Source organism: Ceratotherium simum, chromosome 34, assembly GCF_057802395.1.
Source record: "Ceratotherium simum simum isolate JZ-2026a chromosome 34, ASM5780239v1, whole genome shotgun sequence".
In the NCBI taxonomy this organism is placed as follows: Eukaryota; Metazoa; Chordata; class Mammalia; order Perissodactyla; family Rhinocerotidae; genus Ceratotherium; species Ceratotherium simum.
In genome coordinates, this window is record NC_141933.1 from 11,348,070 (window position 1) to 11,488,215 (window position 140,146).

Here is a 140,146-nt window from a genome sequence, read left to right on the forward strand (position 1 = left end):
TCTCTTTGCAGGAAACCTTGTTTCACCCAGGGCACGACCCTCCCACTCTGCAGCAGCCCGGTCTGAGTAGTGGGCTCACGTTCAGCAGGCTCTGGAGCAGGACAGGGTCCCGGATTCGACCTCCAATCCAGGCCTTCACTGACAGGTTGGCAAACCACACCCAGGGCACCCAGAACGTGTTGTGCGGCAAGCTGAATTTTTCTAAGTGTTTGTGCTCCGCGGGGGTCATGAAGCCTGTGGGGTAGAGTGAAGAACGCAGTGGATGGGGGAACCCGCAGAAGGAGTGACTGGCCAGGTGGCCAGGCCAGACCCTGTCAGGGCCCATGGTTCAGGCCCAAGTCCCTGCTCAGCCCATAGGGACCTCAGAGCTCCTTTGCCATCCTCTTTCTTTCTTCTTTTTTGGTGGGGAAGATTGGCCATGAGCTAACATCTGTGCCGATCTTCCTCTATTTCATATATGGGACGATGCCATAGCATGGCTTGATGAGCAGTGTGTATGTCCGTGCACGGGATCCGAACCTGCGAACCCCAGGCCACTGAAGCAGAGCACACAAACTTAACCACTACGCCACCAGGCCAGCCCCCATCGTCTTTCTTTCAACAAATAATTACTGAGTGCCTACTATGTGCTGTTCTGGGTTGAGCACGTGAGAAGGGTCTGTTTTATTAACCAGGAGCAGGTCAGACAAGGCTGAGAGAAGGTCAGAAGCTGAGGTCGAAGACTGGAAACCAGAAGACAGGAGGGGGAAGGAGAGACCCTAGTTCCTCACCAGTTGCCAAAGCCCCACCACCGTCCCCCGCCTGGGACTTCCCTCATCCCTCAACAGTCCTTAGCCCTATCTCAGACCCCTGTCCTCAGAGGGTCGGTTCCTGGCCTCCCCGCGCCTTCAGTCACCTGACTCCGCCCCGCCCAATTCGGCCTCCCACCCAATCCTCAGCCCAGGGGCCTCTGGCTCCACCCATCTCCAGCTCCGGCCCCGCCCCTGTCCGTGTCCGGCTCCGCCCACTGCCCCGCCCCGGGCCGCTGGGCCCGCCCACCTGCTTTCACCAGGTGCTGGGAGCTGGGAAAGCGCTTGTAGACGGCGGCGCTGACGCTGCGCAGGATGAGCACGTTGCCCAGATTGACGTAGCGCATGAGCGTGCGCCGCAGCAGCCGGCCCTGCTCGTCCTTGCCCTCCACGAAGCCCGACACCAGGTTCATGAGGCGGTCGGGCCACGGCAGGTTCTCATACTGGTTCCACCAGCGCGTCACGACCAGCGTCACGTAGAAGCCTGGGCGAGAGGGGCGGGGGGCGAGGGGCGAGGGCCCAGGCTGCGGCCAGAGCCCAGCGAGGGCCACGCCTCGGTTTCTCCATCTTTCTAACAGGAGCGGGCCCAGCCCCAACCCTCCTGGAAGGCGCTCGGGAGGGGAAGACCATCAGAGCCTTGCGTGAAGGCGTGAGAGCGAGTTCTGTCTCCCGGGCCCCGCTGCCCATCCCAGAAATCCACCAGAGCCCTCCCCGCCTGCGCAGAGGCTCCAGGGATCCTAATGTCGGCGCTGCCTCAGAAAATGAGGTCTTGGGTGCTCCCAGCAGGAGTCCTTCCTGATGTCTAACTTCAGTCCCTCTGGCTGCAGTCTCCCCATTTCCCTGAACTACCCACAGGCACTGCCATGCCGCTGGCCTTCCCCTCCACCCCCAGATCCTCATGGTCCGCCCTCTGGAGCCTGGAGCAGCCGCCAGGACCCCCAACACCCGCAAGGGGGACCTCACCCAGCACGAAGGAAATGGGGATGAGCTGGATGTAGCTGTCGCAATACAGAGTCAGCTTCTCGAACATCACCTGCTGTTCCTCTGTGAGGGCCATCCTGGGGAAGGGGGCGGGTGGAGATGTATAGACTCTGGGAGGAGATAGCTGAGACTGGTCCCGGGTCCAGCCAGGTGCACGCTAGGAGTGTGGCTGCCTCTGTGCTGCCCGGCACCCTCCCTGTCCCTTTCACTGGCCCCGTCCAGCGCCCCTCCTCTGGCCTGAACCCGGTCCCACTCTTTCTCTGGCACCCCGAACCCCACCAGGGCCTGTGCCCCATGGCTGGAGGAGGCCTCCCGGAAGGTTTTCTGTGAGGTGTAGGGAGGAAGATCCTGCTGAAGGGGTCAGTTTTAGGCACCACTGACCCTTTTAAAGAATCCAAAGGGCAGTTTAAAAGCAGATTGAAACAAAGAGTGTTTGGTCTTTAAAAGAATGTATGGGAGGGAGGGATGAACAGGCAGAGTACAGAGGGTTTTTAGGGCAGTGAAGCTGTTCTGTACAATACTGTCCTGGGGGATACACGTCATTGTATATTTGTCCAAACCCACAGAATGTACAGCACCGAGGGTGAACCCTAATGTGGACTTTGGGTGATAAAGGTGTGTCCACATGGGTTCATCTGTTATAACAAATCTACCATGTGCTGCAGGATGTTGATAGTGGAGCAGGCTGTGGGTGTGTGTTGGGGGGTGTATATGGGAACTCGCTGTACCCTCCACTCAATTTTGCAGTGAACCGAAAACAGCTCTAAAAAATAAACTCTAATTTCTTTTTTTTAAAAAAAGTATGTTGGTGCCCTAGTAACAACCAAAGAAAACCACTGTGTTCTGTGACTAGTGTTATTATTATGAACTTGAGAATTTTATGTATTTGCTATTTTTCAATCCATTGCCGTCATTAATGCTTTTTCCATTTAAAATGCTATATTCTGTGATTATATCTGTCATAGTTTATTGTTTAAATAAACTTTTTTTTTTTTTTGGTGAAGAAGATTCGCCCTGAGCTAACATCTGTGCCAGTCCTCCTCTATTTTATGTGTGGGATGCCTCCACAGCATGGCTGATGAGTGGAGTAGGTCTGTGCCTGGGATCCAAACCTGCGAACCTGGCCAACCGAAGCAGAGTGCGCAGAACTTTAACCCCTTGGCCATGGGGCCGGCCCCTAAATAAACATTTTTATTGGGGGGGCGGGGGGAGGACGCTCTGGGCCCATTAGCCTGTGTGGGATTCAGGAAAACAGGCTGACTGAGTGGGAGCAGGTGAGGCCCGGATTGGAGGAAAGGGTGTCTGAGATGCTCTGGGCTGGGCTGAGCTGCCCTCGCAGTCTGCCTCCTTAGCTTTCCTCCCCAACCCCCAGCCCCAGCCCCCAGGGCTTGGCCATGATTCAGCTCAGCCTTATGTCTCTGGTGTGTGGCCCCCCTGGCTGGCTGGGAGGCCCTGTAGGAGCTCCAAGCCTCAGCTGGCACCCCTCCCAGGCCCCGGCCCCAGCCCGCCCGCCTGTACCTGTAGATGAAGCGGATGGTGTAATAGCTGAGCAGGAAGATGAGGAACTCGCCGTACAGCAGCTTGTAGATGCTGCCCCGCCAGCACAGCAGCAGGCGGGAGAAGGAGCCCAGGCGGGCATTAGCCACTTGGCTTGAGTAGGTGACGGTCATGGCCAGGCACGGGGCTGCAGCAGGTGGGCCTGGGTCCTGGTGGACAAACAGACAGAGACACTGATGGGGGGCCAGGAGGGAACAGGGGCCTTGGTCAGAGCTAGTCTGGGACTCATGAGTGACCTTAGCCAGGACCCTTCCCTGCGCCAGGCCTCAGCTGTCCCGTCTGGACACTGGGAGAGGGATGAGGTGGCCTCTAAGGCTGTTCCAGCTCTGACAGCCTGTGGGAGGTGGGAAGCCAGGGAAGGAAGCCCAGAGGCTGCTCACAAATAGGTCTGTGCCCCTAAATTGTATGACAAAGGTGATGACAAAAGCAATGTCCACACACTGGGCTCCGTCCTCTGAGCCAGGCAGTGTTCTGAGCCCATCTCGTTCATTGGCTCCCCAAGCTCCCTCAACCACCCTGGAGCAAGAACTGGTAAGGGGCCTGGTCAGTCTTGTCCACCGCCCTGTGCCCAGTGCCCAGAACAGAGCCTGGCTGGTGGAGATGGTCAAATAATGCTTACTGAATGGTGGCCCCAGGGCCTTTCCACCTGCTGATCTTCCTTCCCAGGGGGATGCTCTCCCTGATCTAACTGTATGGGTCATTCCCACTTCAGGTCACCTCCTCAGAAAGGATGTCCCCAGTCACCCTACCTGGAAATAGCATCCCATTGCCCTCGGCACTCTCTGCCTCCTCACCTTGCTAGATTTTTCTACATAGCATTTATCATGTTATATTTGGAATCGTATTTTGCAGGCTGTCTGCTTGTTTACTGCCTATTCCCTCCTTAGAATGGAAGCTTCTATTGTGTTCTCATAGGAGGTGCTGAATAAAAATTTATTGAAGCAATGATTGACACCCACCCTCCCCCACTTGCTCTGGTGCAGCCACAGTGGCTGTCTCTCCATGCCTGGTGCACACCAAGCTCATTCTGACCTCAGGGCCTTTGAACAGACACAAAGGTGCCCACACACCTGCACACGTGCTGCCTGTGTGTATATACCCCATGCACGTACGCAGGGACAGTCACCCGCCCCAAAGGCCTTCAAAGCCTCAGCCCAGCCCGCCTGGGGCAGCCCCTACTCACAGGTGGGGCTCCAGGCTTGTCAGGCGATCCCACGAAAGGTCTGGCCACTGGACTGGTGGGACTCTCTGGGGTCCTGTGGCCAGTGCCCCTGCCCACGCCGAGGGGCTGGCACTGCCCACGTGTGTGTTAAGCAGTCACTTGACTCCCTAAGCCAGGGCCTCCACAAAGGGGCCCTTGTCATGGCCCCTCCTCATAATCTGCCCGTAAGCAGCAGCCAGCACAGGGCCCCTCTAATTCCTTCCTGGGGGGGCGTGGGGCTGAGACTAGGGCTGGAATTTGGGGCAACCCCCCTCCATCACGGGCCCTGCCAATCCTGCCATTTTCTCTGGACCCTAAAATCCAGAGATTGAGGAATCTGTTTCTGACCCCTGAGGTCTTGCAGGGAGAGCGGTGGGAAGGAGGGGGTGGGCCCGGGGCCTCATCTCCTGTGGGAGCTATCCAGAGAGGGGGAGCCTCTGCCCAGGTCCTGGGGGGCTGGCAGCACTGTGGACAGTGAAAGGAACACTGGACCCCAGCCAGGAGTCCTGGCTTCAAGTCCTGCCTCTGCCACCCGTGTGTAGTGACCCTGTGTCCCTATCGGGAAAGGATGGCCTTGCTTTAGAATTCCATCAGCTCTGTAAGAGTGACAGAACGCTGCACATACTGGTGAGGGGCTCTGATTGGCTGCTGGTGACAGCATAGGTTATTCGGGCTGTGATTGGCTGGCGAGACCCAGTTAGTAGGCTGGTTCAGAGCTATGGCAGGAGAAGGGGGGCAGGGGGCTGCTGTGTGGGGGCTGGGCCTGGCGCGGGATGACACAGCAGCTCCTGTGTTTATGCCGCTAGCTCCCAGCCAGCACATGCAAAATGGGAGCATGTACCCAGGTCCCCAAGGGCGGCTGGTTGATATCTCAGCAGCTGGTTCCATACATTTTAATACATCAATCCACAGGGAGGGCCCTCCTAAGCCGCTGGAAGTTACGGGTGTCTAGGACATGCTCCTCTTGTATTAAGTAAAAGCTCGAGGCAGCAGTGGTTCTTGGTCTTCAGTGGCCATAAGAATAGCCTGGAATGTTTATTAAATGTACAACTTCTCAGGATCTTTCTCCAGAGTCTCATTCTGCCACCTGGAGGATGCTGCGTTTCTAACAAGCGCTGTGAGGGTTATAAACCACTGGTCTTCATTCCACACTTTCAGAATCGATGATTTACAATATGACCTCGAGCCTTAAAATAAATCCACCCCCTCCATCCCTTCTCCCTCTCGGACATACTCCTAAGCGTTAACGATGCTGAGATTGCAGGCGATTTTTGTGCACGTCACAAAAATTGCCTTTATAATTCTCTGCCTGGAAAAAAAGAATTATTTCACAAGGACTTCGGGTACTTTTTAAATCACAGCAAACAATAACGCCACTGCTATTATGAGGGAGTCTCTTCAGAGATCAGGGACAGCCTTGTAGGAGTATTTGCTGCATCTCTGCTGCCTCCTGTGCGGAATCGGGGAAAGGGGCAGGTTCCCTTGAGCCTCAGTCTCCTCGTCTGTGAAATGGGACAATAACACGTACCTCTGCAACCAGTGAGAATGATGGACGGGAAACGTTTCAGTCAACTCTCCAAACCTGTGGTTCTCACGCCTGGCCGCCTGTCAACTCTTCCTGGGGAAGGTCTACAAATTCCGGGTGTCTCTGCCCCACCCCTCCAGCTTCAGTTGGTCTGGATGGGGCCCAGGCGCTGGCGTTTTTTCAAGTTCCCCACGCAAGTCTAATGGACACCGTGGTTGAGAATCGGTGCTGTAAGGAAATATTTCCCTACCTTGTATTTATGCCCTCTTCCCCCATCGACGTACATCAACACTAGGGAGAGTGCTTTCCGTTTAACAGATGATTAATAAATATGGTTTTTAATTAAAATTGAAACATGTGCCTGGCACCATGCCTGGTACGCGGATGCTCCACTCTGTATTAGTTGAAGGAACTAAGGAAACACCTGCCTTTTTGTGGGGTCAGGTTCCTGCCTCCCCTACGGTGGCCACTCGAGGGCGCCCTTGACTAGCTGGCTCTGGCCCCGGAAGCCTGGTCCGCTGATCAGTCTGTGTGGCCCCTGGAGCCGGCGCCGGACGGCGCCTTCATCTCCTTGACCCTGACCAACAGCTATAGAGCCATGAGACGGGGCTGGGAGACAGTGGAGTCCTCCCCTCCTTTCCTCTGAACCTCACATTCCTTGGCAATATCTCCAAAATCCCACCAGGACTAGCTGACAGTGCTGCCCCAGCGCCCCTCCCTCTCCCAGATGCTCCGGAATATCCCCAGGAGATCCCGTGAGAAGCTGCTCCTGGCTCCAGCCCAGCGCTAGGACCCGCACACTCCAGGCACAAGTCACAGTCTCTTCCAGTAGGTCTCGGCCATGAAAATGTCCCCAGCCAGCCAGGCACAGCTCAGGCACGCAGAAAGGCCACAGCAAGCTCTGACTGACCCGCACCCATGCTTGGACAAAGGGCCCCACGATTGACCCCTGCAAGGATGGGGCCCAACCCCGTCAGGGTCGGCCTTTTCCGCTTTCCATTCCGCAAAGCAGCCATTCAACAAACCATTTCTGATACCCACACTGAGCCTAAACTTATTCCTGACTCCAAGAATTCATAGTCAAATAAAAACCAAGGAAACCCTTGACTAACTCTAACACAGAACGTCAAGGCCTAATATCTGTGCCAAGTGCACAGAGGTCAGGGAAACTTTTACAGAGAAGGGGGCATTTGAGCTGGGTTTCGAAGCATGAGTAGGAGTTCGTCTGAGCTGAGAAGGACGGAAGAGCATTACATATTAAAGGAAAAGCCTGTGCAAAGTCACAGAGGCATTACTGAGGGACAGTTCAGTATGGCGTTATTATCCACATTTTACAGAGGAGGATGCTGAAGCTCAAGGCCTCCCTTGGGTCTTCTGATTTTGGATCCTTTGCCTCTTCCACTACCAACCATCACCGCTCCAGTGGAGGTCAGTTTCAGAGGGGCAGAATCTTATCTGTTAGGGTAGTGGTCTCAGTTGGGGTTGAAGGGGGCAGGCAGGGCAGAGCTGGCCAGATGGGTGGAGGTTCTAGAGGCAGAATGCTATGGCCTTCTCATCTAGGGTCGCCATGGCAACAGGAGCATCACAGAGGGCCTGCCACTGTGCCCTTCCAGGCCCTGCCTCAGCTGGGCAGAAAGAAGGGGACCCAGCTAGGCTGAGGGCAGCGGGCAGGGGGCCCTGGGGTGGGCCAGCCAGGCCTGGATGCTGCTCCAGGCTCTGCGTAGGGCACCTGCCAGCCCACACCCCTCTCTTGGGCCAGTCACAGCACAAACAGGGCAGAAGCCAAGAAACAAAAGGAGGCTTGGCACAGCTGGACAGGGGAGGGGAGGGATACTGCCAGCCCGGAGCCTGGAAGCAAGACAGAGCACAGCACCTTTCCCCTGGGGCCAGGCAGCCCTGATCCCTGAGGGCTGGATAGACTCAACCTTCAGAGATGAACACATAAGCTCTGGCTCCTGCAGAAAGAGAACAGGGACCAAGAGAGGCAGGGAGAGGCTGGGACATGCCCAGGTCCAGCTTCAACAAGCCCAGTCCTGCCAATGACAATGAAATAGCATGGAATAGGCCAGAGCGGGCCCAACTACAGGCGCAAGGCGAGAGGATTCATCACAGCCTTTGGGAGAACACTGGGGATCTTCGAGCTGCCCTGTCCCCATGGACTCCACCCCACTGAGGCCAGCCAGGTGAGGCCCAGACCCCATCTGCACCTCCCCTCCCCCACTGGCTCCATACTGGGACTAATGGGCAGGTGAGGAGGAGGAGCATCACAGGTCAGGCTTCTCCTAGAGAACTGCAAGGTGTGAGAAGACCCAGATGCTGTCACACGTTCCCTGCAAGTCAGTAGCCTCCTGTTTCCTCATCTGTCAAATCGGTATGTTAGCAGTTTGCCAGGCTAGGAGAGAATGCGGTTTCTCATCCAGCTGCCCATTTTGCAGACAGAGAAACTGAGGCATAGAGGAGGAAGTCGACTTGCCTCAAGTCACCAAGACTTAGAGTCGGGGCTGGGAGATATAAGAAGGTCACTGTCTGGGTCAGAGCTGCGCGTTTCTTCACTGTGCCAGGATGTTCCTGCTGTTCAGTTCCACGAGCAGGCGCTAAATGCTGGCTGTGCTTAGCTCTGTATTGGGCATTGTGGGAGGAAAAGAAAAGAAACAGTGGTTTCTCCAATATCTTGAGCATTTACTGGGTGCCAGGCAGTACATTGAGCCCTTTTTAGAAATGATCTCATCTCATTGTCAGAACTAGGGAATAGGAAGTGTTAGCCACCTCTTACAGGTGGAGTCAAGGCCCAGAGAGAAGGTAAGTGACTTGCCCAAGTTTCCCCTCAAACCCAGTCTGCCTGTTCCAAAGCCCTTGCAGTAACCACTGTGCAGAATGCCTCCTGGCCCATAGTTGCGGGCCACGGGGTTGGAGTGAGGGCACCTGGCAGGGATGCCCTAAGTTTAAGAGATTTGCCTCAAACAATGACAGGAGAAATTTAAGTTTATTATTGTACTGCACGTTTATTGTAAACAGTTAGGGAAATACAGAGCAGTAAAAAGACAACAATCACCAAAGGTTATCATTTTGATATATTTCCTTCCAGTCTTTTTTTTTAATATTGAGATGATAGTCACATACCATAAAATCACCATTTTAACTATTTCAAGTGTACAATTGAGTGGCTTTTTGTTCATTCAGCCATCACCACTGTCTAGTTCCAGAACATTCTTATCACCCCAAAAGGAAACTTAGTACTCATGTGGTCACTCCCCATTCACCTCTCTCCCCAGTCCCTGGCAACCATTAATCTGCTTTCTATCTCAATGGGTTTGCCTATTCTTGATATAGCATACCCTTTTGTGTCTGGCTTCTTTCACTTGGCATAATGTTTTCAAGGTTCATGCATGTCATAGCATGGGTCAGTACTTCATTTCTTGGAGGGTTGACTAATACACCATTGTATGGATATACCACAATTGGTATATTCATTCATTCATCGATGGACGTTTGGGTTGTTTCCAGTTTGGAGACTATTGTGTACATTTATGTACAAGTTTTTATTTAAACTTCTGTCCTCACTTCTTTTGGGAATATACCTAGGAGTGGAATTGCTGGGTCATATGGTAATTCTATAGTTAATTTTTTGAGGAACTGCCAAACTGTTTTCCGCAGTGGCTGCACCATTTTACACTCCCACTGGCACTGTATGAGGGTTCCAATTTCTCCACATCCTCACCAACGCTTTTTCTTTTTTTATTTTTAATACAGCCATCCCAGTGGGTGTGCAGTGGTATCTTATTGTGGTTTTGATTTGCGTTTCCCTAATGACAAATGAGTTGAACACCTTCTCATGTGCCTATTGGCCATTTGTATATCTTCATCGGAGAAATGTCTACTCAAATCCTTTGCCCATGTTTCAACTGGATTGTTTATATACTTATTGTTGAGTTGTAAGAGTTCTTTATATATTCTGGATACTAGAGCCTTATAAAATATATGATATGATTTTTAATGTTTTCTCCCATTCTGTGGGTTGTCTTTTCATCTTGACAATGTCATTTGATGCACAAAAGGTTTTAATTGTGATGAAGCCTATTGATTTTTTTTGTTGCTTGTGTTTTGTTGTCATATCTAAGAAACCATTTACAAATCCAAGGTCATGAAGATTTACCCTTACATTTTCTTCTAACAGTTTTATAGCTTTAGCTCTTACATTTAGGTCTCTGACCTATTTTAAGTTAGTTTTTGTATATGGTGTGAAGCTCCAACATCATTCTTTTGTATGCAGATATCCAGTTTTCTGAGCACCATTTATTGAAAAGATTATTCTTTCCCCATTGAATGGCCTTGGCGCTATTGTTGAAAATCAATTGACAATAGATGTATGGGTTTATTTCTGGACTCTCAATTCTATTCCATTCATCTATATGTCTATTCTTATGTCAGTACCACACTGTTTTGGTTGTGTAGCTTTGTAGAAGTTTTGAAATCGAGAAGTGTGAGTTCTCCAACTTCGCTTTTCCTTTTCAAGATTGTTTTGGCTCTTCAGGGTCCCTAGCAATTCCGTATGAATTTTAGGATCAACTAGCCCATTTCTGCAAAAAAAAAGGCAATTGGAATTTCGATAGAAATTACACTGAATCTGTAGATCACTTTCCTATCTTTACAATATTAAGTCTTCCAATCCATGAACATGGAATGTCTTTTCATTTATTTAGGTCTTCTTTAATTTCTTTCAACAATGTTTTATAGTTTTCATTGTATAAGTCTTCATTCCTTTCTTAAATTTATTCCTAAATATTTTCTTCTTTTTGATTTTATTGTAAATGGAATTATTTTTCTTAATTTTTTTTTCAGATTGTTGATTGCTAGTTATAGAAATACAACTGATTTTTATATGTTGATCATATATTCTACAACTTTTCTAAACTTGTTTATTAGCTGTAATAGTTTCTGTGTAGGTTCTTTAGGGTTTTCTGTATATAAAATCATGCCATCTGTGAATAGAGATAGTTTTACTTCTTCCTTTCCAATTTGGGTGTCTTTTATTTGTTTTTCTTGCCCTGGCTAAAGCTTCCAGTAAAATGTTGAATAGAAGTGGCAAGAGCAGACGTCTTTATATTGTTCCTGATCTTAGGAACAATATAAAGGCAAGTTCTCAGTCTTTCACCCTTAAGTATGATATTAACTGTGGGTTTTCAATGATGTCTTTTATTAAGCTGAGGAAGTTCCCTTCTAGTCCTAGTTTTATGAATGTTTTTATCACGAAAAGATGTGGGGTTTTTTTTTAACAATTTTTTTTTTGTTGTGGTAAAATACACATAACATAAAACTTACCGTCATAACCATTTCTAAGTAAACAGTTCAGTGGTGTTAAATACATTCTTAATGTCATATGACCAGCACCACCATCTATCTCCATAGCTCTTTCCGTCTTGTAAAACTGAAACTCTATACCCGTTAAACATTAACTCTCATTCCCCCCTCCTCCCAGGCCCCGGCAACCACCATTCTACTTTCTCTCTCTGTGATTTGGACGACTCTAAGTATCTCATATAAGTGGAATCATACAATATTTGTCTTTTTGTGACTGGCTTATTTTCACTTAGCGTAATATCCTCGGGGTTCATCCGTGAGGGTGTTGGGTTTCATAAACTTTTTTTTTTTTTTGTATCAGTTGAGGTGATCATGTGGTTGTTTTCCTTCATTCCTTAACATAGTATATTACATTGATTAATTTTCATATATTGAACCACCCTTGCATTCCTGAGATAAATCTCACTTGGCTGTGATGTATGATCCTTTTAATATGTTGTTGTTCAATTTTCTAGTATTTTGTCAAGGATTTTTGCATCTCTATTTATAAGGGATATTGGTCTGTAGATTTCTTTCTTTATGGTGTCTTTACTGGCTTTAGTATCAAGGCAATGCTGGCATCATGGACTACATTAGGAGGCACACTCTTCCGTATTTTTTGGAATAGTTTAAGTAGAATTGGTGTTAATTCTTCTTTAAATGTTGGAGAGAATTCATCAGTTAAGCAATCTGGCCTTAGCCTGTTATTTATTGGAAATTTTTTGGTTACTGATTCAATCTCTTGTTATGGGTATATTTGGGTTTCTATTACTTCTTGAGTCAGTTTTAGTAGTATATATTTTCTAGGAATTTGTCTTTATCATCTAGGTTATCAGATTTGTTGATAGTCAATTAATCATAGAATTCTCTTATAATCCTTTTTATATCTGTAAGGTTGGTAGTAACGTCCCTACTTTCATTCCTAATTTTACTAATTTGAGTCTTGTTTTTTTTTCTTTATCAGTCTAACTAAAGGTTCATCAATTTTTTTGATCTTTTCAAAGAATCAACTTTTGTTTTCATTTATTCTCTTTGTTGTTTTTCTATTCTATATTACCTTTATTTCCACTTTAATATTTATTATTTCCTTCCTCCTGCTTCCTTTGGGTTTAATTTGTTCTTCTTTTTCTAGTCCCCTAAGTTGGAAGTTTAGGGCTGGACTTGAGTGAGAGCTTTGAGATTGGAGATGCTGTAGCTCTCTTGCTACCAACAGAGAGCGCTGGTCTGAGAATACGGTCAAGCCAGGGAGAAGACAAGAGAGACACTGGATCTTAAAGACAGTACTTCAGCCCCTGACTCAATCCATGTCTGAAGCAAATTCTGCTTCCAGACACTCAGTTACATGATGCAATGAATTATCTTTGGGATCATAAAAAAAAAATCCTAGAAGTTTAAGTTATTGATTTGAGATCTTTCTTCTTTTAATATAGGTGTTTACAGCTATAAATTTTCCTCTGAGCACTGCTTTTACTGCATCCCATAAATTTTGGTATGCTGAGTTTCATTTTCATTCATCTCATCTAATTTCTCTTGTGATTTCTTCTTTGATCCTTTGGGCAATTAGGAGTGTGTTATTTAATTTTCACATATATGCAAATTTTTCAGTTTTCCATCTTTTATTAATTTCTAGTTTCATTCCATTGTGATCAGAGAAGAAACATCATATGAATTCAATATTTTAAATTTATTAGGACTTGTTTTGTGGTATAATGTATGGTCTGTCCTGAATGTTCCATGTGCACTTGAGAAGAATGTATATTCTGCTGTGGTTGGGTGGAGTCAGGTCTAGTGTTGTTCAAATCTTTTTTTTTATCTTTTGTATAGTAGTTCTATCCATTATTGAAAGTGAAGTGTTGAAGTCTTTATTGTTGTTGAATTGTCTATTTATCCCTTCAATTCTGTCAGCTCTTGCTTCAAATATTTTGGGGCTCTGTTATTAGGTGAACATGTTTATAATTGTTATATCTTCTTGATGGATTGAGCCTTTTATTACTATATAATGTCCCTCTTTGTCCCTAGTAATAGTTTTTCCCTTAAAATCTATTTTTTAATATTATTACAGCCATATCAGATCTGTTTTTATTAGTGCATGTGGAATATCTTTTCCATCCTTTCACTTACAACCTATTTGAGTCTTTTGATCTAAAGACTCTTGTAGATGGCATATAGTTGAATCATGTGTGTTAATCTCTATCTTTTAATTGGAGAATTTAATCCACGTACATTTAATGTAATTACTGGTAAGGACTTAATTCTGCTATTTTGCTATTTGTTTTCTTTCTTTCTTTATTTCTTTTTTTTTTCACTGTGGAAGATTCACCCTGAGCTAACATCTGTTGCCAATCTTCCTCTTTTTGCTTGAGGAAGATTTGCCCTGAGCCAGCATCTGTGCGAGTCTTCCTCTATTTTGTATGTGGGTCACTACCACAACATGGCTGCCGATGAGTGGTGTAGGTTGGCGCCCAGGAACCAAACTCGGGATGCCGAAGCAGAGTGTGCCAAATTTAACCACTAGACCATGGGGCCAGCCCCAGCTATTTGTTTTCTATATGTCTTATATCTTTTTCATTGTTGTTGTTCCTCAATTCTTCCATTAATACCTTCTTTTGTGTTGTTTTCTACTGTACCATTTTGATTTCCTTCTTGTTTTTTTACTAGATATATTTTAGTTATTTTCTTAGTGGTTGTCCTGGGGATTCCAATTAACATCTTAATTTATAACAATCTAGATCAAATTAATACCAATTTGGTCTCAATAGTATACAAAAACTTTGTTCTCTGTAGCTCTAGCCCCTGTTCTTTATGTTGTTATTGGCACAAATTACATCTTTATACATTGTGTTCCCATCAACATAGATTTATAATTATTGTAGTGGTCTTTTAAATCATACAGGAAAAAAAAAGAGGAGTTACAAACTAAAAGTACATCAACACTGACTTTTATATTTACCTATGTGCTTACATTTACCTGTGTTCATTATTTCTTCATGAGAATTCGAGTTACTGTCTACTGTCCTTTCATATCAACCTGGAGGACTCTTTTTAGCATATCTTGTTGGGAAGCTCTACTAGTGACAAACTTTCTGTTTTCGTTAATCTGAGAATGTCTTGATTTCTTCTTAATTCCTGAAGGATAGTTTTACCAGATATAAAATTCCTGGTTGACTCTTTTTTTCCTGTCAGAATTTTGTGTGTGTGTGTGAGGAAGATCAGCCCTGAGCTAACATCCATGCCAATCCTCTTTTTTTTTTTTTGGCTGAGGAAGACTAGCCCTGGGGTAACATCCCTGCCCATCTTCCTCCACTTTATATGGGATGCCACCACAGCATGGCCTGACAAGCGGTGCATCAGTGCGCGCCCAGGATCCGAACACGAGCCGCCAGCAGCGGAGCATGTGCACTTAACCACTACACCATGGGGCCAGCCCCCTTTCAGAATTTTGAATATATCATCTCACTTCTTTCTGGCCTCCATGGTTTCTGATGAGAAATCAACTATTAATCTTATTGAGGTCCCCTTGTAGATGATAAGTCACTTTTCTCTTGATGCTTTAAAGATTCTCTTTTTGTTTTGGCCTTTGACAGTTTGATTGTATCCTGATGTGAGTCTCTTTGAATTTATCCTACTTGGGGTTAATTAAGCTTCTTGGATGTGTAGATTATGTGTTGCATCAAATTGGGAAACTTTTGGCCATTATTTCTTCAACTATTCTTTCTACCCATTTCTCTCCATGCTATCCTCCTGGGACTTCCATTCATGCATATGTTGGTATGCTTGATAGTGTCTCACAGGTCTCTTAGGCTCTGTTCATTTTTCTTTATTCTTTTTGTCTTTCTGCTCCTCAGACTGGGTAATCTCAATTGGCTTATCTTCAAGTATGCTGATCCTTTCTTCTGCCTGCTCAAATCTGCTGTTGAACTCCTCTGGTGAACTTTTCATTTCATTTAGTACTCTTCTTCAACTCCAGAATTTTTATTTGTTTCCTTTTTATAATTTCTGTCTCTTTGTTGATATTCTCTACTTGGTGATATATAGTTCTCATGGTTTACTTTAATTCTTTGCACATGGTTTCCTTTAGGTCTTTGAGTATATTTTAAATACTTGATTTAAAGTTTTTGTCTACTAAATCCAATATCTGTGCTTCCTCAAGGACAGATTTTTTCCCCATGTATAGGTCACGCTCTCTTGTTTCTTTGCATGCACCATAATTTTTGTTCTAAACTGGACATTTTCAATATTTTAATGCAGCAACTCTGGAAATCACATTTCTACCACCCTAGGGTTTGTTGTTGCTGCTTGTAGTCGTAATTGTTGTTTGTTAGTTTAGTGGCTTTCCTGAACTAACTTTATAAAGTCTATATTTTTTGTTGTGTGTGGCCAGTGAATCTCTGTTCCATTAGTTGAGTGGTTAGCTAGTGATTTGACAGAGATTTCCTTGAATGCCTGGAATAACAACAACAAAAATCACCTGGTTTTGCAGATGCACTCTGCATGTGTTTTGGGACATATCTTCAACACTCAGTCAGTTTACAATTCTGCTTCAGCCTTCATTTCCTGCTTGCACAGAACCTGAAGATTAGCCATAAGTGAGAGCTTAGGGCCTTCTCAGGTTTTTCCTGAGCATGCACCCAGCCCTGGGCATGTGTGTGGACATCTATTCAGAGGAATATGTAGGAACTTTTCAAAGCCTTTATTCCCTGAAGCATCTCATTCCCCAGCCTTCCCTCCTAAACTTTTTGGTTTGTTTGTTGTTTTCCCCAAATGTTATCCTACATCCCAGATGGCAGCAGCTAATCCAGTTGCCTCTACATGTTTTCAACAAACACCCCCCAGGTAGCCACCTCAACCCTGGGAGAGTTCTTCATTAGGCAAAATAAAGGCAAGCCCTTTGAGCCAGACCTTCAGGGAACCACCAGACAGGTCAAAACAAACAACTACAAATCTTTCCATAGAAGCTCTGTTCTGCTCCCTCTGATATTAGGAACTTATACCAGGAATGCAGACTGTTGTCTTTAAGGCTGCCACAGAGCTGGGGAGTGGGAGATGGGCCAGCATAAATTAAAATATCGTGAAGTTTCCTTACTGAGAGTCAGCTGTTTATTCCTTGATTAAGTGTTCACCTGTTTGCTATAAACTTTGATTAGTTTCCAGAGTTCTGATAAAGCTAATTCTGACAATTTTGCCAGTTTATCAGCTGCTTTTGTGAAGGAATGAACTCTTGTAGTTGCCTACTCCATTTCCCCTGACATCCCCAGTATTTTTTTAGCATAGAGTATTTTTACATAAAAATAATTATTTGGTATATAAAATTTTGCATTCCATTTTTTTTTACTTAATGTTATACCATAAAATTTTCTGTTTGCCTGTATTATTCTTCATAAATATCTATTTTAGTGGTTCATTCGGCAAATATTTGTTGGGTACCATTTGCCTGATGGTCACTCTTCCAGAGACTGAGTATATAGCAATAGGTAAAATAAGGCCCTGCCCTTATGGAGCTTACATTCTAGAAGGAAGAGAAATAAAAGACAGAAATATTTATTCATTTTTACTGATGTGTAATATTCCATCATAAGAACATAACTGCAATAGGATGAAAAATGGCCCCCTGAAGATATCACATCCTAATCCCTGAAACCTGTAAATGTTACCCTATATGGAAACAGGGTCTTTGCAGATGTGATTAAGTTAAAGATCTTGAGATGTGGAGATTATCCTGGATTATCAGGATGGGCCCTAAATGCAATCACATGTGTCCTTATAAGAGGGAGGAAGAGTGGGAGATTTAATGTGAACAGAGGGGCCGGCCCAGTGGCGCAGTGGTTGGGTTCCTGCGTTCTGCTTCCATGGCCTGGAGTTCGTCAGTTCAGACCCTGGGTGCAGACCTATTCACTGCTCATCGGGCCATGCTGAGGCAGCGTCCCACATAGAAGAACTAGACGGACCTACAACTAGGATATACAACCATGTACTGGAGCTTTGGGGAGAAAACAGAAGAAAAGAGGAAGATTGGCAACAGATATTAGGTCAGGGCCGATCTTCCTCAAAAAAAAAATATATATATATATATATTTATATGAACAGAAGAGGAAAAGGCAATGTGACAATGGAAGCAGACTGGAGGGAAGCCAAGGAATGCCAGCAGCTGCCAGAAACTGGAAGAAACAAGAAATGCATTCTCCCCTAGAGCCTCCAGAGGGAGCATGGACCTACCAACATCTTGATTTAGGCCCATTAATACTAAGTGTGGACTTTTGGCCTCCAGAATGATGAGAAATTTCTGTTGCTTAAAGCCACCTAGTTTGTGGTAATTTGTTACAGTCACCAAAGAAAACTAATATAGATTTTGGAACCAATAGTAGGGTGCTGCTGTAACAAACACCAAAAACCTGGAGGTGGCTTTGGAATTGGACAATGGGTAGAGGCTGGAAGAATTTTGAGAAGCATGACAGAAAAGACAGCCTAGATTGCCTTGAACAGACTGTTGGTAGAAATACAGATGTTTCAGGCTTTGCCAGGGAGGGCTCAGAATAAAATGAGGAAAATGTTACTGGAAATTGAAAGAGAGAGGATCTCTGTTACACAGTGGAGGAAAGTCTAGGTAAATTGTGTCGTACAGTGTGTGGAAGGCAGAGCTTGTAAGCAATGAACTTGTATGTTAGCTGAGGCAATTTCTATGCAAAATGTTGAAGATGTGGCCAGGTTTCTTCTTGCTGATTATAGTAAAATGTGAGAGGAAAAAGATATATTGAGAAAAGAACTCTTAAGCAAAAAGGAACCAGCACTTGATGATTTGTGAAACTTGCAGCCTATTCGGATTGCAAAAAAAAATGCTAAAATTAGGTGATTCACTGCTAGAAAATTGTGCTCTGGAGAGAAGGGTCATGGGTGTGGTTGTTCAGCCTTTGCCAGTGTTGAGGGTATTAGGTACGTGACTCATGGATCTACTCAACCATCTTAGCAGAAGCCAGGAATAAAGATGGAATTATCCAGGAAAGATCTGTGGAAGAATCTCCAGTTTAATGATGTGAATCCCTGTGACATACACAAGAGACCCACAAGATTTTCAAGAATATTATAACAGAATAAATACTGTAGCTTGGACTGAAAGGGATAGAGACAGAATGAAATGAAGGGAGGCTATTGGTCTCCCCAAATTCTACAGGCAGGAAATAGGCTTACAAAACTACTCTGCTTCCAACCTGTGCTTACCTTTAAGAAAAAGAAAGAATGGCTCAAAGGGAGGAGGCTAAGGCCCAGAGGGCAGAGCCTTATGCCTAAAAGTCAGAGCCATAGCATGCAGAGGCTAGAACTGTGGATGACAGAGGATTATTCTTAGGCCCTGAAAACGATGGAATTTGCCCTGTTGGATTTTGAAATTGCTTAGGACCAATGACCACTTTCCCCTATTTTCTCCCTTTTGGAATGGGAATGTCTATAATCGTTATACTATGCCTGTCCCACCATTGTATTTTGGGAACAGACAACTTGTTTCTAGTGTCACAGTTCCAGAGATGGAGAGGAATTTTTTCCCAGAATGGATCATACCCAGAGTCTCACCTACACCTGCTTTAGATGATGAGATTGGGGTTTTGAGCTCATTATATTTAGATGAGATTTTGGACTTGAGTTGATATTATAATGGGTTAAGACTTTTGGAGATTTTGGGATGGGGTGAATGTATTTTGTGTGTGTGAAGGAGGAGAATCTTTTGGGGCCAGAGAGAAGACTCTGGAAGGCTGAAAAATGCCCCCCTACAAAGACATCAGATCCTAATCTTTGAAACCTGTAGATATAACCTTGTACAAAAACAGGGTCTTGGGAGATGTGATTAAGTTAAGGATCTTGAGGTGTGGAGATTATCTTGGATTATCAGAATGGGCTCTAAATGCAATCACCTTGCATTTAGGGAGGCAGAGACAGATTTCACACAGACAAAAGAGGAGAAGGCAATATGGTATGGCCACAAGCCAAAGAATGCTGGCAGCCGCCAGAAGCCAGAAGATGCAAGGAACAGATTCTCCCCTAGAGCCTCCAGAGGGAACATGGACATACTGACAGCTTGATTTTAGGCCAGTGACACTGATGTGGGACTTCTGGCCTCCAGAATGATGAGAGAATAAATTTCTGTTGTTTTAAGCCTCTTTGTTTACGGTAATTGTTAGAGTTGCCATAGGAAACTAATACGGTAACATAAGGCATTTATCCAGTCTCTGCTCATTGGATAACTGGATTGCTATTTGAAGGGTCTTGTTCATGTTTTCTGGTGCAAATGTGCTAGAGTTTCTCCAGTGCATATACCTAGGAGTGGAATTGCCTAGTCACAGAATATGCATATGTTCAATTCTATAAAATAAGGCCAAATTGTTTACCAAAGTGGTTGTACCAGTTTACGCTCCTACCAACTCTATAGTGATCCACATTTTGTACATCACTTGGTATTGTCAGATTTCTTAATTTTTGCCAATCCTAGTGAATGCAAGATGGTATCTCATTGTAGTCTTATTTGAATTTCGCTGGTTACCAATGTGGCTAGCCTCGAGTATCTTTTCAAGCTCTTTTTGGCCATCTATAATGCCTCTTCTGTGAAATTCTTGTTCATGTCCTTGGTGGTTTTTCCAACAAATTATTTTATATCACTTCTATTGACTTACAGGAGTTCCTTTTATATTCTAGATACAAAACTGTGTTGGTTATGGCTTATCTTTTTACTGACTTTATTGTGTCTGTTGATGAAAAGAGGTTCTCAATTTTAATGTAGTTGAATTTATCAATCTTATCTTTTATGGACGGCACTTTATTTTTATTTTTATTTTTTGTGAGGAAGATCAGCCCTGAACTAACATCTGCCAATCCTCCTCTCTTTTCTGAGGAAGCTTGGCCCTGGGCTAACATCCGTGCCCAGCTTCCTCCACTTTATATGGGACGCCGCCACAGCACGTCCTGACAAGCGGTGTGTCGGTGCGTGCCCGGGATCCGAACCGGCGAACCCCGGGGCCGCCGCAGCGCAGCACGTGCACTTAACCGCTTGCGCCACCAGGCCAGTCCCTGGACGGCACTTTTTATGTCCTAATTTTCTTAAAAATCCTTCCCATCTCTGAAATAAAAAAGATATTCATTCTCTTACAATTTCTTCAGAGTTTTGCCTTCCACATTTAAATTATTAATCTATCTGGAATTAATTTTTCTGCATAGTGTGAGATAGTGTTCCAATTATCTTATCCACATAGGGATGACCAATTATTCCCTCATAGTGTATTTAATGGTCCCTACCTTTTCTCACTGATCAGCAAGACCATACCTACATGTCAAAGCTCCAGAAATGTATGGGTCTTTTTCTGGTTTCTCTATTTGATTTCATCAGTCTATTTGTCTATTCCTGAGCTAATATCATACTGTTTTTATTACTAGAGTTTTATAAGTCCTGATAGCTGAGGAGTAAGCAACTCTGCCTCGTTCTTTGCCTTCAAGGATGTCTTAGATATTCTTGACTGTTACTCTTCTATATAAATTTTAAAATCACCATGTCATATTCAAGAAAATCCTGTTGAAATTTTGATTGCAATTGCATTGAATCCAGAGCTCAAATTGCAGAAAATTGTCATCTTTTAAAAATATCCAGTTTTATAATTTGCATCCAGTTTTTATATTTTTATAATTAAAATAATTTAGATTATACATGATAATTTATACTATAATGATTATAATTTTATAATTTATATCCAGAGTTAAAATTTTCTCTGTAACAAGTCTTGCACATATTTTGTTAGATTTATTATAGGTGTTATCATTTTATTGCTATAGTAAATAATGTATTTTTTAAATTCTATTTTTCTAACTGTTGCCAGTGTACAGAACTGCAAATGATTTTTTGTTGATATTATAACCAGCCTTTTCCCAAACTCTCCTACTAATTATAATAATTTATTTATGGAGTCCTTTGGATTTGTTATGTAGACAATCTGTGAAAAATGACAGTTGTGACTTTTTTTTCCAATCTTTACGTCTTAAATTTCTTTTTCCAGTCTTATTGCACTGGCTACAGTCACTAGTACAATGTTGAATAGAAGCAATGATAGCAGCCATGCCTGTCTCATTCCTAGTTTTAAAAGAATGTTTTGAGCTGACTCTTATGATCTAGCAGTTAAAGTTGGCACTCTCACTGCTTTGGTGGCCTGGATTCGTTTCCCTGTCGCAGAGCCACACCACTCATCTGTCAGTAGCCATGCTGTGGCGGTGGCTTGCATAGGAGAACTAGAAGGACTTACAACTAGGATATAAAACTATGTACTGGGAGGGCTTTGGGGAGAAAAAAATAAAGAGAAAGATTGGCAACAGATGTTGGCTCAGAGTGAATCCTTCCCTGCAAAAAAAAAAAAAAAAAAAAACAAGTAAAAGAATGTTTCTAGCATTTCACCATTAAGATTAATGTTTGCTGGGGGCTGGCCCCGTGGCGCAAGCAGTTAAGTGCGTGCGCTCCGTTGCGGTGGCCTGGGGTTTGCCGGTTCGGATCCCGGGCACGCACAGATTGGCAAGCCATGCTGTGGCGGCATCCCATATAAAGTGGAGGAAGATGGGCATGGATGTTAGCCCACAGCCAGTCTTCGTCAGCAAAAAGAGGAGGATTGGCAGATGTTAGCTCAGGGCCAATCTTCCTCACAAAAAAAATAAAAGAATAATGTTTGCTGTGGGATTTGGGTGGCCACTCTTTATCAGTTTAATGATGTTCCCTTTTATTCCCAGATTTCTACTTTTTTAAAAAATAAATGGTGATTGAATTTTATCAAATGCTTTTTCTGCAGCTATTTAGATAATCACAATGCTTTCTTCCTTTAATCTATTAAAGCGGTGAATGACATTTAAAGATTTTCTAATGTTAAACCAAGCTTGAATTCCTGGTATAAAATACAATAACCAGGTTGAGTTTATATTTTGTGCTCATTGATGGATTCGGTTTGTTAACATTTTATTTAGAATATGTTCATTAGAGAGATTGGCTTATAATTTTCCTTTCTCATACTATCCTTGTTGGGTTTCTGGCCTCCCAGAATGAGCTGGAGTAGTTTTCTTTTTAAAATTAATTTTGATTTTATCGAAGTTGTAACATGTGTATATAATTTTAAAAGGCAAATAGTCACAAAAAGGCTTATGATAAAATACAGCAGGGGCCAGCCCAGTGGCACAAGTTGTTAAGTGCATGCGCTCCGCTGCGGGGCGGCCCGGGATTCGCCGGTTCGGATCCCGGGCACACAACGATGCACCGCTTGGCAGGCCATGCTGTGGCGGCGTCCCATATAAAGTGGAGCAAGATCAGCACAGATGTTAGCCCAGGGCCAATCTTCCTCAGCAAAAAAAGAGGAGGATTGGCAGATGTTAGCGCAGGGCTGATCTTCCTCACAAAAAAAAAAAAAATTCAGCAGTTTTCTGCTCCACCCGTCCCTTCCCTCCAGTCCCCCTCTAGCTGTTCCTTTGGGATTTACACATCTTCATTTCTCCAAATAACGTGTGTATACTAACAGCTTTTTATTAATCATTTAATCTATTGACTTCTTATTTGGGAGATGAGGATTTAATTCTCTGATGCCACTATGGGTTAAAACAATAGTGGTTAAATGAATATTTGACATTTACATTTTTATGCCTACTCAAATATCAGTCATAGCTGAGCACTTTAGAAACTATGATTATATTTTATACTTTTGGTTTTCCCTAAAGTTAGTAATTGTCATGTTTTTTTTTCAATTGTTCAGGGTACCTATTGCTAATTCTTCTCACACCTTCTAATACCTTCAATCACGTTAGTTAATCTATCCATTTCCATGATTTTCCTCGGAGACATTATTCCCAGTGGTCACGATTCTCCTCTCTCTAGGCTAGTTACTCTCCATGCTGCTACACAGCCATTGTCCTGGGACTTTGCTGTTGTCCTTGGAATAATCTTTCCTAGTCTCCTGGGTTGGAGTCCTTGTTTTCCTGTATCCCCTGTCTTTCTTTTTTATGTTTTACTCTTCTGTTTTAGTGGAACACACCCTGTAACAGTTCATGAGTTCAAAGTGATGGTGCAGTGGCAGAAGGATGGTGATGACTACCCTCAATGTGCCAACCTCTTGATCTTCTCTCTTCCAATTTGGAGTGATTGCCATCTTTGCCTACACAGGATCCCAGAATCTGCCCTCACTATCATCCTAAAGAGTCCCTCCCCTTTCGTCCTGTGTTGGCTTTTCAGTTTCCTGACCTATGTGTTTTCTTTCTTGGTTTCCTCCATCATTTTGTTGGAGTGCATCCTTCAGTAGTTCCTGAGAAAGAGTATGTGAGAGTTAAATTTTTGAGACCTTGCATATATCCTTGAATGATAGTTTGGTTGGCACAAAATTCTAGGTTGGAAATACTTTTCCTTCAGAAGTTTGAAGGCATTTCTTCATTGTTTTCTTGCTTCTGGCGTCATTGTTGAGAAGTCCAAATTCATTCTGATTCCAGATTCTTTGTTGTGACTATTTTTGTGTTTCTGGAAACTTGTAAAATCTTCTCTTTGTCTCCAGTTTCCTGAAAACGTACACTAATGTAACTTAGTATTTTCATTGACTCAATCAGGCACAAGGTGGGCCTTTTCAATTTGAAAAGTCATATCCTTCAGTCTGGGGAAATGATCTTGAATTATTTATTTGATGCTTTAGCCTCTCTATTTTCTTCTGCTCTCTCCTTCTGGAACCCTTGTTATTCAGTTATTGAGCATCCTAAGCTTGTCCTTGAATTTTCTAATCCTTTCTCTATTTTTTATTTCTCTATATTTGTTTATTTTGGGGAATATCCCCTCAACTTTGTCTCCCAACCCTTCTTCAGAGTTTTTCATTTCTGCCATCATGGTTTTCTTTAAATATTAATTTCCAAGAGTTATTTTTGTTCTCTGAATGTTTACTTTTATGAAATCATGTTCTTATTTCATGAATGCAATACTTTCTTTTTCTCTCTCCGAGGGATATTAATGATAGGAGATTTTTTCTTCTCCCTGCAGAGTTTCTGTTTCCCACAAGTTGCTTTTTTCCTGCTTCCTGGGTTTGGTTTCTTTCACGTTAGAGGTTCTCCTTAGTTGCTAATCGTCCTTGGTTGTCTGCTTGTTACTAAGAATGGGAGCTCAAAAATTGATGGGAAGCTGTAAGCATGTCGACTTTGAGCTTCACAGTATGATGTTCTGGCTGGGCATCTTGTGGGTAATAGCAGTCTTAGGGTCTTGCGTTCTCTCTTGGGCTCACCGGAGTCGCTTCGGAAGGCTCTTCCAACCTGTCGCCTGGAAGGTAAAGATCTGGCTGCCACTGTTCTGGCTGCCAAGTAAGGGAAGGGGGTTGGGGAATCTTAGTTTTCAACTTGTATACAATCACTTAGTCCCCTCAGTCTGCTACTGGTTCAAAGACTCTCTGTTTTACCATCTCCAGAGAATAAATTTCCAGTCTTATGCTAGATTCAGAAAGAGGAAGTTGTTCAGTGGCATGAAGCAGGGGAGGGGATGTAGGGATCTAATTGTTTCTCAATTAGCTTTGATTCGGAGCTCGATGTTTTAGCCTTTACTACCAGTGCTAGAGGTCTCTGTTGCTGCTGGTTCCTGACATTTCACTTTCTTGATCTACTCAGAATTGAGAGATTTATTGATACCTTATACTATGTGACAGATTTGTCTAATTTCCCCCAGTAGCTCTAATGATTTTTTTTTTCTTTTTTCTTTTTTTTAGCCCTGAGCTAACAGCTATTGCCAATCCTCCTTTTATTGCTGAGGAGGATTGGCCCTGGGCTAACATCCGTGCCCATCTTCCTAAACTTGATATGGGACGCCACCACAGCATGGCTTGACAAGCAGTGTGTCGGTCCGAGCTGGGGATCCGAACCTGCGAACCCCAGGCCCCCAAAGCAGAGCACCCAAACTTAACTGCTATGCCACCAGGCTGCCCCCTTGTGATTTTTTTTTTTTTTTTTAAAGATTTTATTTATTTAATTTTTCCCCCCAAAGCCCCAGTAGATAGTTGTATGTCATAGCTGCACATCCTTCTAGTTGCTGTATGTGGGACTCAGCCTCAGGATGGACGGAGAAGTGGTGCCTCGATGCGCACCCGGGATCCGAACCCGGGCCACCAGCATTGCAGCGCGCGCACTTAACCACCAAGCCACAGGACCGGCCCCCCCTTGTGATTTTTGCTTTAAATATTTTTAGGCTATGTTATTAGGCACATATTAATTTAGAATTGTTATATCTTTCTGGTGAATTTAACTTTTATTTTACTTAACATTGTCCTCATTTTATTATATCTGCATAGTGGCCATCTCTACCCTTAATAATGCGTTTTGTCTTAAAGGTCAGTTATAACATAGGTATATCACTATTCTTTTGTTCTGAATTTTTTCCTTCTTTCTTTCTTTTTTTTTTTTTTTTGGTGAGGAAGATTGGCTCTGAACTAACATCTTTTGCTAATCCTCCTTTTTTTGCTGAGGAAGATTATCCCTGAGCTAACATCTGTGCCCATCTTCCTCTATTGTGTATGTGGGATGCCACCACACATGGCTTGATGAGTGGTGCGTATGTCCATACCCAGGATTTGAACCTGCAAACCCCGGGCCACCAAAGTGGGGCACACGAACTTAGCCACTACGCCACTGGGCCCTGTTCTGTATTTTCTTGATATATTTTCTTGGTATAACTTTTCCAAGCTCAACTTTTCCATATCCTTATGCTTAGGTGTGTCAGGTTTGTGTGTTTCAAAAAAACCATTTTATCCATGTTTAAGTGTACAGTTTAGTGGCATTAAGTACATTCACATTCTTGTGTATCTGCCACCATCATCCATCTCCAGAACTTTTTTCAGCTTCCCAAAATTAAACTCTGTATTCATTAAACAAATATTGCCTCTCTCTATGCTTTATTTTCTTCAAGCTTTTTTTTTTTGTGAGGAAGATCGGCCCTGAGCTAACATCCACGCTAATCCTCCTCTTTTTGCTGAGGAAAACCGGCTCTGAGCTAACATCTATTGCCAGTCCTCCTCCTTTTTTTCCCAAAGCCCCAGTAGATAGGTGTATGTCATAGTTGCACATCCTTCTAGTTGCTGTATGTGGGACGCGGCCTCAGCATGGCCGGACGAGCGGTGCATCGGTGCACACCCGGGATCCAAACCTGGGCCACCAGTAGCGGAGTGCGCGCACTTAACTGCTAAGCCACGGCGCTGGCCCTCTATGCTTTATTTTCTATTCTTGGATTTTATAGACCTTATAAGTCTATGCTCTATATCTCTTTTTAACTTCTTTTTTAAATTTTCCATCTCTGTGTGTGCCTCTCTGTGCTGCTTTCTGGTTAATTCTTTAGATATATCCTCCAGGACTCTAATTCTCTCTTTAGCTATACCTAATCTATTTAACTCATTCTTTTGCAGACATAAGTGTATATATATATACACACACACACTTATATGTGTGTCTACACTTATACACATATATATGTTTCATTAGGACATCTAAAAATCTGCTTGGTTCTCCTTGATAATCTCTCATTGCTTCTTCATCTTAAGTTCATACATAACCTTTCTATATCGTATACAGTACTTGAGTATCTGGAGTCCCGTAACATCTAAATCTGTTGTGTGTTGTTTCCGCCGATTCTCACCTGTAGTGGCTAGCCTCCTTCTGTGCTGGTGATCTCTGATTGTGAGCTCATCACTCAATATTAACCAAGGGGAATCTTTCATACCTAAATTTGGACACTTTCCTCCAAAAGGGATTTGCATCTGCTTCTGCCAGGAGCCAGGAGGTGCCACCACATGGAACACATCAGCTCTCTTTGAGGGCCCTGTCTTAACGTAGTTGCCCAAGATTCAGCTCCCCCATCTCCTCCTGGCCAAACTCCCAGCTTCATTCTAACTTTCCTTCTGGGTCAGAAAGTGGTTTTGGAGATCTAGGCAGATAACAGGGCCTCAACGAATCATGGCCTCTCTTTGCAGGATATTCTTTTTCTGTAGCAGGGATGCTCCTCACTGCTCCAAGTTCACTACATCACTAGAAGCAGAAATTCTCCAATCCATTCCACACACATCTAGAGGAGTCATCTTTTTGACATGTAGATCTGATCACATCACACTCCTGCTTAAACCCTGCAATGATTCCCTTTGTCCTTAAGTATAAAGTTTGAACTCCTTACCTAGCATGCATGGCCCCACGTGACCTGGCCCCAACTCCCTTGAGTCTTGCAGAATAGTCATACTTGAATAGTCCCCTTCCTACTCCCAGATTCTTCCCTCGGGAACATTTCCCAGATCCCACGTCTAGGTTAGGAGTTTCTAGATGCACTTCCCCTCCTTGTACCTGTCCCCAGTGTTGTAATTAGATGCCTAATCCTCCCTACTCACCCAACCCCAAACTGTATACTTCACGCGTGCAGAAACTTTGGCTTGTCCGCTAATATCACCTCAGCACCTGGCATAGGTGCTCATTAAAGATTTGTTGAGAGCCAGGCCCATGGCTTAGCGGTTAAGTGCATGCGCTCCACTACGGGCGGCCCGGGTTCGGATCCCGGGCACGCATGGATGCACCGCTTGTCGGCCCATGCCGAGGCCGCGTCCCACATACAGCAACTAGAGGAATGTGCAACTATGACATACAACTATCTACTGGGGCTTTGGGGGAAAAAAAAGGAGGAGGAATGGCAATAGATGTTAGCTCAGAGCTGGTCTTCCTCAGCAAAAAGAGGAGGATTGGCATGGATGTTAGCTCAGGGCTGATCTTCCTCACAAAAAAAAAAAAAAAATTTGTTGAATGGGGGTCGGCCCAGTGGTATAGTGGTTGAGTTCACGCGCTCCACTTTGGCAGCCCAGGGTTCAGGTGTTCAGATCCCAGGCATGGACCTACAACACCGCTCATCAAGCCATGCTGTGGCAGCATCCCACATACAAAATGGAGGAGGATTGGCAACAAATGTTAACTCAGGGCCACTCTTTCTTGCAAAAAAAAAAAAAAAGTACAAAAAAAAGATCTGTTGAATGAATGAATAAATGAACACATTTACTGTGCTCCCAGTGTTTTTCTTATTGATTTTTGAATTCTTTATATATTAAAGATGTTAACACTTTGCCATTTGCTGGGAATATTTTCCCCAGGCTATTTGCCTTTTAATTTGGGTTATTTTTCAGTGAAGGGAGGAACATAGAGAAGTTTTAAATTTTAATGTAAACAGATCTATTGATTTTTTTCTTTTGAGGCCTCTTCAGACGCTTCTATGTTTAGAAAATCTTTCCCTCTTTGGATATTAGAGAAGCATTCACTTCTATTTTCTATGCTGCACTGCTGTCCGTTTAATCTTCCCAAAGCCAGGGGTCTGATCATGTCACTCTCTGCTCAAAAATGTTTAACTGTCTCCTTGGAGTCTTTAGAATAAAGTCCAAACTCTTTAACTTGGCCTCCAAGGCTTCTCATGATTCGTCCCGAGCCTGCCCGTCTAGTCTTTTCTTTACTGTTCCAGCCAAAGTGAAGGGTGTGCTTCTCTCTGTGTGTGCCCTCTCTGTCCCACATCCCAGCACCTGTTCCTGATGGTCGCTCTGCCTAAAATGCCCGTCCTCCATCTCTATACATTTAAATCCTGCTTATTATTCAAGTCCTCCTTTCTCCAAAAACCCTCATCTTACCCTTCCTCCTGAGAGGATGAACGGTGGAGGAGGGATAAGAACGTGAGCTTTTGGAGTCAGATAAACCTGGATTAAAATCCTACTTCCAGGGCCAGCCCCGTGCCCTAGTGGTTGAGTTCAGTGCGCTCCGCTTCGGCAGCCTGGGTTCACAGGTTCAGATCCCAGGTGCAGACCTATACCACTCGTCAGCCACGCTGTGGCGGCATCCCACGTACAAAATAGAGGAAGACTGGCACAGATGTTAGCTCAGGGACAATCTTCCTCAAGCGAAAAAAAAAGAGGAAGATTGGCAACAGATGTTAGCTCAGGGCTAATCTTCCTCAGCAGAAAAAAAAAAATCCTGCTTTCTTCACTTGTTCACTGTTGCCAGATCCTTTAACTTTTACAAGTCTCAGTTTCTTCATCTTTAAAATGGGAGCAGAAAGCAATGAAGGACCCCATCAGGTGGTGGTGGTGGTTTGGAGGGTGAGTTAAATCTGATATCAAATGTAAAGATTCTAGCACGGTCTCCGCCCTGCCCCCCATTCTACCATTTTGGAAGGGAGTCACCAGCTGCCTGGGGGGTCATCCTCTCCCCCTCTAGGCATATCTGTCCCTGAAGGTTTGGCTGAGTCTCGAATTCCATTAGGTCAGCTGAGCCTTCTTGCTCAGGAGCTGGGAGTGGGCAAACAGGTTCTGCCTCCAGAAACCCCCCCAGGCACCTTGGTGAGACTCCCACACCCATCTGGGCCCAAAGGAATCCCGTCCCTCATTTCTTCATGTGAGCTTCTAATGGGTTTGTTGCTGGGAAATATTTAAGTCTCCAAAGGGGTCCTCTGGTACCCCCCTGCCCCTCACCATCAGCACCCACAGTATGATGAGTCAAGTAGAGTAAGGATAATCCTCCCAATTGTAAATTGAATAAACTGAGGCTCAAACTATCTTCCACAAAGTTGGGTTAGAACTTGTGTGTCTTCCCAGCCTTACTCCAGGGGCTCTGGGAGGCCTGGGCAGCTGTGGTGGGGAATGTCGGGGAGCGCCGGCCCCAGGGTAGGAGATGGCACAAGACTCCTGGCTCTCTGGGCCTCCCCCCTTATCCACAAGTGGGTTAATGTGACTCTCTTGGAGGCTGGTGGGGAGCTCAGTGTCAGCGTAGTTTCTTTGTGACCCTAGAGTACTGCACTTGAGTAGGTTATTTCGCCTGTGTTTTTTGGGGGAAGAGCAAGGATGACGATTCACTGGCTGGGGTGTGTGTGTATCTCGGGGGCTGGGAGGGAGCATGGGGCAGCCTGCAGAGTGAGAGGAGAAAGCTTAGGATCAGGAGCCTGGGTTCCAGCCCAGTTGCACACCCAGCATGCTGCGAGCACCTGCTCAGCTCTACACCCACCTGGGGCGAGTGCCTGCCCCCTCTGGACCCCAATTGTCTTATCTGTAAAATGGGGGTGGTGGTCGATGAACTGACCTCTGTCTTGGAATCTTAGTGCTCTCAAAATGCTGCCGGGGGCGCGGCCCCTCCCTGAGCCCAGATTGTCCCCAGGGCCTGACTTCACCAGTTCGCCCGGACCACATCTCTGACACCATTCAGCAGCCTCCACCCTCCATCCAGCCCTTCCTTGCGGCCTGGGCCTGACTCCAGCTCCCACCACACTGGGGCTGGGCAGGCAGTGGTCTCGGTCAGGCCTGGGTGGGGGGCCTCCAGGCCCACATTTGACCTCTGGAGCCTCTTCTTCTCTCCCTGGGTCCAGCATCCTCTCCTCCCTCCCTCTTGAAATCTGAGCTCAGGGATCCAGGCTGCAAAACATTCCATCCAGTTGTCCAAACACTCTGCACAGCTGGCGGAGGGAGGGGCAGCCCAGCCGGCTTTCAGGGAGCCCTCAGGCTGTTGTTTGCAGGGAAAGAGCAGAGTCCTCGCTGCCCCGGGGAGCCCTGGCTGTCCTGAGGGGATTCACTGGGCTGAGAGGATAAAGGAAGAGCCCCCAACACACGCACACCCCTGGGCTGGCCCAGAGCTTCCTCTGGGGAGTGCCCAGCCCCTGGTGGAGAAGATCCAGGTCTGCCGGGCCAGGTGTGCACGCCTGCCAGCCGGGAGGTGGCTGGGCAGCAGGCAGGCAGCCTTGTGAGCCTCCCCTCGTGACTGGGCTCAGCGTGGTGGCGATGGGGGAAGGGCGGGCGGGATGACGCTGAGATAGCAAGCCAGGAGGTGACTTGGGGCAGCAGCTCTTACTGGCAGGCAGTCCCAGACCCGTCTGCCTCTTGGCTCTGACTCACAAGTGACCCTGGATGAGTCTCCTTGCCTCGGTTTCCTCATCTGCAACAGGAGGGGGCTGGGCCTCTTCTGGCTCTGATTTTTCTAAGTCACAGCCGAGGACAAGGTCCTCATAGCTCCCCACACAGTCCCAGCTGTGCCTAAATGTCCAGAAAGTAGCAAATGTTTCTATACATTCCCCAGCACCTCTTGGACTCGGTTGGCCCCCCAGGGGCTGGCGAGGGGCTTGGCAGGGAGGGACCATCTCCACACACTTTGTCATCAGCCAGGCTGAGAGCCCTCCTCTCCCAGCATGTCACCATGTCGGGGGTGATGGAGGACCCTCCCCCTTTCACACATCCTGTTTTCCATTAATTGTTTCCAGGTGGGCCCAGAGGTTGCCCTGCAGAGGAAGGTTGGGGCACAGGAGAATTTAGCAGGGGGACCAGCGAGGAGCAAAAACAGGAAGGGGTTGGGAGCAGGCCATGGAAAATTCACTGCCAGGAAAGGGAGACCAGCATCTGGTTTGCATTAGGCTGAGAGCTTGGAAGCCCAAGCCTGAGCAGGAGATATTGTTATCCGGGCCTGACAGCGAGTCAGGAACTGGCAGCCTCTCCCCAGCGGGAACTCTGAGGCTGACAGGAAAAAGAGGGAAGGCAAGGGAGAAGGGAACAGGAAACCCTTGTTTCAGTCTCCACCGCGGCAGACACTTCACGAATGTTCATACCTTCACAGGGGAGAATTGTTCCCATTTTATAGATGAGGGAGCTGAGTCCCAGAGAGGTTAAGTGACTTGCCCAAGGTCACACAGCCGGGGACTGGCAGAACTAGGATTAGAATTCAGGCCTAATGAGACAGGGTGGAACATTCAAACCATCCCATGGATGGATGGAGGCTGACCATGTGCCAGGCAAGGGGGCATCAAGGATTCAGTGACGAGCGTGGGCCAGCCTCTGCCCACGGGGTCACTCAGTTCTCGTGGGGGTGTCCAATGATGCCATGAGGCACTCATCGTGACACAAGGCGGACCACCTGTTTGAAGGCTCCAGCCCGATGCCTGAAGAGGAAGAAAGCAATTCACAGGGGAAGGCTTCCTGGAGGGGACATATGAGCAGAAGAGAAATTTATCAGTGGGGGTGGGATGGGGTGGAGGCTACAGAGAGAGGGGACAGTAGGACGAAAGGGGAGAGTAGGGCATGTCTGGGCAATAGCAGCTGGCCTGGTATGCCTTGGAGGGTAAGATACCATTTTATAGTTGGGAAAACTAAGGCACAGAGAGGCTGACATGCCCAAAGGTTCAGTCTGGAAGTGGAGTTGAATCTGGCCTGTCTGACTCCGGGCCTGTGTTCCTAACTGCTACGCTAAGTGGTCCCTTTTTGTTGGTGGTTAAAAGTTTTAAGGGGATATTGAGGCCAGGGACTGGGGGGTAGGCGGGGGCCACACAGCCAGCTAGTGTAGGACCAGGGCTGGACAGACTCTTCCAGCTCGCCAACCTGGACGGAGAGGGGATGGGCAGTCCCACCTGTGCGCCGAGTGGAAGCCTTCCTGTAGAGGAAGGCCCCCACCTTGCTTCGAGGTGTCCCACCTTCCGTGGCCCAGAGCCTGGGAAGGAGGGCCCCAGCGTCTTGTGCTGCGCCATGAGCCACCGGAGTTAATAATTACGGGGTTTAAGGAGATAGAGGCCTTTCGGGGAGGCGCCTCCCTCCCAGGCCGCTGCTCCTTTGAGATAGCAAAGGTTAGTGTGAGGCTCTGCCTGGGAGTGGGGAGAAGGCTCCTGCCACCTGCCAGCCTGGCAGTCTCCACAGGGACCCTCGGTCTGGCCCTCCAGGCATGGACGCCCCTGAGCAGCCCACCCAGTGCCCTGCCCGGGGCACATGCCCCGTGTTCCCGGCGATGAGCTCGGGGACTGCGCGCTATGCCTCATCAGGTCTGGCCCTTGTACTTGAGGGGAACTTGAAAGAGGAGCGCTGGGACACAGACAGGTGAGCCAGCGACCTGGGACGTGGAGGGGAGGGGGAATCTTGCCACTTTGCAGGAGCCAGGCTCCTGACCTGAGACTGCAGGGAACTCTGAGGAATTTCATGAGCCTCCTACAAGGTCAGCCCCAGAGGGTGGCCCTGATTGTCCAACTGAGAGGTTGTAGGGATGTAGACTCAGGCTCAAAGAGGGCAAGACACTCATCCTGGGTCACACAGTGAGCTGAGAACAGACCTAAGTCCAGAATCAGGGCCTGGGTCATCCAGGCTGGCAGACTCCTGCTACTCATCTGCCTCCAGCCAAGGGTCTGTGGCCAAGGCTGCCAGATGCGGATGGGGATGGCAGGCAGAGAAGCGGGTAGATTTGGGGACAGCAGTGCCGTGGGGGCAGAGTACACACCTCTTATTTCTCCCTCCTCACCTGCCAGCCGGGCACCTAGTAGGTGCCCCTTATTGCCTGACCGCACGCAGCTGCCGCTTCCAGGAAGCCCTCTGGTTTCTGGGCCGTCTTTTTATAAAACTGGTATAAGGGATCTCAGCCCCACCACACCTGGCTGTGTGACATCAGGCAGGTTCCTTAACTTCTCTGAGCCCATCCTTTGAGCTGAGGAGCAGAGCTCACCGGGCTGTGGGAGGAGCTAGCTTGGCCTGGGAGGCCAAGGTCACTGGACATAGATGACGGGATAGTTTGGGTTTGTTACTAGGGTGTCACTGCTCCCACAGTGACTTGTCCTTCAAGCCCTTGCTGAAGGGCCTCCACAGCCCACCGGCTCTCCCATGCTGAGGATTCTTCCTCTGGGGCCACAGCCCTGGGCTGACACCCCCTCCACCCCTTATCTGCCACCAGGCTGGGTTACCATGATGTGGGCCGGGTCTTATCTCCTGCCCAGGCTTGTGGAGACTTGGAGGGTAAGGACTCTGTCCTGAGCTCCTTCGGTGTCATCTTCTCCCCCTTCTGAATAGCGAACAGAGCAAGAGCCAAGAAGACAGCAGTTGCTCAAGACTCGTTGAGTGAAGAATTCATGTCGACACACATATGATGGCATCTGCTTTGGGCCAGACCCTGGGCTGGGCTGGGGTGGGTGGAGAAACAGCGCCAAGAAGGAGCTGGTCCCTGCCCTTGGGAAACCCCAGTCATGGAAACAATTGCCCTGCAGAGTGAGGGGCATGGGAGACTCGGGCAGAGTGATTCTGGAAAGTCAGAAGGGATGTCACAGGGGGTTGCCCAGGTTGTTCACTGCACAAGGTGCCAGCCAAGGAAGCAAACGAGCAAGGCATAAAATCCAGCCTGCCCTCCACTCACCTTGTACCTTGGTGTAGGCTGTGCCCACCTAGGAAAGGAGTACTATTTTCTATTTTCAACAAAGACACCATTCACTTAGCAAGGTGTGCGCCGGGCAAGCAGTAGCCCTGCTCCACCAAAAGCAGAGGTCCTTGAGAGTGTGTCCCCGACTCCCATCTCCCCACCATACTGGAGCCCCAGGAGGACACAGCCTGTGTCTGTGCAGTTTTGTTTTGGGTCCTCAGCCCTTGTATGGTCCATAGTTTGTGCTCAGAAGGGATGGCTGAATGAATGAATGAATGAATGAATGAAACATGTGTCTCCAAATGAAGACCTGACACACTCAAGCCTGGGGCCCGGGCTCTGTGGGCCTGGAAGAGTAGTGCGCTGGAGTTTCGGTAGCATCTGAAAGGGAAGTTCTTCCTCCCAGCCTCCCAGGCCTCCTCTAGGCATGGAGGTCCCCGGCAGGAGAGAAGAGGGGTTACATTCTCGCTGGATCCAGATCCAGGCTGAAGTTGAGGCCGATGGTCAGGGCTCAGAATAGGTGACAGAGGGACAGAGGGACTGAGGGACAGGACTGCCAGTGGTCTGGGAGTCAGGGAAAGGTTTTGTAGAGTATGTGGTGTGTGTGGAGGGTGCATTCCCCCAGAGAGCAGATGGGGAGCAAAGGAGGGATGGGCAGGGTGTGTTCAGAGCAAGAGCGAGACGCCTGTGGGGAGAGGCTGGGGTTGGAACTTGAGCCAAAGATGGGTCTTCCCTGGGTATAAGCAGTCAGACAGGAGGACGGAAAACACTTGTTTGGGGTCTGCCACCTTCCCAGCAGGCAGGACGCTGTGCAGGGGCAAGCACAGAGCATGGAGCCCCGGGAAGGAGTGAGGAGGTGGGATTGTCTGCGGGCCCTGAGTGACAACCCGCTAAGATTCCAGGAGCTGAAAGCCCGGGAGCCGCTATGGGTTCCTGAGCGCGGTGGCCCGGGGTGGGTGCCGGGCTGTGCTGGGCGGCGGGTGACAGCAGGGAAGCAGTCAGCCGGGGCGTCTGCGAGCAGCCCTGGCCGCGGGAGGATGGGGATCGGGCTCCTCCCCCCGCTCCGGCCGTCGCCCTGTCCCGGGGCGAGCGGCCCGAGTCCCCGGGAGCGCGCGCCAGCTCCCAGCGCCGGCCGCCGGGGGGCGGGGCCGGGCACGTGTCCTCGGGCCACCCCCTCCGCCACGTGACCCGCCGAGGGCAGGGTCGCCGCGGGGCTGCGGGCCCGGGCGCCAGCGGGGGCCGCACGGACGGGCTGCGGGCAGGGCTGACAGGCTGCGGGCCGGCCGGCTGGCCCGGGGGTGGCGCGGGGACATCGCGGCGGCAGCGCGGCGGACGGACGCCGGGCGCCCGAGGCGCCGGGATGTGGAGCGGGTAGGTCGGCGCGCGCTCGCGCCTCGGCGCCGGCTCGGGCCGCCGCTGCCTCCGGGGGCGGGAGGGGGTGTCCCTGCCGTGCGTGCGCCCTGCACCGGGAGGCGCCCTGCGTCCCCAGCCCGGCCCACGGCTGCGGAGCGCGTGGTAGCACGAGGACCGGCGAGCCCCCTCGCCGCCGGAGATGGAAGGACGCTCCGCGGGGAGGGGTCGGGGGTGGCTCCGAGGGTGGGAGTCTGAAGGGTGGGCGGCAGACCGTCCCGAAGTGACAGCGCCAGCTCCTAGCTCGTCTGGAGTGCAAGTGAGATGGGGGTTGCGAGCCAGAGTAAGTTTGGGGTCCGCACCTAGCTAGAGGAGGGCCCCCCAGGCTGGATGAACCTTGGAAAACAGTGCAATTGGAAAAGGAGACTGGGTCTCTGCCAAGGAAGCTAGCAAATTGATGAACCTCCATCTGGGGCTCCTGGAGCCCATGGGGCTCAGAGGTGTGGGGGCAGCACAGACCCAGCCCTGGGCCAGTGGCCCCAGTACTCATGTCCGTTCACTGGCTCTCGCGTGGTCCCGGTCCCTGGCTCACCTGGTGTGGGACCCCTGCCCTGTATGTCCAGAAAGGTTATGGTCTTCTTGTGGAGCTGAGCAAACACTTCCTCTTCCCCACGGCCTGGAAAGACCAGGTCCTGGAGGAGATGTGGCCAGAGTGGGGATGGGTTGCATTCCTGAAAAGAACTGGGCCAGATGGGTGGTCCCAGGAGAAGGCTTCTTCTCAGCCCCAGCTAGGGAGGGAGGGGAGGGCTGGAGAGGTTTCTCATACAGGCTGAATCCACTTTACTTCATGGCACCTAGCAAAGCGTGAGCTGAGATGCTAGGGGAGGAATGGGGACATTCATCCCCAGCAGGGGGTGCTGAGAGAATGGGCTCCTGGTAGGGGTGAGGCGTGGAGAGGCCTGGGACTCTTAAAAGGGAGAGAGTTGAAGCTGCACGTGTGTTCTTTGGAATTGTGCCCGCGGGGAAGGAGACTGAGTTTAGGGAGAAAGTGGTGGAGGTGGGTTGATGGTCCCTGGAGAGGGTAGGGCAGTCCTGCCTGGGGTTAACTGTGTTTGAGGAGCAGCCTGGTCTGGAGGAAGCTTGTGCCCCCTTGTGTTGAGTGCACCCAGGCAGAACACAGCCACTGAGTTGCTGTGTGACCTTGAGGGCATAGCCTCAGGTCTCTGGGCCTCTAGGTGAAATGAGCAGGTCATGGGGTCAGGGGTGATCCAGGCCCAGAGTGTCCTTCCCTGGAGGCATACGGGCCAGGGCCAGACAGGCAGGCTGGGAGCCACCAGTAGATGGACGCTCTCTTTAAGGACAGAGTCAACGAGACTCAAGGTCCTGGAGAAGACCTCCAGTCCAGCCTCCCTGCCGTATTCCCAGGACCCTTCTGGATGAACCAGGCTGCCAGGCTGACCCCTACGTGGCCCTCAGTATGGCTCACTTGTACCTACATTTGGATCCCCCAGGGCCTGGCCAGAGACAGAGCACATGGTAGTTGCTTCATAAGCGAGGATGGAAAGCATGAGGGCAGAATGAGGAGCTGGGCGCCTGGGGAGTCAGAGGCAGAGTTTTGGGGTTTCCTTGAGCACTGTCTCTTTATGGACCCCTCACTTGGATATCGGAGGCAGGGGCTGAAGGAGTAGGGGCCGAGCTGCCTGCACCCACTGGGGCCTGGTGTCCTAGGAGCTCGCTCAGACCCCAGCAGCAGCTGGGAGGGACCCTGCTTGGGGTCACACGTGGCCAGGTAACTGACTGGGCTCCTTGTCTCCTGTGGCCCCAGGAACTCATGACAACTCTGGACAGGTGCATACTCGGGACCCTTCATCCTAGACTAGGAGGAATCTGGGATTAGGAGTCGGTGACGCTGGCTCAACCATTGATGTGTCTGGGGCCAGGTGTCCTCATCTGTAAGGTGAACTGAGATATCTCTCTTGGGCCACTGCACTGTTAATGGCCAGGTCCTGGTGCCAGTTCACCCCCTTGGCCCTGGACCCAGGGCTGCTCCCCTAGGGTGGGCGGCAGTGGCAGGACTCTGCGGGAGCCTGGGTGGACCCTCTTCCTTGGGACTCCTTGAGTGTAGGCTCTGAACTCTGAACCCAGAGGCAGGTTCCCCCAAACCAGCCTCCTCCCTGACCATCCCTCAGCGTTTCCCATGTCCATAGTCTTGGGTGTCAAGCCAGCTCGGAGGAGATGGGGTGAGGACGACATCTTGGGTACTTCTGCGGCTAACACAGTCCTAGGCCCTTGAGACTTGGTCAGCAGAGGCCAGAGTTTGGGTTCTGGGCTAGTTTTCTGCCCCTAAGTGGACACGTGATGTTGTGCAGCCCCTCAGCCTCAGTTTACCCATCTGACAGATGGGGCTAATCCTACCTTTCTCTAGGAGGGCCAGACTCTGACGGACTGCCCAGGAGTAAGATGAGACCACTCCAACCTCCCAGGGATGGGAGAGCAGGCAGCAGGCAGGATGCTGGGGAGCTCCAGGGCTGTGGATGGGCTGTGTGATCTTGAGCAAGTCACTTAACTGCTCTGGGCTTCGGCTCTCCTAAGGATCTGTGAGCTCCTTCCTGTAAGGACTAAGTCACAGGGGACTACAGGCTCTGAGACAGCATCTGAAGTGTCGCCTGGGGGGCTCCAGGGGCAGGCAGGTGGGCCTCCTCTTTGGGAAGGAGTTGTGCAACCCTCGCTGTCGCCTCCTCCTGGAAGCCCTCCTTGATCTAACTTCCTACCCCAGCCCCTCGACAAGTGGAGATATCTTTCCTGCTGTTCCTTAATCAGCACAGCTGTGTGCAGGGCTCAGACTCTCTAATTAGATCCTGCTTGTCCTCAACTGTCCTCACGTCTGCACAGGATTTGTGCCCCACAAATGGTTGTGCCCAAAAAGGGTGGGGGAGGGGGAGCAAAATGAATTAGAACGTGGTGAGAAGAGGGCTCCAGATGCCAGAGTCTGTGTGGGCGTGTGGATCTGGTGGATCAGGGCTGGTGGGGGGCCTGGCACACGATAGGTGCTCACTGTATATGTGTGGGATGTTTGAGGTCATGGGGCGTCAGAATCTTCTAGAACTAACCAGGCGGATATGAGGCACGTGCTGTGTGCACAAGCACAGAGTGAGCCCCTCCTCACCCTCTCAGGCCTTGTACCGGCTCCCGCTGGAGACACGGGGCTGGAGTCCCTCATCAGGGTGGGGCTGGGCTGGCAGGCCTGGGGCTATGGCCAGGAAAGGCTTGGCCTGGCCCACCTTCTTCAGGTGTTCTGACCTCCCAGCTTACCATCCCGACGCTGTTCCTGATCCTGCTCCATGTTCTCCTGCAAGGCCCTGCTGCGCCGGGCTCCCGCACCCACACCTGCCTCCCCCTTCCTGGAGTGCTCCAGGCCCACCCTCTCCCGCCCTTGGGGTCCCACGCTGCTCACCTCCCTGGCATTCTTCTGTTCCCCTGTATGACACCCATTCTTCTGGAACCCTCCTTCCAACCCCCGTGATGGCTCCTCCTCAGATCTCCAGGTTGGTTCTCTGGCTCTCGCTCCTCTGTCATTCATCCCCTCATCCAGGCTCAGGCCGCGGCTGTTCCCTCTGCCCTGTGCCTCCCCTCGGCCATCTGAAGGACATGTCACGTCCCAAATGCCTCAGCCACCCCTTTCCCTTCCCTGAAAGACCCCCTCCCAGTTCCTCATTTCCATCCTGGGTACCACTGTTCTCTTCATTCACCTTTTCCTTGGTTTTTAATTATTTTAGTTAATTACTGTAATTTTTTTTTTCTGTCCCTCTCTCCAGCCCCTGGTTCTCCCCAGATTCCCGCCCCAGAGTCTCTTATCTCTGTGTGTCCCCTCTGCATGTCCCCTCCTAGCCCAAGGCCTGTCTGGCTTGTACAGCAGTCTTGGGTGGAACCCCTCCGCCACCACCACCATTCGGGCACTGTCTCAAACTTCCTCAAACCTCGTCTGCATCCTGCCTCATTTCTCCGAAACCACCATTCATCCTCTTTCCTCCCGTCAGGACTTTTCTGGGTGACGGGTCACATGACGCTCTAGTGCCTGGACTCTGTGTTCACTTCCCACCCTGTCACTTCCTGGCTGTGTGTTCCGGCCGGGTCACCATCCCTCTCTGAACCTTGGGTGCCTCATCGTTCAAACCGGGCTGGGGAGAGCATCTCCCCGCCATGGCATGGTGAGGGTCCTGCGGGATGACATCTGTGGACACGTGAGGTGGGGGGCTGACATGGAGGGGGGATCCGACACGCTTGTGGGTTTGGAGCTGGAGACGTGGCCCCGTTCTGTAGGCTGAGCCTGGCTGAGCCTGGCTGGGCTTGCAGGCAGTCAGGGAGCCAACGTGAAACCTTTCCTGGGACCCCTTGGGTTCCTGGACACAAGTCACTTGGCTGTCAGCCTCAGTGCCCTCGGTGCTTTCTGGACTGCCCGTGAGTGCGTGAGCGTGGTCCTGAACCGGGCCCCTGCGCCATGGCACTGCCCCGGAGCTGGGCCCCGGGTCCGGGTTCCTGCAGACCAGACCCGCCGCGGCCACCCTGGAGCGTGAGCCTGTTGGCCCTGGGCAGAGGGTGAGGGCTCCCAGGGTGCCCTCCCAGCCCTCTCCTTCCCCCTGTCTCAGAGCATCCTTTGCTGGCTCCTGCTCTGCTTGCTTCATGAACCCACTGTGCCCATTAGCACAGGGATCTTTAACTCAAGAGGTGACGTGGGCACTGGTGGGTGGCGAGGGAGAGACCGAGGGGCAGAAAGACCTCCTGGCAGGCTGGTCGGGTCAGGGCTGGGACGGGGCACGCAGGACCCTAGTGGGGCCCTTCTGGCCCAGTGGGGGTTGCTGGGTGACGGGGGACCATAGAATCCAGGAGTCCTTGTGCTCATTTTGCCATTGCCGGCCCTCCTCGGGCAGACCTGGCGGGGAGGGTTGCTGCATTCCCCCTCTGCGTGTGTTTCCTGGGGAAGTGACCCAGCGGGGCCTTTCCTGTGTGAACCGCCATGGGCTCTAGGCTGCAGAGCCAGCTTCAGGACGGGGGATGTTAGCTGCCCCCGTCCACCCCTGACCTTGACTCTTACTATCTCCTGCCCCCAAGCAGACTCCTTCCCAGTGGCCCCTGCAGCGTATCCTGGATGCTGGATTCTGTTTCTGCAGGGAGTGGGGACTGAGAAGGGTTGAGCAGAGGCCATGGACCTGGCCTGGGGGTGCAGAGTGCATAGCGCGGAAGAACTTAAGTGGTAGTCTGTGCTTGTCCAAGGAGTGAGTCCCCATCACCACAGGCATTCGCACCCAAGTGTGCAGTCCTCTGGCCTGGGAGGCCGAAGTGTGTGAATGATAGGGGATTCTGGCTTGGACTGGCCCCGAGGTGTCTGGGGTCCCTCCTTCCTCTGAAATCTCTGACTCACCGGAGCGGGAAGTGTGGGGGAGTGGGTCTGCAGGCTGGAGCTGCCCCCCAATACAGGGAGGGCCCTTTCCCTCCTGCTCCTGCACCCCTGGCCCAGGCTTTGGGCAGCTGGTGACTACAGGGTGGTCCTGCTGTTCCCATGCTTTCTGACCTTAGGATTTTCCCGTCAGGCTTTTCCACCAGGGGGAGGGGAGGGGAGGGGAAGATATCACGGAGACTCTGTCTCAGGCCTCCCAGGGGCACTGTTTCCTCTGCCTGCAAAATAGGGCCCCATCCCCCAGGCAGTGGGCTGAAGTGAGAGCCTATTGGGAAAATGATGGGGGACTGTCCGGCCACACCCCCAGCCCTTGCCCTTGGGATCAGCAGGAGAGTTAGAGTCTTTCCCTGTGGCCAGAGGCCCAGACCACACTGGTGGATGAGGCTCAGCCCTCGCGGGAGGGGCTGGTGGCCTTTTCTCCTATGCAGGGGGCGTGGGTGATGGCGAGGTGGTCCTTGCAGAGGGAAAGACACCCAGGCTGGGCATGTGAAACCTGGGATCCTGCCCTGTGTCCTGTGCCATCCCTGTGGGTGACCTCCCACCCTTGGCCCACAGTTCTCGCTCATTCTATTGAAGTGGGCGGCCCCCGGGGTGGGGTCTGCTGCCCCCACCACGCCTGACTGACTCTGGCCATCCTCTCTTACCTGAGGAAGTGGGGCTGGGCCTCAGGCCTCCAGACTCCCAGCGGGGACACCCCCCTGGGGCCTGCGGTGTGGCGGGGGTGTCTGCCAAACATGGCCGCAGATTGCACGCTCTTTGCTCAGCGCCCTCTGCAGAGACCTCTTCGTTTGCTTCTTAGTGCAACCCTTGCAGGTTTTTACCCCCATTGCACAGGTGGAGGAGCAGGTTCAGAGAATTTCAGTGACAGTCCCAGGGGCTTGTGTGTACCCTGGGTCAGAGCCTGACATGGACCCCGGGCTAGCCCGACTCTGGCCTCCGCTGTCAACCACAACTCCCCCACCCTGGCTCTCCCTCCTGGGAGGCGGTTTCTGGGCCTGAGCAGAGACTGGGAAGCCAGATCTGGGTGGAATTGGATCAGATTTCCCTGCTGCAGCCAAGAAGGAGCCTCCCAAGGCCCCTGGGCTCACAGCCCTTGATCCCCAGGCAGATGCAACGATCCACCACTCACACCTTCACCCACGGGGAGCTTTGGGCCTGGGCTGAATACCTGGCTACCTGTGCCAGCATTGCCACCCACCAGCTGTGTGACCCTGGGCAAGTCCCATCCCCTCTCTGAGACTCCATCCCTCATCTGTAGCATGGGGAGAGGACCGCAACTGCTGTTGAGAGTTTTAAATGAGATAATACAGGCAGAGCAGCCCATGCAGACCCCAGCCCGGGGTGCCATAGCGGCTAAGCCCTCAAGTCTCAGGAACCCCCTTGCCAACGAGACCCCTCCAAACAAGAGTATTAAGAAAGATCCCTGAGAGGCATCAACACTGTTGATGGAGTGATGGATGTGCGTTGCCACCTTATTCATCAAAGCCCCACATCCCTGCCAGGCAGGACCCAACCTGAGGAACCTCGAGGCCACACTCGGGGCCAGTTCCAAAGCAGAGGGCAGGCTGGGCTGAGCGGCGGGACAGGGCCACGTGAAGAGTTGAGAATGGGCTCATTGCTGGGGTCCCCGGTGCCCAGTCCTTTTGTGTTACCTAGCAGGAAACAGGCTCAGGGGCTGCTTGGTGACCATCCCAGGGTCCAGAGGACAGGGAGGAGGGACCAGTCCCCAGCCTTGCCACTCATCCTTTCCGGGCAATCCTGAATCCCATGACCTCCTTGGCCTGTCTTTCCTCCCTCCCGTGTGGGCCCCTCTGAGCCCCCTTCCCTCCACTTCCCCACTGTTATCAGTGGCCTGTCCCAGCCCCCCACCCTCAGCCCAGCCACAGCAGCTCAGAAGCTGCTGGCTCAGGAGCCACCAGCTTTTGCTGAGCGTGCAAGTCCAGAGGTGCTGTCTTGGCACAAACCACTGCTGGCCAAGCCCTCTCACTCCCTCCTTCCCCAGGGTCTGCTGCGAAGGGGGGCGAGGGCAGAGGCTGGTGGCCCCTATCCCACACTGCCTCTGGGGTCTTCAACTTCAGGGTCCTGAGGCCCAGAGAGAGGATGTTTGCCTGAGGTCACCAGGCAGATCAGCAGAGAGCTGGGACTGATCCCCACACGGTCCAAGGGGCAGGAAGTGGGACTGCCTTGCCCAAGCTGTTTGCGGAATCTTCCTGCCTCAGCCCTGCCTGCCCCGGCTGGGTCCTTCTTCCTCTCTGGTCCGCCGAAATGGGGTATAATTTGCATAAAATTTGCGTCAACAATAGCGATGAAGGCGGTTCCCACTGAAGTGCCTCCTGTGTGCCAAGGTTTTATGCACATCTCTGATCCGTTCAGCGACCCTTGAGGTGGGGCCTTTGGGATTGTCCCCACTTTATAGAAGTGGAAACTCAGATTCTCAACACTGATGCATTTACAGTCATCTGTCCACAGACACAGACTGACCACGTACTGTGTGCCAAGCACAGCCCTGGGCCTTGGGCTGGAGGGGGTGGTGGGTGGACAAAGATGAATGCATCCTGTCCTTGCTTTCAAGAGACCTCATGCTTGGGCATTCTGCCCTTGTGACAACCTGGTGACAGCCTCACTGGTAGTGTCCCCATTTTACAGATGGGGAGACTGAGGCCCAGAGTGGCACGTGTGTTGCCCGGGGTTGGTCCCTGGGCTCAGCCCTCCAGGTCTCGGGACCCCATCCTGTATCTGCTCTTTGCCTCGCAGCCAGCCCCACCCGGACGAGGGCCACCCGCCGCCCCCGGAAGCTGTCCCGGTCTCCTGGAAGAGTGTGGGCCCCTGCAATAGCCTCAGGGAGCCCCCGGGGGTCCTGGCGGAGGCCTCTGCAGGGGAGGAGGCCCACGGTGAGGAGGACCCCGCGGCCGCCCAGCTGGACGTGTTGCGCCTGCGCAACTCCTCCGTGGAGATCCGCGAGAAGGGCTCGGAGTTCCTGAAGGAGGAGCTGCGCAAAGCCCAGATGGTGGGGGTCTGAGGGCGGGGAAGGGGGCTTCGGGGACCAGGGGCCCGCCTAGGAGAGCTGTGGGTTCGCACCCAAGGCCCGGAGATGATATGCACCTCTCACGGCCAGCTGCATGTCAGGCTCATGCTGGGCATGTGGGGAGTACAAAGATCGGTTCTTGTGATTTGTAATGACTTTTAGAAGTCTTGACATCTCTGAAACCGTGTCCCAAGCTCCAATGGACTGATGGTCGGGGTTTCAGCCTCGGGCTATGAGCTAAATAGAAAATGCATCATAAACCGTGGGGCAGCAGAGGAAGCAAGCTCGGGGCCCACATAAGATGGCCTGGGGGATGGAGCCTGGTCACTGGGCCTGGGGGCCCCGGTGGGGCTGACAGCCGCCCACCTTGCGCCCCCAGGAGCTGAAGCTGAAGGACGAGGAGTGTGAGCGGCTGTCCAAGGTGCGGGAGCAGCTGGAACAGGAGCTGGAGGAGCTGACGGCCAGCCTGTTCGAGGTACAGGGGCCGGCCCCGGGGGAAGGGGCGGGCTGGGGAGTGGGTCTGCGGGGCGTCTGGGGGCTCCTCAGCACTCACGCGGAGCCTGCCTTCTCCCAGGAAGCCCACAAGATGGTGCGCGAGGCCAATATGAAGCAGGCGGCCTCGGAAAAGCAGCTGAAGGAGGCGCGGGGCAAGGTGAGGGCCCAGACCCTGGAGCACCGGCCTTCGCTACCCAGTCGGACCCTCGCACGGCCTGGTGGGGCTGGCAGGGATGGGTAAACTGAGGCCCAGAAGGTGAGGCAGAAGCATCTGAGATGACGCAGCTGAAATGCGGCCCACTGGGGTGCGAGCCCAGCTCCCTGGGGCTCTAGCAGTGTGTCCACTGCACCACAGAGAACTTTCTGGGGCCTTTCAGGGGCTGGGAGGGTCCTGCGGTCACTGTCACTTCTTTTCCCCGCTCCTGTACTCCTTTACAAAGCAGAAACCTCAGTCAGGCTGTGGGAGGCCCAGCCAGCTCCCAGACAGGTGCATCTCACAGAGTCCTGGAGTACAGTGTGACCTCAGGCGGGCTATGTCACCTCTCTGAGCCTCAGTTTCCCTCTCTGTAAAATGAGTGTCTCAGTGCCCACAAAGGCTAGTCCAAGGGTAAAGGAGGGGGTTAGGTGCTAGTGGCAACCCTGGGCTAAGGTTGATAGCCATCTCGTCCCGGCCAGATCGACATGCTGCAGGCGGAGGTGACAGCCTTGAAGACGCTGGTCATCACGTCCACACCAGCCTCTCCCAACCGCGAGCTCCACCCACAGCTCCTGAGCCCCACCAAGGCGGGGCCCCGCAAGGGCCACTTGCGTCATAAGAGCACCAGCAGCGCCCTCTGCCCCGCCGTCTGCCCCGCTGCAGGACACGCCCTCCCCCCGGACAAGGAGGGCAGAGAGGTGAGGGGTGGCGGGCGGGCAGTGGACACAGGAAAAGGAGACGGTGCCCGCTGTCAGCCGGGCAGTAGGGCCCAGTGGGGACCAGGCTGGCCCCTTGCTGTGTGACCTGGAGCCTGGGCCTGCCCTCTCTGGGCCTCTGTGTCTTCTGGCTGTGAGGACTGGGCAGGTTCCTTGTGATATGAGGCGTTTGGCCTTCGGCTCTGGGTGTACGATCTGGGGGGCCTGATAACCCCCTCCTCGCCCCTCCAAGCAGTAGGGGGTGTTCTCTGCACTTGAAGCTGGTCTTGGGCCTGAGGCTCGCCTGCCCTTGGGGGATCTGCAGAGACACACACTCCCTCCGCCTGAAGAGGCCACTGCTGGGCCTCTGGGGAGAGGCTCCCTGGGCCCTGTGTGCCCACAGCCCTGAGGCCAGGACCACCTGTGACACCCCTGGGCTGAGGGTCCTCAGCGCCCTCTGGCTGCAGTACCAAGACAAGCACGGGCTCTGGGGGGCTGTCTCCCTCTCCCCTCAGCTGGGTACGTGGAGTACTTGGTCCAGGCTGGACAGTGGACTACGATGTCGTTGGCCATGGGTCCTTGGGCAGGTGAGGCCACCTGTCAGCCTCTCAGTTTCCTCACATAAATGGGGCCTCCTGGGGCCACAGGAGGAACTGAGTCGTGGAGGTCAGGAGCTCAGCTGAGGGCTACACCCCGCGAATGCCCACAAGGGCTGTAGTGGGATTCAGCTTCCTGGGGTCTCTGCCGCCAAGGCAGCCCCCAGCCCCGTCCTGCCAGAAGTTTCCAGAACCTCCAGGGAGGAGCCCCAGGCCAGGCCTCTTGACCCTGTTCTGAGCTCTGAGCTTTCAACTAGACACTAACATCTCCTTCCTCCTGTCTGTCTCTCTGCACCTGTCTGTCTGTCTGTCTGTCTGTCTGCCCCACCGGCCCCCCTGCCCAGCCCGGGCTGCCCCCGCTCCTCTCCCTGCTCCTCTGCGTGGTCCCCAGCAAGGCGGTTCACCTCACCTACGAGCCGGCCTGGCAGCTCCTGCCCGGGGAGCTGCCTGCGGCCCCCACCTCCGCTACCTCTCTCTCCTTTTCCCGGCAGGTAATGGCTCCAGAGAGGGGCCGCCCCTCTGCCCACCCCCGAGCCTCACTCACTCTGCATGTGCCCCAGGACGGCGGGCGAGGGGCCTCTCCGGAGTGGGCGGCCTGTGTGTGTTCCCTCCTGTGTGTGCTGCATGTACTTGGGGGTACCTGCATGTACCTGTGGGGTCACTCATTTCCTTCTCAAGGAGGCGGTGAGGGTCTTCAAGACAAAGCCCCGGACCCAAGTCTGTAATCCCATAGTGCCAGGAAACTGAAAACACACTAAGAAGCAAAATTTTGATTTCTGAGTTCTTTGGTGCAAAGGGCTCTGCTCCTCTGCACGGCTGCTGGGGACAGACCTGCTGGCATGCTGGGGCCTGCATCCTCCCTGGCCCCCTACCTCTGCCCGTCTCTGCCGTGCCGGCCCCCAGCGAGTGCCCTGACCCCCCCACCCGGCTTGCACTCCCCCACAGGTGGACACGATCCTGTTTGCAGAGTTCCAGGCCTGGAGGGAGTCGCCCACCCTGGATAAGAGCTGCCCCTTCCTGGAAAGGGTGTACCGGGAGGACGTGGGCCCCTGCCTGGACTTCACCATGCAGGAGGTGAGGGACGGGTGAGCCGGGGGCCCAGCCCCTCAGCCGGAGGCCAGCCCCTCACCACCCCACCCGCCACCCTGCTCTGCCGCAGCTCTCAGCGCTGGTTCGGGCCGCCGTGGAGGACAATACACTCACCATCGAGCCCGTGGCTTCGCAGACACTGCCCGCCGTGAAGGTAGCAGCAGTCGAGTGTGGCAGCACCAAGTAAGCTTAGCACCCTTCACCCCTTCCTGCCCGCTTGGGAAAGCCCCGCCTGGCCTTGGGCTCTGCCAAGGGCGCGGCCAAGGAGGATTGAGACTCAGGCCTGCCTGCTGGGGTCCTGGCGTGGGACCCGAAGGTGGGCGGGGGCTGTGGCAGGAGCAGGACAGTGGCTGCCCCCACGAAGGGCAAGGAGGCATCATTGGCAGAAATTCCTGCCTCTGGTCATGGACCCCCAGGCTCTCTAGGGAGTCCGGGGGCTGGGGCCTCCCCCTTCCTGGCTGGCCTGACACGCATCCCTCTCCACTCCCGTCTCTCCCACAGCGGGTTCCGGGCCCCGATTGACACGTAAGTCATGTCAGCTGTTGGCTCTGCCTTCTGCTCATAAAGAACCGAATGGCTCTGGTATCTTGTCCTTCCTGCTGCTCAGCTGGCGTGGCGCAGGGCTAGCGGCAGAACAAAACAGTCCGCATGGAGCGAGGGGCAGAGATTGGGGAGCAGTTCCTCTCTGCAGCCTGGGATCTGGCCTGCGAGGGAGGCCCCACCGTGGGGGCCTCATCATGGAGGGGAACATTTGAGCCAGGTTTTGAAGGATGAATAGCAGTTTGCCAAGTAGGGAAGGGCCTTTCAGGCAGAGGGAACAGAATGAGCAGAGGTATGGGAAGCGGGGTTATTAACGGAAACACCACTGGGTCAGTGGGCAGAGTAGCAGGGCAGGCAGGGAGATGGGGCTGAGGCCGCAGAGGGTGTTTGGGGCCAGGGTGTGAAGTGCCTTGAATGAGGTTCGAGCTGTAACCCGCTAGGCCAGCATTTCACAAATTATCAATAGATGTTCCCTGAAAAGAGGGCTCCCTGGTCCAACGAAAGTCACAGTGAACCTGGAGGCAGCAAAGGCTCTGATAAGTCCTGCAGCCAAGGAGCCTGTTGAACCCGCCTTGACTTGGGATTCTCCATAACTGTTTCCTGGGCATAGGAAGGCAGTGGGGAAAGATGATGGGGTATAGGGGGGTTTTTAGAGGAGCCCCTGGCTGTAAGAAGAAGGGCAGAAATGAGACAGAGAACTGGTTGGAAGGAGCTGAGGGGATCCAGCATGACCTACCCTGGGGACCAAGTGGAGGAGACAGCGGACTCCTGCTTAGTTAGGGGAAGTCTGAGGGCCCCAGTAAAGTAGGGGAGCAGTTTTAGGGGCTGCAGTGGGTGGAGCATTGGCACACCTGGCGTGAGGTTGAGTAAGCTCTCCTGCCCAGCAAGGGCGAGGTGGAGGGTTTAGGGGTGGGCTCCAGCTCGGTTTAAGGGTCTGTCCTAGAACCTTCTGGGGCTGCCCCCTCCTTGGCCTGGCCCCAGGCTCCTTGGGAAGCTGGGGCCAGGGAAGAAGATGCCGGGCCCCACCCGCATGTCTGTCTGTCTACCCCTCCCTCTGTGCATCCTTCTGGCTGCTGCATCCTCCTGCATGAGCTGGGTGGGTGAGCCCCAGCCGGCCCCCCATGGCCCCCTCTGCTTTCCCCTAGTACATGTGCCCTGAGCGGGCTGGCTCGTGCCTGTCGCCACCGAATCCGGCTGGGGGACTCAGAGAGCCACTACTACATCTCGCCGTCCTCCCGGGCCAGGGTGAGTCATCCAATGGGGGTGTCACTTGGCTCCTTAGGGGCTCCCTGGGCTGGGACTCTGGGCCCCAGGCCTGAGAGCACAACCTCCATCTACAGAGTAGGGCACAGGCTCAGAGAGGTGCAGAGACTGACTTGGGCCACACAGCCAGGCCAGGTGTAGTAGTTTGCTATTGCTGCTTAACAAATTTCCGCAAACTTAGTGGCTTAAAACAACACCCATTTACTGTCTCACGGTCTCCCTGGGTCAGGAGTCTGGGCACAGCTTAGCTGGGTCCTCTGCTCAGGGGGTTTCTGGGCTGCAGTCAAGGTGCCAGCTGTGTCCTTTCTGGAGATTGGGGTCCTCTTCTGAGCTCATGTGGCTGTTAGCAGAATTCAGTTCTTTGTGGTTGCGGGAGTGAGGTGCCTGTTTTCTTGGTTGCTGAAACATAATTGTGGGAGTGACACCCGTCACCTCTGTCATTTAATGTAACCTAATCAAGGAAGGGACACCAGATTCAGGTTCAAGCTCCAGGCTCCTGACTCCCGGCACCAGGCGTTTGAGAAGGTTCTGAGGCATGTCTGTCACACAAGGAGTGTGTGACACCCTCCAAGGAATCCCGGCTTCTGCCGTCACCTGCTGTGTGACCCAGGCTGGATGAGGGGACCTCACTGAGCTGGGGTTTAAGGGTAGGGTGGTCCCCGTTCCTCTGTCCCCTCATATACTGTGAAGAGGATTGTAAGGAACAAAAGAGGATGTGTTTGGAAAACTCTGAGGCTTGGTGCTAAGGTGACACGGTGTGGACAGGCCCTCTCTCCTCCCCTTGACCTACCAGAGGCTCCTCATGGGGACTACAGTGGACAGATGGCCCCGTCATCGGGCAGCAGACTGAACGGCGAGGGCAGCTTGTCTGGTCCTGACAGCTTCCGCAGGGCATCCGAGGGGGTTGTCCTGGCGAGTCCCCCCAGCAGCGAGCTGGGTTCCCATTTACCCGAAGGGAGTCTGAGCCTTAGAAAGGAAAGGGTGTGCCCGGGCCACTCAGCCTAGACCTGGGGTCTCCCCACTCTGAATCCAGTCTCTTTTCGCTCCAGAGCCTTGTTCCGTGGCCACAGGTCCCCTCTGCCCTTTCCAGTCCCAACCACGGCTCAACAGAAGGACCCATGCCAGACATTCCCATGTCTAGTAAGATTACATCTAGGACTTGGTTTCTTCCAGGCCTGCGTGACCGCTGTGCTGGGCAGAGCCAGGATGGGAGATGAGATGAGAAGGGCGTTAAGTTTTAGGATGTGGTCTCACCCTGAAGAGACCAAAGGCTGTGGCGTCCATAGGGAAAAGAGAGTTCTGTCCCCAAAGCACAGCCCTGGGGAGAGAACCCCACTGTTCTCTGCCACTCCCTGCTCATGAGCCCCCCAAGGGGCCCACTGGCCACTGGGCCACACCACGGCCTGACACTCCAGCGTCTCCTGCCTGGCCTCTGTCCCGCCAACCGCAGCCCCTCCCCCGTGCTCCCAAGCAGCACTCCAGCCACACCTGGTTAGTTCTTTGACCTGGCCACACTCTCTCACACCTCCCTGCCTTTGCCAGGGCCACCAACCCCCTGCACCCACTTTGTCCTCCTGGCAAGGTCTCCTGTGTCAAAGTCTGAGGGCCCCGCAGGAGCATCGCCCCCTCCCTGCAGCTTCCTCCACTCCTCAGCCTGTGGGCCCCCACACACTTGACGTGCCCCCCAGAGCTCTGGACATTCAGTGGGGGCTGTCGTGGGCACAGCTGCCAGCCGCCTTCCAGCCTGTCTTCAGTTGAGTTCCCTAGAAGCAGAGCCTAAGATGGAGATTTTGTGCAACTCTCAGGAGGAGAGCGAGGGAAGCAGAAGGGGGTGGGCGGCAGCGGCAAGCAAGGTGTGGCCTCCGCTGGAGTCTGGCTGCAGCCTGATCCACGGGGGCTCTGCACCCGGAGTGGGTTCCACCCTGAGGCAAGGGGCCGGCCTTTTATGCCCCCCACGCCAGTCAGTCATTGACTGAGGTCTGCGGGGGTGGGGGACGCAGAGGGGCACCTATGAGCCTTTAGCAGCCAACGGGGAGACGGGGCCCCAGCCTGGGGAAGGGGCCTGGGCAGGGCACCAGCAGCGCCCTCTTCACGGTATGAGAGTCTTCATGGCAGAGCCCAGGCTCTGAGTCAGTTCAGGGTCCCCAGCCCAGCACAGGGCCTGGCGAGGAGCAGACATCAGGCCAGTCAGGGGGCTTCAGGCATGGGGACCCAGGGCAGCCGACTGAGCAGCTTCTGATCCCCTCGCCTTCCCTGGCATGACAGACAGTACCTGGCTAATCCGGGGCCTCCCACATCCACAGCAAGCCGGCCCTCGGGATGAGCGTGGATTCGAGAGCCGGCTGCCTGGTTTCGTCTTCCTGTGCGGCCGCTTATCAGCTCTATGACCTCCCCAATTGTTGTCAGGTGGCTTCGTTCTTGGGGCGTCTATTTTCCCCACGTGTCAAATGGGAATGCTAAGCAGGTCTGCCTCATTGGACATTGTACTTGATTCAATATCAGTTGCCACTATTTTTTATTAAGAATAGCAATATATTGCTGTCATTGATTATAACTTTAGAGCCCAGCCCCAGCCCCGTCTGACTCAGAGAGCGGTATCAGGCTCTGATGGGACGTGGGGCTGCCCGCTCTGGTCTCTGATCAGACCCCCCCCCTTGTGCCCACAGATCACGGCAGTGTGCAACTTCTTCACCTACATCCGCTACATCCAGCAGGGCCTCGTGCGGCAGGATGGTGAGTGCCCCCTGGTGGCCAGCGGGGGAGTGGCGCCCGGGAGGGGGCGGGCCAGCAGCGGCCGGGCCAACCCGTGTGCTTTGCTGTGGCGATTCGAGGGAGGACTCTGCCAGGGGGTAGGTGGTGGGTGGACCTCCTGGTGCTGAGTTCCATGGAGAGATGAGCTGCAGAAAGAGCCTCCTGGGCCCGCCTCACCAGGAAAGCTAGCCTGACGCCTGCTGCGTCCCTGGGTCCACTGCTTTCTCCCACCCAGAAACCTCTCCAGCCCCTGGGGCCTGTAGGGACAGCATTGCTGTTACTGGCCCGGCATTCAAGGCCCTGCACAATGGGGTCTCCCCTGTGAATCTCCTCCCCTCCCTGTGTGGCCTCCTCAGGGTCACCTGGCTGGCTCACTGCCTCCCACTGTGCCCTCACCTGGCAGGTCTGCCATCCAACCGTTGTCTCCCTTCCCCCCATTCTGCAAGGCCTAGCTTCCCGCTGCTCCACCAAACTGTTCCTTGATGAGTCTTCTTCCAAACCAGTTTGGAATCTGAGCCTCTCCTCCCCAGCTTGGGGGTCATTTCTCCCTGGAAGGCCAAGGCCAGGCCAGGGGAGGGGCCCTGAAGGGCTGCATCCTCCCAGGTCCGTGGACTGACGCTGGGGCCCCGCCCACTGCTCAGGGTCACTGTGAGACCCCAGCGAGATGGTGGTGGAAAGCATTTGTAGCCTGTCCATCATGTGGCAGTGCGCACATGCATGTCTGTGTCGGCCTCTTGGGATGACCGTCACCTCTTTCAAGGCGGTTCTCATCCCTCAAGGGTGTTTAGCACTCAACAGTTTGCAAGGCCTCAGGGTAGAAGCTCAGAGAGGTCCAGCCACTCACTGAGGTCATCTGTCCTGGGGGACTGGGGAGCCCAAGGCCAGCAGAGGGGGCCAGGCCGTCTGCCTGAGGTGACCCTGAGCTGTCACCAAGCTGTCTACCCTCTCTCTGCCTGCAGCGGAGCCGATGTTCTGGGAGATCATGAGGCTGCGGAAGGAGATGTCACTGGCGAAGCTCGGCTTCTTCCCCCAGGAGGCCTAGGGCATGGCCCGGGCCTAGAGGGGGCTCTGAGCTGGACCCAACACCTGCCCCAGGGCAGACAGACAGACAGACAGCAAGGCAGGGTCCTGGAGCCAGCCGTGAGCCAGAAGCTGAACAGAGGGACAAATGGCCAGGCCATGGAGCAGCACTAAGCCGGCACCAAATGTCCATCCCAGGACAGACAGGACCTCATGAGGTGACCCTTCTCTGCCCCAGTGGTACTCCAGCCACCAGGAGACTTTCAAGAAAGCACCAAAGACCAAGGAGCTTGGAGCCGTACTCAGGGGCTCAGCCCTTGGGAGGGGACACCTGGGACAGCCAGCACCCCTCCCCGGTCCCAGGAGCTGCTGCCTGCAGGTGCCTTGTTGCTGCCTTGTCCTCAGAAAGGGACCATCCTGCATGGCCGGATCTGCAGGGTATCCACCACCCCAGTTCCCAAGCCCTGGGCCCCCAGCGCCCCCTTGTGGCCATCCTTCACCCTGTTCCCAGGTGGCTTCCCAGTCGGACTGCCCCAATGGGACTTCTGTCCCAGGTGCCCACAGGGCAACCGGGCTAGTGGGGGCTGGCAGGGCCCCAGGGCTGTCTTCCACTCCACCCTGTACCTGCTGGAGAACTGCCCCAAAGCGTTCTTGGGATGGATCAGGGCCCTCCTCCCGCCCTCCCTCCTGACCTTCCCCTCCCTGATCTGAGCCCTGTGCTCCAGGGGCCCTGCTCCCCACCCCCCACCGCTGGAAGGATTGGGACACTTTTCTAGAAAAGCCAAACACAGGGCCTCAGGACGCCCCCATGCCTGTTTTTAGGCCATTCAGACAACGGGGGCTGAGGTGGCCGAGCCCGGTGCGCAGGACCGGGGTGGGGTGGGCAGGACCCGGGCCCCTCCTCACCCCTCACAGCCCACTCAGGACTCAGCCTGCACACATCCCTCACCACCTCCGATTTCCTCCTTTGAGTGGAATGTAGCGCGATCTCTATTTAATAAAGGAAGGCTTTGTCAGTAGAGGCTGGGCAGCCACACGCCTTCACTCCTGTGCCCTGGGGCTCCGCCAAGGCTTGGGCATCTGAAGGAATGAAACCAAATCCTTTCTTTGCCCGCCCTCGTGCTTGGGATTAAACCCAAATCCCAAAGGGGTTGCTGGAGGGAACACCCCCGAGTCCTCCCCAGCGTTCCGTGGGGCTGGGTTGTTGGGGGCTGAGCCCTGCTTCCTCTGCGCGTGCTGAGGCTGGCTCTGCCACTGCCTCGTGGGCGGCCTCGGGCAGATCCTCCTCAGTCTCCCTGCCTCAGTCTAGCGGAAGCCTGGAGCTCAGAGTCAAAGCATCGAGGCTGCCTGGCGCTTGCAGGACTGTGGCAGGATTGATTAGTGATGTCTGCCAGCAGCACAGGCACGGACTGTGGCAGCTCTGGCTTTCCCAGCCCTGGTCTCAGATGGGTTCTTAGCCAGACAGTAGTCACAGGCAAAAGAAGGTGGGCCCCTGAGAACCCAGGGTGAACCTGGGGAGGTGTCTTGTGGTGCATAATCTCCTCCCCACTGTAGGGTGTAGGTCCAGGCCAGTGGGTGTCCTTCCAGGGGGCGGGGACATAACTTCTGGGTCAGTGTCTGCTGGGGCTGGTGATACCTCAAGGGGACTTCCCTATTGGCCTGAGGCCTCAGGGCCACTCAGCTGATAGGTCAGGCTGGCTGTGGGCTGGCCAGGACTCTATGTCAAGGCCCCCACCCTGTCACCCTCTGTATCCAGCAGCCCTCTGCTCTTGGTCTCCTGCCTCCCAGATCCCCCCTTGCCCTGCTCCATCTGTGATTTGAATCCCCTCCCTATCTCCCCGCCCCCTCCAATGTTCGCTAGTTAGGCCTCCTGTCACAGATATCCATTCATTCACTCAACAAATGCCAGCCACTTCTGTATGCCACACTGTCCCTGGTGCTGAGGGTACCTGTGCCCGCGCTGAGAATCTCAGGAGGGAGACTGGCTGTAAAAACAATGTACAGGTAACAGTCCAGGGTCTCAGCTAGAGGCAGTCAAGCAAGGAGGGTGATGGGGGGGTGTCAGGGATGGGCGTGTGCTGCCATGTTGCATAGGGTGACCCCAACATCCTCTCCTACATCCCAGTCTCTTTCTGTCCTACTCTCAGTCAATCCTGGGTCAGCTGGGGAACAAAGGAGAATGAAGGTCTGGGCCCTGGAGCTGCCCATCCCTGCCCCCAGCTTCTGTGCCCTTGGCCCAGGGCCAAGGAGACACCAGGCAACATTTCAGAGCCCTGCCAGAGAGTGCCACACCCCAGCCTCCTCTGCCTGCCCCTGCTATAATACTTCCCGTTGTTAGGCCCAGGTGGAGCCATCATGAGCAAACAATAGCTGAGATAGCAAGGGGTGCATGAGAGGGACCAAGGGACACACACACTCTGGCCCCAGTATCTCCCAACAGGAGCTAGTATCTGAGTACTTACTACGTCCCAGGCCTGGTTCCAAGCCCTTTAAATGAACTAATTCACTTAATCCTCACAGCAATCCTGGGAGGTACAATTTTCCCCATTTTGCAGATGAATCGACTGAGCCACCGATTGGTCACACAGAGGAAATGGTGGCCCCAGGATAGGAAAGAATGAGCCCAGCTCCAGAGCCCATAGTATTAAACCAGCACCCAGGCTCCTTCTACTAAACGCCTGCGACGTGCCTGGCACTGAACTGCGCTCTTCCTTTGTTTTCCAGAGAGAGAGGAACTGAGGCTCAGGCGGTGGCTCATTGGTATCTGGGTCTGTTTCCCACATTTTTACTTTGTTACAGCTGCCCCCACCCCTGCCCTGCAGGCTCGGGGGAGGGGGCTCTCTGGAGGGGCTCAGAGCTTCAGCTCTTGGAGTTAGGAGGGGAGGGTTAGCTGACATAGCCACACAGGAGTTGTTCCCCTTAAGTGAATTTTCTAGATAACCCACTCAGACCTCTCTGTGTGCCCCTGGCTCGTGTGGCCGTCTCTTAAAAGCTAGCACGGACCACAGCCATCGAGCCTGAACCAAGCCCCACATTGGCCTCACGAAGCACCCTGCTGGGCCACATTTACAATCTGCCAAGCCTGTCCTGATTATGGCAGCCATGGCTGTGCGTTTGGACAAGTCACTCCTCTGTGGGCCTCAGTATTCTCATCTGTGAGTTGGGAAGATTGGACTAAATGACCTTTGCAGTGTACCCCCTTCGTTTTTTAATTGTTTAAAAAGTATGGTAAAAAAATACGTAAAACTTACCACCTTAACCATTTTTTAATGTACAGTTCAGTAGTGTCAAGTATATTCACGTTGTTGTGAAACAGATCTCCAGAACTTTTTCATCTTGCTAATCTGAAACTCTGTACCCATTGTACCACTCCCCTCCCCGACCCCTGGCAACCGCCATTCTACATTTTGTTTCTATAAATTTGACGACTTTAGATACTCGATATAAGTGGAATCATGCAGTATTTGTCTTTATGTGTCTGGCTTATCTCACTTAGCATAATGTCCCCAAGGTTCATCCATGCTGTAGCATACAACAGAATTTCCTTCCTTTTTAAGGCTGGATAATGTGCCATTGTATGGATGGACCACATTTTGTTCATCCATCCATCTGCTGATGGACATTTGGGTTGCTTCTACCTTTTGGCTATAGTGAATAATGCTGCAATGAACATGGGAGTGCAGATCTCTCTCTGAGATTCTGCTTCCAGTTCCTTTGGATATATACCCAGAGGTGGGTTGCTGGATCATATGGTAGTTCTATTTTTAATTTTTTGAGTCTCCTCCATACTGTCTTCCATACCAGCTGCACCATTTTACAATCCCACTAACAGTGCACAAGGGTTCCAATTTCTCCACATCCTTGCCAACACTCGTTATGTTGGTGTTTTTAGATAATAGCCATCCTAACGGCTGTGAGGTGATATCTCATTGTGGTTTTGATTTGCATTTCTCTGATGATCAATGACGTTGAGCATCTTTTCATGTGCTTATTGGCCATCTGTACACAGCTTCTTTTTCCTGAGGAGCCTTCTAAGGAGCTCTCCTGTGCCGTCACGGTGATGTCTACAGGGAGAGTCTGGTAGGGCCACAGTTCTTGAATCATTCTGTGCCACCCCCTCCCTGCCCCCCCACAGACCCCCTTCTCCATAGAAGAATTGTGTCCAGGGCCTGATAACCAAGCTTGTAGCGTGGTGAGCTTTAACTCAAAGCCAGATCATACAGTTTTAACTTGAGTCCCCTTTGTATGTTTGCTGCAGAACAAATGCCTGGGTTGCTGCTCTTTGTGCCTTTGTGACTGCTCTTTCTGGAAGGCCCAGAGCCTTTCACAAATTTGCTGGACTGGGCCACTGCTGCACCTCTGCAGCTTGCCCGAGGAGGCCTGCCGGCCTGCGCAAGCACCGCTTGGCTCCAGGACAGTGGCTGGCAGCTCCACAGGGGGTGGAGTCTTCAGTGTGCCCAACAGGAGGCTTGTGTGTCAGCTTGTGGTGGGGAGAAGCCCAGCAGAGGCTGGGACAGGGGCTGTATTCAAGTGGTTTGAGGAGCTCCCCTCAAACCTCAAGCGCCCCCCTTCCCCCAAAAAATGCTCCAGCTGTCCAGACCCTCCCTTGCCTTTTGTCTAGTTTCCTTCTCTCCCTGCCTAAACCTGTGGCCCGATGGCAGCTCAGGAATGTCAAGCGGTGCCTGTCCCTTTCCAAATGGTCTGAGAGGCCTCCCTGACAGGGGTTGGGAACAATGTAATCCTGAGTTCCCCCAGGCCCCCTGACTCCAGGAGAGTTGTAAGATCCACTGGGTTGAAGCCCGGAGGGGTGAGGTGACCTATGTAAGGCCCCAAGGCCTGCAGAGAAATCATGTTAGAAGCTGTTGTTTTGGCTGCGGGCAGGAGGCACTGTTCAGGCTTTACAAGAACACAGCTCCAGGTGACAGGAGGGCTTGACACTCTTCCACCTCTTGCTGGGATGAAGTGGCTGGAGGTGGGGAGCATGACCCCCAGACCTGTCCCTGCTTTACCTCCTGGGGGACTCTGTGCAGGCCTTCATCTTCCTCCTCTCTCTGGGATCAGCTGGGGCAAGTGAGGGTTCTAACCCACCTCAAGCCCCCACTGCCTCACACATGAGCTGAGACGAGGCTAGGGACCAGGGAAGGGGCCAGGGGTTAGCCTCTGACCACTGAGGGCTGCAGAAGACAGGGTGAGGGCCGTGCCCCCGGTGGAGGGGCTGGATTTGGGTGCAGGAGGTTCATTTCCTCCAAGAGGCTGCCTCCTCCATCCTTGTGCCCAGGTGTGAACATGGTGGGGGCAGGGTATCTGCAGTCACCTCTGGCCTCAGCTGCCAGCTACAGTCCTCAGCGCCGCCCCCCCCCCCCCGCTCTCCCCCCACACATACTTGGGAAGGGGGTTTGAGGATGCCTCAGTGGAGAGGGCTCAGGCAGCTGGGAGAGAGGTAAGGGCAGGGCCTTACCGGTTGTCCTGGCAACTGAATGCACGTGCTTCTGGTACCAAGGACAACCCAGAGGCCCTCTCAGCCTTTCTTCAGCCCCTGGCCCACCTGTCCCACAAATAGTAGCTACAATGACTTTTCCTACAAATTGTTAAACCAAGATAAAATGTTAACATAGAGAAATATACTTAGGGTTCTCCAAGTGTCTTCCCCAAACCAGCACATCAGCATCACCACCTCAGCATCACCTGGAAACATGTTGGAAATGCAATTCTCCGCCCCGACACCAAGCCTGCTGAATCCCACTCCGGGGGGGGGGGGGGGCTGGGGGGCGGGTGAACCCAGCAGCCTGTCTCACCAAGCCCTGGGTGATTCTGTTGCATCCTCGTGTTTGACACCCACTGCCCTGCAACATAACCACGGCCTGAATTCATGTCGTGTTGGGTGTGAACTCTTAACTTGTAAGAACAGATATCTTTATCTCCAAAAAATACAAAGTAATTGGGGGAGCAAGCTACACTCCCAAAAGGACTTGAATTTATTTAAGTAGAATATGAGAGGGAGCTCTTACAAGCAAGCCACGCAGCCAGCACCTGGTGACAGCGCCCTGCTACGGATTCCGGCACCCCTGCTCCCCTTCTGCCCCAGTGGCCACCCCTCGGCGTCCCCAATCCTGCACAGCCCGCCCTGCGTGGCCCCCCGGGGGACCTGGCCAGTCCCTCAGCTCCGAGGGGGCCCTCCTTGCGCAGACGCTGGGGGCCCATTGTTTGAAAGCTGTTTACAATCACCCGGAGGTAGTGTCCCATCTCTCCGCGCTCGGAATTTAACGTGCCAGGAGCGCGCCTGGAAGCCCATTATTCGCAGACTGTTGTTCCAGGCCCGGGGCGCAGACCTGGGCCCCCGAGGCGCCGGCGGCCGCCAGCTGTGGGTTTTCTGTCCCCCTCCCGCCCCCGGCTCCCACCCCTGCCCGGCCCAGCCGGGAGCCCGAGAACGGATTGCGCCCGCGGCAGGGCCGGTCGCGGTGGCCGTGGCGCCCGCGGGCGGGTCGCGCGCCCCCCGACACCGCCCTCCCCGGCGGCCGGAGCGCGGCGCAGCCAATGGAGGCCGAGGCGCTGCGCCGGGATTGGAGCGGGCGCGGGGCCGGCCGGCGGGGGCCGGGACGAGGGAGGGCGGCGAGGCCGCGCTGTCAGCGCGGTTATAAGGAAGGGAAAAGTTCCCGGCGCCGGGAGCCGGGCAGGCGCACGCTCGTACGGCGGCCGCAGCGGCAGGGCGGGGCCGCGGAGCAGCCGCGGCGGCGGAGGCAGCCCCCGGGAAGGCGACTTCGCGCCCCTCGGTGCCTCGCTCGGCCCTCGGAGGGGTCCCGGGTTCCCGGAGACTTCTGCCCGCGGCCATGGGCGGCGTCGGGGAGGCCGGCGGGGGGCCGGGGCCGCGCGAGGGGCCCGCGCAGCTGGGGGCGCCGCTGCCCACCTTCCGCTGGGAGCAGATCCGCTCGCACAACCTGCCGGGCGACAAGTGGCTGGTCATCGAGCGTCGCGTCTACGACATCAGCCGCTGGGCACAGCGGCACCCGGGGGGCAGCCGCCTCATCGGCCACCACGGCGCGGAGGACGCCACGGTAAGGAAGCCCACCGCTGGCGGGGTGGAGCCTGGCGCGCGCTGGGGCCTGGTCGTGGGCGCTTTGCCCTGCTCCACCTGCGGGGTCTTGGCATACTTTCTCCTCTCGCTGACCTTTGACCTCCAGGCCAGGGACCCAGAGTTGGGACGGACTAGCCAGGGCCTGATGTGGGGTAAGGAGGCCGCGTCCCTGCATGGAGGACCGCACACTGGGCCTTGGACCAGGGCTGGGCTGGAGCAGGGCTGTGCTGCAGGGAGGGTGTCTCAGAGGTGGGTGTGTCCTGGTGGAAAGAGCCTGCCCTAGGTGAGGGCCCTTCCTGCTGCTCTGAGGTTCCTCCTCTCAGTTCTGAGTCCCCAGACCAGGTCCCTCAAGCCGGATGTTTGCTGGGTGCCAGAGGTAGGGCGAGGTCCCCAAGGGATGCAGAGATGTGCCTTCAGAGGCTGGGAGCTGGGCAGCGAAGCTTGGGCAGGGCCCAGAGGTCTGTGGCTTTCCCAAGAGCTGCTGTAAATGGCCCCGACGAGCAGTGACTCACCTCTCTTGGGCTGGCAGCTACACGTGAGAGAACTTTGCTAGCCAGGCTGGGTGGGCCTCCTCAGGAAGCACAGTCACCCCAGGACAGGTTGGCCCCTGGGGACCCCAACTTCGCCTTCCCAGCTCATGTCTAGACCTGTCTTGGCCAAGGAGGCATGTGGCCTGGTCCAGTGGGACCATCTGGCTGGAGTCCAGTGGCCGAGAAGATGACACTCCTTCACTGCCCCTGTCCTGCAGTCCCCCATCAGGAGAATAGGAGTTGCTATTATAGCATCTCCAGGATGCTCTGTCTTTGCCCATGCAAAATTCTAGGTTGGCCCCACTGGATACCAGGAATGTCTTAAGGATTCCAGGGGATGAATCCCTAACAGGCAGAACTTTAGGCAGCAGAAGAGATTGTGTCCTGTCCCAGGAGGGTCAGTGTCCCTGTTGCCAGCAGAGCCGCCTGCTCTCTGCCCTCTGCCTTCTCCCATGGGTTGGGCAATCTTCGCAGGACTCTTAGGGAAAAGTCTCTCTTCCCCACTTCTACCCCAGGAAGCTGAGGGGTTAGGGTCAGAAGCCTCCTGAAACTCTAGAAACTGACAGAAGCCTTGTCTGTAGGTGATGAGGCGCCGGGCGGTGGCCACGGAGTTGAAGCTGACCGTGGGCTAATGTGCGTGTGACCTGTTTGTGTGTGAACACTGCATGCGTTTGTGTGCGTGGTTGTATGTGCGTGTATTTCTGCCAGGATATGGGGGGTATGAGGTGCCACAGCCCCTCCCCCCTCAGCCTGACTAAGCCCCGGCCACCCCTCGAGGATCCCATGGGTGCCCGCTCTGGCCTTTTTCAACCTCTGACCTGTAGGACAGGATGGAGGCAGATGAGAGGAAGGACCACAAAGAGCATTTATTAATCGCTTTTTCCTGCTTGGTGCCCAGGCCTGTGCTGGGGGCCCTCCCCTGTGGGAACCCCATCATACAGTTAGCTCTCGACCCTGAGACCTCCAGCTGACAGTTTTCTCGTTGATTCATCACCAATAAGGTCTATTTCCCATTTCCAAAAGACAATCTGTCTGCTCCCTGGAGCTGGGTCCTGGCTCTGCCATTGGAGGCCCTGAGTGACCTTGAACCAGGCATGTCACTCCTCTGAGCCTTGTTTCCTCATCTGTAAAGTGGGGACAGCTGAGTGAGACAGTGAGCCAACTGAGGGCAGGACTGTGCCTTCTTAACTCCATGGCCCCTGGGCTGCCATGTGGTGGTTCTTGGTCAGTATATGTTGCTGGCTGATAAGTGTAAATGTGCCCCACAAACTGTAGAGTGCAGTGAACAGCCATGGCCTAGCCACTCCTTTGCTGGGTGACCTTGTCTGGTTCTATCCGTGTCTGTAACAGGAAGGAGCTGCATTAGGCCATCGCTTAGCTTCCTCAAGGCCCCACACACTGGGCTAGTGTTGCCAGAAATACCTGGTCTGTTCAGGCCAAAGGGGTTATGAGGTGGCTGGGGGTGGGGGCCCCCAGTCTTTGTCCACAGGGCAGACCAGGGATTGGACCAGCCCACTGCCCCATGTGGTCCAGCCCAGACCACAGGCGCCCCATCCCAGGCCCTGGAGCACAGGTGGGGCTGGGGCAGCCGTCTGGCAGGGCTGTGTTCCCGCAGCCACCTCTCACCAGCGCTGGCCGCCCATCAGCTGTTCTCATGTCCAGGCAACAGAAGCCTTCCTGCCAGGAAATTCCCAGAGTTCCTGTGCCGTGAAGTCAGCCTGTGGCCATCCTGGGATACAAAGCCGGGTACCCTGGGGAGACTGCTCTGGGCCCTGGGCCAGGTCTGTCTAAGAGTCAGAGGCGGCCTGAGACTAGAGGAGCCAGCCAGGGAGGGGCGAGGCCCAGCCGCCGCTGGGCAGAAGTCTACCAGGGCCGGGCGCCCAGCTCCCACTACGCGCTGGGCTCCAAATTCGGCACTTGATTCATAGATTCTCTTTTAATCCTCAAGATTCCCCTATGAAGCAGGTCCTACCATGGTTATTCCCACTTTACAGATGAGAAAACTGAGGCTCAGAGAGACTGGAAATTAAGTGGCAGGTCTGGGATTTGAATCCACAGCCTGTGCTCTTAACCACAGGCAACCCTGTGCCTTAGCTGCTGATTCCATTCATTCACTCTTCAATGAATGAATCATTAAACCCAGCAGCCGATATTCAATGAGCATCTCCTATACGCCAAACTCTCTTCTAACCTCTGAAGATGGAGCTGTGATCAAAACATTTGCAACGAGGGAGTTCCTTGGCAGAGGGAACAGCTAGAGCAAAGGCTCAGAGGTGGGACCGTACCCCGCCCCATGCATTCAAAGAACACCAATGCTATCTGTGGCTGGAGCAGAGCAGTGGGAGAGGGGCAGGCAGTGAGATCCAGAGGTAGCAGGAAGCTCCTGCTAGGCTTCTGTGTCCTTGGAAGCAGGACTTTGATTTTATTCTAAGGGGGCCTTGGAGGGCAGAGCAGGGAAGCCGGGGAATCTGACATAGATTGAAAAAGATCCTTGGGGCTGGCCTGGTGGCATAGTGGTTGGGTTCACACGCTTCGCTTCGGCGTCCCAGAGTTTGCAGGTTTGAATCCTGGGCGTGGACCTACGCACCGTTCGTCAAGCCCTGCTGTGGTGGTGTCCCACATACACAATAGAGGAAGATGGACATGGATGTTAGCTCAGGGCTAATCTTGCTCAGCAAAAAGAGGAAGATTGGCAATGGATGTCAGCTCAGGGCCAATCTTCCTCACCAAAAGAAAAGAAAAGAAAAGGATCCTAATGGGAAAGGGGAAGGCAGAGTCTCCCAGGAGAAGAGCAGGGGGCTAAGGGAAGAGATGATGGGCACCTGGCTCTGCCAGGGGAGGCCATTCAGAAGAGGGGGCCATTCACCAGGGCCCTGAAGGGCAGGCGTGGCCAGGGCAGAGGGCAAGAGAGGCTGTGGGCGCAGGTGCACCAGCAGGAGCCATTAAGGTTTATTCAATGTGGTCTTCAGACAACAGCCTTAAGAGGCGGGTTGAATGTTAGCTCATTTCACAGACGGAGACTGAAGCTGAATAGGGGTGATGTAAGGGACCTTCTTGGGGCCCGCGAAGGGCAGGGCCTTCATCCTTGGGTGTGGATGGTGGGGTTTGTGTCCAGGTGGGAGCTGGGGAGGGGCAGGCTCTGGAGTGAGGGTGGGGCTGTGGAGGGGGGCTGGCCATGAGCCAGACGACCTGGCTCCAGAGCCCACACTCTGCTTCCGCCCACCACGCTGGCTGCCCTGAAAGCCCCACTGCCTAATGGCCACTCCCCATGAAGTGTGACCTCTCTGGACTCGGTAGGCGTTTTCTGCAATGTCCCCACCCACCCAGGCCCCTTCCCAGGGGAGCTGCAGTGCCTGGCTCCCTCCTGTGGCACTGGGCAGGAACGCAGTGTGCAGAGGTGGGGATGCTGGCGGCCTAAGCTTGCTGGCAGCCCTCCCCGTTTCTTCCCGAAGGTCCCAAGCCGCTATGGGTTTCTGATGAAACAGCTAGGAAGAGCCAGAGCTCAGTGGTAGAGGGCCTGGCTGCTTTGGGGCCACCACTGGGTCCGTGACACCTGTGAGGCCAAGGGTACTGGGTGGAGGAAGCCCTAACATGTGTGCCGGCCCGTCACCAGGGACACCGGGGGTGCTGGGGGGACAGGGGCAGCTTCCCGGGGGCATCTGTCCTCGAGTTGGGCTCTGCTGTGCAACGGGAGTTGGATGTGCCATGTTTAGAGTTGTGTGCCTCAGTTTCCTCATCTATAAAATGGGGATCCTACTGAGAGCACTTCCCCACTGGCCTCCCACAAGGAGCGCCAGGGGGAGGAGGGGAAGGCGCATCGTAGTGTTGGGCACGAGACCTTGCTTTATCTTCCCACTGGGGAGGCGGGGAGGGAAGGATTCCTGGGGTGTCCTCTGAGGGACCTCCCCCCAACCCCCATCTCCACCACCCACTGCCGCCTCCTCAGCAAGGGCTTAAGGAGCAGACCCAGCCCTGCTCCACTCCCTTCCTGATCTGGAACATTCTGCTGCCCCCATTCCCACTGTGGCTCTGGGGTGGAAGGAGGCTGCCAGCCCCTCCTGTTGCCCAGCCTCGGGCTGGCCAGGACTTAACTGGCAGGGCACGTTCCACTCTCCTACGCCACGCCCACAGGCACTAAATCTGAGTGGACCCAGGAGGAGGATGCTTCAGGCCAGTGGGCTCAGATCAGAGCTCGGCTGTGGAGTGCTTGATGGAGGCCAGGCCCCTTCGAAGTACTCCACCTGCCCTCACTCAGCCCTCCCAGCAGCCCCAGGAGATGAGCATTTGTGGTTCCAGATTTCCTGACGAGAAAATACGGAATGGAGAGGGGGTGTGAGCTCGTCTATGGCTTCAAGGCTCAGCTCATAAGTGGTGGCTCAGTTCCATCTCCGGCAGGCTGGCTCCAGAGCCCCCCCCGGCTCCGGCCCCTTAACCAGCTGCTCCACGGAGTTCATGGCTGGGCTGGGGGGCAGGGCAGGAGCCACTTTGAGGTTTCCAGGGACTGAGGCAGGGCTGTGTGATGGCTGTATCCTGGGAGGGCATGGACTTCCCCGAAGATAGAGCTGAGATCAAATCCCAGCTCATGGGTAAGGCTGACCCAAGTGGTCCTCTTCCTCTGACCACTGAACAGCCAGCTGACTCTCCGTCGTCTGTCTGTCTGCTCTGCCCTTCCATCAACAGTCCTTCCACCTTGTCTCTGCCTGCTGCCTGTGGGTGTTGCTCCAACTGTCTGTCTGTGCACCTGACTGTCTGCTCTCCTTCAGGATGCCTTCCGTGCCTTCCACCAGGACCTCGATTTTGTACGCAAGTTCCTGCAGCCCCTGCTGATCGGAGAGCTGGCACCAGAGGAGCCCAGCCAGGATGGACCCCAGAATGTGAGCCGGGCCCTGGTGAAGGCTGAGCCCCCAGTGGGAGGCTGGAGGGGATGGGGGACATTGCCAGGAGCAGCTCCATCTGCATTAGCCCAAGGGGATCTGGGAGTAAGGCTGGGTTTGCCCTCCCTTCCTGGGCAGGCAGTTGTAGGCAGAGTTGTAGGGCACCTGAGGAGCCCAGGGCCCCAGATCTGGCTGGGCCAGCACTTGCTGTGGGTCCCCAGCCCAACCCCTTCTGTGCTCTGGGCCCAACATCCCCATCTACAAGGAGGATTTTGATGAGCTGAGCTCTAAGGGTTTTCCCTGCTCCAGGTTTCTCTTCTTCTGGACGTACCCCACACCTTTTGTCGGGGGAGCCTTAGCCACAGCCAGCTCATACCCCAGCTCACACCCCAGGCTGGGGGCTCTCGTCCCTCATCCCTTTGGCCACACCCCTTGGAAGCTCTGGAGGGCTTCTGGGGATGACCCGGGCCTCGCTTCCTCGGCTGACCCGCCCCTCCGCCATGGCAGGCCCAGCTGATCGAGGACTTCCGAGCCCTGCGCCGAGCAGCTGAGGAGATGAAGCTGTTTGAGGCCAAGCCCACCTTCTTCGCCTTCCTGCTGGGCCACATCCTGGCCATGGAGGTGCTCTCCTGGCTCATCGTCTACCTCCTGGGCCCCGGCTGGGTGCCCAGCACCCTCGCCGCCCTCATCCTCGCTGTCTCCCAGGTGACCCCAGCACAGCCACCAAACTGTCCTCAGACATGGGGCCAGCACACACACTCTGGACATGTTTGCTGAATGAATGAATGAGCAGCCAGTAGCCCCATAAAGTGTGGATCTGTGGGTCAGGCTGCATTTTAAATGAGCTTGAGGAAGCTCCTTATTTAATAAACCCTGAGCGAGCACCGGGCGAGGAGCCAGAAGGCCGCTGTCCCACAGCTCCGTGGCAGACTTGCAAGCCCCTAGACCTCCCAAAACGCAGTTGTCCCTGTCTGTAAAAAGAGACGGCTGGCCCACAAGGGTCTAAAAACGGAATATTAGCTGTGGGCATGCCCCGCGAGCTAGAAGGGCTCATTGGGGCTCCAGGGCTGGGCCCCCAGGTGCCAGCACCCTCCTCCATGGCCAGAGGCAAGGTACCAAAGCCCCTGACCCTGCCTTTCTCTCCAGGCTCAGTCCTGGTGTCTGCAGCACGACCTGGGCCACACCTCGGTCTTCCGGAAGTCCCGGTGGAACCACCTGGCCCAGCAGTTTGTGATGGGGCAGCTGAAGGTGAGGGCGGGGGTGGGTGGTAGGCAGCCGGGTCTGAGTTGGGGTGCTGTGCTGGGTCCACCCATGGAGTTGTGGACACGGCCTGGCTCCACCCCTGAGAGCGCCCCCTCATTGCCTACAGGGCTTCTCTGCCCACTGGTGGAACTTCCGCCATTTCCAGCATCACGCCAAGCCCAACATCTTCCACAAAGACCCAGATGTGACCGTGGCTCCCATCTTCCTCCTGGGAGAATCATCCATTGAGGTACGTGGTGGGGACATGGACACGTTCAGGTTGGGCCTGCAGCTGAGGGGGGACTGGTAACCACTGAGCCCTCACTGTGGCCCAGCCCCAGTCCCTGACCAAGTTCCCCACTCTAGCTCCAGGCTGAGCCCCTGCCCCAGAGGTAACCCCTCCCCACTTCCCAGCCTGCTGGGGACAATGGGCCTCGTTGCCTTTGCCCCTTGGCCCCCTGACCCTGCCTGGAGGGAGGAGGGCCCGGAGAGCTGCTCTCCCCAGCTGCCGCCTGTCTCCACAGTATGGCAAGAAGAAGCGCAGATACTTACCCTACAACCACCAGCACCTGTACTTCTTCCTGAGTGAGTGTCCATTTGTCCTCCTGGGGTGGGGGCCTGGCTGGGGCGGGGACCATGCCTGAGCCTGCGCTGGCCACGCCACACCCCGCCATCACTGGACAGCTTCCAGCCACCTCCCGAGGAAGGGGCAGCCTTGTTAACCCTCCCTCCGCAGGGCGCCTCCAAGCTCTCCCAGCCTCTGCTCTGGGCGCCCCAGCCCTCAGCCCGTGCTCTCTCGCACCGCCAGGCCTCTGCCTGGGGTGCCTTCTGGCCAGGGGCTGTCCCAGCTCCACTGGAACCTTCCCACCTCCCAGTCAGAATTCCTTCCAGCCCTCAAGTCAGGGCAGTCCAGAGCCCTAGAGCATTTAGGCCATTGTTGGGGCCAACGGGGTGAAGATTAAAGGGTGGGGACGAGTAGGGCTAGTTCCCACCTGCAGAGGGGACAGAGGAGGCAGTGGGGTGAGGGCCAGCCTGGGGAGGCTCAGCGCCGAGGGAAGAACGTGGATGATGAGGGGTCATCAGCTAGATAGGACCAGCACCAAGTCCCACTGGCGTCCCCAGAGGAACAGAGCCCCACTCACTACCCCCCACTCCCCCTGCTCCGTGCCCCGGCCCTCCTCCTGAGCCCTCTCATGCCCCCACTTGCAGTCGGCCCGCCGCTCCTCACCCTGGTGAACTTTGAGGTGGAAAATCTGGCATACATGCTGGTGTGCCTGCAGTGGGCGGTGAGTGGGGGCCCTGCTCAGGTCCCCCGGGGAATACAGTGGTGGTGGCGGGAGGTGGGGCTTCAGGGCGCAGCGCTGTCCACCAATGCGAACAGGTGTGCGCGTGTGCACGTGATGGTGTGGTACACGTGTGTGTGTGTGTGCGCGTGTACGTGCAGCGAGCCAGCAAGTGTGAGCAGGGCACCATGGGGGCTCTCCTCCCTCGGGGAAGATCCACTGGGCCGACTCTGCTGGACATTTGTCTCCCAGGCAGGGGCTCCCCCATCTCACCTCCATGCTCGGCCCTGCGAGGCTGGCAGGCAAGGACCCAGTCCCTTTACCTTGAGGCCCAGACAGGGGCGGTGGCCTGTCCGGGGCCCCGAGGCACATCAAGCAGAAGGGGTGGATGACCCCAGCCCCCCTCCAGCTGCCTCGCGGCCTCTGCCTTCCTCCACCCTCCTCTGCAGGACTTGCTCTGGGCCGCCAGCTTCTACTTCCGCTTCTTCTTGTCCTACATCCCCTTCTATGGCGTTCCTGGGGCGGCGATCCTCTATGTGGTTGTCAGGTAAGGCCAGATTCGGAAGGGCAGGGAGTGGGGAGGTCACACACAGGCAGCAGGGGGCCCTGACCGCAGCCCTCCATCCTCAGAGCCTCCGTTTCCCCGTCTGCAGAATGGGACAGCAGGGCCGCCTCCCTGGCTTGTTGAGGAATCTAACACGAGAGGAACGGGAGCCCAGGGGCGGCGGGTCTGGGGAAGCGGCCTGACTGGCAAGTGGCCCTGTGGGTGTCTGCCTCCATGAGCAGGGCGGCTCGGGGCTCAGCCTGGCAGTGAACCCTGCTCCACTCACCAGCAGGGGAGGGCTTACTGCAATCCCATTGTCCATTTGGGGAAGCTGAGGCCCAGGTCTGGCCTCAGTGGTGAGCTGGACGTGGGGCAGTGCCTGAGCCTCCCCGCAGGGTCCTGGAGAGCCACTGGTTCGTGTGGATCACGCAGATGAACCACATCCCCAAGGAGATCGGCCATGAGAAGCACCGCGACTGGACCAGCTCGCAGGTGGGCAGCAGGGGTGGGGCTGGGCAGAGTACATCCTGGGTGGGGGTGGGGTCCCAGCTGGGAGGGATAGAGCCCCTAACGGGGCCGCCAGGTTCAGGGGATACCACGGGATCAGGGCTCCATGCCAGCCTCCCTCACCTCTGCCCTGTCCGCTCCTGGCAGCTGGCAGCCACCTGCAACGTGGAGCCCTCGCTCTTCCTCGACTGGTTCAGCGGGCACCTCAACTTCCAGATTGAGCACCAGTGAGTACAGGCCTGGGGGGGTCATGGCGGGGGAGTGAGGCCTGAGCCCAGGGGCTGGCCAGGAGCTTCTCTGTCCAGTCGTTCCTGTTCCCGGGGGAAGCCAAGACGCCCTGGGGGCCCAGGTGGTGATGGGTGGGCGGGGCTCCCTCTGGCACCCCCCACCCCAGGTGCCAGCGCACGCTCTCCCCCGCAGCCTCTTCCCCACGATGCCAAGACACAACTACCGCAGGGTAGCCCCACTAGTCAAGGCTCTATGCGCCAAGCACGGCCTCAGCTACGAGGTGAAGCCCTTACTCACCGCCCTGGTGGACATCGTGGGGTGAGTGACTCACGGTGGCTCCCTCGGGGCCCTGCCCACCCTATCCCCGTTAACCCCCTCCTGAGCACCGCTCTCTGAGCCCACATGGGTCCCTCTCTAAGAGCTGGCATTCGAGGCCTTTCCTACCAGCTCTCTGTCCTCAGCCTGTGCCCTCCCTCCCTCCCTTCCCAGCATGCTCTCATGCAGCCAGGGCTTAGGGAGCAACCACTGGGCCCAGGCCCTGTCCTAGGTCCTATGAATACACCAGTGAGCAAAACAGAGCTGATGTCCTAGCAGGGGAAACGGAAAACAAGCAGTTAAAATAACAAGTAACTTGCAGAAAATGTGAGACAGGAGAAGGGCTTTGGCAAAAAAAAATAACGAAATAAAACCACTACACCTATGGGTAGGGGCAGGAGAGGAGCTGGGGAGTGCCGGACAGGGGTTGTAATTTTTAATAGGGTGGCAGGGCCGGGGGTGAGAAGGTGACATGTGAGCAGAGACCGGAAGGAGGGGAGAGGGCTGGCCACGGAGACGTCTGGGGGAAGAATGTTTTGGTCAAGGAAATGGCAGTGCAAAGGCCCTGAGGCAGGAGCCTGCTGGTGTGTGGGAGCCACAGAGCAGAGGAGGGACACGCAGGACTTAGATTTTGGAAAGATGCTCTGACTGCAGGAATGCACTGATGGGGCAAGATTGGACGGTCCTGCAGCTGTCCAGGCGAGGGAGGATGGGGCTCGGCCCCAGTGGTAGCCTTGGCGGTGGGGAACAGAGGCAGATTCCCCAGCCAGAGCTCTTCTACCTCTGTGCCTTGGCACATGCTGTTCCCTTTACTGGGGTGCCCTTCCTTTTGTACTGGCATTTGAACTCCTGCATGACCCTTCCCTGCCCAATCCTCCGAGCCCCTGCCCCTCGGCATGGCCCATTAGAATGCCTGGGACAGGGTTTCCTCGCAAGTCATTGATATTTCTGGCTCTTCTGCCTGACATCGGGCTCCTGGTGGGCAGGGTCCATGCCTTACAAATCTCTGGGTCTCAGGGCCCAGCAGGAGGCAATAGAGAGAGAGTGGGTGAAGGAGGGACAGGCCCACCCTGGCTCTTGCCTGGACTTGGCCTTGGCTGTTCCCCTCCCCCTCCCCCACCGGGGTCTAGATAACACTCTAGTTAATGAGAGTGTGGCCTCATCTCCCAATCCAGCCCTGCCCAGCTGCCTGCCCCAGGGGAAAGGGACACCCAGGGGAGTGGGGATATTTCTACTCACTCTCATCATCTTGGGAGGAGGGGGTTGTATCTTGCAATTGAGTCCCCAGCACCCACCCCGGCCCCGCCTCCCAGGTCCCTGAAGAAGTCTGGCAACGTCTGGCTGGAAGCCTACCTCCACCAGTGAAGGCACACCCAGGGTCCCGCAACCACCAAGCCAGCCCAGGCAGGCTCAACGACACCCCCCACCCTCCTGCCTGGGGGGCCCTGCTACCCTCTTCATCCTGCTGTCTTCTCCTCGGTCCCCTCGCCTGTCTGCTCGGCAGCCCTAAGGCCGCGGTTCTCGGTCCAACAGGACCAGGGCTGGGGGATGGTACATAAAGCCACACGGTGAGCATGGCATGTTTTCCTAGAGCAAAATGTAGGGAAAACAGTTATTTTTATATAAAAACAAACCCAGATATATCATGGAGTAGAGTACTGAATGTGCATGAATTTTGAAGCTGGAGTCTGCCCCAGACTACCCAAGAGTTCAGGCCCTTGGGTCCTCAGGGTGTTGGGGGCAGGGGAGGATGGTGGCTTTTGGAGTCCCCTCCTCTCTGGGTCCGGGAGCTGGCAGCTGCCCGGGCTCGGATCTGCCCAAGGGCCTGGTCTCTTCCTGTTCTTACCCACTAACCAGCAGCCTGGGTAGGTCACGCTGGGTTCACCTCACTTTACTTCTCTGCACTGTAGGACAGGGGCTGGTCAGCAGATGAGGGCCCAGGGCTGAGGGCTGTGTCGGCAGGCGCCCCCAGAGCGCAGGAGAGGGAAGCCCGTATGTCCCGGCCCCGCGTTAGCTTCCTCCAGCAGCCTCCGTGATGAGGGGCCTCAGGGGGCCACAGGCAGGGGACCACCTGCCGATCTCGGTATTGCACTTGGCACCACGCGGGTGGGGGCGTGGCCTGACTGCGCTCAGTGGCCCACAGGAGGTGACACTGCATCTCCGCTGTGCCCGCCTGGGGCCAGGCGCTTGCCTGCAGTTGCTGCAGTGAATAAGCTGGACCTCTGGGAAATGCCCGTTTCTGTCCCTGGAGTCTGGGAGTGGCATCCGGGGGCTCACCATGGCCGGCCAGTATCCTTGGGCAGGGCGCTGCCCTTCCTCATCTGGAAAGTGTGTGTGGTTGGCCTGGGCCTATGGTTTTCGGACAGTTCTGGGGAGAGCTTTGAGTTGCTTCTTGGGGCTTCTAGAAGGTGGGAAGAAGGGAGAGCTGGGAGGCTGGACACCCCGCTCCCAGCACCCATGCACTTCACCAGCTCCAGGCTGAGCTGAAGGTTTCATTTAAGAAGTGTCAGCAGCTTGAAAAAAAAAAAACTTGAAATGCAGAGCTAGGGTTTCTCTGAGGACGTTTCTGGAGAGGGAGCTGAAGTCTCCCCACCAGCTGCAGGATTGCCCCCTCCCCACTCTTTGTCAGGGTTTCTATTGCCCTGAACTGGGTCCCCTTCAGGAAGGGGCACAAATACTGCGGCAATTCTGGCTCCATCCTCCCCAGGCCCCCCCCAGCCCCACCCCGGTCCACTCCACACAGCTCCCATCCCCTCTTCTGTGGAGTCTGGCAGACCAGGGGGCGTGTCCTGCCTCTGCCAGGACTCAAGGCTGTATCATCTTGGGGAAGTTATTCAACCTCACTGAGAGGGTGTGTGACCTCCTAGGGTAATGGAAGATAAAAGGGATGCTGTGTGGAAGGCTCTTTGCATAGAGCCGAGCAACAGGGCTCAGAAATGGGAGATAAACAAACATAGATAAGGAGAAGATTAGTGGTTACCAGAGGAGAAGGAGGTGGGGGGAGGGTGAAAGGGGTAAAGGGGCACATATGTGTGGTGACGGATAAAAACGAGACTATTGATGGGGAAAACGATGCAGTCTATAAACTGAAATATAATAATGTACACCTGAAATGTACACACTGTTAAAAGCCAGTATGACCTCAATAAAAAAAGAATAAAAAAAAAAAGCCAATCCTAAAAAAAAAAATTTATGCACACAGTCCAACGCCCTGGGGCCACCACCTGCCTTGACCTGGGATAAACGCTTGGCTGTCTCTGAGCCTCTTTCCCCCTTGCAAGGTACTTCCTGCCTTCACAGCAAACTCTTTTATGTCTAGAGTAGGCCCCACATTCAGGGTCCCTGCACAGCTGTTAGTCCCCCTTCCTGCGGCCGCTGTGGAAGCCCTGGGCGGGCGGGCGGTGCATTTCCTGCAGAGGCTCTGAGGCGCTTATCAGGGAGATGTTAACACTGGTCTCCGGGGCAGCGCGTCGCCACCCAGCAGGAACGCTGGACCTGCAGCGCCACCCAGGGGCGCCCGGAGTAACTGCACCATTGTGGGGCAGGCCGTGCTCCGTGCTGCCCCTGGTGGTGGCCGCGGGGAGTGCGCCCTCCCGTCTGCAAACTGGTAGTTGCCTAGTAACTTGCTTGAGGACCCTAGGGGAGGCCCTCTGGCCTCAAGCAGCCCCACCCCACCCCCACCCCCCGCTAGATCTCTCCTTATTGCCTGCAATCCTTCACAAGGGTGGGTCATCTTTGCCGTTGTCCCACTCTGTCTCCCATGCTAGAGCCACTGGGGACAGGTCACCATCCCTCCTGAGCTGAGTTCCCCCTTCTCTGTAGGTTTCTTATGCAGGCAGGGAACAAAAATTTAGGGAGCTTGGGCAGGGTTTATAAAATGGAGGAGGGAGGGTCTTGGGGGAGCCTCTGAGAAACCCTGTGTCCCTGCTTTATGGTCTGCACAGTGTTGGGCTCAGAGGAAAAACAAAACTTCCGAGAAGCCATGACTGGTTTATTCATTCGTTCAATCAACAAGCATTTCCGGCGTGTCCCATGGGGTGGCCTGGGGCAGATGGAAAAGGAGATTCGCAGAAGCCAGCCCTGCTGTAATGTTGGGAGTGGCTGGTGGGGGGTGACAGACTCCTTTGTGACAGGACCCCGCACAGCCTCCCCCACGTGTCCTGGAGCACCTGGCTGCCTCAGGCTCCGTGGCCCTTTCCAAGCTCCGGGTGCCTGTCGCTCATTCTCCTGGATACTGGCTCTTGAACCAGATGATTTGGAAGACCTCAAGGCCTTCAAAACTCAGAGAAACGTATTTATGATGGCGGAGGACAGTGGAGACAGAGCTTTAAACCTAGCATGCTAGGTGGCCGCTGGTTTTGCTTATGTGTGGGCCAGTCTGGTTAGAAACGTAAGAACACTGGACTTCCACACCTGGGGCCCGCCTTCCCTACTGAGGCCTGTTTCTTCATAGATGGTTGTGGGTGCCCCCTAGGATCCATCTCAGACATGAGACCAAGGGCTCTTTGAGAGGCTGCGTCCTGTCCAGAGGGCACACCTTTCCACCTCTCTGGGGATGGTGCAGCTGAGACAGCTGAGGAGTCTTGATTGGCTCAAGGCACTGTGTCACCTGAGCAGTGGTGGTCACTCTGAGCCCAGCCCAGGTGGCTGCCACCTCTGCCTGCCCCTTCTCACCAAAGTCCTCCTGTCTCCTCCCAATGGGCCAAGAGGTTCTGAGTGTCCTGCTGGATGCCCAAAGAACTTGTCAGGCCGCTGACTGCCTCTGGGGCTCCAGGTCCACACAATGTCCAGGCTGCTCTGTCAGCCCCTCCTCTAGGCCTGGTGTCCTGCACACGCCCATGCCACCCACCAAGCTGATACCCTTTTATCGGGCTGGCGACCGCACATGGGTGAGCTCTTATCTCCTCCGCAGGGACTAATTCTCTCACTGTCTCCACCTGCTCTGGCCAGCCGTTGGGCCTCTTGGGAGCAGTCTGACATCTGGCATGATGGGGCGGGGGATGCCTTGGTCTGGGAAACAGCCCTTCCCTGGCAGGGGGTGAAGGAGATGGGCAGGTGGAGGGCTGGGTGAGGAGCAGGGATCCCGTGTCATGCCCTGATCCAGCTGCTGTCACCCGGTGGCCTCAGGCCAGTCCTGTCCCCTCTGGTCTCAGCCTCCTGACCAGAGGGGAGTCTGGCAGAAGCCAGTTGACGTGAGGCTATGGGCAGACAGCTGGTCCCGGGATGAAGATGGGGAGAGACGTGGGGAATGAAGATATCAGGAAGGTGGCCTTTGCCCGCCCCTCCCGCTGCCCTCCAGAGACCTTCCGGAAAGCCTCACCTGGCTCCAGTGGCGTCATGGAGCTGGGTTTGCGTGAGCTGCTGAGTCCCCAGGAGGAGGAAGGAGGGCCCATCTATCTGGGTCATTTGCCCAAAATTCCTGGCCTGGAGCACACTTCAGGCAAGGGGAGAGGCCGTTCTCTCATGAGCAGAGGCAGCAGAGGGATCAGGGTGGGTGACCCTAGGCAGGGAGAGGACAGAGGGAAAGGGCTACCCATGCCCACGCCAGCCTCCTCCCTGGTGCCCAGACCCCTGCTCCCGCTGTGAAGCCCCTTCCTCCATCCCAACACCCGCCCGGCATGAGCATGCAGAAGCACGAGGCCATCCGCTGATCAAGGCAGTGAGAATAAAATCACTTCTTTTATTTCCAAAAAATGGAGCGATGGGGGAACAACAAGATAAAAATTAAGATCAGTTCCCTATGGATCCATTCTGCCTCTGGGGAGAGACAGCAGCTCCTCAGCCGGCGGTGTGTTCTCAGCTGGAGGGCCCATGTTGCCACGGCAACCCGAAGGTCTGTCCACTAGATGCTGGTCCCTCCCAGCTGGCCAGAGCCGGGGGGGGGCTAGAAGCCCTCCCCCAAAGGCGCCCACTCTGAGTTCATTCCTGCCCCGCCCTCCCCTGAAGCTAAATAGTGATTAGTGGGTTAGATCCTGGAATGCGGAATGCGGCAGCTCTGCACCCTGCCAGTGGCGGCGGGCTCCCCTCCCTCCCCTCTCACTTTCCACTCCCCTCAGCCCCAAATTCCTCCTTATCCCAGTTCCCACTTGGCCCTCATCAGGGCCCCCCTAATCCCCCCGCTCCTCAGCGTCACCTCCTCTGAGACTCCCTCCCTCTCTGCCCCCATTGCCCTCCTGACAGTCAGGGCCACCGTGGCCTCAGTGAGTGAGCCCAGCTCAGCCCACCGCCAGGGCCTGAGGGAGGCTGCGAGGGGCAGGTGGTAAAAGGCAGATTGTCACAAGGCCCAGCCCCGCTGCCACCCCAGTCACAAAGTATCCTGTAGCAAAAGGTTAAAAAACAGTAAAAGACACGAGAGAGCGGAAGACAGTGAGAAAGGACATCCGCTGGCAGCCCTGACATGGGGAGGGGCTGTGAGGAGCCCTCCAGCGCCCTCCTGCAGCCTGTAGGTCCCAAGATTGCTCAGGCCAAGTGACCAGGGACCGGCTGGCACTGCCTGGCAGGTAACAGAGCACTTCAGAGAAGGGTCCGATTGCTCCAGAATCCTGGGCCTTCCAACCAGAACCAACAGCAGAACGGGGGGGGGGGGGGGGGGACAGGGCTGAGCCTGCAGGCCAGCTGACCCCCCGACCTGGTCATTGCTTCTGCTGAGCCCACCTCCAGGACTGCTCGCTTGGACCCAAGGTCACTGGCTCTGGCTTCGGGAAGACGGTGGAAGGTGGGGGGGATGGAACTGCAGAAGCCCTGGGTCAGTGGGCTCCAGCGGGGCGAGGAGGTCACTTCTCAGGGCCCCGAGTTCTGAGCTGGCTGCACTGCAGGCAAAGGAAGCCTGGAATCGGGGCTGTGGCCCTGGACATCTGAAGAGAAGGTGCCACCCGCGGGGAGGCCCAAGTACCGATCTAGCGGTGGGAAGGACACCCTCCCACGAAAGGGTGGACGGTGTGTGGCCGTCAAAGGGTCGAGCCAGGCCTGCAGGCTCAGGGAGCCATCTTGCCCGAGTAGGACAGGACCCAGCCCCACGGACCTCAAGAGCATCTGAGGGAGAAAAGGGGGACGAGTGAGGCCTGGAGGCCGGGCTGCCAGGGAGGTCACAGGCCACTTCTGTGGACCTCTGGTCTGGCAGAGGGTGGAGGAGGGATGGAGTCTCCTCTCTCTCTGCTCCTGGGGGAAGGGGCTGGGAGGCGGCAGGGAGAAGCCAGGCAGACAGAGAGGGGGCTGGAGGGAGAAGTGAAGGGGAAAAGGAGAGAAAACAACAGAAAGACCAAAACTGAGGTCTGTGAGCCCCAGCCTCACGGATACCCCTCAGAACAAACCCCCCCTCCCTGGGCCATCACGCCCGCCTGCTCCCCCTTCCCCCTGGGTGCCCCAAGAGCTGCGGCTTCATTTGTGGAGGTAGGCGTCCAGCCACAGCTCCCCAGACTTCTTCAGGGACCTGGGAAGAGAGAGGGGTGGGGACAGTCAGGGACCAGGAGGGGAGGGCGGGCTGGGCAGGCCACGCTGGGGGCTTGGTGCTTCCTCTCAGCTCTCAACCAGGGGTGGCCACAGCTTCCAGGGCCTGCAGGGCTGCTAGATCAGGGCTCCACAAGGGACCCCCTATGGAGGACAAAGGGCAGGTCCTCATCCAGTCCAGAGAGAAGCCAGGCCATTCCTAGTAAGGGATGTGGCCTGGTGGGGGCACCTGTGTCAGCAGGGCTTGGCCCCTCTTGGCATGGCCACTGCGTGGTCTCCACCATGGGCGGTTCCAGCTATGTGCTTCTCAGTCGTCCCCGTGCCCCAGGGACCCCAGCAACCGCGGACTCCCCCCTCTTACTTGATGATGTCCAGCAGAGCCCTCAGCAGTGGCTTCTCCTGGTACTCGATACCGTACTTGGTGCACAGAGACTTCACCAGGGGGGCGACCTTGTGGAAGTTGTGCCGGGGCATGGTGGGAAAGAGGCTGGGGAGAGCATGGGGGCAGTGTGAGGACACCCCACCTCCTCTCGCACCCACACGAGGCGGGCTGGGCTCAGGGAGACCCTGTCCGCACCTCTCCTTCTGTGCCCACTGGGGTGGCTGGCACGTGGGGCGGGGCATGTCTGGGTGGGGGGTTGTTCTTGGACAGGGGTGTTTGTGCTCTGGGGAGCTGGAAAGAAATTGGATGGCCAGAGACAGAATATCATGTTTATCTAAAAAGGAAATGAAATGGGGGAGTGGTGAGAAGAGGAGAGAGATGGGGATGAGGGGAGGAGAGAGATGGGATGAGGGGAGGAGAGAGATGGGGTGAGGGAGGGGAGAGAGGCGGGGCGAGGGGAGGGGAGAGAGGCAGGCGAGGGAGGGGAGAGAGACGGGGGGAGGGAGAGAGACGGGGGTGAGGGAGGGGAGAGAGATGGGGGGAGAGAGATGGTGAGGGAGGGAGAGACGGGGTGAGGGGAGGAGAGAGATGGGGTGAGGGGGAGAGAGACGGGGTGAGGGAGGGGAGAGACAGGGTGAGGGGTGGGGAGAGACAGGGTGAGGGTGGGGAGAGACAGGGTGAGGAGGGGAGAGAGGGTGAGGGAGGGGAGAGAGACGGGGTGAGGGAGGGGAGAGAGGCAGGGGAGGGAGGGAGAGAGACAGGGTGGGGGAGAGAGACGGTGAGGGAGGGGAGAGAGAGGCGGGGAGGGGAGGGAGAGAGGCAGGGGTGAGTGGGGAGAGAGGCAGGGGTGAGGGGAGAGAGACGGGGTGAGGGGAGAGAGATGGGGGGAGGAGGAGGAGAGACAGGGTGAGGGGAGGGGAGAGACAGGGTGAGGGGAGGGGAGAGACGGGGTGAGGGGAAAAGGGACAGTGACGGGGTGAGGTGAGGATGAGGGGCATCAGGGGAATGGGGGTCTGGAGGGCAGTCCCTCAGCTCTCTCTGTTCCAGGCAAGCTCTCTGACCTGGCTGGGCCTCAGTTTCCCTGTCAGTGAAGGACTCAGTCACCCTGCCCTCAGGCTCACTGTGCCAACTCTCTATAACTACAAAGCTCAGGCCACACGTGAGGGGTGGCTGTCACTATGACCGTGTGGCACAGGGCTGGGGCACTGACACACCTTGGGGAGACAGCACTGGGAGCTCCTCTGCTGCTCCAGGGCTGGGGGTAGGGGGATCTCACCAGGGAGGAGAGAGAGAGGTGGCCCCCACATGGTGCCCTCTGCCCAGATGGAGCCGGTGGCCACTTCTCCCGGCAGGATGTGGCCTGCCTGTGCCCAGCCCCGCCCGCGCCTGCACTCACTGGTGCTCGATCTGGAAGTTGAGGTGCCCACTGAACCAGTCATTGAAGAAGGACTGCTCCACGTTGCAGGTGGCTGACAGCTGTGGAGGGGAAGGTGGATGAGGGGCCAGGAGTAAAAGCAGGAAGGACCTCCTTCCCATGAGGCCCAGCCTTCCCCCTGGTCTCAGGGCCGCCCCTCCATGTCATACGTCCTGCCCGGAGTCCTCCGCCCACCCAGATTCCGTGCTCATCCCTCCCACAGATTCCTGCCAGCCTTTCTTGCTCAGCCCTGTGCTGACCAGCAGAAGGACACAAGCAGCCCCAGGGAAGCCTAGCCCAGCACTGGGTCCACTGGACAGCCACGTTTCTGGGGGCCGAGGACATGGACCTCGGTCCAGGCTCCACAGGGCTCTGGTGAGCATCTCTGCCACCCTCACCTGGCTGCTGAACCAGTCTCGGTACGGCTCGCGGTCAATCTCCATGGCGATGTGATTCATCTGCGTGACCCACACAAACCAGTGGCTTTCCAGGAACCTGAGGAGAGCACAGCTCAGCGCTGGGGCCCGTGCAGGCTTGTTCACCACGGGGCCCGGGCCATGTGGGGACAGATCCTCTCTCCCAACCCCAAGGGGCCCAGGCAGGTGCAGGGGGGCAATGCAGCCCCTGCTGAGGTGCCAGGACGTGAGGCCCAGGGCAGGAAGTGGGGACCTCTGAGCCTCTCCCCATGGGGCCCTCATGCCCAAGCCCCCATCAAGGCCAGCACTCAGCCCAGGGATTAACCAGCAAAGCTCGTGCACCTGACGAAGTTGAGGAAAAGGATGGCTCCCAGGATGCCATAGAAAGGGACGTAGGTGATGAAGAATCGGGCATAGTAGCTGATGGCCCAGACCAGGTCCTGCAGAGAGAAGCACGATTAGACATGGGACGGCCCCACCCTCCTTGGCACTGCGCCCCGACCACAGGTGTGTACACAGCACCTCACACTCCCCGCCAGGCAATGGTGTCCAAGAATCCCCGACAGGCCTCCAGGAAGTTGGGCACCAGGCCCATTAGGCACGCGACACCCGTACGCACAGGGTGTGTGTGGCTGCCTTTGTTTCTAGGGAAAGGCTGGGCGTTTTAGCAGCAGGAAGGGGGCTGTGTGCTCTGCTCCCAGGGAAAGAAACAGGGATGGGGACCAGGAAACCTCAGGCAGCCAGGCCTTTCGTGGTCCTGGGGGTTCTGAAGGGGCATACACAATCCGCACATACCCCCAACACCAGGCAGCCCACCAACTGCCCTTCAGCCTTGTCCGCGCCCGTCAGCACCTGGGCTGCTCTCCAGCATGACCTCACAGGAGAGCAAAGGCTAGGGACACCATCTGTCCCCTACCTCTGGGCCCTCCCAGCAACTTTTGACACTGCTGGCCCTCTTCTCGTGCCCGATTCTCCTCCCGTCCCCTCTCCACTCCGCTCTCCCTCCCTGCCCCGCATGGGGTGGGGTAACGGGGTCCTGAGCTGACCCGTCTTCCCTCACTTCCTGGGCAAGTCCCTCCCCAGGTTGCCCCCGCTGCGCCACCCTCCACGGCAGCCTGGCAGGCAGGCTGTCTGCCTCCTCTCTGCCACCAGAGTCCATGTGCCTCCACCAGACCACAGCAGTAGCCTCCCATCAGTCTCCAGCTTTCCCTCGTGCACCTGTGGCAACCAGAGTGACCTTCGTAGCACCAAGCAGCCCCCATCTCTCCCCTGCTGAGCCCTCCCATCCCACCCAGAGCAGCCAACAGAGCTCTGCAGCATCGGGAACCCCTCTCTCCTCAGTCACCCTGACCCAGCTTGTTCCCACCTGAGGGCCTTTGCACTGACTGTTTCCTCTGCTGGGAGTGCTCATGCAGTGGCTGGATCCCCCATCATTTCTCCCCAGACCCTCAGCAGGGTAGTGATCAGAGCGCAGGCTCCAGGCCAGGCTGCTGCATTAACTCCAGCCCTACTGGAATTCACCCACTAGCCATAGGTCATTTGCTTAGCTGTTCCTCGGTTCCCCATCTGCAGGATGGGGAGAGAACCCCCTACCAAGGTTCTACATGGGTTGAGTGTGTGTTGCAACAATAACTGTAGCCGGCAAGTCTGAGCCCTAAACGATTCCCATCGGTCCCTGCACCACTTTGCCACCATAGAGATCTTCCTGACATGCCAATGCGATCATTCCCCTGCCATCCTCAAAGTCATCACTGGCCTCCTTCCCCAGTGGGGATAAAGGATAAAATCCAGGGGGCTGACCTGGTGGCGTAGCAGCTAAGTTCACGTGCTCCGCTTTGGCGGCCCAGGGTTCACAGGTTCGGATCCCGGGTGCGGACCTACGCACCACTTATCAAGCCATGCTGAGGCAGCGTCCCATATACGAAGTAGAGGAGGATGGGTGCGGATGTTAGCCCAGGGCCAATCTTCCTCAGCAAAAAGAGGATGATTGGCAACAGATGTTAGCTCAGGGCTAATCTTCCTCACACACACAAAAAAGTCCAACCCCTGGGGTAGGCTGCACAGGCCTTTCACATGCCTGCCCACCGACCCGGCCTTATCTGCAGCCAGTCACCAGACCCATACGCGTCCAGCCAGGCCACGCTGCCTCCTTGCAGTGTCTGTGTCCAGGCTGGATCCACCCGGAGGCTCCTTCTGCCCTTATCTGCTTGGCAAACTCATCCTTCAATCCAGCTCTGTTCAGTTAAGCTCTACAGTCAGCAAATGCCTTCTCTATATCAGGGGCTGATTTAGGTGCTGGCGGCAAAAGGAGGTCCTTCAGAAGACAGGACTATCAAGAGATTCCTTCGATATCATATGGAAGGGGACAGATAGGGACAGGCACGATGGGAACAACCCTGGAGTTTAGGAAAGGCCTCCATCAGGAGGTGGTGCCTGGGCTGGGCTGCACCAAGCCAAGAACAGTAGGAAGGACCTTTGCAGAAGAGGCAAGGCTATGGAGAAAAGCCCAGCCAGGAGAGACCGCAGAGTGTGTGTGCCGGGGGAGGCGAGCGGGAAGGGGCTACATCTACATACAGATTCTATGTTCCATATACTCTAGTCCGAGAGCTCGAGGTGGGGGTGGGGGGCTGAAGCCAGGTCACATCTGCCTGGGGAGACTGACCTCTATCTCTTGGGAATGGAGAACCACTGAGAGCTTTAAACGACAGAGGAACACGGTCACATTTGGATCTTAAAATAGATCCCTGTCAACCGGGGATGGAGAGATGACATTATTTCAGTAGCTCAGACAGGAAATGATGGAGGCCCGAACCAGGACCCACGGCACTGATGAGGGAACATTCCAGAACTATTGAGGAGGCAGAGGCAGTTGCATTTGGGGACTGCTTGGTCACAAGGAATCTAGGTTGGTCCCTGGCATTGGCGCCATCCGCTGAGTAGGAAGAAGGAGGGGAGCATCGGGGGAGGGGAGAGTCTGAAGGGCCAGCAGTGGCCCAAGGGCAAGACGTTGGGACCAACGAGGTGGTCTTTAAGGGGGTGGAAGAAGCAAATCTTACAAATTCTCCTCCTAATTTTCATCACATTCATTTATTTATTTATTTATTTTTGTGAGGAAGATCGGCCCTGAGCTAACATCTGCCAATCCTCCTCTTTTTGCTGAGGAAGACTGGCCCTGGGCTAACATCCATGCCCATCTTCCTCCACTTTATATGGGACGCCGCCACAGCATGGCTTGACAAGCAGTGCCTCGGTGCACGCCCGGGATCCGAACCAGCGAACCCCGGGCCGCGGCAGTGCAGCGCGCACACTTAACCGCTTGCACCACCGGGCCGGCCCCTCATCACGTTCATTTTAATTTCTTTTGTGTGTAGGTAGGGCAGTAATAAGTACCTATATATTAACAGCGGTGCATGCTTGCTTATTTATTTTTGTGCAAAGTGATCCATGACCACAGGACCACTGGTTTCAGGGGTAGGGAGTGAAGGAGGTGCAGGGAAACAGTCAGAGAGATGGAGGACAGCCAGCAGAGGCGGCCCTTGGAAGCCGACAGGGAGAATTTCACCAGGGAGTGGCGAGTGGTGTCACATACAGCAGACCTCCTGGAATGGGCAATGCTGCCTGATGAGTAAAAACCTCTCTCCTTGAAGCTCTTGGAGCACATCAACCCCTCTCCTCCAGGCCAGGGTTTCTCAACCTCCATGTGATTGGCATTTGGGGCTGGATTATTCTTCATTGTGGGGGCTGTCCTGTGCATGGTGGGATCCCCCTGGCTAGATGCCCACTAGACGCCAGTAGCACTCCATCCCCACGCCCCGAGTTGTGACAATCAAAAATGTCTCCCGATATTGCCAAACGGCCCAACAGAACCGCCCCTGTTGAGGACCGCTGCCCCAGGTCACACCTGCACTTTGCACTCAAGCTCGCTGTCACTGTGAATCAGAAAAGCACATCGCAGGGCATGCCTCCGCCCCACGCGGTCACGGTCCCCTGATCGGGGCGCTGGGTCTCATCCACCTTGAATCCCCAGTGCCAAGCTTGGGAGCAGTCAGGAGGCCCAGCCCTCCCGCCCAGGCTGAACCCTACTCCCTGGCAGGGGCGAGGGCAGGGCGGCCGGCTCCCCACTGCCAGGCCTGAGTGCCCTATTAAATTTCCCGGGCTCTGCCACCTGATCCCAGTCAGGTACACAGTCCAATTTCCTTTCGTCCTGTCCCTATTTAATGCTTTGTCCCTTAGAGAATGAACACAGTAAAAAAAAAAAAAGATTAAATATTCATGCCAGAGTCATCCGCCGTAAAAGCTGATTAAAACACACGCAGCAGCATCATGACCCAGCACAGCATGGCTCTCCTTCCTTTTCAGCTGTCACTGCTCCCAGCGCCCAGGTGAGCCCCGGTGGAACCAGCAGTCACCACAGGGCACAAGATCTGGTTCAAATTTCCACCACTTAACTGATCCGGAAACTCCATCCCTCCAGCCCGTACCTGCCTTGTCGGTCAAACAACGTTAAATGACGCGATGCAGGTGGCAGGGCTTAACTGTTCCTGGAACACAGTAAGTACTGACGAAATGCTCGCTTGGGGGAAAATAGTATGTCCCAGAAGTGAGTAGTGCAGGTTCTAGCAGCACAGGGCTGGCCAACTTCCAGACTCCCAGAGTCACAACTGCTCCCCAACCACCCCCACCGGCTCCCAAGTCAAAGTCCCCGCCCTCTTAGCAGAATCAACAGGCACGGCCCCTTTGCCCACAATTTCAATGAAAGAATGTCAGACAAAGTACTTGGAAGCCCTTAAAACGCTATACAAATACGAGGTATTGTTACTGGAGAGATGGGTGGCTGGGGTGTGGGAGGGGAAGTGCAGGACATAGCGTCAGGAGGCCTGGGTTCTAGTGCCTGACCGCCCCTTGGAGTCACCTTGGCAAGTCCCAAACTTTCAGTCTCCATATCTCCATTTATGAAGCTGAGTTTAAAAAAAAAGACCAGCAATACCTACTAAGTGACTGTCCACTTGGTCCTGAGGGCAGGGGTCCTGTCCTGGTGAACCCCATTCTGCCTAAAGCAGGCTCTGCCTATAGGGACTGCTGCCTCCAGGTCATTCCATCGTGGGCATATTATCCTCTTGCACAGATTCACGCCTGCACATCTACATAAAGCCATGGACCGATGCGTGCACCATGCTGTACGGCCCCTCTCTCCGGGGTCCCCTTCTCCCTCTCTGGAGGCAGAATCTGGAGATTCCGCCACGCCTGCTGTTATGGGTGGATTGTGTCCCCTAAAATGCAGATGTTGAAGTCCTAATCCCCAGGACCTCACAACGTGATCTCATTTGGAGTTAGGGTCATAGCAGATATGATTAGTTAACACAAAGTCATCAGGATGGGCCCAAATCCATTAGGGCTGGTGTCCGTATAAAAAGGGGACATTTGGACAGATACAGACACGCACGGAGGAAAGATGATGTAGAGACACACAGAAGAGATGGTGGCCATCCACAAGGAGAGAGGCCCAGACCAGATCCTTCCTCACAGCCCTCAGAAGGACCCACTCCGCCAACACCTTCATCTTGGACTTCTAGCCTCCGGAACTGTGAGACAATACAATTCTGGTGTTTCACACAACTGACACTCAGTTTGTGGTACTTTATTATGCAGCCTTAGCAAACTAATACACCTGTTGTCTCAGCCAATGCCTGGCTGATTCCATTTACCAACCGGAGTGCAGTGTGACCTGGTTCACAGGGCCTTAGGGGACGCATGGGGACATGGGAGGGCAATAGCTGCAGTGGAGTCTTGGATGGGTGGGCCGAATTTGGCTCTCATCACGTTGCCTTCAGGAATTTTCTGAGGGGGCTCTGCAAAGGCAGTGGCTCTCCCAATGGACCCCACCATGAGTGGGGGGGATCTTTAGGAGTAGGGTGCTACGGCCTTGCTGGCTCCTGGCAGCCTCAGAGCACATCTCCCTTCCTGAGAGTGACAGGGCAGCCAGGCCAGGAGGAGATGCCTGGGGCCCCACAGACCCCACAGAGATGCACGGGGGCACAGTGCAGGTCCCCAGGGTCCGCTCATCCCAGTCACCCTCCTCCCCCACTCCGGGCCCCCTTGACTCACCACCCAGTCTTTGCGAACGATCATGGTCTTGATGATCTGGTACTGGAAGTACGTAGGGATGAGCAGCGGAGGCCCAACTACAGGGAGAGAGCAGAGGCGCTTTGAGACGCCCTGTCTCGCCCAGCCCGGCCCGGACGACAGGGAGGAGCCGGGGGCAGAACACTGAATGTGGTGCCCAGCTCTGCAGCCCATGGGCAGAGGCAGCCGGGGGCCCTGGTGCCCGAGGATGGGGCTGGGAGCAAACAGCACGCCCACCTGGCACCCCATACACCCCCCAGGGATCTCTGAGGGTGAGACCCTGGGCCAGTGTGTGGGACTCTCTGGGCCTCTGTGTCCCATCTGGATCAGGGGCCAGGAGGGGTTTGCTCGGGCTGGCTGTTGTGGCCCCTCCTTCTCTAACAGGTTTAGTGTCACTTTCTGGGTCTGAAAAGGTGTCAGGTGGGAGGGGGATGGACGGCCGCTCTGTGGGGAGAAGGGCCCGGGGTGAGGTTGCGGGCGCCCCAGCACTCACTCAGGAAGAAGTATTCATGCTGGTGGTTGTAGGGCAGGTACTTTAGCTTCTTCTTGCCATACTGCGGAGAGAGCAGAGACCATGAGCACTCCGCCCTCGGACCCCACCCCACCCCACCCCCGTGCCCACACCCTGCTCAGGGGGGCCTCTGCCCCTCTCCTGTCAATCCGCACCCTGGGCCCCTCAAGGCTGGGCCCCTCCAACCCTCTGGGCTCCTGGCTGCTCTGGCTAACAGCGGCCAACATCTCCTCAGCCCTAGCTGAGTGTGCCGACCCCGAGCTGCATCCCGTGCAGGCCTCAACGCAGGCACTTCCCCGAGAGCCCACAGGCCGGCGCTTCTGAAGCTGTTAAGTTCAAGGTCAAGTCATTGTCCAAGGCCACACTCAAAGTGGGCCCAGCTGGGATCTGAACCCAAGAAAGCTGACTCAGAGCCCGAGTGACAGGCACTAAATAAAAGTTTGCTGAGTGAATGCACAACTGAACAACCTACACAGGGGCACAGGCACCCAGAGGGAGCTCCTTGGTCAGTCCCCCCACCCCGCTGGGAGTGAGAAAATCTCCCAGGTCACCCTGGAGAGCTCCCCGGAGAGCTCTCTCCTGCAGCAGCCAGGAGAACCCAGGTAAGGGCCTGAGGAATTGCTAACAGTCACCAGGCTGGGAGCATCACCTCCCTGGAGCCTCCTGCTATTTTCGAAAGCTAATTACTCCTCCCAGGCGGATGCTTTCCACTTGAGGACACCGGCAGGTGAGAGGAGGCCACCACATGGACTCCTCGGGCCACCTTGGGTCACCTAATCCCACCTAGGGCACCAGTTCCCTCTCCATCAGAGCCTGCATCCCTGGGCAGCCTGGTGCCCGGGCATCCTCTGTACAAAGCTGCTCGTCACTCAGAGCATGAGCTGGTGTGGAGCCACTGCCCCACAGGACCAGCCTACTCTGGTCCTGCAGCCCTTTAATTCCAGGGTCCAGCCCCCTGGGGACCAGCCTGCTCTGTTCCTCTGGGACTGAGACCAAAAGATGCTGCTCGCAGGGTGGTATCTGCTCCTCTTGCTTGCGATGCTGGGAGTGTGTGTGGAGCCCAGGTCGGGACTCTGCTTCTCACCAGCACTGAGACCCTGCACAGGTCACTTAGCCCCTTTTGCTTCATTTGGCATCCAAGCCGCTGGTTGTTAAGAGGAGCCAATGAGAACATGGGTATAAGTGCCAGGCGCTGACCCCTGGGACAGTACCCCTCGTCCACCCTTCCCCGGGTCAGAAGGCCGGGGCCGTCCTCCTCCGACGGTGTCCATTCCTACTTATCACAGTCAGGAGATCAAAGCAAGTTAGAAATGGGGAAACCCTGGATGACGTGTAGGCCGGAGCCCCTGTTCTCCTGGTGAGAACACGGAGATGGAAGTGATTGTTGAAATCATAGGGACGGCCCACGGACTCCGTGAGGACGGGCCCTGGGTGGGAGCAAAGCCCAGCCTGTCCTCAGGACATGCATCTCGACGTCAGCGGCCACAGTCACGGCACACCTGGCCAAAGCACCACCAAAATCGATCCCTTTGTTCCGTGTGGCCTCCTGTGCCTTGGCAGGGGTCTCAATGGTCCCCAGAACGTGCGTCCATTTGCAGGAAGGCTGTCATTAAGGCCAGGATTGAGGCTGGCCTTGGAGAGGTCCCAGCCAGGGAGGCCTCAGAGGCAGTCTTGGACGATTTCCCAGGGAGGGGAGGGGCGGGGGGCACCCCCTGACTGGCCAGTGTTGGGGGGAGTACAGCTTCCCAGGGTCCCAGAGAGCATGTGGCCACAGAACAGGCCCCTGGATCCTGCTCTAAGCTCCTCCCAGAAGCCAGGAAACAGGCCCACAGGCACAGCATTTGTCGCAGGCTGCCCCAGCCCTGGACAGGAGCCCTCCCCACCACATCTCTGCCCCACGGTCATCCCAGGGGACCGCCCCAGGCCCAGAGGACCCTCTCAGGTTAGTCAGGCTCTACTTGGGAGTGAGCAGCCCAGGCAGGTCGGCAGAGACCAGAGGATCCCCATGGAAGGACTTAGAGGTGGCCGATCTGCTGGGGGCACCTGGAGAGTTTGTTTGAAGCTACATTTGCACAGCAAGCACATTTTTCATTGATTTATGGTGACCTTTAGGGGGGTGACAGAGATTACAGGGGCTGATGCTCCCCCAGCTGCTGGCTCCCATGTGCGCCCCTTCCATGCCCCACACTGTCGGGCGGGAGTCGATGAACCCCTCCCCCGGGCAGCGGAGGCCTTCCCATCAGCCTCTGTGGGTTCCCAGGCTTCGGGAGGCAGGGACTTGGGATTTGGAAACAATTTATTTGAGCAAATTTCTCCCCCCGCCCGAGCTTTGGGCTCTTTATTTGCAAAGTGGAGGTACGATGGGTACTTCATAGGGTTGTTGAGGGACATGAAGTGGCTATAAAAGCCCTTTGGGGTTGTGAACAAAAGGTTAGCCAGGTCACACGTGCACCTGTGTGCGGTGACACACTGAGACGTCACTGCACGTCTGTGCCCATCTTGGTGACCTCAGTCGGGGCAACGGCAAGGTCATCTGTCAGCGTACGACTGACCCACAGCTCTCGCTTCCCTCTGGCTCAGGGGTGCCAAGCCCGGCGTGTGGCTGACTTGCCAGCTCTTGTCTTTCACACACTTGGTTCTTCGCCAACACCTAGCCATACAAGTCATGGGCGCAGGGAAGGGACGGGGAGAGGTATTTTAGAATGCACCAAGCTAGGAGGAGGAGCTCCTGGCTTCTTAACTCATCAGAAAACTGCAGTCATCCTGCAAACACATTTCCCCAAGTGCCCACCAGGTGGTGACCCTGGGCAGGGTCCCACAGGACTCGGAAGCCCCACTTTGGAGCCGGACAGCCTGGGTTTGGAAGGTGGCAATGCCTTTTCTAGCTGTCACCTTGAGCATAGCTCTCTCAGCCTTAGTGGTTCCATCTATAAGATGGGTTTGATGATCGCTCCTGACTCACAGTTAAGCAAGGATGAAGTGATGTCCTGCACGCAGTGTCGGGCCCACAGACTCATTCAGGAAGAGTCTGCCTTCCTCCCCACTGGGGCCACAGGGCCTGGAGGACTCTCCTCCAAGAGAGTCCTCATCGCACACCGGGAGAAAGCTGGGTGGCGGGGCCGTCATATGGGAGACTCAAGGAAGACAGAGAGTGCTCTCACTCAGGCGATAGTACGGGTGGCTTGTGTGTCGAGACCCCCAGAAGGAGATGGTGGCACACGCAGGGCTCACTCTGACGTGTTCCCAAGCCCAGGCTGATAGGGGACGCAGGCCAAGGGCAGAGGGAGGGGGAGCGCTGCCAGCCTTGGTGGCCTGGCTTTCTGGAGGCCCATAACCCTTGGCCCCGGCCAGGCTGACCCTCCTGTGCTCAGCCTCTCCACGGACCACAAGGCGAGGCTTGGATTATGGGCTGAGGGGGTGCCAGGGGCATATGCAGGGAACTTTTGAGCTTTGAAACAAAATGTCTAAGGAATGACAAGGGCCTTCCTTGTCCGTTCAGGGGTGGGGGAGGGGAGCTGTCACAAAGCCCAGTCCTTGCCTCTGGGAATGAGCAAACTCAGAGAGAGAAAGGAGCAACATGGCCACACTAGGCATGCGCAGAATAGAAGAGCCCGGACCACGGACCCTGAGAGGAGGGCCATGGTGGCTCCAAGGGAGGACTAGTCACTTTGGCCTGTTCATGAAGGTCTGCCTGGAGCAGGAAGCCTGGAGGGTCAGCTGAGGTCAGGCAGAGCATCCCAGATGGGCAGAAAAGTGGAACCTGAGACAGGGAGGCAGAAACACTCCTGGCTTCTGCGAGCCCCTTGGCAGTGCTACAGGGATAATGGCCTCCCATTCCCTCCACCATATGGGAAAAAAAAGAAAGAAATGAGCGAAACAAGACCGGCACTGACATCACCACTATTTAATTCTGTTCTGGAAATTCCAGTAATGTCATAAAACCCAAACCAGAAATAAGAGTGTGACGCTATGAGAAAGGGAGTCTAAATATGCGTTATTTTCGGGCCGGCCCGTGGCGTAGCGGTTAAGTGCGCGCGCTCCGCTGCTGGTGGCCCAGGTTCGGATCCTTGGCGCGCACCGATGCACCGCGTGTGAGGCCATGCTGTGGCGGTGTCCCACATAAAGTGGAGGAAGATGGGCACGGATGTTAGCCCAGGGCCAGTCTTCCTCAGCAAAAAGAGGAGGATTGGCATGGATGTTAGCTCAGGGCTCATCTTCCTCACAAAAAAAAAAAAAAAAATCGTTATTTTCAAGGATATGATTATGCCCCCAGGAAACCTCAAAGAACCAACAGAAAAAGAACTAGAATCATGAAGAGACATAATGGACACTAGTTGGACATAACTAGCCAAACAGCAACAGCTTTCCTGAATACCGGAGAAACCCCAATCCTAATGACAAAAATAGAAAATAGCTACGAAAAAATTGAAAAAGAAACATTCACAAGACATATAAAGGAAAGAATAAAGCCGTTCCAAGAGAGACAAAAGGAGACGAGTGAATGGAGACAGACATCTGATTCCTGGAGGGAAAGGCTGACCACAACAACGTAAATTCTTTCTAGAAGAGGAAAGCCCGCTACAAGCTTACAGTGAGTTATTACGTGCCAAGGATGGATCTCTGTGATGCCCAAGTCACCCAGACAGCGTCCCGTGGGAGGACAGACAGCCCAGACCAGGTGCTTGCTCTGCCACACGGAAGTGGTGGTGTGGCCCATTGGGGGAAAACTGTCTGACTCCGGAGGAATCTGAAAGTGGAACACCATCTTACCCAAGTCCCATTTGGCAAAAGTTAAAACAACCAAAAGTGAAACCACAAAACCCTGAAAATAATATGTATGAAGAACTTTCTGAGTATAAAAGAAATGAGGGGAAAAAATGAATACATCTTGCTACATAAAACAAACAAAATCCTCCCAGAAGTCATAAATAAGACCAAAACGAAGAAAACTAACTGGGAAAGGGGCTTCACTGTGAGACCCTCTGCAGCCGTCTGGCTGGGCTGGTTGGTTCATCTGTGCCTGGAGATAGGAGCCCTGGCCTCTTGGCTCTGGAGGCCAAAGACTGACTCAAGATCCCTAGGCCTGGCTGCCCAGGGCCAGTGGGTGGGCCTGGTATGGTGTGTGGGCCTGGCACGGGGAAAGTGCCATCACACTCATTGTCACCAGAGTCCCTTCCAGGTCAGCATGGTCCTGTGGACACAAGGGCGCAGCTCAACGAGGAACCCAGAAACAATCGGCCTTTTCTTTCCCCCATGAGTGTGTGAGAGAGGAAGATTTCCATGAGCACTGTGGCCCTGGCCATGGTCTTTCAAATGCCATTAGTGACTGGATAACCAGATGCCCTAAACCTCACCGCCCCACCCCCCCGCCCAAAAGCTGGGATCCGAGAAGTGTCTAGGGAGAGGAGATGTTGGAAGAGGCTTCACTGGCCACCACACAGAGAGGAAAGATGCCTTCTTGCCAGCATAGCTGGTGAGACTAGATTTTGCTGTCAAGGACACAGACAACATCTGTCAGGACAGCCAACAGCTCGACATGAAGCCTCACAGAGAAAGAGAAGCCTTTGTCTTCACTTATCAGAAGGCCCCATGTTAATCAGTTCTGCTATCTGGACACCTCGAATCAAAGCTAGCAAACTGTTGCCTAGAAGAAAAACACCAGCATGTACTTTGGCAGAGAACAAAACCCCTGCCTGGCCAGACAGGCTCCATGCTTCCAAAGTACTGAATTTTGGCTAATTTCCCCTGAATGGTCAATGTTACAGAAAACCCATGTTTCTGCTCAGATATTCTCTCGGGTGGAAATGAAACGGGAGAGACGGGGTACAAACCAGAAGTGGAGGAACAGGCTTTCTCCTCTCCTTGTTCCAGGGCTTGGAGGCCAACGCTGCTGGGAATAGAACTAAATTTAAGTCTCTGCTCTTGCTGAGCGGAAACGTGCCTCACTCAGCAAATGCTCATTGAGCCCTACACTGTGATGCTGAAGATCTGCATAAAAACAACAAGGATCTCCTAAACTTTGGTTTACATCAGCCATGTATTTCCAAAAAGCAAACCAAATGAAGATTTCTTTTTTTTGGTAAATGGAACCCTAACATAAAAGCTCTACTTTTTTTTTTTTTTTTGCTAGAGAAGATTCACCCTAAGCTAACATGTGTGGCCAATCTTCCTCTTTCTTTTCTTTTTTTATGTGAGCCGCCGCCACAGCATGGCCACTGATAAATGAATAGTGTGGCTCTGTGCCCAGAAACCAAACCCAGGGCACCAAAGCAGAGCACGCTGAACTTTAACCATTAGGCCATCGGGGCTGGCCCATAGAGGCTCTACATTTTTTAAAAATGTGTTAAATGAGGTCATTATTTAAATTCTTGAAAGCACTGGGGGTGCTTTTACTAAAAGGAAATTAAGAATTGGAAAACACCAAACTTTCCTGTCTTACACAACAGCGTGGGTTACGTTATAGTGGAGAAATACAACAGAGCACTGGACAGCCCCAGGTGGAGGCAACATACCGTAACTCTGGGAAAGAGGTCCATGTTTGGTGAGCTGGCAAGGTGCAGAATAGAATATGTTTTAATAGAATAAGTTTTTGTGTTTTTAAAGAATTTATTTTTGCCTTTGCTTGTTTGTTCTTTCTTTTGAGGAAGAGTGGCCCTGCGTTAACATCTGTTGCCAATCTTCCTCTTTTTGTTTTTTTTTTCTCCCCAAAGCCCCGGTACATAGTTGTATATCATAGTTGTACAGTTGTAGCTCTTCTATGTGGGATGCCGCCTCAGCATGGCTTGATGAGCGGTGAGTAGGTCCGTGCCCAGGATCTGAACTGGCAAACCCTGGGGCGCCGAAGTGGAACGTGTGAACTGAACTGCTATGCCACCAGGACGGCCCCAAGTTTTTGTTTTTAAAAAACAGATATATGCACGTTTATACGCACACACACACACAAAATATTTGGAAAGATATATAGCGTGTTGTCAACAGTGGTCACCCTCAGGGGCATGACATTTGGGCAAAGGAGGGATGGTGGAAATAATAGGAGATTCATTTTCAAATTTTGTATATTTCTGTGCTATTTAAATGCTTATGACAGGCATGTTCTCTATTTATAATAAAAAATGTACTAATATTAAAATAAGGCAGTATGGTAGGGCAGAAGGAAATGGCCTCGCCGTCAGATCTGGGGCCTCGTCTGGCCCCTAAACTCGGTGACCCTGAACACATCCCCTCCTCCCACTTTGTCATCTTTTTGGTGAAGCGGGTAGGACCAGGTGCCGAGGTCCCTCCCAACTTCGAGGACCGTGACTCTCCAAATAAAGTTTCCTTGAGCTGGCCTTTGGGAACCAAGCTTGAGCCCTGGAATTGTACTTTCCTGCTGAACTGACACCAGATTTCCCTCTGCCCTGGGAAGAAATAAGCCAGGAAATGCTCTTTCCTGGCCGGTGGAAGGGAGGGAGGGGGGCATCTAACACTCTGATGAGGAGCTGCATCCATTAGTTACACATGAGACCATTCCATATAAATTCCAGCTTGAATAATTCAGGGCGTCCTGGAAAGGTTTCCACGTAAACATCAGACACAGATGCATCTGGCTGAATATCCACTCTACCCTACAGGATTCCTTCGCTGCTCCCCGCTCAGGCCAACACTTCCTATGTCAACACCATCCCCTTCGTTGTACCTCAATGGGCTGCCATTCGCCCAGGACAAACACATGCAGCATGTTCACATCTGGATCCTTGTAGAAGATGTTGGGCTTGGCGTGATGCTGGAAGTGGCGATGGTTCCACCAGTTGGCCGAGGCACCCTGTGGGGGAGAAATGCGGGTGAGCAGTGCAGACTGCCGGGGGACCTGAGCTCATCTGACAGACCCTACTCAGGACCAGTTCCTAGTACCTCCAACGTTCAGAGCCAACTTTTTATTACTCACAGGGCCTCGGGCCCTGGAAGTCAGAACATGGCCCTGCCAGTACTCAGTCCACAGCGCTAGACAGCCCCTGGGGCCAGGACTTCTGAATGAAGCCAAGTCACTCCATCCCTCCAGGCCTGTTTCCCCATAAGATGGCGATGGCGGGCAAGAAGTGCTGGGGACGGACCAGCGGCAAGCACTTCAGCAGGTGTGGAGTTGGTCTCCGCACTCCACCAACGCCAGGTGTGAGCCTCCACGCCCCTTATCCTCTACACATCTCCTGTGTGACCGTGTTGTGCAAGGAGTTGGGGTTCCAGGGACAGTAAGAAGTGGCCCTTACCATGTGACCCAGCCTTCCACTCCTAGGTGCGTACCCAAGAGAAATGAAAACACAGCCACAGAAAACTTGTACACAGATGTTCCCAGCTGCATTATTCAAAATATCCAAAAAGTGGAAACAACTCAAATGTCCATCAACTGATGAATGGACAAATAAAATGGGATAGATCCACACAACAGAATACTGTTTGGCCATGCCATTAAAAGGAATGAAGTCCTGACACATGCTACAACATGGATGAACCTTGAAAACATTATGCTACGTGGAAGAAGCCAGTCACAAAGGACCACATATTGTACGATTCCATTCATAAGAAATGCTCAGAGGGCCGGCCCCGTGGCTTAGCGGTTAAGTGCTCACGCTCCGCTGCTGGCGGCCCGGAGTTCAGATCCCGGGTGCGCACCGACGCACCGCTTCTCCGGCCATGCTGAGGCCGAGTCCCACGTACAGCAACTAGAAGGATGTGCAGCTATGACACACAACTACCTACTGGGGCTTTGGGGGAAAAATAAATAAATAAATAAAAATTAAAAAAAAAAGTGCTCAGAATAGAGACATCTATAGAGATAGAGAGATTAATGATTGCCTAGAACTAGGGTTGGGGGTGGATGGGAGGGATGCAGGGGTTGGGAGGTGATGGCTGAAGTGTGGAATTTCTTTTTGGGGATGATGAAGATGTCCCAAAATTGTGATGACGGTGCATAAATCTGTGAATATACTACAAGTCATTGGTTTGTACACTTTCAATGGGTGACTTGTATAGCATGTGAATCATATCTCAATCAAGCTTTTTCAAAAAAACAAAAAAGAAGACCACAAGTGGTCCCTGCTCTCGGAAGGCCCATGGAGTGGTTGGCAAGAGACAGCCCGACAGCCAGACACATTGAGAACAGAGTCACATCACGCCCAAAAAGCTCTAGGGAGAGCTTAATAAACAATCGCCAACATAAACAGGTGAGAGCTTCCTGGTTCTAACATGTAAATATAAAATTACTATTCTAGGAGACAAGAAGTATTACATGAGTATTTCAAGGCCACGAATTTCTGTCTCACCAGCTCAAGCTCCTGACACATTTCGAGGGCCTGTTCCTCCACAAAGTTGCCCAGTGATGCACGGAAAGAAACTAACTTTTTTTTTTTTTGGTGAGGAAGATCGGCTCTGAGCTAACATCTATTGCCAATCCTCCTCCTTTTTTTTTTTCCCACAAAGCCCCAGCAGATAGTTGTATGTCATAGTTGCACATCCTTCTAGTTGCTGTATGTGGGACGCGGCCTCAGCACGGCTGGAGAAGCGGTGCGTCGGTGCACGCCTGGGATCCGAACCCGGGCTGCCAGTAGCAGAGCGCGAGCACGTAATTGCTAAGCCACGGGCCGGCCCGAAACTAACTTTTCTGACTCTTCAGCATGAGGACTTGACTGATGAACTGCTGCTGAGTCAATCAATGCTTTGGCCGAGGGTCTGTCCATCTACAGAAAGACGGATTTGCTAAAACAAATATTTTACTTGGAAGATGCTTTTGGCAACAAACACGGTCTCTGGACACCAACAGCCATGGGCGGGAATAGCTATGTGCAGCTGTGGCCTTTGCGGTGACCTCAGGCCCCTGTAAGCAGGCGGGCCTCAAAAGCCATCAGAGCAAAAAGATGTCGGCCAGTGAGAGCTTAGAGGATTCGGGAATCAGATGACACATTCACCTTATTAGCCAAAGTAACCAAATTCCTGCAAAGAACGAAATGGAAAAGTCCCTGGCACAAAAATATGAAGGGGCAAGGCAGGTTATGAGTAAGTATGATGTTTAGAATACACTCACCAAGAGAGGTTTGTCGAATGAATAAATGAAGGAGAGAAAGGTGGGCTGTGAGCACCATGGGGATGAGTCAGTGAGGTGGGGCCATCCCTGCACTAGGGGTTGGATGTAATGACAAAACATTTTTTGGTGGTACTATTCCGCTGTTGTGATTCTCTTCCATTTTTCTCCGCTAGGCAAAGCCCTACTTATCCTTCACGAACCCTTCCTTCCCGGGCACCACAAAGCCCTGCCTGCCCGGGAACAATGGCGCAGCCCTTGTGTTCTCAGAATGCGGTACCAATGCTGCCTGCCCTGGGGATGAAGTGGGGAAAGAGAGGGAGCTGTTGTCTAGTGAGGGAGAGCTGAGCATCACACCACACGGAGATGGGGCTGAGGGAGCTGGGGAAGTTGCTGGAGGCCGCTCAGAAGGACTGCACTCAGTCCGCAGGCTGGGCAGGAGGGGGCCAGGCAGAATGAGGGTGCTCTTCTGCCAGAGGGAAGAGCCTCGGTGAAGGCCTTGGGGGATGAGGGGAGTGGGAATGTGGACTGTTCTAGAAGCCAAAGGAAGGCCCCTCGGTTGGGCCAGAGACACAGGACCGCAGCCAGTAGTGCTGTGCTGAGCCACATCAGAGCCTGAGGAGAAAGGAAAAATGTGCACCCTGGCTTTAGCAGATGCCAACTCCTCCACAATATTTTCAAAATCTACTTTTTGTCTCATCTTGTTTTCAACTGAGAGAACTGCCAAGTCTGACGACATCTCTCAAGCAAGTGACGATCTTAAATAATTTTCAATTATCTTAAACTGAAGTCAAATAATAAATTCTGGGGCCGGCCCCGTGGCTTAGCGGTTACGTGCGCGCGCTCCGCTACTGGCGGCCCGGGTTCGGATCCCGGGCGCGCACTGACGCACGGCTTCTCCGGCCGTGCTGAGGCCACGTCCCACATACAGCAACTAGAAGGATGTGCAGCTATGACATACAACTATCTACTGGGGCTTTGGGGGAAAAAAAAAAGGAGGAGGATTGGCAATGGATGTTAGCTCAGAGCCGGTCTTCCTCAGCAAAAAGAGGAGGATTGGCAAGAATGTTAGCTCAGGGCTGATCTTCCTCACAAAAAAAAAATAAATAAATAAATAAATAAATAAATAAATAAATAAATAGTTTCAGTATAAATAGTATATTTAAACTCAATGTTAGGACTCTCAATACACCAACTTTCCAATTGTTAAATATTTTTCAGCTACTTTAATGTTGTGGGGGAAAAAAATCAACCACTAAAAAAATACATACAAACATGTATATAGGGGCACAAATTTTTCCTTGTGCCTTAGGTTCCCGTATGGCTCAGCGCAGTCTTAATCTTTATTTAAAATGTTGATATTTTGTTCATTGTGGATTTTTTTTTGCATTAATTTTGTTTGAAAATACAGTTGGTCCTCCGTATCTGCGGGTTCTGCATCCAGGGATTCAACCAACCTCGGATCAGAACCTACAATGGTTGTGTCTCTACTGAACATGTATAGACTTTTTCTCCTTGTCCTTATTCCCTAAATAATACAGTATAACACCTGTTTACATAGCATTTACATTATGTTAGTTATTTTAAGTAATCTAGAGATGATTTAAAGGATACATGAGGATGTGTGTAGGTTATATGTAAATATTATGCCCTTTTATATAAGGGACTTGAGTATCTGTGGATTTTGGTATCTGAGGTGGGTCTTGGAACCAATCCCCTTCAGATACCAACGGACGACTATTTTGCACTAAAATGTTCCTTATCTCTATTACTCAGTTTTTTTGGTGTCCCCTTCAATTCTGCGCTGGAGGCAAATGCCTCACTCGCTTTACCCTGGTCCCGGCCCTGGCAGCCTGAGATGAGCTTGTGAAAAGGCTGGCTGAGTTTTAGATTTCCATCTCCAGATGTGGCGTTTAGATGGCACGGGGCCTGGAAGTGTGTGTTTGATCCTAAGCACAATGCAGAACACTTAAAGGTTTGTAGTTTTTTGTGTGTGTGTGTGAGGAAGATCAGCCCTGAGCTAACATCCATGCCAATCCTCCTCCCTTTTTGCTGAGGAAGACTGGCCCTGAGCTAACATCTGTGCCCATCTTCCTCCACTTTATGTGGGACGCTGCCACAGCATGGCCTGACAAGCGGTGCATCGGTGCATGCTCGGGATCCGAACCTGGGCCGCCAGCAGCAAAGCGTGCACACTTAACCGCTACGCCATGGGGCCGGCCCCCACTTGAAGGGTGTTAAGGAGAGGTGCCACAGCTCAGAATTATCTTTGTCCAAGATCACCCTCTGGAAGAAATGTCCACAGGAAGCGACATGGGCTGAAGGAAAAGGGGAAGTCGGGATGTAGGGAGCTCACCCATGGAATCCTACAGCAGTGCAGGCTGCAGTAAGAAGCAGGTCCCAGTCCCTCCAGGCTCCCAGCACCCTGCTTGCTGTCCTCACCAGCTGGTACTAGAACATCCGAGCTGGCAGGGCACCTGAGGACGCCCCTGCAGCCAGCACCTTTTATTCCCAGAAAGGGACCAGAGGAACGATGGACCTACAAGATATGCCTGCAGCTGTGTGACCACCGAATGCTGTAATCCTCCTGGCCCTGGGGCACCCCAGGTGAGCTGCACGGCCACGCCACTGGCCTAGACACAGCATGGAGGACACAGGTAGCAGGGGGCTGGAGAGCCGTAAGTGGGACCCATGTCCTTGACCTCGTCTAGTCTCCAAGCCCAAGTACGCTGTCTTCCCGTCAGCCCAGCGTTCCAATTCCGTAAGCCAACGTTCTCCATGAAGGCCAATCCTCTGTCCTGGCCTCGTCTTCCGTCTGACGCAGGAGCCTTTCAAGGACCGAGGGACATCAGGCTGGAAAGGCCCTCCCGGCCCCTGCCCAGAATCTGGAAACAGGACACAGCCCATCTTTGTTGAGTGTGTTGGGGGTAACACGGGTCGGGAGGGAAATGTTACTTTCCAATACTGAGGAGGGTTTTATCCAACAGAAGAGAATACAAAAATGTAACAAAGCACTCTACTATGCGCGAATACGCGCGCCCTCTCCCTTCGCCCCTGAAATTCTGGAAAGAAACCAGGTTCTCAGACCGCTTCAGGCTCAGGGCCAGGGAAACTGCTTGTTGTGTAACGAGTTACTAGTTCCACCGTAGTTCACCCCCAACCGGATCCGGAGCTGGCCCGCCAAAGGCTTGATGCAGTCTGGGTCACAGGGGGACAAGCCTAACCCAGACATGTAGCTCTCCCCAAGCCAGGGCGGGGAGGGATGGAACTCATCAGGATGCAGCCTTTCTTAGGAAGCAGCTGGATACTGTTGGGAAAGGGCTGGGGTGGAGGATGAGCTGCTTCAGAGAGAGTTGGCAAGGACTTATCTCCAAAACCAAGGAGGTAATCCTTATCAGACCAGCACAAGGTCACAGACAGGTCCAGTTTGCACTTTTTTTTTTTTTTTTTTTTTGGTGAGGAAGATTGGCCCTGGGCTAACGTGTGTGGCAAATCCTCCTCTTTTTGCTTGAGGAATAAAGCAAAGCTGAGCTTAACATCGGTGCCAATCTTCCTCTATTTTATATGTGGCATGCTGCCACAACATGGCTTGATGAGCAGTGTGTAGGTCTGCACCTGGGATCTGAACCCACGAACCCCCCGGGGCGCCAAAGCAGAGAACACAAACTTAACTGCTATGCCACCTGGCCAGCCCTCCAGCTTGCCTTTTTACAAACTTGGTGAGCTGTAAGGCTTCTACAGGTCTGCCTCCTCATCTGCTGAGCGGTGAGAGGAGAGATACCTCACCTTCTAAGTTTTAAATGACTCTGATCCTTCGGCTCAGTTAATCATTACATGGTTTGACGTCCCTTATCTAAAGACTGACATGATGGCAATATCTCCTTTTCATATCCCATATCCTTCCAAAGTATATTCGAGATGGTTTATGATAAAGGACTGTGTATACAACAGAATGTTTAAAATAAAGATAAAGGCTTAAATGAGATGCAATGGGAGGGAAAGATATGAACAAAAACACAGGCTCAGGAGAGTCGCTGTTCCAAATCTGGCTTTGTGTTTCCTGGCACCCAAGGGGGAAAAAAAGAGGAATACAGCACCCGAGGGGGAAAAAAAAAAGAGGAATACAGAGGTCTTAAATTGCTCACATTCCCAGTGGAGGGAAGCACACCAATTCATCAAGACAGACTGCTCCTTTACTGGCCTAAACTTAAAGGAATTTATTAGATAAGCTCTTAGATAAGGAGCAAACAATTCAATCATCTGAGTCAATAGACAAAAGAGGCATGCATCTGTTTTGATCATTAGTACGCTGGGTTTTGTGGTCTAATGAGATACAGAGACAGAGCTCAGAAGGTCAGAGAAGTGGAGAATTCGAAAGTCCTGCAGGCCAGCCAGGACACTGACCTGAGAGGGGACCTGATCTCAAAGGGGGATGGCGCTGCGCCAGCTGCTAACCGATGGGACGGATGCCCAGGGCCGCTAATGTTTACCTTTAAGTGGCCAATGACGAACTTGTGGACCAAGTGGTTCCACATGGATTTCTTATAGACAGAGAGGTGGCCGTAGTCGTGTTGCAGCCATCCAGCTTGGACCTGGGGAGAGAGGGCCACAGATGCGGCGTCAGCACGCGTGCACCGGACCTCTGCGAGCTGGGGGAGTCAGGGGGGTGGGGGGGCTTCAAGTGATGGATGAGGGTGGCATGCCTCACCTGAGAGGTAGCAAGCACACAGGCCGTGATGACAGTTGGGATCCAGCCATTGCCGAAGTAAGAGACGGTGAACCACGCGATGCTCTCCATGGCGATGACGTGGGCCAGGAGGAGGAGGAAGAACAGGTGGTTGCTCTTGAACAGGTTCATGTCCTCAGCAGTCTTCCTCAGGGCCCGGAAGTCCTCGGTGATCTGGGACTGTAGAGCAAGAACACAGGGAAGGAGTCAGCCACCCAGCCACTCTGAAGGGGACCGATGTCTTCTTAACACCCACTGCACTGCCTGGAGAAATTGTGGGGAGAGGGGACCAATCCACAAACCTATGCCCCTTGGGAGCCCGGCCACCGTACACTACAACCGCAGCTGATCCCATGCGCCTGCTGTGGGCCTCACACCACCCTGGGGGCTGTGTGTTTGTCCACAGCCAGTTAAGTGGCAGAGAAAGGATTTGACTCAGAAGCTTGCATTTTGCACACCCATGTTCACAGCAGCATATTCACAATAGGCAAAAGGCAGAAACAACCCAAATATCCCTTGATGGATGAATGGCTAAACAAAATGTGGTCTATGAATAACAATGGAATGTTACTCAGCCTTAAAAAGGAAGGAAATTCTGACACATGCTATAACAGGAATAAACCCCGAAGACATTATGCTAAGTGAAATTAAGCTAGACGGGAAAAGACAAATACTGTATGAGTTCACTTATCTGAGGTACCTAGAATAGGCAAACTCATAGAGACAGAAAGCAAAATAGTGTTTACCAAGGGCAGGGGGGAGGGGGGAATGAGGAGTTAATGATTAATGGGGATAGAGTCTCAGTGTGGAATGATGGAAAAGTTCTGGAGATGGATAGTGGTAATGGTTGCACAACAGTGTGAAAGTACTTAATACCAGTGAACCGTACACTTAAAAATGGTTAAAATGGTAAATATTATGTTATGCATATTTTACCACAATTAAGAAAAAAAAAGTTTACATTTTCCAACACCCGACACTGCACCACCTGTTCTGGGCACTCTAGTGGGGTTTGAAGGGGTTGAGATGGGGGAGACACAAAACAGTGCAGGACAAGTCCCTGCCCGGAGAGTTCAGGGAGGCAGGAGAGGACTGGGTGGGCACTGGGCATGCGGGTCCAGGGAGACTGAGGCAGAGTCAAGGACAGCTCTGGGGAAATGAGGGCATCGCCGGGAGAAGGGAGGAAGCTGGCAGCAGGAGGGGAAGAACGTGGAGGGCAGGGAGCTGAAGGTATCCACTGGCCATACCCAGGACACTCTGAAGGGCAGGTAGGGTGGTGTGTGGGTGGAAGCAGCTCCATTTGGGAGCCTGGGTGATGAGTGGTGAAGAACCCCAAGAGTGGCTGTCAACCACTTCAACAGCAGTGGATGGGGCACAGTGGGGTGGGAGCTAGAGAAGACCGTCAGGAAGTGGGGAGCCTGCAGGATGCAGCAGAGGGGAGAGAAGCTACCTGCCTGGAACGGGGCTGGAGAGTGTGGAAGCAGGTGGAAGATGAGCAGACCATGAAGGAGGCAGAATGGAACCCCGGGTTAGCTCCAGCGAGGGGAAGGCCAGACACAACAGTGAGGGGACCAGGCAAGAAGGAAAGACCCTGTGCTCAGCCTGGCTCCTCGGAGGCCCCAGAGCTGGAGAGGCTGGGACTGCATTGCTCCAAGGAGGGGGCCTGCCCTGGCTGGCAACAAGAGGAGGGTGGCCCCCCGTGGCCAACGGAGGTTCCGAGTCCTCCCTGACCCCAGGTGATGGGCAGTGGCTCCCCTTGGACTGGCATAAGGGGTCCCTTGCCCCACGCCCGGCATGCTCCATCTCGGGGCGGGGACCCCCTCTCCCTGCAAACCCCCAACTCCTTCTTTGTCTGACTCACGTTCTTGCCGCGGTCCTGGCTGGGCTCCTCCGGGGCCAGCTCGCCGATCAGCAGGGGCTTCAAGAACTTGCTCACGAAATTAAGGTCGCGGTGAAAGGCATGGAAGGCATCCTGGGAGCAGAGGGGCAGGTGGTGAGTAGGGGACTCCGACTTTGGCCTGCGGAGGGCAAGGATCACCAGCAGAAGCTCTCTCTGTCCCATCCGGAAACAGAAAGGGGCCTCCCACGAGCGGGCCCCAAATGCTCTCTCGGGCCTCATCCGGGACAGAGCTTCAGTGCCCAACTCCAACAGCGGTGTCATCTGAGTCTCCGCCCGGAGGAGCGGCCACTGGGCTTGCCAAGGGTGTGTGGATAGACATGCGGGCTGCCTGACGTGTGGGCAAGTCAGAAAAATGCACCCCTCCGGGGAGATGCACCGTGTGGGCATGGGGCTGGGCAGGACCTGGGATGGACACAAGTCTCCACGGGCTTTTCCGCTGGGTGCCCAGTACCTGGCAAACCGCACCACCCACCACCCCGTGCCCACTGCTGTCAACAAAAAGAACAAGCCTGGAGACTACCACGGCATGGAAAATGCACTTAGGAGATAATGCGAAACCAAAACCAAATGCAGAACTAGGTCACAGGTATTTCTGAAAAAAGCTTTTTCATAATTTGAAAAAGTATGAAATTATGAAAATTATGAAAAAAATTTTTACGGGAGGCTCTAAATTATTATGTGTTAAGGTGGTGGCGTTATGCCTTGCTTTATTTTCATTACTTTCCACACTTTCCCTAACGTTATACTGCTTTTGAAATAAAAAAAATTAATGTTATGCATTTTAATCTTTTTTTTGGATTATCAAGTAATAATGTGCCTAGTTTGGCCAAATTTAGAAAATGTACAGATGAATAGAGGAAAATAATACCACCCAGAGAGTGACTACCGTTGCTAATATTTTACCATACTTCCTTCCAGTTTTTTTCTATACATATTATGTATATTACATAAATTGTCTCATAACAAATATAGCACTCCCATTAGAAATGAGCCAGTACCATTTCCCCTGAGGGGATACAGTATGACATTCCAGCCATACACAGCATTTACCCTGCATTGCACCAAGCTTTGAGACGTTCTAGGATAGAGGACGTTCTAGGATAATTCAGATGACACCAAGATAAACAGAAAAATCAGTGTAGTGGGAAAAAAGTCCTGGCGTGCATGTGGGAGGTAGTCCAGAGTAAAAGAGACTGAAAAAGATGTAAGAAAAATATATAAAAACTGCAATACTCGATCTGAAATGCTCTCATTTGGAGGAGGAAAAAAACCCCCAGCAGTTATACAAGATATTTTTGGGGCTGAATGATAAAATTTAAATATGGACTGAATATCTGATCCTATTAAGGAATTACTATTAATTTTCTTAAATATGACAAAAGTATTGTGATTATGTTAGAGAGTGTCCCTCTTCTTAGAAGATGGTGGAGAATTTAGGGATGAACGTGGCACAGTCATGCAACATATTTTCATGGGATTCAGCAAAAGAAAATTGCACAAGCATCAACAGGAAGAACGGAAACGGGGCAAAATGTTGAGATTAGTAAATTTCGGTTGAGGATTTACAGGTGTTCACTTATTCTTCCAACATCTCCGTACGTTTGGAAAATTTCAAAATTTAAAAAAAATGGAGGAGGAATGCGGAAAACGCTGGCAACTCATAAAAATGTTTTCACTCCCCCACCAAAGTGTCTCGAAATGGTAATTGCCAGTCTTCTTCCGTTTTCTTACTGCATCCCTGGCGTCAAGTCCTTTTGCCTGGGCTTTGTTCTGTTTGTGTCTAGAACAGACTCACAAAGCAACACTTTGTGCCGAGGAAAACTGGGGCCCAGAGTTTTAAAAGTCTGTGTCCCCCGCCTCTAGCTGAACAGAAGGAGATGGTCGAAGAGGATTAGATCAAGTATATTTTCAGAGAAGAGATGGGCAGCTATTCCAGGGTCCTTGGGCTGGCAGTGAGGAGGCCTGGGGTCCGGCGCTGACCAGCTCTGCCCACGCTGAGCCAGCCGCCCCCACCCTAGCCTCAATCTCCTTTGCAAAGTGAGGACCATCCCGGCTCCGATGTTCCAAGTCGGGGAAAATCTCAGCAGGAGCTTTCACAGTCAGGGCCCAGGTGCAGGTGGGATAGTGGCAAGCACAACTGCCTTCCAAAGTCAGGGCCTAAAAAGGCCTTTCATTGCTCCTCCTCACGTCAGACCGTGGCTTTTGAGAAACGAAGGAGCAGCCCTTGGTAAGACGGTTTCCCAATGATTACTCACTACTTTTCACTGAGAGGTAAAATTCCATAGTCTGCAAGTGGATTCATCTTGCAGTCAGCTCCCGCGGCCCCCCACCAGGTCCATGTCATGCCTCCAAGCCCCTGCCCAGGCTGAGGAACCTGGTGGAGCAGGCAGACAGACTCCTGTCCTGACCACGGCCACTCCTCGGTCATTTCCAGAGGGCTGTCAGGGGGCCTTACCTCCCTGAAGCCTGGCGAAGGGAAGGGCCACGTGCCAGGTCGGGAGCCAGGAGCGTTGTTTATGTTCCCTCCCTGAAGCCTCAAAGCCCTGCTTTACCAATGAAGACACTGGGAGCGCAGGAAGGTGACAGTCCCGTGCTCCAAGTGGCAGAGCCAGGATCCGATCCAGGTTCACCTGACTCAGGCACACTTCCCCACACACCACATGCCTTCTGCCGGTGTAGAAAGCTGTTGATTGTCTGACTGTCCGTGGTAGATCCGACAGCCTTCCAAGTAGGCCTAGTGGGAATCCCTTGAACCCACCAAGCTCATTCCCACCCCAGGGCCTTGGCTCGGCTCTTCTGCCTGGAGCCCTGCTCTCACAGCGTCCTGTGGCCAGCTCCCTTTGGGATGCACCTCAAGGAGGCTTTTCCTACCACCCCATCTGGAACAGCCACCCTCCAGCCCCACGCTTTCTCTGGGACATTGCCCTGTTGTATCTTCTTCATAGCAGTTATCAAGGTCACAAGCTACATTATGTACTCACTTCTTTCTTGTCTGTCTCCCCTGCTGGATATAAGGGCCATGAGGGCCACGCCTGTCCTGTTCACTGCAATAACCCCAGTGCCTCCAACAGTGCCTGACAGGAGGGCTCGCAAGTGAATGTGGGGACCCAGGACCCCACAGCTGTGCACCCTCCAATCCCAGGAGGCTTTTCCACTCTGCAGTCACGTTCAGACTATTCTCTTCTTCTGCCATTTTGCACCACTGGGCTTATGCTTCTAGAACACCAGAACTCTTCACCTTCTCCAGCACCCACAACCCATTCGTGGTTGGTAGAGCTGCCACATGCTGAGATGACGTAGGTCAGCCACTGAGCCATGGGCTTTGCACACATAAGCCACTAATCTTCACCAAACTCTGTGAGGCAGGTCCTATTTCGGAGACGAGAAGAGGCTAAGGGAGGTGAAGCTACTCGCCCACAGTCACACTCCAGGTGTGCCTAACTCTAGAGTTTTCTGCTGTTAATACAAAGGCCTCAATCAAAATAAGCTTCCCCCGCCGAGAGTTGATCACTTTTTGTGTCTCCCCCTTCAAAGTGTCACAGATGCACTTCACACACTTGCAGAAGGTTCCCAATTGCTGCTTGGTTACAGAAGTATCTGGCTGGCACAAGGTAGGCCATGGGGCAGAGCAAGACAGAGCCAATTCAAACGTTGATTTTGGAACAGGAATTGGAACCAGGTTCTATTCTCGTCTGACAGGGAGAGAAGCCAAAGACTTTCCAGAAAGAAGGCCCCAGGCATGAGTGAAGAGAAGGGAGTGGCAAACAGGTTGAGAGCGAAGCTGAAGCCACCCCCAATAGGGCAGGTGAGTGTGTTGGGGGTGAGGAGGTCAGGCTGCAGGAGAGAGGGCCTGAACACCCAGATTGCCAAATGGAAGACGTGTGTGCGTCACACTTCCTGGCCTTCACCAGTCCCTGCTTCAGCCATCGCCCAGTCCAGTGCCAGCCAACTTCTGCATGAAGACATCTTCCCTGCCCCGGCCCCACTCCGGCTCCTCCCCCCACACGGAGCATCCGGTGCCATGATTTGTTTCTGGCTGTCTCCACCTTCTCTGCAGAGCAAGGCTAGTCTCTAACTCAGCCTTGCACATCCGGGCACTTGGCCCAGGACGCGGGAAGAGCAGGAGGAGGAAGCTCAGGGCCCACAATGACGCAGGCAGCAGCCCCGGGAACGGGGACGCCGTGGAACAAGTGGTTAGAGAGGGAAAAGCAGAGGAGGGACCCTGAGTTCTCGGGTGGAGATACGGACGCTGACTTCCTTTCCACCGCAGAAAGACGCAGGCAGGGCTGGAAGCCCCTCTGCCATGTGCCCTCCAATGGAAAGAAGCAATGGAGGCTGGTGGGACAGTGCTCTGTGGCCAAAGGGTCGTGGGCGAGAATGTCCCTGCTGATGTGTGCTGGAAACACGTGCACACATGCACACGAGGCTAAGAGACACCCGGGGATGCTCCCTCACACCTATCTAGAGTTCTGAAGTGTAAAGAATGATCCCACGCACAGCCCATTTGAGCCTGATAATCATCTTCCCATTTCATAGACCTAGACAGAGAAGTTCAGGGTAAGTGCCTGGCCCAAGAATTCATAAAGCTGGGACGCAAACCCAAGTCCTCGGCCTTGAAATACCAAGACCCTCCTGCTCTGTCTAAAGAAGGATGGAGATTCATTCCATCTTCAGTCTGTTGCCTTGCCACAAGAACAGCATAGGAACAGGATGGAAGATGGAATGAATCCTGACCTCCCTGCTTTGGAAGAGGCCACCCATGCAGACAGGGCAGGAAAAGTTGCCCAGACAAGGCAGGAGTGGGGGCACGGGTGGGCGGGAGCTGGTGTCCAGAGGCAGAGGGTCTGGATTCAAGTTTCAGCTTGAGGGGAAGGAAGGAAGTATACCCAGTAGATGTGGTCACTGTCTGTGAATTATTCATCTTTGTGCCAGGGCCCAGCTCAGAACCATGGAGAGACTGAATAAATCTGTATGAATCACTGCTGAAGATTACAATCACTGCTGAAGATTACTTTTCGAGCAGGGAAAGTTCTGCAGTGGTGAGACTCTGTCGTGAAAAGAGCAGAGACATCCTCGGGATGAGGGTTCCTTTTGCCCAGAGCAAGAAGACCAGAGAAGTGCCAAAGGACCAGGGGGAAAGAGATCAGAGGTGGAGCAGGAAGGAAGGGAGGGAGGAAGGGGAGGTGGGCTGGGAGGACTCAGTGACGGAAGATCCTGAGTTTAAGCCCAAGCGCTTGAGCAAGGTTTTTAAACCTAAGAGCAATGAGAGACACTTACAGGGTTTATCCGAGGGCTAAACCAGGTAATATGCACGACGGTGCTTTGTGAGCTGCCAAAATGAAGCGACTTTTATTCTGACATGCAAGGCCAAGTTCTAATTTCCGCAGAAGGACCAAATGACAAGGTCATTTGGGGAAGAGGCAGTCCTGACTTCCGAGGTCTGGTCTTCAGAAACAGGAAAATTCCCTACTGAGGCCCAGAATTGTCACAAGAAAGGCTTCCAGCCTCTTGCGAGGACACTACTGCTTTGTGATCAGCTTATTAGAGCGCATCAAGGTGTTCCACGGGATGCAACCTCTATCTGCCACCAGTCCCTCCCCAAACTTTCAGCGACCATAAAGACTCTGTCAGTCCCCAAGCTCTGAGGAAGAAGTTCACGTCCCAAGGGGCAAAGCCATCTGCTCAACAGCCTAAAGACGAAGGTCTCTTGATTCCTAGCCTGTTCTTGCCTCTCCCTTCAAAACCCCTTCCCATACACTCCACATTTCCATGGCCTTTTTCCAACCTAGTCGCAGACATTAAAAAAAAGAGAGAATCCAGTTTCTCACTCCACCATTACTCAACTATATCCCCACTTAGTGCATTTCAGGCCCTATAAGTCTTATCTTGGAAGGCAGTAAGCCTTGGAGATAGGAATTGTCTTTATGTCTTCCCACACAAAACAAAGCTGACATAGATTTAAATTTTTTCCTCCAAATTCCTCTTTGTTTACTTTACCTTCTAGCTCTTACATAATCCTCACTCTTATTCTCACGTGTCTGATAATTCTCCATTGCACTTATCTAGGGCTTACAGTTTAAAAAGTGCTTCGCCACATAAGAAAATATATTTTTTTCCACATAAGAAAATATGTTTCTTTAACACTAGGGAATAATCAGACCAATCCATCATATTTGACTTTTCCTTCCAGGAAACTTTTTGGTGAAGGCCTGACCAGGGTAGGAACCTTCTAGAATTTACCTATGGTGACCAGGCTAGCACAAGTCCAGCAACATGGAATAGCGCAAAGACCTCCAACCAGGAGGCAAAAGGTCTTTTATTTAGGAATTCCCTTTATCCAACCTCTTCACATCGGTGTGGGAGTATCTAAGTGAGATGCACTGATGGTGTCTGCAAACCTTATATTCACCTAAGTAGTCTGATCAGCAGCAGAGCCCTAAGGGCTTAAGAGTGTTCACAAGCAGGTAAAAGGGAGTGAGCCTATCAGTGACCCTCTTCTCAATCTTGAATATGCCTGAACCCTGTTCACCAAAGCAGCAAGCCAATCAACAGCCTAGATCGTGACTGCCTGGTCTGACCCCCGGGGCTAGGCCTGTCCCAATGAGAGGAAGAGGTAAGAAGGTCAACAGTTCCACGGAAGGACAGGGGCCCAAACAGCTTGGACAGCAATAGCCCAATAGGTCAGCATGCCAGCTCCACGTGGAATGTGCTATGTCAAGCTTATCCCTCCCACAGCCTTGCCCCTATTCACCTTCCCAAGGTTCTCTCTCCCCCCAGCTCACTGCCACCAAGAGAGGCCCCTTTCTTCTCTCCTTGACTTGTTCTTTTCCCTCCCACTTGAGTCCATGGGGCTACAGCTGCATCTTAAAGAAATGCAAGGATTTCAGACTGGGAGTTGGGGGACACCGTGGGGGTGCTGTGTAATCGCAGAGCTACACATTCGGTGCAGGTGGGATGGGCAGCCCGGGCTCCCAGGAGGCTCCCCGGCTCGACTACCGTTAGCAGTGCAAGAACAGGGAAGGGCATTCCTGGCAGGATTTTAAAACAGAGGACCATTGAGTTGACCGCCCAGAGTAACCTCGGGTGCAGCTGGACCTGTTGCCAAGCCAGCCTAGTGCTGCTAAATCCAGGCGGCTCAAGATCCCTCTCGACCTGGGCTTTGCAAACTCCAGCCCTTTCTCTTTCCAATTCCCCACCCCGCTCCCCAAGAACGCCGACCCGTGGGGTGGGTCCTGTTAGTCTTTGAAAGCGTGGGAACAGGAGCTACTAGGCGGTCCCTCCCAGGCAGCCATTGCGGACTTTCTTAGACAAGAATCCAAGCAGCAGCGAGCCGTGACCGGGAACAAGCTTTCCTTCCCCGCCCCCTAGTCTGGCTGGAGAGTGAGGGACGCGCGCTGAGTCCCACACCTGGTTCCTCTCCCGCTCCTTTCTGCGGCGCCCAGGGGCGGCCATCTTCCACACTGGGGGCGCCAAAGCCCTAGGGCCCGAGTGATCCCTGTGGCTAGTCCCTGGACCCGGATGAACCCAGCGGAAGGAGCGGACCGCTGGATCCCAGTGCGCATGGTAGATCCCGCGCGGTTCTCTACCGTTTAGATCGCCACCGCGGCGCTGCCTCCCAGGCTCGAAAATCCGAACCCCACAGCAAGTTGGCCCATCTGTTCCAGAGGACCCGGATTCGGGGCGGGGGATGAACGCAGCAGACACACTTTCCTTCCCTCCTGGGCGCCCCAAGCTTCATTCAGCGCTGGAGGTCTGTTTGGCGCCCTGGGACCCAAGGCTCCTGACTCCCGCCTGCAGCAGAGAAAGGTGGCGGGAGAGCCCCCAAACCCTTACCGTAGCATCTTCCCCCGCGTAGTGCCCGATGACCCGCTGGCCCCCCGGGTGCCGGCTGGACCATTTGGTGATGTTGTAGACCTTGCGGTCAATGACGAGCCACCTGTCGGTACGCAGGTTGTGCTTCTGAATCTCCTCCCAGCTGAACGTGGGCATCGGCACCTCGCGCTCGGTGGCCCCCTCGCCCTGGTTCCCCCCCTTCCCCATGCTGCTTGCAGACAGGGATACCCCGTGCACTGCGGCCTCCCTGCGCCGGCTGCCGGTGTGTGCGGCCGGAGCCCTCCTCGCTTTCGGCTTTTGTCTTCTCCTACTCCTCCCCCCAACCACGCCCCCGCCCCCAGCCTCCTCGCCTGCGCTTGGGAGTATCCTTGCCTTCCCTCCGGAATACCCCTGGCTTCCCAGTGCCCCCAGGCGGTCCCCTTCCTCCGCCCCTCCCTCCGCCCGCCAGCCCTCTAGGGACTTTTGCCTCGGGTAAAAACTCCCGGGTAGCTCAGGGCCTCGACACCTCCTCCGCCCGCCCCTCCGGCTCCCCCCGCCCGGGGCTCAGCATCCTCCCGCGTTCCCCACCGCCCGGGTTTCCACAGTGATCAGCAGAGCGTCTGCACCAATCAGGAGGCGTCGCCCCGCCTGCCATTGGCCCAGGAGGATCTTTCGAAGGCCAGCGGGCTGGAGCAGCGGTCCCCAGCTCCCCCGCCCGCCCGCCCGCGCGGAGTTGAGCCGGGCGGCTTGGCCAGCTACGTGCCGGACCTCCTCCCCCACCCCGCTCCAGCCCTGGGCGCTGGAGATCCCAGCGGAGCAGCGCGGACGAGCGGGGGCGCGCAAGCCCAGCGCTCGCGAGGTTTGCACCTGATGCCGGCACAAAGAGGGCTCGGCCGCGCGGCGTGCAACAGCCGGGGCTGGCGAGCGAGCGGGTGGCGCCGAGCCTCGCGGCTGGCGAGCTCCGCTCTGGCATTGGCTTGGCTAGGTGACGCCCTTCCCCTCCTCCAGCATCTCCACGTTGTCCGCGCTCTCCACGTTGGCGCTCTCCTGCATCTTCCTGGAGAAACGAGCCGGTCTCGGGCTCGTCCAGGGCTTTGAACCCTGTAATCAGACGATCTTAGAAAAGAACCGCGGAACCGCTGCTCTGCTTCCTTGTGCTAGGCGCCATGGTGGTGGGAGGAGGGGGGCGCCATGGTGGGAGGAGCCGGGGCGCGACAGAACACGGTCCTTGCCCTACACTCAGTTGGGAGACAGAAATTGGAAGCAATACAGGACCACATATGATTAATTGGGCAGTGGTGTTGTACAGGCTCCAGGAAGTAAAGATGGGGATATGAAAAGGATATTTGGGGGCAGGCCCCCAGACCCCAGCTGGATGGAGCTGCTTAGGATCAGTGCCCCGAGCGAAAGGATTCACCCAGACCCCTGGATCCGGAAGGCTGACTGGCGATAAGTGGGAAGTAAGGATGAACGGGAGGAGCTGGCGGGGTGAGGATGGCCTTGGGAATCCGGAGTTAATAAGGGGCCCTCATGTTTCAGTGGGATGATTTCCACGTGCTCCAGTGTGGTGGCACTCTCGTCATTAGCTTCTCACCCCAACCCTGTGAGGTGAACAGGACCCATATTTGTTATATCTAACTTTAACCTGCAGAGGCTGAGGTTTAAGAAAGATGAAAGGGCCAGATGCGTATGGTTAGCAAGTGGCACCGCTGGGCCCCTTCCAGACGGCACACTCCTTCTCCCCTAATGAGGTTAGTGGAAAGGAACCGTTGTAGAAACTGCTGGGGAGCAACCTGATGCGGGAGGGGCAGAAAGATCGCTGACCCACTGGTGGGGGGCGGGGCAGTGGGGGAGGTGTTCCCACAGTGGTCGGCCTCCTCTAGACCCTGGCATATCACTCAGATATCAGTCCCTAGCGTCCTTCATTCACGCCACAAACTCCAGACAGGAAGAGAACAAGGCCTCTCTGGCTTTGAAGAGCGGGAACAGACCTCCAGACCAAAAAGCCTTACTCACAAGATAAGAGGACGCAGCAAGCACCCTGGGAGAATAAACTGACTTTTATGCCTGTTAAACGTTTACTGAAATGATAACTAAGATTATTTTTCCAAAGGGGGGATTAACACAATACATAAATTACTCTAATGAAAAATTTTAAAAAGTCGTGAAGCTTAGAAGGAGTGATATCTGAAAGGGAGACCCAGGGATTATCTTATGGAGGAGCCTCACAGGCTGAGAAAAGAGCATGTGAGAAGGCATGGAGGCCAGCTTCATGTTTAGGGTGGGCAAGAAGTGTGGACCGGCCAGGGTGTGGAGTTCCCAGAGATCCAGCATACCAGGACCCAGAGTAGGCCCTGAGAAACATTTGCTGAAGACATGAATGAATGAATGAATGAACGAACAGTGAGGACGGGCTGCAACCTGATGTAGGCAGGGTTGAAACTTGGAAAAGTTGGTAAGGATGAAGGACTTTATCCTGGAGGAGGTGGGCTATTTCGTAAAGCAAGAACATGCATGACCAGATCTATGGTGCCGAAAGAGAACTAAGGAGGCAAGTTGGGGCTGGGGTGGGATGTAGGGGAGAGACTCTGGAAGCAGCAAGATCAGTTCAGAGGCTACCATAGCGCTCCAGGAGGGAGAAGGGGAGGGAGCCTGAACTAAGAGAACCTTAGAAGCCTGGAGCGCACACTAGACACTGCTTTGCCCCATCTGCCCTCTTCCTGCTGTATTATTTATTGCTCTCATTGCTTGGATGGACTGATGAGACTGTCCCCTTAGAAAAAACGCCATAGATGCCAGCTGACCCCAGAGTCACTTAGGAAAAGGAGTGATCTCAGAGAGGGACAAGGTTCCCATGGCTTCCTCCTGCCCTGCAGAATCCCTCCCCACCGCCTGCAGCAGTACCAAGGACTGCAGCTTCCTGGGGATCTTGCCAGGACCTCATTGTGAACATTGCACTTTATCAGGGACAAAAGAGACCAGCCTGGGTGGCTTGGAGCCCAGGCCCTCTCAGCCAGCCAAGTGGGTGAAAAGCTAGGCAGAGTGGGGAGGTGCTTGGTTGACAGCTTGGAGGGATGGAGCCCACGTCACCAGTCCCCAAAGAATGGGTGAGAGGGGTTTCCATGGTCCTCACAAGGAGTCTCTGATGTCTGCTGGTAAATTGTCCGGGTCCTGGAACCGAAGAGAGAAGTTAATCAGAGGGACAGTGAAAGTTAAAGACACCCAAAGGGAGCAGCCCCTGGAGCAGGGAGAAGGAATATGATTCTGACAGAGCACCTCACGGGCAGAAGACCAGCTGGCCGAAGCAGAATGCTCTTCCTGGCGCCTTCTGTCTCTTCCTTTCCTTGGTTGATAAATATGGCCAAATTGCCCCTGATTTTTAAAAAATCTTCAAAGTCAACTTTTTCTCAAGCCGTGGCCCCCATCTTTCACAGTCCATTTATTGTTGAATTTTGTGAATGCGTAGTCAACCCTCCTTGGGTCTACTTTCTGTCTCCCATTCATTTCTCGGATCATTACAGTCTTCTCCAATTCTAATAGTAGTGATAACAATCCCTCCTATTAGCCTATCAGGTTGGGGTGTGCAAAGGACCCTCTTATGGTGGACAAGCCCTTGGCACAATGCCAGGTACAGAATAAGCATTCAGTAGGCAGTGGTTCTTATCCTTCCTGTTCCTGATCTCATTCTTCCCACCAAGTCCAAAGGTAGGTATTATTACTCCCTCTTTGTGGATGAGGACACAGACTCTCAATGAGATAACAAGTCTGGCCCCTCAACCAGCAGGTAGTAGGCTGAGACCTAGAACTCGGACCCGAGACCCTGCTCCCAGCAAGCCTTCTAGAACCCTCTCTGAAAGGTCACCAGCAAGTCCAGTCGCCCCTTCTCAGGCCTCTGAGAGGCGTCTGGGAGGCTGACATCCCTCTCCCTTGGTTCTTCGACAATGCACAATCCTGATTCTACTGTTGGAATTTTTGTCCCACCTTTTTTGTCTCCTCCATTTGTTTCTCTTCCTTCTCCTCCCTCCCTTAAATGTTCTTGGCCTTTGGCTCACTCGATATTTTTCTCTTTCAGGGACCACATTTGGAAAGAGTCTATATCTCAACTCTACATCCACTTACCTCCTACTCATGCAAAGTGGAATGTCCCCCTAGCGCTCAAACTCAATGTAACCTCCCTGAGTCAAGGGACAGTTCTCCCCAAATGTGTTCTTTGGGCCTATCCATGTCTAATCTTCACTGTTTCTGGTGCAAAACTGAATTTGTCATCTTCCCTTCCAAAAATCAGCCCTTCCTTTTAACTTCTTCATTTCTATTAATGGCACCATTCTTCCTCCTGTCACTCAGTCTCCGAACTCCAGAATGTCTCATACTTCTCTTCTCTTGCCTCCCACCCTGATAAAAAAGTTGTGTTGGACTGATGCTTCCTCTGTCAGCGTTTTCCATCTGCCCCTTTTATTCTTTTATTGATAGAGTTCCCCAAAGACATTGGCCTTGCCTGCAGCTCCAACCCAAAAGGCTAAAAAAATAGAGGATGTCATCAGAGAGGAAGCTGGGGGGAAATTACCTTATTTTTGTGCGAAATCATGGTAGGAACACCCCAACTAGTTCTGATCATGAAGCCAACTAATGACTAAGGAGATGGATGTTCCTTAGTCTGCAAAGGATGTTCCTCATTAATCTGCAGATTGAAAGAAGAACAAGAAATAATGAAGGGCTCTAAGGGGCAATCAGACTTGATCACTAAATCCTAGAACACCAAAATAAGAGGCACCCCCTCGAGACCTGAAGAGGAGAACTAACACAAGGAGGCATATAAAAAGAATGCTTACTTTATCTAGTGGGAAAACAGTGTAAGGAAGAACAGATGATGCCCATTCTAGAATACTTGGGGAACACAGGCTGGGTGGGATGTGTCTAATCTTCGATTCTCACATCAGATAAGATCATTGTGCACTTTTACAATGTGTCCCTCTGTGTCCCTGTCAGGGAAGGATGGTGGCATGATGGATCACAAGCTGGACTCCAGATAATTCTGGAATTAGAATGCCCAGATTCTATCCCAAGCTCTGGCCCCTCTTGGCTGTGTGACCTTCTATGACCAGGTCACTTTATTTCTCCCTCTTTTTTTTTTTTTGTGAGGAAGACCAGCCCTGAGCTAACTTCTGATGCCAATCCTTCTCTTTTTTGCCGAGGAAGATCGGCCCTGGGCTAACATCCGTGCCCATCTTCCTCTACTTTATATGAGATGCCGCCACAGCATGGCTTAACAAGCGGTGCGTCAGTGCGCGGCCGGGATCCGAACCGGCGAACCCTGGGCAGCCGCAGCGGAGTGCTCGCACTTAACCGCTTGCACCACCGGGCCGGCCCCCTCACTTTATTTCTCTGACCCTCAGTCTCCTCACCTGTAGAATGGAGGTAATACCAACCTCACACGGTTATGAAGACAAAAATCAGACAAATACAATAAAAAATAAAAACACTTGACAGTCTATGAAGTAACATACCCAATATAGCAGATTTATTATTATTGCTGTTGTTATTGTTATGGTTATCACTAGTGCCAGGCTTCGGTGCCACTGCCAATATTTGTTTCTTTGGCTACCAGTACTGAAAATTAACATTGCCTGAGCATTTACTATGCACTAAGCAGTGTGTTAAATCCATTAACTATTTTAATGCTCTTAACTATTTTATCCTCTTACGTATTTTAACCCTGCAAGGACCACTAAGGACACTAAGGCTCAGAGAGGTTAAATAGCGTGCCCAAGGTCCCACAGCTTATAGGCAGAGATGGAATTTGTCTGATTCTGTAGCCCATGCCCTTTCCACCAAATTGCACTGCCTTGTTGAGAGCAGTGTCCAAATGGTAAGTGTTAAAGCCTAAACCATTCATTCATGCATGCAACAGCTGTTTATTGAGTGCCTACTCGTGCCAAGCACAGAGAGAACAAGGCAGGCAATGTCAGGGGATGGACCTTTCTCTGCTATGAGAAAGAGCTGCATCGGAGAGCTTCAAGTTTGCCAAGTTCAAGTGCATTTGCTCCTTTTATAATGTCATAGTTTTTCGAGCTGGAAGGACCTCATTATACCAACAAGATGGCGAAGGCCCAACAAGGTTGAGGGTCTTGACCAAGGCCAGGTAGTAAATGAGCGGAAGAACAAGGACTAGAATTTCAGGTTTTCTGACTCAGAGGTCAGTGCCCTTTCATCTATGATCTAGTTATCGACAACAACCAAGACAAACATATGGCAAGACCTGATCCAACATCACTAAACACACACATGAGTCTGAGGGTGACTCTGAGTCTAAGAGCACCAAAGGGTTGGCACTCAGAGCCTGGACCCTGAAGGCTCCTCCTGCTCTCGCCCTTTGCTGTGCCTGGGTCCTCTCCCCTCACCTTGGAGAGACCCAGGGTCAGGAGGCTCCAATCTGCTTGGGGGAGGGACTTGTGGGGCCTTAGCAGGCTAGTCTCCAGCTCCCACCCACAGCTTTTAGTTCACCATGCAGCTGGCTCTCACTGGTGGTGCCCCAACATGGGGTAACCTAAAGGAAGGGGCATACCAAGAAGTGGGCATGACCTTAATGTCCCCACTCACAGTCAGGGAAATCGAAGCTCAATGAAATTAAGTAATTGGCAGAACTGGGATTTGACTTTGAGCTCTAATTCCAAAGTACAAGCTCTTTCCAAACTAGCAATATTCAGGGCAATTCATTTAACTCTTTGGATGCTCGGTTTTCTCATTTGTGAAAAAGAGATACATACGCATCCTGCCTACCTCAAAGGGCTGTTGTGACAATCACTCAATACAATGGACAGAAAAGCACTTTTAGAGGGTTATCGATGCAGGTTAAATAATGCAGATGCACGTCTTGATAGAGATACAACATTTACGTGTATTTATAATGTTTGAGCTGGAGGCAGCTTAGCATATAATCTAATCATCTGTTTTCACCGAGGGTGGTTGCAGAGCCAGGACTAGAGTTTATGTCTTTTGGTTTCTATTCCAGGCTCTTTTCCCAGGGGTCCTGCAGGAGCCAGCAGAGCTGGGCAGAAACTTTCTGCTGTGCATCAGTGGCTCTCCTCCCACGTTCACTGTCAGGTCAGACAGATGTCCTCGGAGGCCAGTTTGTCCAAGACCAACTTTGAGAGGCCCAGGAGGGGCAGAGGAAGCACTGGTGGGAAAGGGAGTCTCGGGGGTCACAGGAGCAGAGCTGAAACCCGGGAGGGGTGTGGCCACCCGTGGGCAGGAGCACCATTGGAGTACACAGCCCAAGGCGCAGGCCAAGATGCGACAGGGTCGCAGGAACGCTGTAACATGGGCTGGAGAGGAGCCTGGTAATCATCGTCTTTAAGACAGAGAAACTAAGGCCCAGAGATTGGCTTGCCCAAAATCACCCAGCAGTTAGGAAGTTGGAGAGGTTCCTGTTTCTAATAATAGAGTGGCATCTGGATCCACCCTCAATGAACTTAACTAAAAATCCTGGACAGAATACGTAAAGTATCCCCCAAAATGCAGCAGCCACCAATTGCCTCAGCTGTGCAAAGGCTTGTCAGATCTCGGATGACCTGTGTCTGTGCCAACGGAGCAGCAGCCCCCACCTCTGGGTCCTGCCCCCAGGGGAGGTGATGCCCTGCCCTGGCGCCACTGTTTAATGTCCTCAGCCATCTCTATCTGAGGCCAAGAGAAGCAGGGGACAACCGGATGACTGGGGTGCTACAGTAAGAACACCAAAGGGGAGCAGAAGAGGCCCAAGTTCATCACTTGGCACCTCTTGGCTCTCTCTCCTTTCTTATAAAGAAAATGGTTTTGAGTAGATAATCTCTACATTCCCTTCTAATCTGTGATTCTGCTTTCTCCAAAGGGGATAGGTTGCTTCCAGTTCAAGGCGCCACGCCCTGTGTTTCAAGGTGGCCGAGCTGAGGAGGCAGTCAGGGGCCAGCCCAACCCTGGTGCTGGCTTCGGGGAGGAACTGCCTGCCGGGTTTCTGAGTCATCTGGGAGTCCTGTCTGGACTGGCACTGGCAGACTGGTAAACACACTAAGGGCCTACATGCCCGTCAGAGAGGTCTGTCCTGAAGCAAAAGAGGCTGCCAGTCTCACCTCTCCTCCCCTCCTGCCCTCGGCCCTGACACTGGGGGTGGCTGAGCGAGAGCCTTCTCCTCCAGGCTGGCCATTTTCTAAGTGCCCAAATTGAAACCCACACCCTCTCACACCCGCAAAGAGATCTCATGGGTCTGCCAAGTCAAGTCCACCTCCTAATGATCTCGGAAGTGTACCCCCTCCCCCACCAAGGCACTGCCCTAGTCCAGCCACCTTCATCTTTCTGGCCAGGGCTCTGCAGGTGCATGTAAGACCCTTGGTGATCTGGCACCTGGCTCACTTTCCTGGCTCTTTTCTCTCCTCCGGTCATCCTGCGCTCCAGCCATGTGGAAATTTCCCAAGCATGGCCATGACCTCTCCTAGCTTGCAGTCCATGCTCATTTCCTGGCCAGAGTGCCCTTCCCCCACTGTCTGCCTGCAGCTCCTAGTCAACCTTAAGATTCAGTTTTCGAGTTGCCTCCCCTATGGCAAAGTCAAAAGTTCCCTGCTCTGTACCCCCAAAGTGCTTCTTATATATACATTCATGCCCTACATAACCACATTTTGGTCAACAACGGACCACATATACGACGGTGGTCCCATAAGATTAGTACCATATAGCCAAGGTGTGTAGTAGCTATACCACCTAGCTTTGTGTAAGTACACTCTGTGATGTTCACCCAACGATGAAATCACCTGATGATGCATTACTCAAAACCTATCCTTAAGTGACTCGTACTGTGTAACGTCACAGTTATTTGTACCTCTACCTCCACCACCCTACCTGTAGGCTGTGGGAAGATGCTGACTCAGAGTTGACTCCTTGGCATGGGGCACATGCTGGGTGCTAGTTAAACATTTGTGAATGCTCCAGGGAGAGCTTTGGGGAAAGGAGAAGTCTGAGCGGTGGGATTCACACCAGAGCAGTGGGATGTCCTGCCTTGTGGCCCCATTGCTAGGCTGATCAGCCAGGTCCTCTCCAGAAGTGTGGTGTGGAAATCCATGCCCTCGGGCTAGCAGACCCCCATTCACAGTCCAGCTTTGCCTCTCAGTTACTTGCTGTGTGCCCTTGGACAAGTCACTTCATTCTTTCATTAAGCATTTGTAGGCATGGTGGTGGCTCTGTAGTGTTTCACCTTAGCTAAGCTGATCTACATTTCCCCGAATTCCCCTCCCTATAGGGTCCTGGGTGAGGGCTGGCCACGAGAGAAACCTGTGCAAGATTTGGAAGGTGGAAGTGAAGTGCAGCCATTCTGTTATGCTCTGAAGGTATAGGGCAGATGTGGGGGCAGCTCATGCACACTCCCTGCTCTGCTGGCCCACCTTGTTGGAGCTCCTCCAGCTCCTGGGCCAGGTGGGTATGGCTCTGGGGTGACGGGTCCCAGCTTGTCCCACAGGTCACCCGCATCATGGAGATCGCAGGTGGTGACAGCAGACATGGTTCCAGTTTGTCCCTCGTCTTCCCCACTCCACGTTCATCTTCCCTCCCCAGGTGGCCCAGCTGAGACACGGGGACAACACCTTACACAGACTGCAGAACTAGCTCCCGCAGTGCGGGAGCTCTGACCCCTGTGACAAACCCTTTATTCTCTGTGGCTCACGGAGGTTCTATGTCTCTGATGGAACTCCACCAGATGCTCTACGACAGGCACCCTCCGAGGCACTGGAGACAGGAAAATAAACAGATCATCCCCCTTCTGGGTCTCAGATTCCCCATTTGTACAATGAGTGGAGGGGTAATTAAATGATCTTTAAGATTTGGGGCCAGCCTGGTGGTGTAGTGGTCAAGTTCGCGCGCTCTACTTCGGCAGCCCGGGGTTCCCCGGTTCAGATCCTGGGTGCGGACCTACTCACCACTCATCAGGCCATGCTGAAGCGGCATCCCACATAGAGCAACTAGAACTCTAGAAGAGCAACTGTGACATACAACTATGTACTGGGGATTTGGGGAAAAGAAAGGAAAAAAAGGAGGAAGATTGGCAACAGATGTTAGCTCGGGGCCAATCAAAAAAAAGATTCCAGGGGGGCCAGCCCCGTGGCTTAGCGGTTAAGTGCGCGTGCTCCGCTACTGGTGGCCCGGGTTCGGATCCCAGGCGCGCACGGTCGCACCGCTTGTCCTGCCATGCTGAGGCTGCGTCCCACATACAGCAACTAGACAGTTGTGCAACTATGACGTACAACTATCTACCGGGGCTTTGGGGAGAAAAGAGGAAAAAAAAAAAAAAAGATTCCAACTGCTCTATCAAACATCTGACTGGACAACCCCCAGGTAAAAGGCGCATGGAGCCACTCATTGCATACCCCAAGGGCTTTAGGGAATCTGGGGCAGGGCTCAGTGAATCCAGAAGCCACCCAGGAGCCAGGGTCCGACGACCCTGAGGCTCTGTCTGCCGGGGGCTAAAAGAGAGACCTTTGGGCTCAGACCACCAGTTGGTTAGCTTGGCCAAACAACCCCATGTTATTTTTCTTTCTTTAATCCTGGGGTCAAAGACCTTCCATACTGTGTGTGGGAGGCGGGAGGCACGCTTCTCAAACTATCGGTGGTACAGGACCAGCTTTTAAAAAAATTTTCCAATCAATTACAGCTCAACAATTTAATGAAACATAATAAAAATGAATCATTAGAAAAATGAAAGCAAAAAAAAAAAATGCAATATCCGAGGTGAATTTGTTATTATTAGAGTTAGTAGGCAAAACATTTCTCCATCAAATTGCTATAAAGATTTCTAAATGCTGACTCTCAATTCCAGTACTTACCTCTCGGCGCAGACAGGTAAACAATTTGTAGACAGGTGTGGATGTGTGGACCGAACTTTGAATAGGCCTGCAAGATGCCAGGTAGACCAGTTCCCCCATGTGTAACACTGCCAGTGAGACTCCTTGCTCTTCTGGTGCAGAGCAAAGAAATTAGGCCTTGGAGACACTCACCTTGTGACCCTGCTTCTAGTCCGACCCCCTCCGGGTCTCAGGTTTCTCATCTGTAAAATGGAGCTGCTGTCAGAACGTAAGGTGACACCACATCCCTGAGGGTGTATTGTAAACTCATTCCATTGAGTGATAAAGACCAGCTGAGCCTAAGCTGGGCTTCGGCTGTGGCTGCTGATCTGTAGTTGGAAAGAGGGCTCTTTAAGGAGCACATTTCAGGAGTCCTGGGGGCAGGAGAGACAATGGTGTCTTGTTCAATCTGGCCTCGGGGCCAGCCTCGGCTGAAGGGTTGTTTTCACGAGATCTCTCTAAGACTGAGGGCACGCATGCTGCCTCGGGGCCGGAGACACAGAAGCATGCAGAAGGGACACGGGCACGTGCTTCCTTTCTCTGAGACCTGAGCAGGGTTTGGAATGGTGAGGTCTACAGGGAGCCTGTTGCATTTAGCTCCTCAAGGCTTCTGCGACTTTGGGAGTGTGACCTTGGGAAGGTGACCTTGGGAAGCACAGGGTCTTACGCAGCACGTGCTAAGCAGGGGCAGCAGAAAGGCAAGTTCTCTCAGAAAGCAAAGTAGGCATGTTGGGGAGACATGAGATATTCTCTGTGGGCCCCGTAATAAGTGGGGGAGACTGTGACCTCCAGCATGCATTCTCCGTGGAGCAGATCACCCCCAAGGGGGCAAAAACTGCTTCTTGGGGATGAAAAAACTCTTGGCTCTTTCTATATAAAAACACAGATACACATACAGTACATAAACAGCTCTCTGTGGTATTCAACTCTTATGAGGGGTTACAATTGGGGGGAAAATGTCTAAAATGGGTGCTTAGAGGTATGATAATGAAAAAAGGGTTTGGATGCATCAACCTAGAAGGTCCAAGGTCCTGCCATCAGGTAGACATATGCAAAAAGTCAGTGAAATCTGCTCATACCCACTCATGTCCAGGTTGCGTTATTAGTGACAACAAACCCCAAACTCCTGAGCGCCCTGCAAACTGGGACATCACAGGAGCCTTCAGCCCTTCCCCAGGCCTGCATTCTTCAGCACCAGCTAGTCTCTTCCAAAGCCCTGACTTGCCCACATGTCACTCCTTGGCTTACTGTGATGTCTGAGCTGTCTTCAGAAGCTGCCAGCTCACCGCAGGCACCACCTGCGAGAATTTAGGAGGGCTGCTGCAGACTGGTGAGCTCTAATGAACCAAGTCTCTGCTCTCAGAGCAGCTTCCAGAACAGTGATGCCAGCCTGTGGCTGTCCCGGACACATGAGATGAATGAGGAACTCTTCCCTTCTCACCCCTGGACCCAGCCCCTCCCCTCTAAACTCCCTCTCCTCCCCCCAGGAGCCTCCTGATGCCTCCCAGCCTCCACTCCTGCCTTGCTCCCTTCAGCTTGAATGAGCTTAAAAATATACACTGGATCCCGTCACTCTCCTGCTTTTTAAAAACCCTTCCCATCACCCGAACTCCTCACTTCAAGTCTGCTTTCTGATTTTGAAAAGTCAAGTTCTGAGCCAGCCCTGATGGCCCAGAAGTTAAAGTTCGGCACGCTCCGCTTCGGCCACCTGGGTTCGCTTCCCGGGTGCGGGACCACATCCCTCGTCTGTCAGTTGCCATGCTGTGATGGCAGCTCACATAGAAGAACTAGAGGACCTACAACTAGAGTATACAACTATGTACTGGGGCTTTGGGGAGAAAAAAAAACAGGAAGATTGGCAACAGATGTTAGCTCAGAGCGAATCTTTCCCAGCAGAAAAAAAAAGAAAAAAGAAAAGTCAAGTTCTTTCCTGTTTTCTGGCCTTTGCCCAAACTTCTGGCTTTTCCTAAAAATGTTCGTCCTCTCCTCCCGCCCATGTCTGACTCAAAAGTCAGGCCTCGGAGGAGTTTCTCTAACCACCCCCGACCACCCTTTATTCTCTACCGTTCTCTTTCTTTTCCTTCATAGCAGTAGTCACACTTTGTTTACTGGTTTATTGCCTTTCTTCCTAGTGGACTGGAAAATTCCTGAGGGCAAGGACCAGGTCCATTTGCCCACTACTGTCTACTCAACCCCTAGCAGAGGGCCCAGCACATAGTAGGCTCAGTAATTGTCTGTTGAGTGAGTGAATGCATGCACGAGCGAATACCATGCAGTAAGAAGGAGCAGGCTGGTATGAATATACATGTAAATGGTCAAGGAGCTGGAAGATTGTCTCCCACTGGGCCTCCCACCCCGCACTCAAGCCCCAGCACTGCTGTTAAGGATCCACTAGGGCAGGTGACAAGAAGGGGCTGAGGCCAGAGAAGGTGTTGCCCAATATTCTCCAGGGTATAGTCTCTGCATGACCGTGGGGGACCTCACATTCTTGATCGTCCACAAAACGTATTGGTAATTAACCCAGGAGATAAGTTCCAAACTCTTACCTCCTCCCAGGGGAAACCTGCTCAATGAGCGGGTAGGAAGGATGATTCCTCTTCTGCCTGGGGGCACCACTCCTACAGTACCATGAATGTTAGCAAAACCCATGCACTGCAAGCGTGCTTTTTACTTTTCAAGGCCCTGTCATGACTTCTACCCAGTTTCCATGAAAAATATCGCCCCAACATGATTAAGCCATGCTAATTCATTGTGCTATTAGCAACACCAGTGGGTTTCCATTTTCAAAGAATTTTCCTGTCTTTGTTCTCCCTGATTCAGCCAACCTAATGCTATGATTAGCCAGTCTAACCATCTATGCTATGCTCCAGGGAAGGAAATAGAGTGTCAAATAGCTAACATATACTAGAATTATGCTGGATGCTTTCCATATATTGTGTCATGGATGAGTTACTCATTACCTGTGAGGTAGGTTTTATTATTTCCATTTTGTAGATGAGGACATGTAGACTCAGAGACCATAAATAGCATACCCAAAATCACAAAGGTATTAAGTGGAACCCATTAAGAGTTCATCAAAACAGGTTGTGTTTTTAAGCCCTAAAGATACACGATAAAAGATTTGTCTTTAGATTACATTTGGACATCCACTATGTAATCCACGATCAGGTGAGATTTCACTAGAGAGGATTCAACATTAGTGAAGTCAAATAACATCTGTTTCTCAGTCAGCAGATGCGTGTTGGGAGGTCTTGGCTGGAGTGAAATAAGATCAGAGGAATTTCAGTGGCATGGAATGAACTCATTGAACTAAATGCCAGGTGGCCTGAATTCAGGTCCAGTCTTATTTTTCACGCACGGTGTGCCTTTAAGCCAGCTCCCTCACCCCTCTGGGCCTCAGTTTCCCCAACCATAAAACAAAGAGGTAGAACTACATGTCACTCATCAAGTCCCTCCCAGCTCGAATTTTCCATGAGTGAGTCATTCATTGTGTCTAGGACTCACTTTAACTTCCCTGGACACACCAGCTCCTTTCCTGAATTCTTTTCTGACCAGTATTATCATATTTTTTGGCTCCAAGTCACAAAAACTCAAGATCCCCATTTCCCTGTCTATCACCCCCCACCCCAATATTCTTTCTTTCATATTATTCAGATTTCATTGATTCCCACCCATCTCTGCCACCTCCATCTGGCTTCAGGTTACAGTTGCTTTCTGACTAGTCTCTCCCTCAGAACAAACTTCTGGTCCAGCCTGCGGATGCTACCAGACGGATCTTAAGAGACCACAAAACTGGTCTCTCTGCTGTAAGGCCTTCAGCGACTCCCCCAAAGCTTTGGCCTCACCCTCCACGCCCTCCAAGGGTTGGTCTCAACCCAGCCTCTTTGCCTCTTAACTAATCCTGTGGACACATAACTTCTTTCGGCCTCTCTCCTCATCTATAAAATACGGAGAGTGGGTAAGGTCCTGCTCAGAGTCCTCTTCAGATAGACGATGTCCTAACTCTATTAGAGCCAGACTGATTTGTCTGCTGCCTCTGGGGCTTTCCAGCCTCTAGGCTGCCTACTCATGATTCTGTCCAAATGTCTCAGGAGTCACTGAAGGGCTGACTGGTGGAGACTGTGGGAGGGTTTAGGGCCATGATCTGTACTATCTCTATGACAACGGGTATGGTATTTCACTTCCTGAGCCTGTTCTTCATCTGCAGAAAAGGGAAAGTCATTCTTTTCCTGCCTCCCTTACAGATTTGTTAACAGAAGATCAAACGAAGGAATGACTCTGAAAGCAACCCTTCCTTCCTTCCTTCCTTCCTTCCTTCCTTCCTTCCTTCTTTCCTTCCTTCCTTCCTAAAATAACAATTCTATGTGCCAGACACTTTCCTAGGCATTGAGTATATTGAGGTAAACAAGACAGATTTGGTCCCTGCCCTCAGGGAGGATCTTACAGTGTAGACCAGCGCTGTCCAAAAGCACTTTCTGGGGTGATAGAAATACAGTGCCATTAATCACATGTGGCTACTGAGCACTTGAAACATAACTAGTGTGACTCTGGATCTAAATCTTTAATTTTTACTAATTTAAATTTACATGACTGCATGGGGCTGGTGGCTACTGTATTGGACGGTGCAGATCTAGACATCTAGGGGTAAGGAAGACATCAAAAGTAAATTACTGATTCCTCAAAAAGTTAAACTTAGAATTACCATTTGACCCTAGCAATTCACTCCTAGGTATACGCCCAAAAGAATTGAAAATAAGTATTCAAACAAATACTTGTACATGAACGTTCAAAGCAGCAAAAGGCGGAAACAACCCAAATGTCCATGAATGGATAACGGAATGCAGTTATGTCCACACAATGGGATATGATTCAGCATTAAAAAGGAATGAAGTACTGATGCACGCTACCACGTGGATGAACTTCAACAACATTATACCAAGTGAAAGAAGCCAGGCACAAAAGGTCACATATTGTATGATTCTGTTTATAAGAAACAGCCAAAAAGGAAAATTCACAGAGACAGAAAGCAGAATAGTGGTTGCCAGGGGCTGAGGGGAAGGGAGAATGGCGAGTTACTGCTTAATGGGTACCGGGTTTCCTTTTGGGATGATGAAAATGTTTGGGAACTAGATAGAGGTGATGGTTACACAGCATTGTAGATGTCCTAAATGTCACTAAATTGTACACTTCAAAATGGTTCATTGGGGCTGGCCCCATGACGTAGTGGTTAAGTTTGGGGTGCTCTGCTTTAGCAGCCCGGGGTTCACGGGTTCGGATCTATACCACTCATCAGCCATGCTGTGGCAGCAACCCACAAAATAGAGGAAGATTGGCACAGATGTTAGCTCAGGGCTAATCTTCCTCAAGCAAAAAACGAGGAAGATTGGCAACAGATGTTAGCTCAGGGCGAATCTTCCTCAGCAAAAAAAAACCACAAAAAACAAAAAAAACTCTGTTAATTGCATGTTACATGAATTTCAACCAGGAGGGAGTGGTAAAGAATAATGAGAAGCAGGGAGGGAGCCTTGTTTCCCAGGTGGATTAGGAAGGGATATTTAAGTGAGAACTGATGGTGAGGCAGGGCCTCCGTGGGAGGAGTGGGGAGGAGAGTGCTCTAGAGAGAGGCAGCAGGACGGCTTGATGGGGAGCAAGCTTTGCAGCCTGGAGTTGGAAGGAAGCAAGGCCAACCACAGCCCACTCTGGATGGGGCTGGGGAGTGAGGCAGGGGCCATGCAAGGTGTATCCTACGTGGATATGTAATCCACAAGGAAAGCACCGTTAACATCCGCTGGGTGATCGGTACACCTGGGAAGGGTATGTTGGCCATTTCTCTACCACTTTCACATACTGACCCCTCACCCTCCACAAACAAAACCCTGAAGGTTTAAGCAGTTCTTTGCTGTAGAGTTCAGGTGGTGGGGAAGGGGGCTGTCCTTCCCATCTGCTCTCCTTGCTCCTTTATTCCTTATTGCCTAGACCTCAGAGTGTGTCCCCTAGGGGGGCCTCCTCCCTCCCTAACTCTTCCTCTTCTGCCCCTCTCCCCAAGACAGTCCCCATGGGGTGTCCCCTTCCTCTCTAAGCACCATCCTTCTCTAAAGAGCAATGAAGTCCTGGCTGCTGGGGTTCCTTCCCCTGCAGATTCTTCAGCCTGGGGAGTCCTCTGAAAATTGATGACTTTTTGCTCAGCTCCCTTCCTGCTGGCCCCGTAGAGAGAAAAGTAAGACACGGCCTCAGAATCTACTAGAATGGATGTCCAGGTTGCCGGTCATGTGGCTACCTCGATGGAGATGCTGTTCCTCGGGTAGAGAAGACTCGAGAAGCAGCAGAATTGTGAGGAAAGCAGGAGCTCTGTTTTGACATGTTAGGAGAGTTCTGTACGCCTTCCTTCTTTTCGCAGGGTTTCCCAGTGCTCCGTGCAGAGGGCCAGCAGGAGCTGTGGTGCCAGGGCAGGGGTGGGTAGAACGTGCCTGGCAACAAGCCAGAGCTGAGAGGACAGTGGTGTTCTGGGCCATTTGGATAGCGTTTCACACTTTGTAACACACATCCACTGACTTCCCATTTGGTTTTCACAACTGCCTGTGGGTCAGCCGAGCCAGCTGGCTTCCTCCTTGTTTTACAAGATGAGCCCCAGAGACTGACTTGCTTCAAGATCATCCAGCGAGAGTTAGGAGCCGTGTCTCTGGACTCCTGGCTCCGAGATCTTTCTCCTGTTGCCTGTTCTTAATGCCTCCGGAGACCACTCCCCCCATTGAAGGGAAAAGCCCTTCTCTCTCAAAGAGCATTTCCTGCTAATGCTAGGGTGGCGCGTGGGGGTCAGGAGGAATAACCATCTTCAGTTCTGGGAGTTTCCTAAATGAAAGGCTGTCCTTGGCATTGGAAAGACAAGATGTCAGAGTCCTGTGGGCACAGATACTTCCTGAACTGCTCTTTCTGAGCCAGCAGCCAGGCAGTGGCCAAGCCTGCCTCTGGCCCCCAGCCAACATGATCCTGCTGCCCATGTGCTCACCAAGGGTCTTGACAAGGCCAGTGGTGCTTGATTCTGCCGAGACCCCAGGGCTGCTGCAGAGATCTGGACCGTTTCCTGTGGCTCCTCCTGCAAAGCTACAGAGAGAACAACCAAATGCGTTCTCCCGAGGTCGCTGAGGTCCAGGAGGGCAACACAGAGGGCAGCAAAATGACGCCAATGACACGGACATGGTCTTTGACCTGAGATATCCCAGGCTTAGCTTGGCTCTCTTGGAGTGAACCCTACAGCTGGGCCTTTGTTCTTGATCTTACCTGGCGCAGAAAGTGCCAACCTGGAAAGAGCAATGCCCGCCCCCCTGTTTGTCTGCCTGAGTGTTCCCTAAATTTACCTTGTGGCAGTAAAGGGATCAGAGATGACAGGTCATGGGTTCATCTGGGGGGAGGCTAGAGATCCCGCAGATATAGAGCCTGTCTCTCCACTGCTGTGGGGTATATAGTCTCCAGGAAAGAATGTTCACCCTCTCCCCATCCCTAACTTGTGCTGACCCTCAGCCAGACTTGAGTTCAGCGAGGGGGAGGTTTCCAGCAACCACAGGCTCTGACACTAATTTGTCCTGTGGTCTTAAGGGAGCCGTTCCCTCTGCAAACCTCCAGTTCCTTATCTGAGCAATGACGTCCCTAAGACCCTCCTTGCCTCCAGAATCCTCCGGCTCAGCATTTGAAGGCAGCCAGCACGGGGCTGTCCACTAGGCTCGGAAGCCTGGGAAGCATGTTGACATCCTGCACCCTGGAAATCTTGTGGAACCTTGTGCCCACGCCTGGGCATTCATACCCCTGCCTCTTTCTGGACAAGACCACCATGGTAGGGGAGCACCCATGTTACCGATGGCCTGGGGGACCCAAACCAGGTGGACTTTGCCAGCATCACCAGAGGGTGTGGGCATCTGGGCTCAAGGCCTGGGCCACCTCCTCCCCTATGCCCCACCTCTCGCCCCACCTCACCCTCTACGAATCACAAACACACACAGATCTTCTCCTGAGGTTTAATGATTAGCAGAGGCAGGGCATTGATAGCCCCCTGAGTCCACATGCCAGGGGCAGCGGGCCAACAAACATCTCCACCGACATTATCTCATTAATCCTTCCATTAAAGCTCTATGGGAGGTGTTATTATCTCTATTTTGATCGCATGAAGAAATACTGTAGAGATGAAAAGAAGTATGAACTAAGCAGCCCGAGATCACACAGCTAATACTTGGCCGACCTGGGTTTACAGCTTAGCTCTTTATCCTTTATCAGTGCCCCTGGTCCATCCAGGTGGCTGACACCACCTCTCCTTGGACCTGTGCCAGTCGGCCACACTGGGAATCAAGAACTTTGCTTTCAGAGATGCTGACTCAAGAGTACAGAAGTCTATCATTTAAACAAACAAAAGGCTTCTCTCCTCTACTCCTCTTGTATGATGACATGGAACCTGGCTCCTGATGTTCTCCTCAGGCCCCAACTTTCGCCATCATCAATGAGGACTTCTGTATCTACATTGAGTTCCATGCCCTGAGATGGAGTCTTACAGCTTCCACTGCCGGCCCCCGTGGACCTCACACCCCGTAGTCTCTCGAATTGCCTGACCTCGTCCCTGATCACCCTTTCAATCATTGCTCTTTGCCGTTGACATACTGCTCACACTGATCACACCTGAGCTCACCTGGACCTCAGGTTGATTGATAAATCTGCTTGTTCTTTCCCTATCAATCAGCTTTTTTATTTTTAAAGATATTACTATCCATCTGTGTTTTATTTATGGTTCTACAGGAAGAAAATATGCTATCTCATAACAAAACAAAACAAAATAAAGGTCTTCAGGTGATTCTGATGCCGGGCAGGTCTGGGAAATTGCCACAGCCTCCCCAGCCTCCCTCTCACGGCACTGCCCCGATCTCCACTTACCCACTGCCTCCAGGGTGTCTCGCTGCCCCAGCCCTCTCAGCTTCCCCATCCCTGAAGCCTGGGAGCCCTCGGGGGCAGGCTGCAGCATTTTGTCTGTTTTTCCATATGTCTGGTTGCACAGCATGGTCATTCAGGTTGCGGCCCCAGGGGGAAGGAGGAAGTTGTGCTGGGTCATAAAGGCTCTCGAGTGGCGGAATCAATCCGCACATTAGTCCAGGCTGGCTCCTCAGAGCTCCACTGGTGGGCCATTTCCCCCTCACCTCCCAGATCTGGTTATTTGCCCCTGCCAAGGGCCAAGTGGCAGCAGGAGCAGCTGGATGCAGCTACCACACTCATCAGGAACCCCAGGGGTATGGATGAGAAGGAGCTTCTGGAGAGCAATGGTTTCCTTCAGGAGAATGGAGAGAGGAGACGAGCAGACACAAGTTAATGTCACCCAAGTGCTACAGGCACTGGACCTGGGCTCCGTGAGGCTAGATCCTGCGACCCTGCACAGCCAGAACGGAAGCAGAATGTTCTGAACACCCCATGGACACAATGCTTCCCTTATGCTCAGTCCCACCAACTCCACCTCTTCCCATCTGCAAACAGCTGGCAAGTGTCCTGGGCTGTCAGCGATGACGACAAGGAAGAGATGACTGTGCCTCTCAGGAGGCCACAGTCTAGCGAAGAAGGTACAAAGTGACAAATAACACAGAGCTGCGGGAGCTCAGGGGAAGGCCCACTCTCAGAGGAACACAGGAGGCTTCAGAGGAGATGATATTCGAGTTGGCTCTTTGAGAATGAGGAGGAGTTTGTCAGCTAGAAAGGTGGGGAGGAAAGAGGACATTCTGCACAGAGGGCATGTCGTGAGCAAGACGCAAAACACATCATGGGGCCCCAGAGCTATCCATGGAGAGTAGCCTGATGGCGGGAAAACATTTGACATCTGTTTGAAAATATTTCAGTCATCCAAGAATCATATCCTGAGCACTTGCGACACGGAAAGTTCTACAGCGGGTGCTAGGGGCGGGGATCAAAGTATAAATTAGTCTCTGCCCTTAAGGACATCCAGTCTGGCAGGGAAATAGGGGAATACAAGTAATTGAGGATTATTGAGTTATATCTATAGATGGAAACTTCCAGATGACCTGGCCCAATTTCCTTTTTATAAACAGAGAAACGAGGTGAAGTGACTCACCCAAGACAAAAACCAGCTGATGAGAGAGCCTGGATCAGACTCAGATCTTCAGATTTCCATTCCATGCTCTTTCGCCTGCACCAGGCGTGACACACACCACAGCAGAAAACTTGAATGGGCCTTGGGAACTTGGAGGAGAAGATGACGATGTCTGGCTGGGGGAAGAATGTGTGGATGAGGCACCCTGAGCTGGGCCTTGAAAGCCAGGAAGGGCACAGTGTGTGTGTGCTCAGGAAATGGGGGATTCCAGCAGCCCTGAGACAGAGGGGACACAGAAGGGACTCACTGGAGCCAAGGCTGGGATGATACGATGTGCTGGTTCTTGCACTGACCTTCTAAGAAGTCTATACTTTATTTCTGAGCAAAGAGGCATTGAAGGGTGTTGTGGTATCAGAGCCATATTTTTGAGAGAACTCTGGGGCAGATGGTGTACAGGATGATAGAGAGGGTACAAGCCAGCGGGAGGGAGCCCACTGCAGCCATGTCCTGCTAGTGGCCCTAAGGTACTCCAGCCATGACCAGCCTGGGACTCTTCCTTTGCTCTTTTGGGCATATGTAGAGCAGGTTTTTGACTTCCCTCTGTAGAGTGTATGCTCCTGGAAATCAGGGACCATTCGAGATGATCAATGTAGTGTCACTGAAGGGGATGCAGAGATGATTGTCTATGCCCACAGGATCTGACCTTCTTCTTAGCATAAGGACACAAGTGACTGTGTGGGAGATTGTTGGGCGTAGGTGGGGTAGGTAGTAAGTACAAAAACCTAAGAGATTAGAATGGTACTATCAAAAAAATAGAAAATAATAAGTGTTGGTGAGGATATGGGGAAATTGAAATCCTTGTTGGTGGGAAGGTAAAATAGTGTCATTGCTGTGGCAAATAGTATGACAGTTCCTCAAAAAACTGAAAATAGATTTATCGTATGAACCAGCAATTCCACTTCTGGGTTTATATCCGAAAGAATTGAAAGCAGGGTCTCGAAGATATATTTTACATCCATGTTCACAGCAGCATTATTCACAATAGCTAAAACATGGAAGCAATCCAAGTGTCCATTGATGGATGAATGGATAAGCAAAATGTAGACTATACATACAATGGAATATTATGTGGCCTTAAAAAGGAAGGAAATCCTGTCACATGCTACAATGTGGATGAACCTTGAGGACATTATGCTAAGAGAAATAAGCCAGTCACAAAAAGACAAATGCTGTATGATTCCACTTATATGAGGTATGTAGAGTAGTCAAATTCATAGAGAAAGAAAGTAGAATGGTAGTTGCCAGAGGTTGAGTGGGGAGGGGAATGGAGGATTATTGTTTAATGGGTATAGAGTTTCAGTTTTGCAAGACGAAGGGCTCTGGAGATAGATGGTGGTGATGGTTACACAACAATATGAATGTATTTAATACCACTGAATTGTACAATGAAAAATGGTTAAGATGGCAAATTTTGTTATGTGTATTTTACCATACACACAAAAAAATTGTAAAGGAAAAAACCCATGAAAGATCAGAGGTCAGCAAACTTTCTGTAAAGAGCTGGATGGTAAATATTTTCAGCTTTGTAGGCCATACAGTCTCTGTCACAGCTATGTAACTACTCAACTCTGCCAATGTAGCATGAAAGCAATCATAGACAATAAATACACCACCGAACATGGTTGGGTTCCAATAAAACTTTATTTACAAAAACAAGTGGAGGGCTGGATTTGACCCATGGCTGTTGTTTGCTGACTCCTGATCTAGGGGTCCACACCTGTATTTTACTTTCTGTTGAACATTGATTAAAGGTTCTGGGTCTGTGAAGCTCCATATTAACTCATAGATTTTTGTCAGGCAGAGTGCAAATGATTTCTCTCAGGTAGAAAAGCTAATTCCAAAGATACCAGTTTTGTATCTGACCCACTCATCTTATTCTAACAATTTCTATAAATACCCTGTTCTTCAAATTCTCCTGGGAGCCGTCTTTGCTATCCTGCTGGTTCCCTCATTAATGAGTTAAATAAACCTCTGACATACGTTTTTTTCTTTAAAAACAAAACCAAACAAAAACTATGGGAGACCTAAAAGGGGTGATTCAAATTGTTGGGGAGATCAGGAGACGTGCTGGAGGTGGCAGTATTTGAGAAGGGCCTGAAGGTTGAGAAGATTGGCTGGCAGGTCAGGGGAAGGCTGGAGAAGTGGCATGGGGCTGGAACAGGAGCCAGCATGCCTGCTTGAGAACCTTCCCCAGCGGGCAATGATTCATGGATCTCCGACCCCATTCTTAAGGCCTCACGTGGTCTCCTGCCTGAGTCAGCCTCCATCAGGGTTGGTGCTGCTAAGGAGAGGCAGTAGAAAGAGGTGGAACTTGGAGGGCGTAGAGCAGGAGTGGGTCCTGGTTCCAGCGTTGCTGATGACTACATGATCCTGAGTACATTTCTTAACCTCTGAACATGTTTTTTCATCTACCAACACACATTGATAATTGTGGAATTGGTAACCCACTGACTCAATGGTCCTGAAGGGCACACGCTTTCCTGTGCTGATTCTCCACAACTCTGATCACACCTGTGCTCAGGGTGCCCCCTACCGCCCCCCACCAGCCCTCATGGGCTTAGGCTGTGCTGCAGCCTTCCGCTCTCTGTCAGGGAAGGAGGGTGATAAGGAGGTCCCAGGGAGGGACTTGTCCTGGCTGGGAAGCCCTTGTCCAACGCCACTTCACTGATCATTCCCTCCTGCTGTATTTTTTTTTTTCGGTGAGGAAGATTGGCCCTGGGCTGACATCTGAACCCATCTTCCTCTACTTTATATATGGGACGCCTGCCACAGCATGGCTTGGTTAGTGGTGCATAGGTCCACACCTGGAATCCAAAGCTGTGAACCCCAGGCCTCCAAAGTGGAGCATGCTAACTTAACTACTATGCCACTGGGCTGGCCCCTCTTCTGCTGCTTTTGAATGAGTCCTGGGGCTGTGCGAGAGGGCCAGAGGCTGCGCTGGGTGCCATCAGACAGATGACTGTAAGTAAATGGTCTCGTAAACTGTTTCCAGTCAGATTCTAAAGATGCTATGATGTCTGGTTGTGAAAAGTGCTCACTAGGCTTCTGGTGCAGCCAAAAGTCTCCAGCATCCCAGACTGAGCCCACACAACTGTGAGGTTCTGAACGAGTGAGGCTATCTCCATCTGATTTCTCAAGGATTACTGCCCGCTCTGCTTTCGGACTCAGATTTGCTGGCCCTGGTGGTGCTACAAGCTGAGCTCCTCAGGAGCTTTGGTCCCGCTGGGACTGGGGCTGCTGAGTTGTTCCTTGGCTTCCTGCTAATCAGGGCTAATTCCCCCAAACTCAAAGTCCTCCTCTAGGGAGGAACAGACCCTCGCTTGAGCTGAGCAAGCATGTCTGCAGTTCTGAAAATGTGAATTTATTCCTCCAAGTCATTCATCGAACTGTGGGGGCCAAGTCACAAGGCACAGATAACAGCCTGGGAGGTCATTGAAACGTTGACTTTGGAATGAGCCACTCAGTCTCACTCCTGGCCGTGGGGATTGCCAAGATAATCTCTCCCAAGTCTTGGGGCTCTTTAGGTCAGCCTCTGACTGCTGCCCCTTCCAGAGGGGGATGATGTTGTCAGGCACATGTGTGTCTCATCATTCCACAAATATTCTCATAGCCCCTTCTGTGGCCTCAGCATTCACAGCAAGGGCAAATCCTTCTGAATATTTCCTTAAGAAACAAATCGTGAGCCAGCAACCCCACTCCTAGGTAGATCCACAAGAGAAATGAGCACGTATGCCCGTCAGAAAACGCGATCAGGGCAGCTCTATTCATAATAACCCCAAATGGGAAGCACATCAAATGTCCAACAGCAGTAGGAAGGATGAAAAAATCATGATGCAGTCATACAACAGGATACTGCTTAGCAATAAAAAAGAATGAGACACTGCTACGTGCAATGACTTGGAGCACTCTCACAGACATAACGATGAGCACAAGAAGACAGACATAAAATACTACATGTCGTGTGATTCCATTTAGATGAAGTTCAAGAACAGGCAACACTAACAGATGGTGATACAAGTCAGAACAGTGGTTACCTTGGAATGGAGGGCTTGCTTAGAAAGGGGCATAGGGAAATTCCAGGGTGTTGGAAATATTCCTTGTCTGGGTGGTAGTTGCATAGGGTTGTGTGTGTGTGTCTGTGTGTATGTGTGTGTGTGTAAAAATTTTCCAAGTCATACACTTAAGATTTGCGTACTTTGTGTATGTTATGCCTCAATAAAAATAATTAAGGGGGCCGGCCCTGTGGCTTAGCAGTTAAGTGCACGCACTCCGCTACTGGCAGCCCGGGTTGGGATCCCGGGCGCGCACCAATGCACCACTTGTCCGGCCATGCTTAGGTGGCGTCCCACATACAGCAACTAGAAGGATGTGCAACTACAACATACAACTATCTACTGGGGCTTTGGGGAGAAAAAGGGGGAGAAAAGGAGGAAGATTGGCAATAGATGTTAGCTCAGGGCTGGTCTTCCTCAGCCAAAAGAGGATGATTGGCATGGATGTTAGCTCAGGGCTGATCTTCCTCGCAAAAAAAAAAAAAAAAAAAAAATTTAAATGACAAAATACACTCAAAATTTGTCTTTTAAGGTATACACTGTGACTCTCCTTTCCCACCCATGGTAGCATCCAGCCATACTTGCTCTCTTTGTCAGCCGGATGCTGGGTTGGACGGTTCCATAAATGGCTCTTCAGACATTCCCTGCTCTGGAGTGTGTGGTGCTCTGAACTGCTGCCTCCATGACCTGCTCACAGAAGCAGCTCTTTCGCTTTGCCTTCGGTTCCCTTAACCTCTGTCTTCTCGTATAAAATGCCAGGGAAAAAAACAGAAGCAAAAGATGGGACCTGGGACATGGGAAGGCTTCATGCAGGGGTAAAAATTTGAGCAGGATCATGACAGAAAATGGTCTGAGAGGATGGATGCTACACTGGCAACTGTGGTTAACTCTGCAGAGAGAATGGCAGGGGGAGCGTTCATATTCTCCTCCACATATCTCTGCAGTGGTTGAAGTTTTTAAATGAACATGAGTCACCTCTATATTTAAAAATAATAAAAGCACGTATTCATAAACCTCATAGAGTCCAAACTTCTCAGTTGGCCGGTAGTGAAGGCAGGGGCAGAAGTGGGAGTGCTTTTCCCAAAATGACACCACTGCCCCATGGCAGGCCAGGGCTGCTCACCTGGTCCTCTGGTTACCCACATCTCACTCTTTGGAATTTGTTTTGTACAGAACCTGGCCTGAAATTGACAGCTGACTGCTCTTGGTTGCTGATAATTTTGTTTGTTTTCCCTGCTGAGATTTTCTTGGGGGAGGGTCAGTGCATCTTCCAGGATACGGAATATGTGAGTCAGCTCGGGCTGCCATAATAATATGCCAGAGACTGAGTGGCTTAAGGAGCAATGATTTGTTTTCTCACAGTTCTGGGGACTGGAAGGCTGAGGTCAGGGTGCTGGCATGGTGGGGTTCTGGTGAGGGCTCTCTTCCTAGCTTGCAGATGGGGCCCCCTTCTCACTGTGTCCTCACATGGCATTTCCTCAGTGTGTTTGCACAGACAGAAGGAGATCAAGCTCTCTGTCGTCTCCTCTTCTAAGGGCATTAATCCCATCAGACCAGGGCCCCACCTTCATGACCTAATTACCTCCCAAAGGCCCCATCTCCAAATACCATCACATTGGGGGTTTAGGGCTTCAACATATGAATTTGGAGGGGACACATTCAGTCCATAACACATAATAATTCCTCCCGGATACGTGACATGATTTTGAATCTTTTTTCCCTCTTGGACTTTCTTTTCCTGAACTTTATTTAATTTAATCAACAAATATTTATTGAGCACTTACTGCATTCTAAGCTTTTAGGATACATCAGATAACAAAAGGACAAGGATCTCTGCCCTCATGGATTCTCTATCAATGTCGGAGGGCCCCGAGAGCTCAGCCCTTGGTTCTCGCTTTCTTGTTTTAATCTACTTTCGCTCTCTTGGTGATTTCATCTGGTCTCATGGCTCTAGATAACATCTTTATGATAAAGACTCCCACGTTTCTTTTTTTTTCATATTATGAAAGCAATATATTCCAACTTTCAAAGATTTGAAAAGTTCCATAGAATGTCTGTCATCAGTAGATGGAAACTTTCAAACTCCACAATCTTGTGCCAGGTAGGACTAGGTGTCATTCACTGGTTTGAGGTCCAATTCTTTTCAAGGCATGTCATGGCGGTACAGTAACGGTGGGATGATAAAGCATGCAGTCAGGTCTTGTACGCTGAGTGTTCAATCTACAGGGTTTTGGACGATAGAAGGGACATTCCATTTTCTTACAAGCAGGGAAGTAGAGGCAGAGCTGACTACTAGAAGGTGGTGCTGGTGTTCTAACTGCTGGTTTTGGAGGCCGTACTGGAATTCTTCTACTCATATGAAGGGACAATCTAGTTTAGTACATTTTGCATCATATTTACAATTTGGATGAACAAACAAACAGTCTTCAGCAAATTTGCAATTGGGGAAGGCTTTGCAAGGTGAAACAGGATGATGGTGAGCACACACATCCCCATTTTTACAGGCAGCTCCAAAAGTTTTTCTGGTTTCTGGGCCACACTCAGTTCCCTCATCTCTCAGTTTGAAAAGCTGCCACGTGGGTCATCAAGCTGCCTGCTCATCAACTGCAGCTGCTGTGGGTGGAGATCTTCGAGTCCCTTGTTTGAGGCTGCTATTTGGTATACAGGTTTCATTCCTTCAAAGCCCGTGTCCCCTCTTGATGTGACACATATCTTGGGGGGCTGGGGACACCATCCAGCATCACTGTAAACTTGGGACTTGCGGGTTTTTCTGGTTGTACAAGATCTCGTGTATGCACAAGGTGTCCTAAAAGTACCCGAAGGGTATCTGCAGTCTTAGTCCCAGCTCTTGGTTTGGTGCCGCTATTTCCTCAGACACCTTTGGCTTCTTCAGAATAAATGATCTTGTGTCTGCATGGATCATGGATTCCGTGTCATAGTAATATTGACTGATCTGCAGAGTGTCTGCCATTACTGGGTCAATTTGCAGTTGGGATAACAATGGCCTCCGTTGAGTTCCTTGATTTTTTTTCTACATTATCTCCTTCTGTTTCCTCTTCTTTAACGGGGGGGGCACTTATTTGGGGGTCCTGCTTTGCCCCTGGACCATTTCTGCTAGCAATTCTTGAGAAGTTCGAGTTCTGGGAGCAACCGGAAGTGTCTGTTATGTGGGAGACTGTAGAATAGTTAGTTGTTTTTCTTATAGATTCTTGAGCTTCAGATACAGCCTTCCAAATTAAATTCTTCTTAGCTTGTCTAGACGGTGGAAGTGAAAGTCTCCTTTCAGGCTCTGCTGGCACTTACACACTGCTGGAGATGCTTCCTGTACAGGACCCACAGTCATCATCTTCCTTCTCCTCTTCTCCATCATGGTTGAATTTTTTTACTTTAACAACTGAACTTACCATAGGCAACTTTCTCTTTTGAAAGTTTTCTTCCTCAACACTCATTTTTTCTGAGTTATTTCTAAAGAAGGGACTATAAGTCTCTTCTAAGCCATTAAGCGCTTCTGGTTCACACAAATGTCCTGTTTCACATACCCGGCTCTTCTGTATATTGAGTTACTTAGCAGCATGAATCCTGTTTTGCTGCTGTTGAAATCGCAACTTGTTTAACTGAGCACCAATGTCTGCACTTCAACTTGCAGGTGGTCGATAAATTTCAACAGAAGGGCGAGAAGAACCATATGTAGGTGGGCGTGTAGGTTTTTTCTGAGGTAAGGGATTCTCCTGCACAAAACTGAGATCTTCATCAATGAGATCACCTGGTTCCAGCTTGATATCCATCACATCTTAAGAGGGTGCTGGCTCCCTCAGAGGTTTCCCTGTTGACATTAGTCAGGTTACAGCTCCAGCATCATAAGTCTGCCTGATATTCATGGTTTTCTGCTCCTGTGAACTTGTAGAAACTCTGGAATCTCTTTTTTCAGGTCCAGTGCTAGAAACTGCAAGGGGTGGCACTGCAGCTCCGTGCCTTCTCTCGTCTCCCGACTGAAACTGCTCTTGTTGGAAGGCACATGGTTATCAAAGATGTTGGTATCAGAAGACTTTAGACTGGAAGGGGAAGTTGTAAGAGAGCACAGTTTATCTAATACACCATGAAGCCAACATGAGCTCATAATTCTCGCAATTTCCCCTTAATGGCACTCTGGATCTTGCAGCTGATCTCGGTGCCCATCTCTAAGGCTCCAGGGCAGGTGGCAGGCTCAGTGCTGTGAGGCCTTTCACTTGCTCACAGTCCTGCTGCTGCCACCACCACCACCACCATCACCACCACTGCTCCCAGCTGCACGCTCTCCTACCTTTCTGTTTCTAGTCAGATATCTCTCCCAACTCTAGACCCATTTAATCACCTGCCTACTCCACACCTCCACTTGTTTGACTAATATCTATAGCAGATGCTGTGGGATGCAGCCTAGATTTTTCCCCTTCAGGACCAAAGCACTCATTCTCCCAGCTGCCGGTAGTGTTGGCTGTTCGTAGCTGAGTCCCTCCCCAGGCACCGCCCTCAGCTGAAAAGAGCTGCTTCACCCAAGGTGAGGCCCCCTCTCTGGGGCAGCCTGAATCCATTGACGGATTGAGGCAGTGAGACAGAGGCCTGGTCCTCTTGCTTCAATTCAATTCAACTCTGAGGAGTCATTCCAGTTCAGGTACGTGGTATGCAGCCATTGATATGGTAGATGAGCTCTTTTCTATCCCTCCCAGGAAGGA

General features: G+C 52.8%; 4 protein-coding genes and 1 pseudogene across 9 annotated transcripts in view; 2 read left to right on the forward strand and 3 right to left on the reverse strand.

Annotated features, from left to right (window-relative positions):
• The window catches only part of BEST1 (bestrophin 1), a 10,277-nt gene extending 5,257 nt beyond the window's left edge, over positions 1–5,020 (reverse strand). Inside the window, 5 exon segments of the mRNA XM_004437468.3 lie at positions 80–234; positions 1,039–1,272; positions 1,752–1,846; positions 3,288–3,475; positions 4,510–5,020. Coding sequence (XP_004437525.2) covers positions 80–234; positions 1,039–1,272; positions 1,752–1,846; positions 3,288–3,439 — 636 coding nt within the window. The 5' untranslated portion in view covers positions 3,440–3,475; positions 4,510–5,020.
• A 3,171-nt stretch (positions 5,021–8,191) lies between these two features.
• Positions 8,192–54,040, forward strand: RAB3IL1 (RAB3A interacting protein like 1). 5 transcript variants are annotated; one of them, XM_087422795.1, is made up of 11 exons: positions 8,192–8,235; positions 44,106–44,358; positions 44,756–44,851; positions 44,951–45,028; positions 45,547–45,765; positions 47,304–47,432; positions 47,518–47,630; positions 47,949–47,972; positions 49,133–49,232; positions 51,917–51,983; positions 52,961–54,040. In XM_087422795.1, the coding sequence occupies exons 1-11, from the start codon at positions 8,207–8,209 to the stop codon at positions 53,041–53,043; spliced, it is 1,191 nt and encodes a 396-aa protein (XP_087278921.1). In that variant the 5' UTR covers positions 8,192–8,206; the 3' UTR covers positions 53,044–54,040. The 5 variants fall into 5 exon arrangements, with proteins under 5 accessions (XP_087278921.1, XP_087278923.1, XP_087278922.1 ...); XM_087422796.1 differs by lacking the exon at positions 8,192–8,235 and adding an exon at positions 35,781–35,917; XM_087422797.1 differs by lacking the exon at positions 47,949–47,972.
• Positions 54,041–59,670: 5,630 nt separating this feature from the next.
• Positions 59,671–73,073, forward strand: FADS3 (fatty acid desaturase 3). Its single transcript, XM_087422800.1, has 12 exons — positions 59,671–60,073; positions 65,387–65,497; positions 66,005–66,202; positions 66,644–66,745; positions 66,867–66,989; positions 67,264–67,324; positions 67,949–68,025; positions 68,472–68,569; positions 68,962–69,058; positions 69,221–69,300; positions 69,494–69,619; positions 70,930–73,073. Exons 1-12 carry the CDS (start codon positions 59,849–59,851, stop codon positions 70,979–70,981), a joined length of 1,350 nt encoding a protein of 449 aa, XP_087278926.1. The 5' UTR covers positions 59,671–59,848; the 3' UTR covers positions 70,982–73,073.
• A 2,194-nt stretch (positions 73,074–75,267) lies between these two features.
• Positions 75,268–110,640, reverse strand: FADS2 (fatty acid desaturase 2). 2 transcript variants are annotated; one of them, XM_004437465.3, is made up of 12 exons: positions 110,419–110,640; positions 102,547–102,657; positions 100,668–100,865; positions 100,450–100,551; positions 93,584–93,709; positions 85,891–85,951; positions 85,380–85,456; positions 79,617–79,714; positions 79,257–79,353; positions 78,841–78,920; positions 77,424–77,549; positions 75,268–77,045 (listed from the first exon to the last, which is right to left on the reverse strand). In XM_004437465.3, the coding sequence occupies exons 1-12, from the start codon at positions 110,623–110,625 to the stop codon at positions 76,994–76,996; spliced, it is 1,335 nt and encodes a 444-aa protein (XP_004437522.1). In that variant the 5' UTR covers positions 110,626–110,640; the 3' UTR covers positions 75,268–76,993. The 2 variants fall into 2 exon arrangements, with proteins under 2 accessions (XP_004437522.1, XP_087278935.1); XM_087422809.1 differs by lacking the exon at positions 77,424–77,549.
• A 26,683-nt stretch (positions 110,641–137,323) lies between these two features.
• LOC101394850 (zinc finger CCCH domain-containing protein 14 pseudogene) lies at positions 137,324–139,587 on the reverse strand (annotated as a pseudogene).
• Between the last annotated feature and the right edge of the window lie 559 nt (positions 139,588–140,146).

Excerpts from the sequence above, each read along its gene's own strand:
- RAB3IL1 (XM_087422795.1), top strand. The coding sequence starts at position 8,207 with ATGGACTCCACCCCACTGAGGCCAGCCAG. Across the intron at positions 45,029-45,546 it reads TGAAGGAGGCGCGGGGCAAG|ATCGACATGCTGCAGGCGGA; the intron begins GTGAGGGCCCAG and ends CGTCCCGGCCAG. Across the intron at positions 45,766-47,303 it reads CGGACAAGGAGGGCAGAGAG|GTGGACACGATCCTGTTTGC; the intron begins GTGAGGGGTGGC and ends ACTCCCCCACAG.
- FADS3 (XM_087422800.1), top strand. The coding sequence starts at position 59,849 with ATGGGCGGCGTCGGGGAGGCCGGCGGGGGGCCGGGGCCGCGCGAGGGG. Across the intron at positions 66,746-66,866 it reads TTGTGATGGGGCAGCTGAAG|GGCTTCTCTGCCCACTGGTG; the intron begins GTGAGGGCGGGG and ends CATTGCCTACAG. Across the intron at positions 68,570-68,961 it reads ATCCTCTATGTGGTTGTCAG|GGTCCTGGAGAGCCACTGGT; the intron begins GTAAGGCCAGAT and ends GCCTCCCCGCAG.
- FADS2 (XM_004437465.3), bottom strand. The coding sequence starts at position 110,625 with ATGGGGAAGGGGGGGAACCAGGGCGAGGGGGCCACCGAGCGCGAGGTG. Across the intron at positions 85,457-85,890 it reads GCATGAATACTTCTTCCTGA|TTGGGCCTCCGCTGCTCATC; the intron begins GTGAGTGCTGGG and ends CTCTCCCTGTAG. Across the intron at positions 77,550-78,840 it reads AACTTCCAGATCGAGCACCA|CCTCTTTCCCACCATGCCCC; the intron begins GTGAGTGCAGGC and ends TGCTCTCCCCAG.